General features: G+C 45.7%; 1 protein-coding gene across 2 annotated transcripts; it reads left to right on the plus strand.

Moving 5' to 3' along the window:
• Nucleotides 1–11370: 11370 nt before the first annotated feature.
• On the plus strand, nucleotides 11371–112442 carry PMEPA1 (prostate transmembrane protein, androgen induced 1). 2 transcript variants are annotated; one of them, XM_060230743.1, is made up of 4 exons: nucleotides 11371–11998; nucleotides 94708–94862; nucleotides 109376–109429; nucleotides 110123–112442. In XM_060230743.1, the coding sequence occupies exons 1-4, from the start codon at nucleotides 11896–11898 to the stop codon at nucleotides 110663–110665; spliced, it is 855 nt and encodes a 284-aa protein (XP_060086726.1). In that variant the 5' UTR covers nucleotides 11371–11895; the 3' UTR covers nucleotides 110666–112442. The 2 variants fall into 2 exon arrangements, with proteins under 2 accessions (XP_060086726.1, XP_060086725.1); XM_060230742.1 differs by having other exon boundaries at nucleotides 11812–11998; nucleotides 110120–112442.
• Nucleotides 112443–144179: the final 31737 nt, after the last annotated feature.

Here is a 144179-nt window from a genome sequence, read left to right on the forward strand (position 1 = left end):
TCAACCTACTCAGCCTGAGCCATCCTGCCACGGATTGCAACACCAGGTCCAGATTTTCTGGGACGCAGCCAGGCTGGCCATCCATCAGTAGATAGAGCTGGGTGTCGTCAGCGTATTGGTAACAACCCAGCCCATACCTCCGGGCAATCTGGGCAAGGGGGTGCATGTAGATGTTAAACAACATCGGGGAGAGCACCGCCCCCTGTGGCACCCCACAATTAAGTGGATGCCTCTAGGACAGATCTCTCCCAATCACCATCCTTTGCCCCCGACCGTTAAGGAAAGAGGAAAGCCAATGCAAGGCCAACCCCTGAATTCCTGCGTCGGTGAGGCGGCGGGTCAGTAACTGATGGTTGACCGCATCGAACGCAGCCGATAGGTCTAACAACATCAGCACCACCGAGCTGCCTCGATCCAGATGCTGCTGGAGGTCATCCACCAGGGTGACCAGCACTGTCTCTGTCCCATGTCCTGGACGAAAACAGGACTGGTAAGGATCTAGGATGGAAGCGTCATCCAGAAAACTCTGCAACTGTAACGCTACTGCCCTCTCAATAATTTTGCCCAAAAAGGGCAAATTTGAGACCGGCCGGTAATGAGCCAATTCAGCTGGATCTGATGTAGCCTTTTTCACGAGAGGGTGGACCACAGCCTCTTCAAGAGACGTTGGAAAAAGCCCCTCTAAGAGGGATCTATTTACGATATCCCATAATTTTACAAGATAACCCAAAGCTTTCTTTCTCTCTGAGTAACAGGATTCACTGAGTATTTCAGCAGCTTGTTCACACTGCTACGGGTAAGCTTGCATCAGCATTTTTTAATACTAAATTCCTTTATTCACACAGGTTTATTCCTCAGCTGAGAAGGAGGGAAAACGCACTTTGGACTAAATCTTGGAGCAAAACTGGCATTTTTTCTGGAGTGGTCTTTGTGGCATCTGTCTATTTAAACACACACACACAGTCCACAAATAAATTTATTTAACTCATTTACATCCCACCATTCCCCTCAATGGGGACTCAAAGCAGCTTATGTCCTCTGTTTTATCCTAACAACAACCCTGTGTTTTATCCTAACAACAGCCCAAGGTCACCCAGCAAGTTCCATGGTACGAGTGGGAATTCAAACCTTGGTCTTATAGATACTACTGCAACTCTCTTAATGACTACACCACACTGGTTTTGGGAGCAGTTTTCAAAGGTGAGGAGAGAATGTATCTATGTACCTCTTTCTTCCAGATCTTTGTCAAATCTACCAGGGGTCAAGCCATAACAATGTTGGAAAGAGAAAGAGTTGAAACATAATAATGTTGGAAAGAGAAAAAGAAAAAGAGGTGGACTCAGCAGAATCATAGAGTTGGAAGGGACCTCCAAAATCATCTAGTCCAACCCCCTGCACAATGCAGGAAATTCACAAATACCTCCCCCTAAATTCACAGGATCAGCATTGCTGTCAGATGGCCATCTAGCCATCTCCAAAAAACATCCAAAGAAGGAGAGCCCACCAAGGAACTGCTCTGTCAGGAAGGTCTTCCTAATGTTGAGCTGGAAACTTTTCTGATTTAATTTCAACCCATTGGTTCTGGTCCTACCTTCTGGGGCCATAGAAAACAATCCCTCGCCATTCTCATTCTTCATAGGACTTGGTCTCCAGACTCCTCACCATCTTCATTGCCCTCCTCTGGACCAATACTCCCTCTAAGCTGTGCAGTCTTGTTATCAAAAACTGTACTTTGTGAGCAACTGTCATTAAAATTGTGGGCTATTGTATAAATTAGCTTCCTCTGGGGCCATTTTTCCTGAGCTAAGACAAAAATGTGTGAGCTGAAGGTTAAAAAAACTGTGAGCTAGCTCACACTAACTCATCTTAGAGGGAACACTGCTCTAGACCCATTCCAGCTTGTCTATATCCTTCTTAAAATGTGGTGCTCAAAACTGAACACAATACGCCAGGTGAGGCCTTACCAGAGCAAAGTGATACCATCACTTCACGTGATCTGGACACTATACTTGTTAATACAGCCCAAAATTGCATTTGCCTTTTTAGCCACTGCATCACACTGTTGACTCATGTTCAGCATATGGTCCACTAAGACCCCTAGATCCTTTTCACACATACTACTGCCAAAACAAGTCTCCCCCATCCTATAATGATGCATTTGATTTTTCCTACCTAAATGCAGAACTGTTAACATTTGTCTTATTTGTTTTTGTCCAGTTTTCCAGTCTATCAAGATCATCCTGTCTCCAGTCTGTCTTCTACTGTATTTACAACCCCTCCCAATTTAGTATCATCTGCAAATTTAATAAGCATTTCTTCTATCCCTTCATCCAAATCATTTATAAAGATGTTGACCAAAACAGGTCCCAGGACAGATCCTTGAGGCACTCCACTTGTCACTCCTCTCCAAGAGGATGAGGAACCATTCACAAGCACTATTTGGGTGTGATCTGTCAACCAGTTACCTATTCCTAACATCACCTACTACTGCTTGGTCCTTTTAATTAGAGATGGTGTGGATTGAATCTGGGACCTTCTGCATGCCAAACACAGGCTCTACCACGGAGATATGCCCCGATCCCTTAGCATTTTTGCTGAAACAAAAGATTTCCATCAGGAAAACACAGCTTCCTTGCAGTCCCCCTCCTGCTGCGGCCTTATACCCCCCTATCCTGAAATGCTGCTCCTGGAGGAGAGTGGACCTCCCCACCCTGTAAAGCATGAGATAGGGCAGGGGTGGCCAAACTGGCTCAGGAGCCACATGCGGCTCTTTCACACATATTATATGGCTCCTGGAAGTCATGGAGGAACTTAATGCAGATTGACTCTCAAGTCTTCCCTATGCTGGTCTTATGGGGACTGTTATTCCCAGCTTTTGCTCTTTAAACAGTCTCCTTCAAAATGGTCGTGTTATATAGTTATATATCTTTCTGTACAAAGAAAGTATTTAAGAATTTTCATAAACATGTGTGTGTGATATTTGTTCATGTCTTGAGGCTCTCAAACATCTGATGTGTATTCTATGTTAAACAAGTTTGGCCACCCCTGAGATAGGGGGAGTCAGAGGTCTACAGAAGGATGGAAAGTCCCAGTGCAGCTCTTACTTATAAGGGACAGGGTCTCCAACTTCCCCTGGAGATCCCCAGGGCTTTTTTTTGGAAGCAAGAATTCCTTTGCATATTCGGCCACGCACCCCTGATGTAGGCAATCCTCCTGGAGCTTACAGTAGGCCCTGTACTGAGTGCTCTGTAAGGTCTTGGAGGATTGGCTACATCAGGGGTGTGTGGCCTAATATGCAAAGGAGTTCCTGCTACCCCAAAAAAAGCCCTGGAGATCTCCGTGCATTAATGATTCATACAGAGCTCTAACAGGTGGTAACTCTACGTTAGGAAAGATGGTATGATCCTATCAATACCTGACACAACGACATGTCTCAATTACCTGGCAGAGGAAGACAGGAAAGGAGGCAAGTTCAGAGCCGTGAGTCATGCAAAAATCATGCACCTCCTATATGGATATGTGCTTTGGTCTCATGACTCCTTTAATAATTAATTCATTAATTAGCTTCTTGCTCTGCTCTAGCAGTTCTCAGTGTGTCCCAGTACATGGTGAAAAGTCTGCTGTGAAAGGGATGTCAGATCCTTGTTGGAAACAGGATTGGAAAACTATTTCTTGGGGTGCCCTCTTTCTTCAGGCAAGAAGACAGGGAAGGCTCACTCAAACCCACTTCTACCCCCAAAGTGGTACGGTTCCCCTCTTCCCCAGGCTGCGCTGCTTCCTGAACAAGATCAGTTCTAAGCAGCCTTGCTGGAAAATCCCGTGAAATAAATGGGATTAGATTGAAATACTCAGTGGGTAACCACATTTCCTTATCTTATGTTAACAACCCTTTTGGGTAAATGACTATTGCTTCCATTTACAGCCATCATAATAGAATAGTTTATTATCTGCTGTTTAAGCTGCGAGGCTGTAATAGTGTCGACAAAACTTCGAGCGGGCAGGTGTCTGTAAAAACTGCACAGTGGAAAAGAATATTTCAATGATGCTCAAGTCATTAACTTCCTGAAGTCTGTTATCTCCAATGAGCTCTTCTTTTTTTCTAACGTCTCTCCTTCATGTCCTATCTGACTGCTCCGAACCCCAGAGCAGGCATTTTGTACATCCTCAGCACCTGCTGAATTAAAAACTCAAAATAAGACATTTCAGAAGCATCAGTTAAGAACATAAGAGCCCTGCTGGATCAGACCAGTGGTCTATCTAGTCCAGCATCCTATCTCACACAGCAGCCAGTTCCTGAGAGCCAGTTTGGCGTAGTGGTTAAGTGTGCGAACTCTTAACTAGGAGAATCGGGTTTGATTCCCCACTCCTCCACTTGCACTTGCTGGAATGGCCTTGGGTTAGCCATAGCTATCGCAGTTGTTGTCCTTGAAAGGGCAGCTGCTGTGAGAGCCCTCTCAGCTCCACCCACCTCACAGGGTGTCTCTTGTGGGGGAAGAAGATATAGGAGATAGTAAGCCGCTCTGATTCAGAGAGAAGGGCAGGGTATAAATCTGCAGTCTTCTTCTTCTTTCTCTGGATGGCCAACATCAGGACATAGAGGCCAAGGCCTTCCCCTGATGCTGCCTCTTGGCTCTGGAAGTCAGAGGATTAGTGCCTCTGAATGTGAAGGTTCCCCTCAGTCACCATGGCTAGTAGCCATGGATCGACTTCTCCTCCATGAATCTATCTAATCCCCTTTTAAAGCTGTCTGTGCCTGGCAATGTCTGTTTCCATGGTTCGCTCCATGATTGGATATCAGGCTGATTTTGTTTTCTTTTGACCACTTCTTCCAATAAGTTCAATGAAACAACTTTTTATGAATCGTCAGAAAGCTGATGGTTTGAAATGAAGTGAACCTTTCTGAAACAAAAGCAGTACTTTTGCCTAGGGGCTATAAAGCTAATAATTCTCTTCAGGACTTTTTTTTGTAGCATGAACTCCTTTGCATATTAGGCCACACACCACTGATGTAGCCAGTCTTCCTGGAGCTTACAGTAGGCCCTGCACTAAGAACCCTGTAAGCTCTTGGAGGATTGGCTACATCAGGAGTCTGTGGCCTAATATGCAAAGGAGTTCCCGCTACAAAAAAAGCTCTGTGTTGGTCTGAAGCAGCAACCTATAAGACTAACAAAATGTTGTTCAAGGCTTCCTTGTGCAAGCACGCTTCTTCAGATACTATGCCACTGGACTGACCCTCATCCCTTTGGCCAGCTTGGAGAATGCATTTAAAGTTAAATCCCTCTCTCTCCCTTCCCATCTTCCTTCCTTGCGTCTCTCAAACATCTGACATTCATGTCTTACAGCTTTCAAGCATCTGACATTTATTTTATGTGGCTTTTACATTAAGCAAGTTTGGCCATCCCCGATATATATCTTCTGCTCTCTCTTACCTGGGTTTTGAGCTGTAGGAACCTTTTTGGAGTTAATCTGTTCACAATAAATTCAATATATCATGTAAGATATGCTTCTGGTTTTGTAAGTAAAAAGTCTTTCCCTAGTTCCCATTAGAGTCAGGTCATCTTTGTAATTTGTTTGAACAGCATTTTCCCCTTAACTGGGAAATGTGGAGGATTGGGGATACTGCGGACAGCTTCTGTGCTTCCAAGAAAAAAAAAATGTTTAACGTTTAATTCAATGTGCCATATTACCATGGCCAGATCACTGTGACCTTGATAGCCAATTCTAACCTGATCTCGTCAGATCTCAGGAGCTTAGCAGCATCAGTTCTGTTTAGTACTTGGGAGACCACCAAGGAATTCCAGGGCTGCTAGGCAGAGGTAGGCAAACAACCACCAGCACTGCCACATCAGACTGTCCTAGGGAAAACAAGCAACAGTGCCATGACACATTTAAGTCCAAGCCTCAGATTTAGCAGGAGCTCACAGGAGCACAGCTCCTGAACCTTTCTGATGGCTCCCCCTTTTCCTCCCCATCTACCTTGTCCATTGAATAGGCGGTACAGCTGCATAACAATCCCTGGATTAGGAGAGCGGGCAGCCAGCCAGCCACCAGGGGCTTTGCAACCCCCCCCCCCCAGCAGCCCTCCTTAACCCCTGGAGAAGCCCATGCCACCCCTTCTCCATGTCTTATGTGATTTTGGGTGGTGGGTGGCTTGATGGCCTTTTGACTGTGGGGGCTGGCTCTCTAGCCAGCCCAAGCAGGCCTTGCTTGCCCGGGGCTCTCCTTCTTGCATCGGGTTGCTTTTGGCTGAGGGGGGGATATGCTAATGAGCTCCGCCACCTATTTTTCTACAAAACAACCCCTGTTTAAATCTACTATATTTCTGGTAACTTACATTTTCATATAATTTTGCTTAGCCCTGATGTCAATGAACATGACTCTTCCTTTCCCTCCTCTTTTCCAAATACCTGTGACTTTCAGATCAGAAATTTGCTTTTCTGGGATCCTGATCCACTGACGTAAATGGGAGGAAACCTACCATTGGGAATGCTAGGGATAAAGTTACCAGATCCAAGATTTTTATAACGAGAGATGCTAACACAGTGTCTGTGTTGGCCATCTAATGGCCAACACAGCCCTGCCTGCAGATCTGTGGATGCAGAAAAATCCTAAAATTAGAAAAAGGGATTAGAAAACCATCCAACCAAACAGAGAACAGTTGCCTGAGCAAGAACACAACACTTTTCTCTGGATGCAGAGGGCACAGGAGGACAAGGAGGTTAGAGGAGGGAGATGCAGAAGCGGCTGCCCTCCGCCCCTGAGGCTGTGAAACTGGAGATGGATGTTGGAGGAGACATGGAATCTGCCAGCCCCCCTGCACTGAGGCAACAACATGGGTGGGCTGGCGTTGAAGCACAGAACCCCTCAGAAATCCCCTCCACCCTCAGGTGCTACCCTGGCAGCCATGTTGGAGAAGAGTGGGAGAGGGGGCACAGGAGTCCTCGCTGCGCCTCTGGCCATCAAGATGGCAGTACCAAAAGTGAGTGTGGAGGGAGAAGCCTGAGCTACCATGGGAGCAGCCCAGGGATTAGGGGACATGATGAGATCCCCCCTGCAAGAGCCTTGAAGGCCCCCACTTGTATATATCTATTTCTGTCCCATACCACAAAGAGGATATGTTCAATAAAGCCTCAAAATGGAGCTAGACACACACCAGGGGCATTGCTCTGTAAACATGAAGGAAATCCCAGGGTTGCAGAAAAATCTGAAATCACCCCTCAATATTTCAGGGGAGGAAAAGAAAACCCCAAATAAGAGAAACAATGCCTGTAGCATTAAGAAAGGAATGTCTACTGAACTCTCAGTGCCAGTTGAGGGGTTGCTAGGCGACCATAACCATATTGCCAAGTCTTCCAGGCCTTGTTTTCTGAAAGGCAAAGCTGGAGGAGCAAGTGAGGACTGGGATGTCGAACCAGTCCTGTAAAAGTCCCCCCTCCCCCCTTTGCTATCAGTCCCTTGTGGAGAAGGACTCACTGGAGACTGGCCCAGCCAGCAGCAACTAATGGAAACTAATGGATTGCATGCACAGCTTGAGTGCTGCCACAACTCAACCCAGACGAGGCCTGTCCACCATGCAGCCCAGCCAGACTTTTCCCAGGGAGACACTGCCAGGGGTAGGGAAGGAGAGAAAGCTGAAGACAGAGGCAAAGAAAGGTAGGTGGGAAGGAGAGAAAGAAGCAGGTGCAGCCACACCGCTGGGTCTGGCCCAACACTAGCAGACATCACTGCACAACTGGGGCTGGTCTGGGGCTGAGGGGCACCACACAACTCAGCTGGGAGAGCAAAGGAGGGAAAGCTGGAGACGGGGTAGATAAAAGGTCAGTTAGCTGGAAGGTGGAAAGGAGAGAAGGAAGCAGGAAAAGGGGAGGCGCTGTGGGAGCTTTCAGGGAGGGGAAAAAGAAAATAGTGGCAATTAGGGCTGCCAATCCCCAGGTAGGCAGGGGAAACAAAGCAGCATGCTACTGTGATTTTAAAAAGGTAAAGGTAGTCCCCTGTGCAAGCACCAGTCCTTTCTGACTCTGGGGTGACGTTGTTTTTACGTTTTCACAGCACTTTTTACGGGGTGGTTTGCCATTGCCTTCCCTAGACTACACTTTCCCCCCCCAGCAAGCTGGGTGCTCATTTTACCGACCTCAGAATGATGGAAGGCTGAGTCAACCTGAGCCGGCTACCTGAAACCAGCTTCCGCCGGGATCGAACTCAGGTTGTGAGCATAGAGTTCAGACTGCAGTACTGCTGCTTTACCACTCTGTGCCACGGGGCTCTTTACTGTGATTACCAGCCTCAAAAAGTCAAACAAAGAAAGCAAATAGAGAAAAATATCTATATCAAAGGAATATTTGTATTAATTAATGAACCACAGTCACTCAGTCTCTCAAATCGTGCAAAAGACATGAAATCTAGCTGGAGACTGAAGCCTATGGCATTTTTACCCAAAGTATAAGATTGTTTATGAAGAGCTAGAAAAAGCTAGAGCGAAACAAGGGCACCAATATGACCTTGTGGCTGTATTGAACTGCTGGCTGCTTTCCTTGAAGACTTTTGGACAAAGTGGATTTATTTCACGATTTCACCAGAATCATCCCTAAGGAAAATCAGCACAGTAGTGCTACAGAAATAGTGGGTCTGGCATCCAGTGAACACGTCATTTGCACAATTTAAGAGACTGAGTGACTGTGGTTCATTAATTAATACAAATATTCCTTTGATATATGTTTCTCTATTTACTTTCTTTGTTTGATTTTTTGAGGCTGGTAATCACAGTAATATGTTGCTTTGTTTCCCCTGCCTATTTATGCTGTGATTCTCTATTTTGGGTTGCACAATCCCCAGGTAGGGGCAGGGGATCCCCCAGTTTGGAGGCCCTCCCCCTACTTCAGGGTCATCAGAAAGCGGGGCGAGGGGGAATGTCTGCTGGGCACTCCATTATTCCCTATGGAAACCGATTCCCTTAGGGTATAATGGAGAATTGATCGTGGGTATCTGGGGTGCCTGTTTTTTTGAGGTAGAGGCACCAAATTTTCAGCATAGCATCTTGTGCCTCTCCTCAAAACACCCCCCAAGTTTCAAAAAGATTGGACCCAAAAGAAGGTGCCCCTATCCTTCATTATTTCCAATGGAGGGAAGGCATTTAAAAGGTGTGTGGTCTCTTTAAATGTGATGGCCAGAACTCCCTTTGGAGCTCAGTTGTGCTTGTCACACTCTTGGTCCTGGCTCCACCCCCAAAGTCTCCTGGCTCCACCCCCAAAGTCCCCAGCTATTTCTTGAGTCGGACCTGGCAACCCTAGTGGCAGAGCAAAACATAGGATAGCCAGGTCCCAACTGACCACCGGTAGGCGATGAACATATGAAGCTGCCTTATACTGAATCAGACCCTTGGCCCATGAAAGTCAGTATTGTCTACTCAGACTGGCAGCAGGGTCTCAAGCTGAGGTTTTTCATACCTATTTTGCCTTGACCCTTTTTAGTTGGTGATGCCAGGGATTGAACCTGGGACCTTCTGCTTACCAAGCAGATGCTCTACCACTGAGCCACTGTATGGTTGCCAGATCCAGGTTGAGAAATTACTGGAGATGTAGGGGAGGAGAGGGATTGCAGAAGGATTGGGTACAATGCCATAGACTAGAGTCTATCAGTTTTCTCCAAGGGAACTGATCTCTGTAGTCTAGAAATGAGCTATAATTCCAGGGGAACCCCAGGTCCCACCTGGAGGCTGGCATCCCTAAAATGAGATGTCCCCCGACTTGTTGGTTGTATTCCTGACACAACCACAGTGGCTTACGACTAAGGCACTTGGAATGGGTTTTAGACACCATCATCTCCCAAGAGAAACAGTCTCCACACTCAGAGGCTGTGTATCCTTACACCTGTAGTAGTCAACGTGGCTAAGAAACGACCAACATCTTTTTTAGCTTCTGGAAAAGCTAAAAAAGTTCAGGGGTGTCAAACATGTGGTCTGGGGGCAGAATCAGGCACCCAGAGGACTCCTATCAGCCCCCCTCCGAGCAACTGGCTGTCATCTGCTTCCTTCTCCCTCTCTCTTGTTTCCTTCTGCATAACAGCTTGCTTTGCAAGGCTTGCTCAATTGCACAGCAGAGCTACTGAGCCTCTCCTCCTTCTACTGGCTGAGGCTCCCCTCCAGTTCCCTGGGGAAGGAAGGAAACAGCCACAGCTTCCGTTGCCCAGTTCCCTGGATCCCATGGGAGAAATACAAAGAAAGCACCTTTAAAACCGAGTGCTAACGTTTTAAGCATGTTTTAAGTTTTTTAAATATATATATTTAATTGTGTTTGTTTCCTTTATAAGATTTATCTCTCTGCTACCTAATCTTAAATAGGTACACACATGGCCTGGCCCGACATGGCTTGGCCCAATCCAACATGGCCCGGCCCAACAAGGTCTCATTTATGTCAGATCCCGTCCACATAACAAATGAGTTCAAAACCCCTGGTTTAGTTGGAAACGGAGTGCTGGATGCGTATTCTGACTCGCCCCCTTCTTAGGTTCTTTGGAGCTGTTTGGCTTGACAGATATAAAAATAAATACATAAACCAAGGCTGTCAGTCAATCCCTTCAATCAATTAAAGGATGTCCCTTCAAGCGAATCGGAGGGGCCTCTGGGGCCGAGAGCCGGGTTTAAGACACTAAGAGCTGCATCTGCAACTGGATCCGCAGGGGGGCTGCTCGCTAATGCTAGAGCTCTCTTGCCACCTCTCTCTATCTCTCTCCCCACCCCCCGAAATCTACACATATGCTAGGTTGGCACACCCAGATCGCTCGCGTCTTGCTTTTCCTTGAGCACACCTTCCCCCCTTTCATATTTACCGCCAGCGGAGATCGACCGGGCAAATGGCCCCGTTCACCTCGCAGCCCCCCGCCACCTTTCCCTTCCCCAACTCCAGTCTCCAAACTGCTTCCTCTCGCCGAATGCATTCGCTTGGTTAACTCCGAAGCACACTCAGAGCGACTTAAACAGGGCCATTTAAAATAATAACAATTATTAATATTCAATTTATTATCATCCTCCTCCCCCCCCCTTAGATCCCAAACGGAGACCTTGTCCGTTTGCATAAAGGACGAAGGTTTCAGGCTTGCCAACAAGGAGCAATCTCCCTCTGTTGGTGCCTCGAAGCCTCGCACCGGTTTTTCAGTCCCGGGCAGCCCTTTCGCTTTGCAAAGAAGCCAAACTCCTGGGCCTCTTTGTCTTTAAGAGGGACGACTAGGCGGGGTTAGGAGGCCGGGATGGGCGTGGCCAAAGGCTGTCTCACCCGCGATTGGACGGCGGGGCAGTCCTTCCCTCCCCGCTTCTCTTTCCTCTCCCCCCCCCCGCCTCCCCGCTTCTCTTATAGATTTCTTTCTCCTCCTCCCCCCCTCCCCGCTGGAAAGGGCAGTTCCAGTCTAGCGCTGACGTCACCCCGTCTGTCTGCTTCAGCCTCCTTGCTCTCGCGTATGAAACTGAATCTCCTTGGACTTGAATGAGGAGCAAAGCAGCGCGGGGAGGGGAGGGGGGAAGTTACTAAGATCTTGCCTGGGCAGGCGAGAGAGAGAGAGGGAGACGGAAACAAAGTAGGGACGTCTCTTCCAAACCCAGCTCTGTGCGAACTTCTAGATCTGGAGGGGGGAATGGGAGGGGGGGAGGAAGGAGCAGATCTGAAGAGCTGAGAGTCCTTTTCTTGTGTTTCTTACTCTCTTTTTTTGCAATTTTTTTTAGGAGGGAGGGTGCTTTTTAATTTTTAAGAGTTTTTTTTTTAATTTTTAAGTTCCTGCCCCCCCCCCCCCCTTTCCTTCTCCTTCCTACACCGTAGCCCGCTCTAAGGAGAACCCCGTCTTTCTGTTATGCTGCCCGGAGACCTTTTGGGGTCTTCCCGTCCCTTTGTTTCTTCTGCTTTTTTTTAAATGTATAACTTGATGGGTCTCAACGGCACCGCCGGAGTCATCCAGCCGAATGTCTCCTGTACATGCAACTGCAAACGGTCTTTGTTTCAGAGTATGGAGATCAGTAAGTAGCTCGATTTCTTTCATTTGGTCCTTCAACCCCCGTTTTCCCCAAAAGTATGTTTTTAATGGGCGGGGGGGGGGGCGGTTTCTCGGGATCGACGGGGCTGCTCCGTTGACTGTTTCCTGCGGGAGTTTGCCTCTCTGGGCACCCTGGTCCTTTCCTTGCTTGGACACTCGCCGTTGGTTTCATTGCACGGTTTTAAAAGACGGGCGGGAGGAGAAGAGAGAAAAGGAGGTGATGGTGGCCGTGGTGGAGGGGGAACTGTGTCTCGCTGGACTCCGCATCGCGATCTCCCCTTTCTCCACCAAGATTCTCGAATCTGAGCTCGTTTCTCCTCCCACCCCAACTCGGTGCGTTATGTTGATGTGGCCGCCCCAAAGCTAAAAAGTTTTTAAAAAGAAAGAAAGAGGCTTTTAAAAACACCCTAAAAAGGAAAAAAGCGCCCACTTTTCTTTTTTTTAAATCCGGTTTTAGCGTTTTTGGAGAAGGAGGCGAGTTTTTCTGCTTCTCCCCTCTCCGCTTTCTAAAGTTGCTTTCTTGAACTTCAGCTCGGACCTCTGTGTCTTCCCCCTCCCCGATGGTTCAAATGTTACGCTTAACCAGAGTTGCCGGGCAGGAGGGAGAGAGAGAGAGTCGCTGGTATTGATTGATCTGCGTGTCGCTGGCGTTGGAGACCTGCATCTCCAGAGGGGAGGGGGTGCGTTGGAAGGCAGGCAGACCAGACCGTGCCTTGGCCGGGGTCTCCCTCTAGGCGCGGCGGGACCGAGGAGGTGTAAAGGGGCCAGCGAGGGCAGAGGGATCCCGGGCTCTGAGTCGGATCGTCCCGGGGGAGCTTTGTCTGTTTCCTAAGCCAGACGGGGGAAACAGCCTGCTCGGGCTATTTAAAGCCACATGCTCGGTTGGAGAATCCCCGAGCAACCCCGGGAGCCTTTTTCACCCACGACGCCGTCTCGCTCCTGTTCTAATAGCCTAGCCAGCCTTTTTAATCGGCTCGCCCGCCCCGTTGCAATCTCCTCTTTCCCTCTCTGACCCGTGCAAGTCGGGGGCCCCTTCCTTCACCACCCCCGCCTCGGCTCGGCAACGCTTTAACCCTTTCCAGTGTCTCCAAACCCACCCAAGCCTTTCTAATTCAATAGCCTCTTTCTCAAGATCCCTTTAGGCGGGATGGGGGGTGAGGTAAAGGGGCTGTGGACAAATTCTGCCCTCTGAGACGCTAGATGGAACCTCCATATTCTAAGGCAGTCTGTCTGAATTCAAGGGATTGTGCCGGGGAGCAAGCTGTGCCCCCCCCCCAAAAGAAATGCCCTTGCTTGTCAGTTTCCTAAAGGAAATCTGCCTAGGCCGTTTTGGATGGGGAGGTTTGGACTAGATGGAGTTTTGATCCGATCCAGCGGGGCTTTACTTATATCTTGTGGCTTTCTGCACCAGTTTTGTACACTACAAAACATTTAAGCTGTGGCTGCCTTCATTTAGGAAAATGAGGGGGGGGGGTATGAGAGGCATTAGCAAATTGCTTTGTGACACACTGCCATGGTGAAATAAGATAACAGTTTAGCAATTAAGTCGTTTCCCTAGTCTGGGGTGTATGTGTGTGAGTGTGTGTCTGCGGGGAATGCAAATGCTCCGTCCAGCAAGCTAGAATTGGTGTCTATAAATAGCAATCTCTTGGCCTGAGAAGTAGATTACGGATCTGTCTAGCCTTTGGGGAAAGCCAAGTCAGACAGAACTTGCAATCTTCCCCTCCCGCCCCCACTGTGTGTGTCTATAAAGTTTTCTTTAAGCTAACTAATTTAAACGTAACTGTCCTAGATCTCATGATGTCTCCAGAAATAGCATTAATCAAACTTCCTTGAAGAAGGGTGTTTTTAAAAAATATATATATATTAATAATATTATTAATAATAATATTGTGTATGGGGCAGGATAGTCAGTAGGTGAGAAAGCATATTTTAGCCTCTTCGTAAAATATCCCACAGTGGAGTGGGGGGAAACATAAAAGCATTAAGCCATAGAATGCTGCCGTTTTTGCCTTGACTCCATAATAATATGCCCCAGATCTAACCCATTTCTAACTCTTTTAACATATGGAAGTAGCATACCAAAGTCTGTAATATTTTTAATACTTGCGCTACTGTAATGACTTTGGCTGATTTGTTGGCTTCTCCTACTTCCCCTCCCCTCCATTTTCTGTGCATGCTGGCAGACTGCTATTTAAACATCCCGAAACAGTGCATAGGGTACAAGCTGTACATGGCCACATCCTCATTAATTCTGAGCATGTCGGTGCCCTTGCAGTGGCTACAACCCCACTAGACATCCAGACACAGCAGGCCTCTCTCCTTCTAATGGCTGGAGGGTGTCTTTCTCCTCCTTCCTGGTGGGAACGGAGGTGTCGGATTATTTCATCTTAAAATCTGCAAATTAAAAATCAATGTCCACGGGAAAATGTGATTATCTCTCTAAATATCACAACAATTAAAGTGGATTTCTCTCTCCCCCCCTTCCTGCATCTCAGCTCTGATCTTTAAACCATTTTGGCTGTGTCTTTGGATTATTTACAGTGTCTTATTGCTGCAAAAATGTGCACCGGGGCTTTTGCCTGCTCTGTAATATCTTGCCAAATGTTCTTGCTCTTCTATACATATATGTGTGTTCTCTTTTCAAATTCATCACTTTTATTTCAGTCTCTTCCTCTTGGCTAATCAGCCATAATGATGTTTTGGCTGACACTGAGGCAGTTCTGTTAATTTACTTGTCTGCTCTTCCAAACAGACTTCATTTCTCTCTTCTGACGAAGTGATACTCAAGGGGATTTGACCAGCAACGTTAGCATCGGCAGCAATGCATTCAAAAAAAACATGCCTTCTTGCATTAGGACTTGATGCTAAAAGAAAAATAGGGCAGGGAGCGTTGAGACCATCTTATTTCTATATAGCTTCTTTAATTGCTGTAAGAACATTTTTTTGGGCGGGGGGGGGGGATCATTTGTGCTGTCTCCTGTTGGTCGAATCCTTCCTGTCTGTTCTTTATTCATATGTAGTGTTTGCATGCAAGTACCTGTTTCCTTAATAGCCCCCCACCCAAGAGTCAACTTAATCTTCTAGCTATGTACTTGTTTGGGAATTCTACAATGCTATGCATAAAGGAATATTTAAGTAGATAAAAGCGAGACTTGATTTTTAAATTCTGCATGCTCTCATTGGCATTTAATGGCAAAACTGAACTCTGTAATTTCAAGGAAGTGTGCCCTCAAGGAAGCCCCACTGAATTCAGGTGGGCTTATTTTGAAACACAGTTGCTTTCAGGAAGCTTAAAATGGCCCGCAAGCATTTTCCATGGTCATATAATGAAGTCTTCATATGGCATATCTACAATGAAGCAAAATTTCCCTTTGGTACCAGGTAGCTAGGGAAGCATGTGAGGCCATGGAATACTGCCTCATCATGTGGATAGATGATCTGGCTCTCTGTCTATATGGTATCTTCATGGACATATTCAACAGCAGCAAATAGCATTTGAGAGTTTGTCTGGCTGGCTTCACTGTAGAGCCATTTGACTTTGTTCTTGCTGCTTTCAGAATCCAGACAGCCAAAATCTGACCTCATTTCAGTTTAATTTAAGCCTTGATTCTGTGTGCAGATGCAACCAGATACCTTTTAAATAGCCATTCCATTCTGAGAATGTGAAGCCAGATAATTGTTAAGGTTGTTATTACTAAATAACTGATCGTCCCTGATTTGAGCTGACTCCGTAGAATGTGTGGTGAAACCAATTTCCCTCTTGATTGACTTTGAAAGTGAAGTGTTTTAAGTCAGCCTCGAAAGTCATTCCTCGTTCCAGAATTAAGAGATTATTTTTTCTGAGCATTAGATACATTATTATAAAAGCATTATTTAATAATCACCATAGTCGAAATGTGTTCTTGACTTCCCTGTGGAGGAAGGAGTCTTGACAGCACAGCAAAAGTTTCTTCCTTGGAACAATTTGTTCCCTTTCGAATGATTCCTTGGCACTTCAAGATACAGTTTCAACAAATTGTTCTCCAAGATGTGAATTGTCAGTACTGGGAAGATTTCTTTCACTTCTTGGTAAATCTGTGGCAAAATGCTATGGTAAAACTGGGCAGAGAACAAGATAGAGGAATTACTTTGGTGAAGGTTGAGCATATGCATGTATTAAAATCAATGAGGCTTATATTAAATAAAAATGGGCTGCACCTCAGTTTGCAGAAAGACTTATTCTTATGTTCCTGGTGGTGCTTGTTTCTGACTGCCCAGAGCTCGTTGAAGTCAACACTCATCTCGGATCAAGTCCTTAGAAACATAAAGTCTTCCTGGAGCTAGAGTTTCCCCTGAAATCGTTAGGGACTGAAGTAGCAGGCTCCTATAGACAAATATATATAACACTTTCTAATGGGATGTACAGTATTCCCTTCTCTCTGCGTCAGTCTTTTTAAAAATGGGTAGTGAGATAATAATGATAGGATACCTTCAGTTGCTTCAAACCATGTTATAGTGGTCACCCTCTGCATCTTAATTATTTCCTCTCCCTGTTTTCTATTTCACAGTCTCTAATAGGCATTAAGATCCCTATTTCCCCTTCTAAGTGTACCTACAAAGTGTGGAGGAGACTTCACTTTTAACCACTTCTGTGTACATATAAGAGGGACAAGGTATAAGTGTACTATAGACTACCTGAGCCCCATGGAATGGTCTTTGGCATACTTACCCCTAATGAGTAGCAAAAGTGTCTAATATTGGGGGAGAGATTAACTTCACCTAATTCTGGAGAGCTATGAAAGGTGTCAGATTCTGCAAAGAAATGTTATACTTTAAACGATGTTTACCTTTGGAAAGCTAGATTTGAGTCCCAGGAGCACCTTAGAGACCAGCAAGATTTTGGGAGGTATAAACTTTTGACAGTCAATGGTGCCTTCATTAGAAAGCTTTGATTCTTGGAAATTTATACTCCAAAAATCTTGTTGGTCAGTAAGGTGCTACTGGACTTGACTTGTTAGGGAGTCCTAACACGGCTGCCCTCCAAAAATTAAAAACCCTGTTAATCTATGCTTGCTATGGAGTCAGCTCAAATAAAGAATGATCAGTTATTTAGTAGTATCAGCCTTAGGCAAAAACTTTTTTGTGGGGGGTGGGGAAGACTTTATTTCAAACAAACGTCTATACATTTAGGCAGAGAAGGCACCCAGCTTCAATGCTGAACTCCTGGGTTAGGATTACCAAAAGGCTCTGTTCTTTCTTTTCTATCCCACCCCCCTCCCTTTCCAAGTTCAAAGTGTTGACTACTGTACAGACTGGGTGAGAACTCTGACCCGCCATGGCAACCATTCACTGTGATGCTTACCGAGCAGCCAGCCAGACATCTCTCGAGTAAGGGCTGCTGTCCCTTCATTCACGCAGTTCTTGTTCCCTACGATTCCTAGAAACTGGTTCTGTCCAATATTGTCAATGGGGTTTGTTTGTAGCTGCTGAACCTGAGTAGCTTTCGGACAGTGGCACAGTCCGGCGACACTGTTTCCCACAGCGGGGGAGGGAGGTCAGTATGTGTATGTGTGTGTCCATGTGCTAGGTTGTACTCCGTTATGTGACTCCAGATTAGGGAATCTGAATTATTTCCTCCCTCGTTCCGTATTCACAGTCACTAATGAGCACTACTTAGGGAATGGGCGGTATAAAAACCAAATATAATAAATAAATACATAATGAGTATTAAGCATTCTACTTTTAAGAGTGCTTTCAAAGAGTAAGGGGGAAATGCAGCTGTAACTACTCCTGATTCTGTTTACATGTAAGAGGGACAAGAAATGTGTTAGAGAACTCTTTGACGGTGTAGCTTTTCCTGAGCATTGCTGATAGAGAAATAAAATTATCTGAATAGTATGGGAGATATCAGACATGTTCAGGTAAACTGAGTATTGGTACCAGAGGATAGTACTTATCCTGGTATGATGCTGCCATAGTGAACTTGGACAACTGGCATGTCCAGATGCTTAATGTCTGAATAATAGAGGATTCTTTCTCTCTCTTTTTTTTAAAAAAAATGTTGCTGTGGTGATTGTAGGTGAAAATTAAGACCAATTTCATGATGCTGCTAAGTTACAAATGAATTGTATTCAACACAATGACTTTAATTCACATATTTTGGGGTCATTTCAAGGAAGGTTTTTTTGGTTTTGGTTTTTTGCTTTTTAGTGTATGATTTAGCAGAAGACTTTTGTGGTGTTAGATACCAAAGTAAAGGTGATAATAGAAGTTTTCTGCCACATCAGACCGGCAGGTCGGTTCAAGTCAATCTGTGAAATTTAGTCCCTGCACAGCCGCTGGTTTCTGGCCCTTTGAGGGTTGCTAGGTCACAAAGTTGAAGTAACAATAGAAGTCACGACTGGCACAATTCCCCTGTCATGGTCTAGACAAAAGGCCTAACAACCATACGGCCTGCAGTCTCTGCCCCCTACCACATGCCTACCCCCCTCCCTGCCAAGCTTACTTTTTCCTTGGCTCTTCCATCCTTCTGCCCCAGTTTGGTGAGCCAGTTTGGAGAGCCAGTTTGGTGTAGTGGTTAAGTGTGCGGACTCTTATCTGGGAGAACCGGGTTTGATTCCCCACTCCTCCACTTGCACCTGCTAGCATGGCCTTGGGTCAGCCATAGCTCTGGCAGAGGTTGTCCTTGAAAGGGCAGCTGCTGTGAGAGCCCTCTCCAGCCCCGCCCACCTCACAGGGTGTCTGTTGTGGGGGAGGAAGGTAAAGGAGATTGTGAGCCGCTCTGAGACTCTTCGGAGTGGAGGGCGGGATATAAATCCAATATCTTCTTCTTCTTCTTCTTCTTCTTCTTCTTCTTCTTCTTCTTCTTCTTCTTCTTCTTCTTCTTCTTCTTCTTCTTCTTCTTCTTCTTCTTCTTCTTCTTCTTCTTCTTCTTCTTCTTCTCTTTACCAGCCATTGTTTTTTTCCCCTCTGGTTCCTGCTTTTTAAGCCACTGCCTGCTCTGGCCCACTTTCCTGTTCCATCTCTCAGCTAGCTTCCCCAGTCCTCCTGTCTTCCTTCTCCCATAGTAAACAGCTCTTCTGACATGTCTTCAAAGCCTCCCCCTAAGAACATAAGAGAAGCCATGTTGGATCAGGCCAATGGCCCATCCAGTCCAACACTCTGTGTCACACAGTGGCCAAAAAACCCAAGATTACTCCCTCATTACCTCCACTGCATTCTCCATCTTTACTCCTTTCCTTCAGCCACCTTATCTCCCAAACCTGTTGCTTTCCTGTATTCTAGGTGCTCTTCTCTGTTTTTAAACAAATGTGTCCCCATTAATCCCAAATTGACTATGTTCCCTTCTCTCACAAAAGCCAAAATGCAGCAACAGGGCATGTACAGTTTCAGCTCTGCCTGTAAAAGGGGCAAGGAAGATGACTTCCTGTTCCAGGTTGCATGGGAGAGGAGCCAAGGGGAGAGGAGGAGAACATGTGTAAGCCCATCTTCTTTTGGCACCACAGCGGGGTTCAGGTGGGCAGGGCTGTGACTTGACCTGCAACACAACCAGATGGGGTCTGGAATTCTCCCAGAATTTCAGCTGGACTCAGGACTGCAGAGATCAGTTCCCCTGGAAAAAAATGGCAGCTTTGGAAGGTGGACTCTATGGTATATCATAGAATCCAGGAGAAAAGGAAGTCCTAGACTGACATTGCATCCTTGCTGAGGTCCCGAGAGCCAATTTGGTGTAGTGGTTAAGTGTGTGGACTCTTATCTAGGAGAACTGCGTTTGATTCCCCACTCCTCCACTTGCATCTGCTGGAATGGCCTTGGGTTAGCCATAGCTCTGGCAGAGGTTGTCCTTGAAAGGGCATCTGCTGTGAGAGCCCTCTCCAGCCCCACTCACCTCACAGGGTGTTTGTTGTGGGGGAGGAAGATAAAGGAGATTGTGAGCCGCTCTGAGTGGAGGGCGGGATATAAATCCAATATCTTCTTCTTCAGACTCCACCTTCTCTCGCCACTGCTTCCAGATTCCCAAGCCAGAGTTGGCGACTCTGATATTGGGTGTACGCTTGAAGTGTAATGTGAATGGCTTTAAGGTGCCAGATAAAATGTGTGACATGGGATCTGTTACTTCCCTATTTGTTTGCAGGATCAGGAGATGCTTTAAATTGAATTAAAAAAAAAATTATTGTGTTTCCGACCCAAGGTGTTCAGGTTTAAAGGTCTTGGCCCCAGCTGTATACCACAGGATTGTGTATAGATTATTCCATTGTACTTCATATTATCTTGGGTAACTGATCTGGCACCGTTGCAAGAGTTCACACCGGTAACTTTTTCTGCAGTGAAATATTAATTTCTTCCTCAAGACCTCAAGCGGCGTTTATGGCTTTGTTCTTATTGCCTGCCTACTTGCTGTTTTGATTAGCAGGAAGTGGGAAGTTAAGGGGTTATTAACCTGAGGGATCTGACTAGGTGAATAGGCCCAGAGTGCTTTTTAGAGGGAGTGGTATACATTAAGCGTCCCCTTGATACATATGTGTCTAGAAGCATTCCTAGAATGGGCTTACACATGCACTAAAGAAGTCTTTGAATACCTTTGGCTGTTTGCAGTTCCGACTCCACTGAGATCTGTAAGGGTTTGCCCAGACTACAACAGGGTGAAAACTGAATTCCATAGCAGAGATTCACAACACAAAGATGTCAAAAGATGACTTCATGTGAAGCCAAGGCCTGTGTTATGAACGTCTGTGCCAATGTCTTAAAGTTGCAAATGGCTAAACTAATCTTCAGTTGGCGGGATGGTGTGATTCCAGCAAAACTGACAGAACAATCAACATGATTTGTTCTTTAGGCTAACTCATTTCAAGTCTGTCCCTGTTTAAAATTATCTAGATGGAGTCACCACTAGAAAACCAGTTACTGAGAAAGGTGGACGACAGGGCAGGTCCAGATGCTTAAGGTCTTATGTGTGAGGAATGGGTTGGAAGCCTCCAGTGGTGAATACAGATGGCCATTTTATCCAGTGAAAACATTCCAGTGTACGTGTAACTAAGCAGGGAGTTCATAGCCAGAACTGTACTCTGCCACGTATTGGAAATTAAAGAAAACAGAGATGTAGGACCAGATATTAGGTTTAAATGAGAGTAAGTAGCTCAATCTGTAGGCTTGGACCAGCATCCAAAGCGCTATTCTGCCTACCCTCTAGGTTTGCCAACCTCCAGGTGGCAGCTGAAGATCTCTCACTATTACAACCAATTTATAGGCAACAGAGATCAGTTCGTGTGGAAAAAATGGCTGCTTTGGCAGTTGGATTCTATGGCATTATGCCCAGTTGAAATTCCTCCCCTCCCCAAACCTTCCCTTCCTCACACTTCATCCCCCAAATATCCAGATATTTCCCAATTTGGAGCTGGCAACCATACTACCTTCTCTTTCAGGGGTAAAGGGGATAAATTACAGGGCTTTGTGGCACCCATATTATGGAACTCTGACATTTGCCAGGTGCCCAGCATGCAGCCATTCAGGAACCAGACAAAAATGTCTTTATTTTCACAGGCTTTTTATTTACTGTTCTGGACTTTGATATTGATGGTGGGTTGTCTTTGTCACATCTGGGGGTTTTTTGTGTTAGTACTTTCTAGCTTATTTTCTATTTAGTGGTAGGCTACAGGTTTAAAAAATGTTTTAAACGGTAAAAAAAAAAGCATCACAAACATTAAAAATAGCTTCTAATTGTTGATGTTCTCATGGTCTTTGTGCTGGTCATGTTCTTATTGTCTTGACCTGGATGTTCCAGGATCTCCTCAGATCTCAGAATACCAAGCAGGGTCAGCCCTGGTTAGTACTTGGGTGGGAGACCACCAGGAAAGGACAAGGTCACCTGATAGATGCAGACAACAGCAAACCACCTCTGAATGTCTCTTGTCTTGAAAGCTTTACATAGTCACTGTACACTGGCTGTGACTTGACACACCTTAAAAAATCCACTTGTTCTTCCCATTGATCCTTTTGTGATTTTTAAAACACTGTTGGTTTAATGAGGGGGAGGGGAAATTCCCATGTTGAAAGCAATGGTGGTGATGACTGTGAGATATAAATTTTAAATAAATAAATGTGGGTGGTTGCTACAGATGACTGGCTCCCCACATGGCTATGAGTGCTCTGCGATATGTTACCAGTTGGCAGGCTAATGGAAATCCATATACTCTTCCCCCAAGTCTCAGTATTAAGGAAAGGCTGTCACAAAAAGTTAACCCAACAATGAAATGTTTGCCTTCTAGAATCAGTCACAGATCTAGCCTGGAACTGAAGTTTTCTGGCTCATCACCAGGGGTGGAATTCTAGCAGGAACTCCTTTACATATTAGGCCACACACCCCTGATGTACCCAATTCTCCAAGAGCTTACAGGGTTCTTTTTTGTAAGCTCTTGAAGGATTGGCTACATCAGGGGTGTGTGGCCTAATATGCAAAGGCACTCCTGCTAGAATTCCACCCCTCCTCATCACCATGCAGCTTTTGGACACCTCAAATGTAGTTATCCACTGATGATAGATGCTGCCAAGTCAGAGCTGATTTATGGCAACCCCATAGGGGTTTTCAAGGCAACAGACTTTCAGAAGTGGTTTGCCATTGCCTGGCTTTGCATCGTGGCCCTGGTGTTCTTGATGTTCTCCAAATGTTAGCCAGAGCTGATCCTGCGTAATTTCTGAGATCTGACAAGATTGGGGTAGCCTTGGCTATCCAAGTTTGGGCTAGTAATCCACTACCTGGTGCTGGTAATGGTAGTGTTATTTTTCTGTGTTCATTGTTCTGTCTGTTAGTGCTTTTCTGGATGAAGTTTACCCCTTTGGGTCTTCAGAAAGTTTCAACTTGAGGATGGAGCATGAGGAGGATGGAGTTTGGGGAGGGGTGGGAGCATATTCCCATAGAGTCCTTCCTCCTTTAAATGTGGTCCCTTTAAATGTGATGACTAGAACTCCCTTTGGAGTTCAATCATTCTTGTCACAACCTTTCTCCTGGCTCCACCCCCAAAGTCTCCTGTCTCCACCCCCAGATATTGCTTGAGTTGGACCTGGCAACCTTTAAAACTACTTGTAATTCCAGAACTCCCAGCGCTAATTGAAGGCTGGTAAACATGTGCTTCATTTTGACATGGGGTCTATCTCCGGAGCTGATATGGAGAGTCCCACAGATAATTTTATGGGATCGTTATTGTCTAATCCTAGGATTGCCTCCCAAGATTGGCATGAAAGCTCTCTGGGTGACTTTGGCCTCAATCACACGGCTATTGTTACACTGCCTTTGAGGACTTTCAGTTGGATTCTATGAGATGACTGCGATTTTACTTTGTTGATCAGTGTCCTGATGTTGTGCTATATGCCAGTATGTTGGCACAGTCACCCTTGATCCAATGATGTTCAAAACAGTCATTCCAGGTGAAATAATGCAAGCAGTACCTTCATACACTTGGGTGCATCCTTGGACCCAGATGCCTTTTCACTTATGCAGCTACGAGACAAGCGTGGAATCGTGCAAGAACAGCCGTTAGTGTACGTGTGTGTACATGTGAACTGAGGCTTATGTGGCTGAAAGGGATTCTTACAAGAAATGAGGCAGCTCTTCAGTCTTTAGGAATTAACACTCCAGTGAGATTCCCATGTCTTGCAGCTGTGGAAATGTGTGAAGTAGTACTTATAGCTCTGCTAAAAGCTTTTCTGAATGTCTGATTATAAAATAATGTGCTTGTGAAGCATCGTCAAGTCACTTCCAACTTATGGCAACCCTATGAATTAATGACCTCAAAAACAGATCTCTAGGGTGTACAAGGAACTGCCAGTAACAGCCACTGCAGTGTAGTGGTTAGACTGTAGGATCTCCAACATCCAGGTTTAAGAACATTGGAGCCCTGCCGGATCAGACGAATGTCCCATCTAGTCCAGTGTCTTGGCATACACAGTGGCCAACCTCTACAGCAGGGGTGGGGAACCTTTTTTCTGCCAAGGGCGATATGGATATTTATAACATCATTCATGGGCCATTAAAAATTATCAACGTTAAAAACAGTTCTCCGCTGAGGGAAAAGGCCAGCAAAATTAATGCAAATAATTGTTTTTCTATTTGAAGTCATGTGGGGAGAGCCTAATCTGGTGCACACACATGGGCCCGCCACCCTAGGCAAATGCATAGGTCCAGGGCTTTTTTTGTAGAAAAAGTCCAGCAGGAACTCGGTAGCATATTAGACCACATCCCCTAATATTAGCATATTAGGTCACACACTCATTAGCATATTAGGCTACACCATCTGGGATAATCACGTGCAAACTGAACTGTAACAGTAACTTTTCCAGGCCCTGCAGCAATTCTGGCCGGCCGGCCAGGCCCCAGGGAGGCTGCCACACAATACATCTGGGCCCTGTGATCCCTGCCTGGCCCTGGGAAGGCTGCTGCACAGCACAGCTGGGCCCCACGATCCTCACTGGCCAGCCAGGCCCCAGGGAGGCTGCCACATGGCTCAGTTCGGTCCAGCAATCCCTGAGGGCCACACCAAGTGACCTCAGGATGAAAGTTCCCAGGAGCCACATGTGGCTCTTTTACACATATTGTGCGGCTCTCAAAGACCCCACCAGCTTGGAGAAGACATTTGTCTCTTTAAATCACTTCTCCAAGCCAGCAGGCAGCTTGAAAAATGTATTCAAAGTTAAAGTTGCTTTCTTTCCACCTCTCACTTCCTCCCCACCTTCCTTCCTTCCCATTCTGTAGCTCTCAAACATTTGATGTTCATGTCTTGCACCTCTCAAACATCTGACATGTATTCTATGTGGCTCGTATATTAAGCAAGTTTGGCCATCCCTGCTCTAGAGGGCCAACAACCAGGCATAGAAGCTGAAACCTTCTCTGATGTTGCCTTCTGGCTCTGAGATTCAAAGGCTGACTGCCTCTGAACATGGAAGTTCCCCCTCAATGGTCTTGAACTCCCACTCCACCATGAAAGCTCTCTAAGTGACTTTGGACCAGTCAAGTACTCTCAGCCAAACTTCAATCATACGGCTGTCGTGAGGATAAAATGGAAGAGAGAGGAAAGAAATAGGCTGCTTTGGTGGCCCTATTGAGGAGAAAGACGAAGTATAAATGAAGGAAATAGGGGAGGGGCAGTGGCTAAGGGCAGAGCATCTTGAATTGCACAAGGTTCCAGGTTCAATGTGCAGCATCTCCAATTCAAAAGATCAGGGAGTGAAAGGTGTGAAAGGCCTCAAGAGTTGGGAGAGCTGCTGCCAGTCTGAGTAGACAATATTGACTTTGATGGACCAAGGGTCTGAGAGTGCATTCACACTACACTAAATAATGCATTTTGCAACTACATTTTTTGCCATTCTTACACAGTACAAATCCGGTTGCCAAATGCATTACTTAGTGTAGCGTAAATGCACCCTGATTCCATAGAAGGCTGGTTCATGTGTTCATGCGAAATAAAATTGCAATTGTTGAACTGAAACTCTGTACAGCTTCTGACACTACTGCTTGCTATTTGCCAGGCTTAGCATTATGGCAGCTATTTGTCTCTGTAACTGAGTTCTTTGACGACTATGAGGAAAATATTTTTGGCCGAGTCTTTTGGATTCAGATCCTGTTAATGTTTAAAGTTCAAACAACTTCTTCGCAGTGTGAGGGGTTTTTTTGTTTTGTTTTTTAAATTAATTTAAATAATTGGTTCTGTTTTCTACTAATGGTGCTTATTTGTGAAATACTTAACAGCATCGGGTCCCAGAGCTTCAGAATCTCATTCTGTGGGGTTATCTTAATGTCTGCCGATATTGCTGTAGTTCAGACTTATGATATTAGTTAGTGAGGGTTTCTCTCCTGTGAAACAGAAGTATTAATGGAAAGTATTTATTGATAATTCCCCTTTCCACAGGGATTATTTTTAAAGTTGCTTACATGGCTGTGCGCTTCTCTTTACTTCTTACACTAATGACTTCAGTTGCAAGACAGAGAAAGCAGAGCCTTCTTGAAGGGTCTGTAGGCATTGGGGACTGCACAGGAAGTGCATTAAGTAGTTCTTAGCTAAGTTGGTAGGCCTGCCAGGCTCCTGCCAGAGGCAGGGTATCCCCTAGTTTGGGGGGGTCCAACTAGAGCTGCCAAGTCCAATTTAAGAAATATCTGGGGACTTTGGGGATGGAGCCAGGAGACTTTGGGGGTGGAGCCAGGAGACATTAGGGGTGGATCAAGGCTGTGACAAGCATAATTGAACTCCAAAGGGAGTTCTGGCCATCACATTGAAAGGGACGGCACACCTTTTCAATGTCTTCCTTCCATAGGAAATAATGAAGGATAGGTGCACCTTCTTTTGGGGCTCATAGAATTGGACCCTCTGGTCCAATCGTTTTTAAACTTGGGGGATATTTTGGGAGAGGCACTAGATGCTGTATTGAAAATTCAGTGCCTCTACCTCAAAAAACAGCCCCCCCCAGAGCCCCAGATACCCACGTATCAATTCTCCATTATTTTCTATGGGAATAAATCCCTATAGGGAATAATAGAGTTCCCAGCAGACATTTCCCTCCCCTCCCCCCGCTTTCTGATGACCCTGAAGCGGGGGGAGGGGCTCCAACCCGGGGGATCCCCTGCCCCCACCTGGGGATTGGCAACCCTAGGTCCAACCCACTGACACAGAGCAGGCCACTGGGGAGGGGATCCCCACCCCAAGAGCCCTGTCATTGTGTGATGTGCCGTCCTGTGCACTGGGGATGTTCTAGGATTAGCAGTAAAACTCTGTGGTACCGCAGCGGCGAAGGGACTTGGCAACCCTATAATGCAGAGAGGGCTAGTTTTGAAGGGGGGGAATCAGGAGGGCTCTTCAAGGGGTGTTAGTCTCACATTTAAACACTTAATTTTTTGACATATGATAATTTTCACGACTTATATGCGTTATGTTTCACTATATTCATTATGCTTGGGGCCTTCAAAAGCTGGACGTGACCCAGAACTCCTCCTTGGTAGGGCTGCCAGCAAAATGAGGCCAGAGATTTCTCATTCGGCATTCATGATGTCATGGCACAATTTCTGGTTTCGGAACTGGGAAGTGGCCTCATGGCATTGTGTGACGCTCTATGAATTTCCCAAATCTCTGTGGTTTTTATCATAGAGATTTGGGAAATCCGTAGTGTTGTATAACACTGTGATGTCACATTCAGTTTCAAAAGACGAAGTAATGTCAGATCAACACTCGTGGTGAGTTTTGCCCCTGCTCATTTTACTGTTCCATGGAGAAGTAATGGGAGCGTGGGCGGGAGGTTGCCCACTATAGCAGGTTACCTGGCAACCCTATTTCCTGGACTTCTGTGAGGGCCAGTATGCACATCCAATATATGTTATTTTTCATTGGTGAAAGTCTAAGTGGTGAGTGCTTAAAACAGACAACCAAAAAGCAAGGAGTGTCTATTACCAAATCACGCTGTCTCTTCAACAGATAGAGATCTTAATGAATTGGACCTAGTGTTATCCATGTGGCCCATTCAGACATTCAGCTCCATCACTTTGTGTTGCAAAGTGAAGTGTGGGACAGAAGAGAAGCGCTGCACTTGGAGGACAAATACTTAGAACTTCCACAGCAAACAGAAGTATTTATTGTACGTTGATGGCGTTACGTTATTTAAATAGACCTCAGTCTTCAGGAGGAGACTTCTAGCATATGGAGCTTCTGTTTAGCAGCTGGATAATCGGTTTCATGTTGAAAAATACGCTAATTTGGGATTGCTTCTGTTTTCCTGGTTGTGAGTTTAAAACTCATTCAACTTTCCATTTCCAAGGGACTCCTCCTAAGGAATCTCTAGTCCAGGGGTGGCCAAACTGTGGCTCAGGAGCCACATGTGGCTCTTTCACACATATTGTGTGGCTCTTGAAGCTTCCGCCACCCCATCAGCCAGCATGGAGAAGGCATTTGTCTCTAAATCACTTCTCCAAGCCAAGCCAGCCATGGCTCGGATAATGCATTTAAGTTGCTTTCTTTCCACCTCTCTCTCCCTCCCCTCTTCCCCCCATCTATTTGCTTGCCTTCCTTGCAGCTCTCAAACATCTGACGTTCAAGTCTTGCGGCTCTCAAACATCTGATGTTTATTCTGTGTGGCTCTTACTTGAAGCAAGTTTGGCCACCCTTGCTCTAGTCCATCCTTATGAATTAACTTTTTATGACATTGTACAAAGAGAATGAATAATTCCTTTGTCCTCTCCCCACATCTTTCACTTTGTGACTTGTGTCTGCAGAAGCCCCAAGGTACAGCTTTATGGAAAGCATGATTCATTTATTGGTCTGTCTGTCTTCTAGTTATCTTTTAGTAATTCCAAAAAGCTGCCAGTAGTCAAGAATGAATCACACATGGCAAAGTGCACAAACAAATGGGGGTCATGATCATTTGCAGAAACTGTTTCAGATCTATTTATGGCATTGAGGGGGGGAAGTGAGTGTAGGCAGGATGATGAAATATGGGACAATTACTCTTTCTGAATAAACCAGTTGGGTAACATTAACCATTATATTAAAAAAAAAACCCCTCTATCTACAGGTTGCTGGTGATTATCCTAGCAAGAAAGCGCTTCTGAATGATTCGCCCAGTAATGCAGGGGTGTCAAACATGTGGCCTGGGGCCCAAATCAAGCCCCCAGAGGACTCCTATCAGGCCCCCAAACAAGTGGCTGTCATCTTCTTCCTTCTCCATCTCTCTTGCTTCCTTCTGCATCGCAGCTTGCTTTGCCAAGCTTGCTCAATTGCACAGGAGCTACAGTGCAAAGCCTCTTGCTTTTTCCATTGGCTGAGGCTAGGGTTGCCAATCCCCAGGTGGGGGCAGGGGATCCCCCGGTTTGGAGCCCCCCCCCCCCCGTTTCAGGGTCGTCAGAAAGCGGGGGGAGGGGAGGGAAATGTCTGCTGGGAACTCTATTATTTCCTAGGGAGATTTATTCCCATAGAAAATAATGGAGAATTGATCCGCGGGTATCTAGGGCTCCGGGGGGGGGGGGGGGGCTGTTTTTTGAGGTAGAGGCACCAAATTTTCAGTACAGCATCTAGTGCCTCTCCCCAAAATACACCCAAGTTTCAAAAAGATTAGACCAGGGGGTCCAAGTCTACGAGTCCCAAAAGAAGGTGCCCCTATCCTTCATTATTTCCTATGGAAGGAAGGCATTGAAAAGGTGTGCCGTCCCTTTAAATGTGATGGCCAGCACTCCCTTTGGAGTTCAATTGATCTTGGCTCCACCCCTAATGTCTCCTGGCTCCACCCCCAGATTCCCAGATATTTCTTAAATTGGACGTGGCAACCCTAGCTGAAGCTCCTCCTTTGGGAAGGAAGGGGGGGAGGGAGAGCTTGCTTTGCCTGCTATAGTGGGCTCTTTCAGTTGCACAGCAGAGCAACTGAGCCAAGCCTCTCTTCCTTCTATTGATTGAGGCTCCTCCCCCTCCTCATCCCCTGGGGAAGGAAGGAAAGAACCAGAGCTTCCTTTGCCCTGTTCCCTGGATCCCTTGGGAGAAATACAAAGAAAGCACCTTAATGACCAACAAGTGCTAACGTTTTAAGCATGTTTTATTTTAATTTTTTTTAAAAAATATATATCTTTAATTGTGTTTGTCTGTGTCCTTTGTAAAATTTATATCTCTGCTACCTAATCGTAAATAGGCACACACATGGCCTGGTCCGACAAGGTCTCATTGATGTCAGATCTGGCCCTCATGAGTTTGACACCCCTGCACTAATGCGTCTATCCTAAATATTTCTGGGTAGTTCCCTTTACTGAAAGATATCAAAACTTTTAGTTTTTCTGTTCCTATCAAAGGATCTGTTGTTGAGAACCTCTTCTCTCATTCTGTTAGTAAGACATGCAGCGTCATTTTAAGCATGTCCGTTCAGAATCTAACTCAATTCAATGGGACTTACTCCCAGGACATTTTTCATAGGATTTTGCTTATAGGTTCATTTCAGGGAGGTATACTAATACATAAAAGTCTGTCTGAACCAGATTGGAGGCATCTTGGAAATCTGTACCTTATAGTAAGTGTAGATTAAGAGTCTCTGAGACAATAGACTTGGGGTGTTTAAATTGGACCCAAAATACTCCTGGCAATTTCTACCTGAGTCTGATTCTCCACATGACCTTTTGGCAAGTCATAGGCATGTTCTTCAAATTCCAAAAGTGGCCACAGGCGCAATAAAGACCCCTGTCCCGTTTCTTTCGAGCATGGAAGAGAGAAGCCGCAAACAAAACAGCACATAAGTTATTGTGACTAATTTGAGAATGGTTAGTTGGTACATCTGAAAAATGGCTGCCAGGGGGCATAGCCAACCACAAAACAGTTGTTATTTTGGCTGGGGTGAATTGCAAAATGTGAGGTAGTTCTAAGCCCAACACATTCCTATGGTGGGGGCAGCTGCTTGCAAATGGGTGCCTCCTACAAACACAAAGGTGGTGCTTCCAGTGCTAGCCCTAGACTGTCTGGCATTCTAGGCAAGGCTGACTTTCCCCTGCACTGATAACATCACCGAGTCACATGGGGAGAGTGGCCAATTTGGTACCCTCAGAAGGCCAGCACCCTAGGCAATCACCTAGTTTACCTAGTGGCAGGGCCAGCCCTGAGTGCTTCCTGAGCTCTTATAAAAGAAGAAGATATTGGATTTATATCCCGCCCTCCACTCCGAATCTCAGAGTCTCAGAGCAGCTCACAATCTCCTTTATCTTTCTATCCACAACAGACACCCTGTGAGGTGGGTGGGGCTGAGAGGGCTCTCACAGCAGCTGCCCTTTCAAGGTCAACCTCTGCCAGAGCTATGGCTAACCCAAGGCCATTCCAGCAGGTGCAAGTGGAGGAGTGGGGAATCAAACCCGGTTCTCCCAGATAAGAGTCTTCGCATTTAACCACTGGCACTGCGCACTTAACACCAAACTGGCTCGCCAAACACTCTACCTAAGGTTACTAACCTCCAGCTGGGGCCTGGAGAGTTCCTGGTAGACAGCTGATCTCCAGGTGACAGAAATCAGTTCCCCTGCAGAAAATGGCTGTTTGAGAGGGTGAACTCTGCGGCACTACACCCTGCTGAGACCCCTGCCCACCACAGGCTCCACCCTCAAAATCTGCGGGTATTTTCCACCCCAGAGCTGCAACCCTAGCTGCTCCCTTGAAGTGGAGAAAAGCTGGAATTGGCTGTTTGCATTGGGTGCTCTGAAACAAGTAGGCGCCATATTGGGGACACTGAGTTTACCCACATTCCCTTTGTAGACTGTATATCCCCCTCAGGATTGCTTTGAAAACAAAGGGCTGCCATGAAAGACTGTTGTTATTATGTAGTTGTCCCTCGTACCAAGTGAGCAGGCACTTCGCGTTTTAGTGTGTTAAAATAATTGTTATCCCACCTCTTGATCTAGTGATTGATAAGGTAGCTGACTAGTTCTGCTAGGGTTGCCAGATCCCCGATCTAGCCAGGGGATCCCCCGATCTTTGGGACCCATCATGCATCAATGTGTTCGGCATGATGACATCACACAGAAATGATGTCATTGTGCTGGGGATGTTGCCCATTGGCACTCTAGCATTTGGCCAAAAACTCTATGTTAGCCAGGGGTGGAATTCTAGCAGGAGTTCCTTTGCGTATTAGGCCACACACCCCTGATGTAGCCAGTCCTCCAAGAGCTTACAAAAAGGAGCCTTGTAAGCTCTTGAAGGATTGGCTACATCAGGGATATGTGGCCTAATACGCAAAGGAGCTCCTGCTAGAATTCCACCCCGATGATAACCATAGAGTTTTGGCCAAAATGCTAGATCACCAGTGTTCAACGTCCCTGGCATGATGATCTCCACCCCCACACTCCCGGACAGCTCCCTCCCACCCCCTGCCATCAGGACAATCGGACCTGGCGACCCTAAATCTGCTTCCTGTTCAAGATTAACAGTTACCTTCCATAACAATGAAGTCAGGTCTATGGGGTCCCCAGCTTTTTTGAACCTATGGGCACCTTGGGAATTCTGATGTGGTGTGATGGACACAACTACAAAATGGCCACTGCAGGTGGTAATTTTAATATTTTTAGTTTTTAATGGTAGAGTCACATACACAGAAAAAACCCAAGCGCAAGGGAGAAGATGAGGAGTTTTTTAAAAAAGTACTCTAGGAAAGTGTGATGAAGGAGAATCAATCAAACACTGTGCTGTCAGCCGCCACTAAATCAATGCTATTTTAATCTGCGTAACCGATCAACTCTTCATTGACTAATCAGAAACCCTGCTGGGTAAGACCCCACCTGCCCCTACCCGCTTTCTAAAAACACTTAGGTGGGCATCAAAGGTGTCTGTGGGCTCCACATTGGGGGGCCACTGGCGTAGACTCTTTGATTGACAAGACTCCAGAGCTCTTCCTCTGCCCTGCGTAGCACCACACCTGTTTTGCATTCCAGGTTGTGGTGACGAAGCTCGATTCGGAATGATGGGAGCCTCTTGTAGTCACAGTCTTCTGGTTTTCCTCTGTGCATTCTTTTCCTCTGTATTCACCAAGGCAAGGCCCCAAAGTATGGCTGGGCTCTTTTTTTCAAGGGCTGCCTCACATTAACATTACAGCTGTCTTCAGGCAGCCACTTAACATTTATTTTGTGTCCTCCCCCCTTCATTCTTCTGAGGGTGGTCGAGAAGACAAGTTGGATCTGGCCCAAGGTTTCTACGGGTTTAAAGACTTCTTCCCACAAAGTGTGATGACTTGGCTCTCTCACGTCTGTGCAGAGCCGGATTAACAATTAGGCAAACTAGGCACTTGCCTATTGGCCCCAGGTCTTTGAGGGCCTCGGGCCAGCTCCCCCCTCCCCCCAGTTTTCATTGCCGGGGTGTTCCTGGTGCCTCTTCCTCCAGCCAAGCAGATCTTCTTGCCACCCCTGCAACAGCGCCCAGTGGCCTCCTTCCGTCCCTGCGTGCGTTCCTCTGTGTGTGTGAGAGAGGAGGGGAGGCGGACTGAGCGCTTGTTTGGAAAAACGTGGAGAGACGGAAAGATGTCGGGGGAGCACTAGGACCCAGAGACCAGCAGCAGGTTCCTTTCATGTGTTGTGGGGAGGAAAAGCCGGCTTCTTTCTCCATCCTGAACCCCTCCCTCCGCTTGCTTCTCTTCGGCAGCTGCAGGCTCCCTCGCAGCGTAAAAAAGGGAAACTTTGGGGAGCCCTTTCTCCCCAGTGGGGATTCAAACCGGCTCACAATATTGTTCTCCCCTCTTTCATTTTTATCTTCACAACTTGTGAAGGTAGGTTAAGCTGACAGTGACTCTGGGTCTTAAGCAGATCTACTCAGAATCCTACTCTGGTCTGTTCAATGGGACTTACTCCCAGGAAGTCTAGCACCATCAATGCACATATTCTCCATGGCAGCTGAAAGCATTGCCTTTGTGCATTCTTCCTTCCTTTATTTATTTTTATTTACTGCAAGTGTGGAGTAGTGATTAAGAGTGTCAGACTAGGTTCTGGGAGGCCTGGGTTCAAATCTCCGCTCTGCCATGGAAGCTTGCTGGGTGACCTTGGCTTGGCCCAGTTACACACACATTCTCAGCCTAACCTACTTCACAGGATTGTTGTAAGGATAGGGTTGCCAATCCCCAGGTGGGGGCAGGGGATCCCCCGGTTTGGAGGCCCTCCCCCCGCTTCAGGGTCATCAGAAAGCGGGGGGAGGGGAGGGAAATGTCTGCTGGGAACTCTGTTATTCCCTATGGAGATTTATTCCCATAGAAAATCATGGAGAATTGATCCGCGGGTATCTGGGGCTCTGGGGGGGGGCTGTTTTTTGGGGTAGAGGTACCAAATTTTCCATATAACATCTACTGCCTCTCCCCAAAATACCCCCCAAGTTTCAAAAAGATTGGACCTGGGGGTCCAATTCTATGAGCCCCAAAAGAAGGTGCCCCTATACTTCATGATTTCCTATGGAAGGAAGGAATTGAAAAGGTGTACCGTCCCTTTAAATGTGATGGCCAGCACTCCCTTTGGAGCTCAATGATGCTTGTCACAGCCTTCATCTTGGCTCCACCCCTAATGTCTCCTGGCTCCACCCCCAAAGTTTCCTGGCTCCACCCCCAAAGTCCCCAGATATTTCTTGAATTGGACTTGGCAACCCTATGTAAGGATAAAATGAAGAAGAGAAGAATGATGTCAGCTGCTTTGGGTTTTTACTGGGGAGAAAGATAGGATAGAACTTAAGTAAATGGATGATACAAAAATGTGTGAGCTTTTGAGGTTCACTGATGAAGAATTCTGGAAAAAAACTTGAGTAATATTGGGAGTCATTTGGGTTGAACCTAATAAAAAGTATAATGTGGCTATTGTTTTTGCATCCGAGATAAGGACTGCCACCTAGTTCAAAAGTTCCCTCCTTTCATATTTATTTATTTATTTATTTATTTATTTAATTTATATCCCACCCTCCCCACCGAGGCGGGCTCAGGGCGGCTTTCATAGTGGATTTCCTTCCTTTCCTTTCTTTTCCTCCCTCCCTCCCTCCCTCCCTTTCCCTTCCTGTCTTGCAGCTCTCAAACATCTGACATTCATGTCACTTTGGTGTAGTGGTTAAGTGTGCGGACTCTTATCTGGGATAACCTGGTTTGATCCCCCACTCTTCCACTTACAGCTGCTGGAATGGTCTTGGGTTAGCCATAGCTATCGTGAAAGGGCAGCTTCTGGGAGAGCCCTCTCAGCCCCACCCACCTCACAGGGTGCCTGTTGTTGGGGGAGAAGATATAGGAGATTGTAAGCTGCTCTGAGCCTCTGATTCAGAGAGAAGGGTGGGGTATAAATCTGCAGTCTTCTTCCTCTCAAACATCTGACATTTATCCTGTGTAGCTCTTATGCTAAGCAAATTTGGCCACCCCTGCTTTATAGTCATCAGCAGACCATGTTAAAAGTCTGAAAGACATCAGGCTCTGTGAATCCACATGCCATCAGTGTGCTTCTAAGATCAATACTGGTTAGTGCTGCCTTCCCTGAGAGTGGCAGAGCTGGCAACCAGATGCTCATGAGCTTTTTCTGTACTGGCTCCACTTCTGTGGAATAAGCTCTCTGTGGAGCTAATAAAGATCACATTGCTGTTGGTCTTCAGAAGGACAAAATTGTTTTGTTTCTGTGGACATTTTAAATGAAATTTTTGTGTGTGTGTTTTGACACCTGACAGGTTTTATGTAAGATGTCTTTAGAAATATGTTACTGATTGCCTTAGGAGGAAAGGTAGGATATAAATGTTTTAAAATACAAATAGAAAGTACCCTGTAGTACATAGAATACTCTCACCTGAATATGAGGCATCTTTTACAAGAAAGGGAGCACATGTGACCCATACCAATATGATGAACCAATGCTCAGTGCGGTTTTCGAGCACCTCCTTCCTATCGAATATGTATGCATGCATATCTGTTGAAGGTTATTTCTACTTGCAGTTGCAATCAGGGTAGTTAAAGAGTCACAAAATGGTTGATGCTCCCTCATCCACCCAAAAGAAGGTGCCCCTATCCTTCATTATTTCCTATGGAAGGAAGGCATTTTAAAAGGTGTGCTATCCCTTTAAATGTGATGGCCAGAACTCCCTTGAAGTTCAATTACGCTTGTCACACCCTTGCTCCTGGCTCCACCTCCAAAGTCCCCAGATATTTCTTGAATTGGACTTGGCCTAGCCTCAAATGATGCCAGAAATCTGGGAGGGGGGGGCTCTCTCTCTCCAACAGGGTTTTCTGGGGCATGTTGGCCTGCCATGCATAGCGATAGATGGTCACAGAAATCACTGCACTAGGATTGCCAATCTCCAGGTGATGGTTGGAGCAAGAGAGGTGGGATTAAAGTCATGCCTGCTGTCTACATTCTTGACCAAAGTAGGGCCTGGGGATCTCCCAGAATTACAGTTCATCTCCAGGCTACAGAGATGAGTTCCCCTGGAGAAAATGGATACTTTGGAGGGTGGACTTTGTGGCATTCTACCCCACTGAGATCCCTGTTCTTCCCAGGCTCTAGCCCCGAATCTCCAGTTTCCCAACCTATAGCTGGCAACCTTACCTCACAACCTTTGCTGATGGCCAGATTCACTGATGAAGAATGTGATATTTCTTTTATTTTGTGTGGGTTTTATCACACCTTTTCTGCAAGCAGCTTAAGGCAACATATATGGTTCTCCCTCCATTTTACCCTCATGGCAACCAGCATGAGGAGGTGCAGAGAGGATGGATGGTGGCTCAGTGGTAGAGCATCTGCTTGGTAAGCAGAAGGTCCCAGGTTCAATCCCCGGCATCTCCAACTAAAAAGGGTCCAGGCAAATAGGCGTGAAAAACCTCAGCTTGAGACCCTGGAGAGCTGCTGCCAGTCTGAGTAGACAATACTGACTTTGATGGACCAAGGGTCTCATTCAGTATAAGCCAACTTCATATGTTCTTGGAAGCAACCTCATGTCATCAGTGTGACATGGCACTCTAGGATTTGGACAAACTTTGCGGTAAAACTATACTCCAAAGGATGCGTCAGGTCATATGTAGTTCTTTTTTTCTGCATCTGCCACTTTGATGATTTTATGAGGCTTCTTTTGGGCCCCTACAAGGTTTTGATATGTTTTTGTAATAATCACATGTACTTTTGTCTATAACTATTGATGTTTTAAACTTTTGGCCCCTTACTATAACTCTAAAGTTCCTTTGGAGGTTTTTGCTTGATTGGTTTAGTTTCTTTCCCCCTCTCTTTCTGGTTGTGAAACCATAGAGCGTCACAAGGTGAATTGATGTCACTTTAGGTTTGCCAATCCCCAGGTCCCAGTGGGGGTTCTTCCGCTTTCCTAGACTCCTTTCCGCCCCCAGTCAGCTGGCTGGTGGGGGGAAGCCCTGCCCCCAAAGCCACCATGTGACTTTCTCCCTCCGGAGGCTCCAGTCTCCGATTGAAAGGCTTCCTCTTGAGATGGTGTGTCTGTGCTACTTTGAAGAAGTTGGCAGCAATTCATGAGTAGAGAGGCCAATCCCTCACTTCAGAGTCACCAGAAACGGGGTGAGGGGGGAGAACATCTGCTGAGCACTTCACTATTCCCTATGTGGAGATCGATTCTCATAGGGTATAATGGGGAATTGATGTGGAAGTTTTGGGGGCTCTGGGGGAGCTGTTTTTTGAGGTAGAGGCACCAATTTTTCAGGATAGTATCTAGTGCCTCTCCCCAAAGTACCCCCCAAGTTTCAAAACGATTGGACCAGGGGGTCCAATTCTATGAGCCCAAAAAGAAGGTGCCCCTATCCTTCATTATTTCCTATGGAAGGAAGACATTTAAAAAGGTGTGCTATCCCTTTAAATGTGATGGCCAGAACTCCCTTGGAGTTCAATTATGCTTGTCACACCCTTGTTCCTGGCTCCGTCCCAATGTCTCCTGGCTCCACTCTCAAAGTCTCCTGGCTCCACCCCCAAAGTCCCCAGATATTTCTTGAATTGGACTTGGCAACCCTATGTCACTTCTTGGTGAATATGAAGTTTTGTACAAATTACATGGATTAAGACAATTACAAAGTTATTGAGATATTGTATTTATGGCATATTTGTAGTTATTTGTCATGGTTGTGTGTTCAACATAACCTCCAAGTGGTGGCTGGAGATAGGGTTGCCAGCCTCCAGGTGAGGCCTGGAGATCTCCCGCTTCTGCAATTGATCTCCAGCTGGCAGAGATCAGCTTCTCTGGAGAAAATGGCTGCTTTGAAGGGAGAGAACTCTATGGCATTGTACCATGCTGAGGTCCCTTCCCTTCCCTTCCCTCCCCAAACCCCACCCTCTCCCAGGTCCACCCCCAAAGTCTCTAGATATTTTCCAACACAGATCTGGCAACCCTAGAGATCTCCCTGAATTCCAACTGGTGTTCAGGCAGTAGATATCAGTATCCTTGTAGAAATGGCTGCTTTGGAGGATGGAGCCTATGGCATTATACCACGCTGAGATCCTTACCCTCCCCAAACTCCACCCACTGCAGCCTCTACCCCCAACATCTCCAGAAATTTACTAACCTAGAGCTGGCAACTTTATTGGACTGTACTCTGGAGTTCTGGGGCCATATTTTTAAATGTGCCTCCTCGTGAAAACCAGCATGTCCTCTCATATACACTGTTTTTTTACTTACAGAGAGGTTTCCAAGTGGCAGGTAAGGTTGCCATCCTCCAGGTGGTGGCTGGAGATCTTCCAGAATTACAGCGGGTCCCCAGATGACAGAGCACAGTTCCCCTGGAGAAAATGGCTGCTTTTTAGGGTGAACTCTACGACATTCTACCCTGCTGAGGTCCCTCCCCTCCGCAAACCCCACCCTCCCTTGCCTCTGCCCCCCAAACCTCCAGGAATTTCCCAATCCATAGTTTGGCAGCCCTAGTAGTTGGAGACCATTCCCAGACAAAACTTGCTCTTACCTGTGTGCAGTCCAAAGTGGACCCATTCAACTACCTCATTCTGGCCTCCGTCCTTTCCCAACTTCCAAGTTGGTTCCTTAAGTTCTTTTTGTGGGGGTTTTAACAAAGAAAAAGAGTTGCATCCCTTGGTTAATGCTGAATTATTGTCATTGCTGTGAGTCTGAATAAAGGAGGGCCTATTCTTTTTTAAGTACCATGGAGCTTTACTGCTTGGCCGCACATAAGTGTGCTTCACTTTCAAAAGCCTTTTGAAGGAAGTGCGTGCCATTTGTTCCTTTTGCTATAGGCAGGGTCAGAACATGTGTGTGTGCCTTTCCTGACTCCTCGTCTAGGAATCTTATACTTGAGCCTCTTGCAAAGTTAACCCTGTGCCAGATTTTTCTTTTTCACTCGAGAGCTTCAGTACCCGCCGGTTCCTCTCTCTGCAGTCGGTCGTCGAAAATTTATTCTTGCCTTGTGGTAAAGATAGGCTCAAAGGAAGGGCTATCAGCTGCTTCGATTATTTGGGGGGGGAGGGTGGAAAGAGGGATCGAGTAAACCTGCTTGGAAGGCCCATTGAACGAAAGCATGAGCCAGCACTTAGTCATCCTCCTACTGTACAGGAGGAAATTTGGGTCGTTTCTGGAAAACCTTGAAGGTGAGTCTTGTAGCTGCTGCGGCCTGTTAAATTCAGTGGGGTGGGTCGGTTCCTGACCCTCCAGGCTTTTTGTTTTGCAGGTGCTAAATCTTAGAGCAGTTGCAGTGAATTAGGAGACTTTTAAACCCACTTTGGTGCAGCCGAGAGCATGCTGTGCCTCTCTTGAGAGATGGAGAAGTGGGAGCCTTTCTTTCAGAGTAAAAAAAGGTTGCCTGCCCTGCTCTCCAACTATCAAGTGATCCTTTGCCATAGCTTGAATGCTGTCTGTTTTTGAGAAAAGGGGATTTGGGAACTTTTCTTTAGAAACTTTGCAGAAAACAAAACGCTCTCTTCTCATTGAACACCCAACATGTTCTACTTTTGGAGTGGCGAGTTCCAGAGGCATTATCGGACCCTCTGCTGTTTTTGCATCCATTCTGCCCTCTGTATTACTTCTCTCTCTCTTTTAAGCGTCTGGCCAACTTCCTGTGCACAGTGTTTACTACTTTACTGCGGTTTCTTCAGCAAGGTTATTGCCACTTTGGGTCTTTGCTGGAGCTAGGCTTGCAAGGTCAAAGCAAAGCGCCCTGCAAACTTAATTTAGATAAGCAAAACTGGTTTATCAGACCTTGCTGTGTGGGTAAGATTCTCTGGTTTGCTTTTGCAAAACCAAAAGCTGTTATGTCAACTGTGCATTTCTTTTGACTCCTGGGGAGGCTATGTGTTATCTGGAGGGTAGGTGTTACTAGAGCAGGGGTGGCCAAACTGTGGCTTAGGAGCCACATGTGGCTCTTTCACACATATTGTGTGGCTCTTGGAGCCCCCACTGGCCAGCTTGGAGAAGGCATTTGTCTCTTTAATTCACTTCGCCAAGCCAGCTGGCAGGTTGGAGAATGCATTTAAATTTGCTTTCTTTCCACCTCCACCTCTTTCCCCAACTAGTTTCCTTCCTTCCTTCCTTCCTTCCTTCCTTCCTTCCTTCCTTCCTTCCTTCCTTCCTTCCTTCCTTCCTTCCTTCCTTCCTTCCTTCCTTCCTTCCTCTCTCAAACATCTGATATCGTGCAGCTCTGACATCTGACATTTATTCTATGTGGCTCTTACATTGAGCAAGTTTGGCCATCCTTGTACTAGAGGTTAGCCTGAAAGTGTAGATTGGAGCACATGAAACTGCTTTATACTGAATCTGACCATTGGTCCATCAAACTCAGTGCTGTCAACTCAGACTGGTTCCCCAGGGACTTCCCCATCAGCTGCTATCTGAATCTTACTTGGAGATAGTGGGGATTGAACCTGATGTTCTCAAGGACATCCTCATGTGTGAATTGCCCCCATACCGCCAGTTGGGGAGGGCCATCTGCTTGGCATGTCGAAAGTCCCAGGTTCAATCCCAGCAACTTCAGCTACAAAACAATCAGGAAGGAGGTGATGTGAAAAATCTGTGCCTGAGATCTTGGAGAGCGTCTGCCAGTCTGAGTAGACAATATTGACCTTGATGGGCCAATATATGTCCATGTGTCATTCTGTTTCTTTCTTTCTATCAGGATAAAATGATGGAGCGGGAGAACTGTGTACATTGGCTGGCCTGAGTTATGGAGGAAGGGTGGGATAAAGTATGTACTGCTAATAATCATAATAATTCCAGCTTTGTACATTTTAGGCTCCTACACTAGGCAAGTAACAGAGAAAGACCCCACTGAATTTGGGGGTATATTTACTCAGTCAACGGGGATTGGGGTTGTTATTCAACCAATTGCTAAGGTGGTAGCAAGTAGAATTTCAAACCCAAGCCTGTGTGATCTTGATATAGGACTCTAACCTACTACACCAGTTTGGTGTAGTGGTTAAGTGTGCGGTCTCTTATCTGGGAGAACCAGGTTTGATTCCCCACTCCTCCACTTGCACCTGCTGGAATGGCCTTGGGTCAGCCATAGCTCTGGCAGAGGTTGTCCTTGAAAGGGCAGCTGCTGTGAGAGCCCTCTCCAGCCCCGCCCACCTCACAGGGTGTCTGTTGTGGGGGAGGAAGGTAAAGGAGATTGTGAGCCACTCTGAGACTCTTTGGAGTGGAGGGCGGGATATAAATCCAATATCTTCTTCTTCTTCTACACCACAGTGACTTTATGAATCAGGTGTGGGTTCTTTGTGTTGGTGGAAAGTATCACCATTAACTGAGTAGCCTGGTAGGATCCAGACCACTGATTTCAGGGTGACTTATTCCAAGTAATCATCCGTAGAATCAGGCTTTGTTTGCATCGCACTTGATGAGAAAGCAAGATAAATGTTCCACTGCAGTGCTTTCCAAAGCCTCCTTTCGGATTATCTTATTTATTTCCTGTTCTGTCCCAAAGGTTCTGCACAATGGATCATCTTTATCCTCCTTGGGAGTTCATTGTCACTGACTATCTATTTGCTAATTTCAAAGTTAATTTCATGCGACTGATGAAAAAGGCTGTTGCCAGGGCTCTTTTTGAGCAGGAACGCACAGGAATGCAGTTCTGGCTGGCTTGGTGTTGGGGGTGTGGCCTAATATGCAAATGAGTTCCTGCTGGGCTTTTTCTACTTAAAATGCCCCTGGCTGTTGTCCCCCAAAAGCCTATGATCTACCAAAACCTGCTTTCCTGATGCTCATTTATATAAAAAAGGAGGAGCTTATAGACCTGCCCTTGGTTCTTAATGCGCTAGCTATGCAGGTTGCCACTGAATATATATGAGGAATGTCTCTTGTGGGCATTAGAAAGTTTAAACAAATGGACTGTTTTCCCTTTGATTAGTAGGGGACCAAGAGCAAGAGGATGGTAATAAACTTGTTGGCATTGATTGTGGTTGCATTTTTCACTTCTGACTCCCTGCTCTTGACAAATGGTCCAGGGTGCAGCATTTAAATAAAGATTTATGGGATGTGCACAGGTTAACATGGCTGCCCAGTGGAAGTTCTGCCACTGTGCTCGGTGCATCTGAGCAGATAGCGGTCTGATGCTTGCTGTGCACAAAGAACTGAGGCACAGTCTATCTCAAACTGTTCATTTGAATCAGCGTGACCTTTTTAAAAATGAAAGAATCATCTCTTCGACTGAGATGAGAGTCCGTGGTTTTGAGGGCTGGCCTGGAACTAGTTTCATTTTTCCAGGGAAGAGGAAAACAAGGTGCTTTCATGTTTGAGTCTCCATGGCTCATTCATCTGTTTTTGGTAGTCTTTTTGATACATTATATTTATTTAATTTATCTCTGACTTTTTAATGCTGCTCTTCCTCCAAGTAGCTCAGAGCAGATACTCTGCTACATTTGACCGAATAGTTATGTTTTCTGAGAAGGGGACAAGAGTGTTTTTATAAATAATTAAAATTCCAAAATCATGACAAAGCCAGGAGTAAAAAAGACTATACAATGTGGTAGGAACCGTCATGAAGTCACACCGAATGTATGGTGATTCTATAGGGTTTTTAAGGAAGAACAGGTGGTTTGCCATTGCTTGCCTCTGTGTAGCAACCTTGGATTTCCTCGGTGGTCTCCTATCCAAGTACTATCCAGAGCCAACACTGCTTAGCTTCTGAGAGCTGGAGTAGTAAATAAGAAGGATTACAACATGTATAGACAAGAAGACAAGAAAATGTTATAATAAAGACGCTAAATAATACTGTAAATCAATATATTATAAATCAAAGTTCCAAAAATTAACAAAACCCACCAAAATCATCTAACAAGATCAAGGAAAGAGCATGGAGTCTTCACTGAGAAGAGCGTTCCAACTAGAGAACTTCATAATTAATCAAAATTCACACGAGAATTCTAGGTATAATGCCTTGTTTCAGTTCCCTTCATCAGTGAACTGCAGGACAAAGGTATAGCATGCATCAAAACATCCATATGTTACAATAATACAAAATATGAAATGAAATTTGTAGTAAAATTATTGTACCAATTTTACAGTAATGTCTCTTTAAGAGTCTTACATTTTCTGCCCATTTCTTGTATGAACATCCTACAAAAAAGCCGCAGTATACAAGTGATACATAATTTTGTACTGATCTTTATGAAATTGTGCACTATGTATAGCCTCTGAGAGCTGGCAAGATCAAGCTAGTCTAATAACAGCAATAAATTAAACATTGTTCACCAGGGTTGCCAGATCCCCTCACTCATCTGGTGGGGGGATATGGGGGGCCTTCCAGGGGTGACGGAGATATCACAGAAGGACGCCTCTTTGGGGCTTCCCCAGCAGCAGATTGAAGCCCCCAAAAGTGGGGGAAACCCCAGTGGGACCTGGGGCTGGCAAGCCTACTGTCCACAACTGAGAATATTGAGGGGAATCAGTTGGCAGCCTGTAACTAAGAATGTTGGATGGGATCAAATGAAATCCATAATTTGCAATCATGAGAGACAGAAAGTTCAGACTATAATATTTTCTACTATATTAAAGGTGACCAAACTGTTTAATGTGAGAGCCACATAGAATAAATGTCAAATGTTTGAGAGCCACAAGACATGAATATCAGATATCTGAGAGCAGGCAGGCAGGAAGATAGATAGATGGGGAGAAAGGGAGAGGTGGAAAGAAAGCAAATTTAAGTGCATTCTCCAAGCCATCAGCTGGCTTGGTTTGGAGAAGTGATTTAAAGACACAAAGCTTTCTCCAAGCCGACCGATGGAGCAGTGGGGACTTCGAGAGCCTCACAATATGTGTGAAAGAGCCACATGTGGCTCCCAAGCCACAGTTCAGCCACCCCTGTATTGTTTTCCCTAAGTAGATTGGAAGTAGAATTATTTCCTTAAGGCCTGCTCTCTCCTCCCCACCTTTCCTAACTTTAGTTTAATTATGTAACAAAAAAGTTTCTGATGCTTTTTATTTATGATACCCATGATATGCTATCACAGTGTTTGGCATATGAGTGCTTTATTTCTTTTTTGAATTTATTATCGCACCAATCTTATGAGAGAGATTCATTTGAGAGATTACGTTTTATCAAAAACCACCACGGGAGCTTCCTGGCTGAGCAAAGGTTTAAATGTGTGTCTTCCACAACCAGTATCTTAAAACCCTGGCTAGCAGAATAGTAATACAAAGCTGTGTGTCAACTCAGAAGTTAATGGTTCACATTTCACTTGTGTCATACAGACACCAGTTAGACACTATCTGCAGCAAGGGATTCGAATAATGACCTACCTTACAGTGGTTTTTTGCAAGGGTAACAGAGAGCATTTGCAAAGTACGTTGAACCCTTGACTGTTGTATAAATGGTCACTGTTGTTACCTACATGGGCACACAATTGCACTGGAAGCCATTTTCTTTTTTCACTGTTGCCTGCATGCTTTCCAGATTATCTTTCTTATCTTTGCCTCTTGTGGAAAATTGTTTCCTGATTCAACGTGGTAGCCACTGATTTGTGTAACATCCTTCTACTGCTGTCATCGAGATGGTGTTGTGTCGGTGTGACATCATGCTCCTGATCACCAACCAGCTGAGCTGATGCGATCACTCAGAATGGTTGGCGGTTTGACAGTTTACATTCTAATTTCTGTGAGGGAAGGGAAATTGACAAATTGGATGGGATTAAACTTCATGCACTGGGATGCTGGAGAAACAGGGAAAGAGTCCCAGGAGATTGGAAAAATTGGAGATTAGTAAGAAGTCTGATCAAATACTTTGGCCACCAAATGAGAAGGGAACATTCACTGGAGAAGATCTTGATGCTGGGAAAGACAGAAGGCAAAAGAAGCGGACAGCAAAAGATGAGATGGCTGGACAGTGTTACTGAAGTCACTAACATGAATTTGAGCAGACTTCGGAGGATTGTGGAAGACAGGAGGGCCTGCTGTGACTTGGTCCATGAGGTCACAGAGTCAAACTCAATTGTGCGACTGAAAAACAACAACAATAAGAAGTCTGAGGAATGGAATAGGTACAGCTGTGTTGGTCTGAAGCATCAGAACAAAGTTTGAGTTCAGTGGCACCTTTAAGATCATCAGAGTTTTATACTGGGTGCATGTGCATTTCTTCAGAGGAACCGGAGGTGAAAGAAAGTGATACATGTAAGCAATGGAATGAGAAAGATGATGCTAAGGAAAGAAAGATGGGGGAATAAATCTGACCTTTTTTAGTGTAGGTATACAATTAACGTGATGAATCAAGTTTGAGTTGTGTGGCACCTTAAAGATAACAAAGTTTAATTCTAGTGCAAGTTTTTGTGTGCATGCACTCTTCTTCAGAATGTAATGAATCATAATTTCACATATTGATTTAAACTAGCCATACCAACCAGTTCTGTGGCTGCATGGCTCTTGTGTGTTCTTGGTTATCTGGCTAGATACTGGCAACAGATGCTTTTTGACAGGATTTGGCTCACCTTTTTAGAGCAGGGCTATAGGCTAGAATCTGATTGTGCAACATTTGAGTGGTAGTCTTACAGTTTTCAGTGGCCTTAGAAGGGTGTACCTGTGTGGCAAGGTTGGTTGAACTTTTCATGAGGAACTGGTTTGAGAATCATCTCTTCTTCCTTAAACCCTAGTTTTCTTAAGATTGCTATCATGGGTGTTGTGAATTTAAGCTTCAAATATCCATCAAATAGTGTGATTTAATGATAAAGTGCTGGGAGTTGGCAGACGGACGAGTTGGCTTTTTATCCATCATTTGGCAGGTTGGTACTCATTGCGTGAGGTGATTCACCTTTTTGTAAGTCGCCCTATATATACAAGCCAAATTGCTTTCCAAACATGATAGGTGGGGGCAGGGTATCCCCCAGATTGGAGGCCTTCCCCCGCTTCAGGGTCATCAGAAAGTGGGGGGAGGGGAGGGAAATGTCTGCTGGGAACTCTATTATTCCCTAAGGAGACTTATTCCCATAGGGAATAATGGAGAATTGATCCACGGGTATCTGGGGCTTTGGGGGGGGGGCTGTATTTTGAGGTAGAGGCACCAAATTTGCAGCATAGCATCTGATACCTCTCCTCATAAGACCACCCATGTTTTTAAAAGATTGGACCTGGGGGTCCAATCCTATGAGCCCCAAAAGAAAGTGTCCCTATCCTTCAGTGCCTGGAGGGAAGGCATTGAAAAGGTGTGTGGTCCCTTTAAATGTGATGGCCAGAACTCCCTTTGGAGTTCAATTATGCTTGTCACACCCTTGCTCCTGGCTCCACCCCCAAAGTCTCCTGGCTGTAGGGTTGCCAATCTCCAGGTAGGGTCAGGGGATCCCCCAGTTTGGAGACCCTCCCCCCGCTTCAGGGTCGTCAGAAAGCAGGGGGAGGGGAGGGAAATGTCTGCTGGGAACTCTATTATTCCCTATGAAGATTTATTCCCATAGAAAATCATGGAGAATTGATCTGCGGGTATCTGGGGCTCTGGGGGGGGGGCTGATTTTTGGGGTAGAGGCTCCAAATTTTTAGTATAGCATCCAGTGCCTCTCCCCAAAATACCCTCCAAGTTTCAAAAAGATTGGACCAGGGGGTCCAATTCTATGAGCCCCAAAAGAAGGTGCCCCTATCCTTCATTATTTCCTATGGAAGGAAGGCATTGAAAAGGTGTGCTGTCCCTTTAAATGTGATGGCCAGAACTCCCTTTGGAGTTCAATTATGTTTGTCACAGCCTTGATCTTGGCTCCACCCCCAAAGTCTCCTGGCTCCACCCCCAAAGTCCCCAGAGATTTCTTGAATTGGACTTGGCAACCCTAGGGCGGGTCATGGTGGTGGCAAAACCGGTTCCTGTTGCCAAAAAGGTTGGGGACCACTGCTCTAGCCGATAGTAGTGAATCTGAATCTCTTAAAAGTGATAATGTATGGTAAGCTCTGGGTCAGGAAATACCTGGAGATTTCAGGAGTGGAGCCTGAGGGAGGTGGGGTTTGGGATATAATGCCATAGAGTCCAGCTTCCAAAGTGGCCTTTTTCTCCAGGTGAACTGATCTGTGGCACCGGGAGGACAGTTGTAATAGAGGCAGCTTTTGTAAACTGGAACACAGTTGGTTCCTTGGATATACCATGAATTAACTCAGTGGTACAAAATCATTTTGTGTTACCACTGGATGCTTTGTGTCCGTGTTGCTGAGATGCCATGGGCTTCCGCTGTGCGGGAAAAAGGGACAAAGGGAAGCAGAGGAATATAAAATAAGGTCTCAAGGCTCCAAAGTAAACTTTCGTTTTCTGACCCCTAATCACGAGGGAGGCCTTAACTGGATAGCTCTGGCTAGCTCGATCTTGTCACATCTCGGAAGCTAAGCAGGATTAGCCCTGGCTAGTATTTGAATGAGAGTCCTCCAAGGAAGACCAGGCTTCTGATGCAGAGCCTAGCAATTTAAAGGCATTTAAAAGATGTGCAGTCCCTTTAAATGTGATAGCCAGAACTCCCTTCGGAGTTCAGTTGTGCTTGTCACACCCTTGCTCCTGGCTCCACCCCCGAAGTCCCCAGATATTTCTTGAGCCAGATTTGGCAACCCTCCTTACAATGTAGAATACATACACCCGTACGTAGTTAGAAAGGTGTAGTTCTGCTTGGGATGGATCAGAAGGTAAGATGGTTGCATCAATGGCCGGAATGAAAATTCTTGATTACAGTGCATAAAGATGTGTGTAGGGTGTATTGCTAATATTTGCAAAGGACTATGAGCCTTTTTTATTGATACTTCTTGGGACAACATTCAGAGCTGTGACTTTCAATTTTGGGTTTTGTGACCTAAAGCCACTGATGAAGCCACTAGTTCACGTATATTTGCTATTTTTCTTTTTTTAAAAAAAATTAATGAATACTTTTGAAATACAGACTTGAGCAAACTGGCAGCTTACCATTCACCTAAAATTGTCGGGAGGTATTTGCTAGCCAATTAAAGATAATTGTTTGTGTGGATTCAACCTTTATATTTTTTCCCCTCCTGGCATTTGCAAATGGGTTGCCGGCACTTGCACACCCACGCTGCGCACACACCCCAAAAACCTTGGAGTCCAGAACAGGCTGTCTTGCGGCATATGGAGTGTCTGGCAGCCCCGGCTGCATCAGGATTGTCGCACGTGCGGCTGGGCGAAGGGTGTGCTCGCAGACAGGCTTGTTTTCTCTAGGTTTGTTTTTCATTCGGATGTCTTCAGGCATTGAATGTCTGGCCGTACTTTCCCAGGCAAACTGGTTTAGCTAAGTGCTTTGGGGAGCTGTCTAGATCTAATTATGACCCTTGCTGCAGAAGAGCTTGTGGACCTCAGCAAATGGGCCACCATTTCTATTGCACTTTAATCCAAGGGGTGCATCTGTCATTCTGTCTTCCTTCATTTCTATCCTCGCAGCAGAGTCCCTCTTGGTCACTGGTGGAGGATGTGGAGTTGGGTTGCCAGATCCAGGTTGGGAAACTCCTGGGGATTTCTCCTGAGTGTGGAGCCTGGAGATTTTCTCCTGAGTGTGGAGCCTGGAGAGGATAAGGACCTCAATCAGGTACAATGTCATAGAGTGAATTCTCTGAAGCATCTATTTTGTCCAAAGGAACTGATCTCTGTAGTCTGGTCAAGAGGTATAATTCTAGGGGTTCCTCGGATCCCACCTGGAGTCTGGTATCCCTGTCAGTCAGCAGTCTTATGAAGGAACCTGTCACTCTATCAAAGCTTAAGGGTCATCCCACCAACCATCATTACTGAGTGGTGATTTGAAGCCACTGTCTCCTCAGTTCTGGCCAACTGGGTAGCCTTGGCAGTTCTCACTGAACCTTTCTCTAGTTTCAGAGAAGGTGAAATGCTTTAAAGACTTATCTTAGGAGGTGAGTGGGCTAAGAAACGTGTCTTAAAAAAAAAAAAAAAACATTAGATCTGAGCTTTTCAGAATGCTGAACTAATATCATATTCCATGATTTTCTCTCTGAGTGTGTTGAAATGTGGTCTGCCCAGAACCTAAGAACATAAGAGAAGCCATGTTGAATCAGGCCAATGACCCATCCAGTCCAACTCTCTGCGTCACATAGTGGCAAAAAAACCCCAAGGTCCACCAGTGGGGCCAGAAACTTCAGGCATAGAGATTTCCCTTATCATTGCTGCTGTGACTGAAATGAAAGAGGTCTGTTCAGACAAAGCAATTTCAAATTCCGAACAACAATTCCTAAAAATAATACTTTGGAAGCGCATTTTTGTTAGGGTTTTTTTTCCCCTTGAGACTTCTTATAAGTGTTTGGTAGCCTTCACCATCTTCCCCCTCCCTTCCTTATGGGGTTGAAAAACGAATTGTTTAAATGTTAGACAAAAAGGTGAGAGAGAAAGAGAGTGTATAACATAGCAAAACTAGAAGAGACTTCTGAGGTTTTTTTTGAAAAGCTGGTTTAAGGGAGGCCTTTCCCCACTATCAGATGGTTTCTTTCGCTGCCTTTGTTGTCTGGATCTTGTCTGTAGCTATCGTCTGTGCTTCCGCATTGCAAGAAGGAAAAAAGCTACTTGCAAATCCCAAAGTGGGTTTTTTTTTTTAAATAACACACTAGCCTTGTCTGTAGTATTGTGAGGTTTCAGACTCCCTCCTGTGAGACTTATTTTACTGTTTCCAAAAGATAATGGCATACCTTTGGGTGTGTTTGGGGATTATTTCTAGCTCTCTAGACCCTAGGAACAACCAACAAATTCCAATTCTGTCAAAGATTCCAGCAGAATTAGTGTAGTGATTTAGTTGTAGTAATTGCCCTTGGCTTATACCCTGGCATGGCAGTGCTCTGGTTTTGAACATATGAAGCTGCCTTATACTGAATCAGACCCTCAGTCCATCAAAGTCAGTATTGTCTACTCAGACTGGCAGCGGCTCTCCAGGGTCTCAAGCTGAGGTTTTTCATGCTTATTTGCCTGAACTTTTTTTAGTTAGAGATGCTAGGGATTGAACCTGGGACCTTCTGCTTACCAAACAGATGTTCTACCACTGAGCCACCATCCCTCCCCAAGGTTTTTGAGCAGGCTTTGTAGTTTTGAGGGCACAAAACCCATAGAGCCTCCAGAAAACAGAGCATCATGGATGATGTTGGTGATGACATCACTTCCAGGTGACGTCATTGTATCAGCAGTGTCCCATGAGATGTCCCACCCACCCTGCAATGCCCCCCAATGCCCCCCTCCATTACAGTGGCAAGGGGACCTGGCAACCCTACCTTCTACTCAAGTGAAATGGATGAAAGCTGGGATTGGGTCTTTGTTTTGGGGAAGAAGCAAGTGGGCACCAGGAAACACACCAATGGGCATCACATTGGGGATTGCTGATCTTGCACGTGGGAACCAGGAAGCAAAAGGTGTGTCAGCAATGCAGTAAGCACTCAGCATATCTACAAAATTGCAGACTAGAATGGGAGCTGGGATTGGCTCTTTGTTTTGGGGAAGAAGCAAGTGGGCACCAGGAAACACACCAATGGGCACCATGAGCATCACGTTGGGGATTGCTGATCTTGCACGTGGGAACCAGGAAGCAAAAGGTGTGTCAGCAATGCAGTAAGCACTCAGCATATCTACAAAATTGCAGACTAGAATGGGAGCGGCCAACCTGTGGGGCATGTGCCTCAGCAGCATAGACATTCATAAACAGAACCAGAAGAGCCCATGGGCTGTTTCTGACTCCAAGTGCTCGACAGGTGCCCTTTTTGTAGCTCAATATAGTGGAGGGAAAGCGCACACAGGGGTGGGGTTGGGGATGGGCTGTCCGCGTACAGTGACATGCACTTGTGTGGCATGGTTCATTCTATATAGGATTGCCAGTCCCCAGGTGGGCTCAAAATCTCTCTAATCCCCAGGTGGGGGCAGGGGATCCTCCAGTTTGGAGGCCCTCCCCCCGCTTCAGGGTCATCAGAAAGTGGGGGGGAGGGAAATGTCTGCTGGGCATTCCATTTTTCCCTATGGAGACTGATTCCCATAGGGTATAATGGAGAATTGATCTCCAAGTATCTGGGGTTCTGGGGGGAACTGTTTTTTGAGGTAGAAGCACCAAAATTTCAACATAGCATCCAGTGCCTCTCCTCAAAACACCCTCCAGGTTTCAAAAATATTAGACCAGGGGGTCCAATTCTATGAGCCCCCAAAGAAGGTGCCCCATTCTTCATTATTTCCAGTAGAGGGGAGGCATTGAAAAGGTGTGTGGTCCCTTTAAATGTGATGGCCAGAACTCCCTTTGGAGTTCAATTATGCTTGTCACAACCTTGCTCCTGGCTCCATCTCCAAAGTCTCCTGGCTCCACTCCCAAAGTCCCTCTGCATGTGTCCAGTTCCCACCCTGCACTCTTAAGGGGCTATGGTTCAATGGTAGAGCATCTGCTTGTTATGTAGAAGGTCCCAGGTTCAATTCCCAGCATCTTCAGTTAAACGGCTTACTGTAAGCTCCAGGAGGATTGGCTACATCAGGGGTGTGTGGCTTAAAATGCAAAGGAGTTCCTGCTACAAAAAAAAGCCCAGAGTATAAGATCTTTGTGTGGTCATGATATAGAAGTGGGTTTCTGTGTAGTATGCTTCCCTTTGCTTTTATTCTTTTCTCAAAACACAAAAAGCAAACTCTTTCCTCTGAGGACCGGTGCATGAGAGACTGGTTCCTAAATTGGAACTGGATGGTATGAATCCAGACTTAGACAGAGGCGATGTTGCTCAGAAACAACTGACTGAAATTCTGATTCTTCTGACTTTTCATGGAGTTAAATAGCCTCTGTCCCAGCTCTGTAAAAGAACCTGGGAGGGATGCTGAATTCTTGCTCTCCTAGTAGAAAAGCAGATCGAAGGGTGGCCGAGAGCAAGTTCAATCAACTTTATTAGGTGTTGAACTCTGCCAATGTAAGACTATGCCATGCCACAGTAACCTTGAAGCAAGACTACTGTAACACACTCTGTATGGGGCTGCCCTTGAAGACAACCCAGAAACTCGAGAAGAGGGCATGGCTTGATGGCTGAGCATCTGCTTTGCAGCTGAAGGGTTCAGCCCATAGAATCTCTTAGCTCCAAAAGAACTATAAGCAGGGTGTGTGGAAGACCTCTTATTGGAAGTCTTCCACTGCCAGTCAGAATAGATAGACCTCGATAGATCAGTGGTTTGACTCAGTATAAGGCAGCTTCTTGTCTGTCCAGATGTCAGGCAGCTCAGAAGCAATAGCTTTTTGACTAGACCAGGGTTTCCCAAACTTTTCTTTCCCGTGGCTCAGTTATTTTTACACTTCTCCTTCGTGGCCCACTAAAATTCGGGGGTGGAGCCAGGAGACTTTGGGGGTGGAGCCGGGAGACAGGAATTATATCATTCCTGTGGTGTCACTTCCAGGTCAAGGGCCAAGTGATATCATTTCCAGGGCACACTGAACCAAAACTCCACCTTTCCCTGTGATGTCACTTCCAGGGACTCCCCCAAACCTGCCTCTTTTTCTGAAGTAACTTCGTTTTCAGAAAAATCTCTCTGAAACTCATGCTGAGCCAAAATGGGGGTGGAAAGTGGATGGTCTGCAACTTTTTCATACATTCCCAGGGTCCTCTCTTTCCACCCTCACATCTGCATGCACTTGTCTCTGTGTGTGTTCTTCTCCAGCTTGCAAGCACTCCTAATGCCCATGTTCAATCGCCTGCACCACCTACACACCCCTTCCTCAATAGCACTGGCCAGTGTATGCAGTTGGGAGTGCTGTTGCCACTGCCATCAGGAAAGCCAGCGCTATGTACCACCCACACTGGGCCCTGGCAGCTGCTGTACCTCAAAATATGCTGACGCATTTAGTAGGCCCTTCCTTCAGCTGCTACTACTAGAACCCTTCCTCAAGCAACAACCAAGCTTGCTTGGTTTCAGGAAAATCTTTTGACAGCTATTTTTCATACTTTTCCTTGACTGAAACACTGGGAAATTGCTGTGAAAGGTAAAAGAGAATTATACTGCAATTAATGAATTAATTTCAAATTATATAAAGTTCACACAAGCTTTTCTGCAGTTATCCCAAAAAGGATATTTATGAGGGGCTTGCAGCTTTTTACTGGCTGTATTTCCCATGCCTTTAAAAGCAATCTGTTGTGCAGATATTTAGCCAATGAACTTCTTTCATCCTTTTTAATATCTACAGGAGTTTAATTTTGGTGTCAGACAGCTGTTAAAAGCAGGACCAGTAAAATGGTGCCATGTTCATAGTACCATCACTTCTAGTGCTGTTGAGATATACAGATGTAATCTCCAAAAATCTCTTTCTGCCCCACACCTCTAACTCTCACTCACACAGAAATCTCATAGAAAGGCCAGCTGGCTACAACTGGGGGTTCCAATTTTTCATTGACAGAGCTCCTATGTCTGCAACAACAGTATGATGAACAGAAAAGTTTCATCCAGTAAAAAAGGAAGGAAGGAAGGAAGGAAGGAAGGAAGGAAGGAAGGAAGGAAGGAAGGAAGGAAGGGAGGGAGGGAGGAAGGGAGGGAGGGAGAGAGAGAGAGAGAGAGAGAGAGAGAGAATGAAATGGAAGGAAAGGAAAGGAAAGGAAAAAAAGACATGGAAAGAAAGAACATAAGAACATAAGAGAAGCCATGTTGGATCAGACCAGTGGACCATCCAGTCCAAAATTCTCTCATACAATGCCCAAAAAGCACCAGAATGTCCACCAGTGGGGCCAGGGCACTAGAAGCCCTCCCACTGTTGCTTCTCCCCACCCCCAGCACCAAGAATACAGACAGAGCATCCGTTGCAGACGGGAAAAGAAAGAGGGGGGGGGGCACAAAGGGGAAAAAAGCCTTACCATCAGATTACCCCAGCCAGCAACAATTCTGCCCATGGGTAGTTTGATAAAAAAAATAGCTACTAGAATGCCCACTCCCCGTCCTTCCCAGCTGAAAAAAACACACACCCCTTCTTTGCCGCCCAGGCCTTCCGGGAAATCTCCCCAAAAGAACATACTGCAAGGCACATGAAAGCTCATACCTTGAAGAACACTTAATGGATCTAAAGTGCCAGTGTACGCCAGCTTTTCTCACAAACACTGGGAGGGGGGGGGGAAGGATAGAGAGGCAGCCCAGCTCCTCTCTGCACAACACAGACGGGGGAAGGAACAAAGCCAAACAGAGCTCAGGCTTTGCAGCCCATGTCAGTCTTCAAGGCTAGCTTTTCTCTGTATAACATAGAGACATGGGAAGGAAGCCAGATGGAACTCAGGCTTTGCAACCTGTGTCAGTCTTCAAGACTAGCTTTTCTCTGCACAACAGAGAGATGGTGGAAGGAAGGAAGCAGAGCAGAGGTCATGCTTTGCTGGGGCGAGGCTAGCTTTGTTTTTTCTTGTGTGGCCCGGTAGTGAGGCTTCCGTGGCCCGGTACTGGGTCCTGACCCTGCAAATGGGAAATAGTGGACTAGACCAAGCTAGCTGAAATATACATGCTCTCCTAATTTTAAAAGCAGTGCATTGGCTGTTTCTCCCCTGACTCTGATTGCCTTCCAGAGGATGTTAGGAAGGCCTCTAATGTTATTAGTATACATCACTGGAAGGCAGAGCTATTTAGCAGAGCCTCTGGTGTAAGCAACGCTCATTCAACATAGTCACATCTTAGAGCTCCATTTACTGGTTTTAATTATGTTTATTGTTTTTCATTTACACTCCCTGTGACTTTATAACCCACCTTGGGTCCCTTGCGTAGCAAGATGGGATAACAATGTGTCATAACAAAATATTGTGCTGCTAAAAGTAGCAGCACTGCATTATTAATCCCTCTTCTTTCTCTTCTGTACAACAAAAGGGATGATATACGTAACTGCACTGTGGGGTTCTCTGCCCTTCCTCTCTTTTATTGGCTGATGGGGAAGGAACTGCTGTGATGTCACACATTACATAGTCCTAGCTGTTACTGAGAGAGTGGGAATATAGTGGTAGCCATTGTACATAAATTTAGAAAGATGTACTTTAAAAAAAAAACCTAACCATCACCTCCTATTAGGGTTGCCAACTGTGTGTTGGGATATTCCTGGATATTTGGGGGTGGAGCTTGGGAAGGCTGGTGACCTCACCAGTGTATGATGCCATAGATCTTATACTCCAAAGAACCCGTTTTCTGCAGGCAAACCAACCTGTGTTGTCTGGAGATAATTTGTAATACCAGGGGATCTCCAGAACCCACCTGGAGGTTGGCAATCCTACTTCCTATGGGTTTGGGTCAATTGTCAGTTGAGGAACATAAAATAAACCACCTTAAATGCTTGAAACTGTTGACTACCTGACACTTTTATGTAGGACTTTGTGTGCAAGAAGCGCAAGGTAATAAGTAGAGAAGTAAGCTGTTGCTGTGTCAAAGTTTGTTTTTTTCCTGTGTACTGTTCTTTTCTGTTTTAAAAGAAAATTAAGATGTAAGCTTAAACTCCACCGATCTCAGTAGGCTCTACGGATGTGTGCATTCCTCTTGTGCTTTGGATTCTAGGGGAGGATGTGAAATAAACATTTGGTTAGACCCTGCTCTGAAGTGAACACAAAATTGTTCATTAGGAGCATTCCCAGAAGTATTACGATTCAGCACTTGGGGTGCAAAGCTAAAAGAGGGGTCAGATCACTTTCAGATGGCTGAATGCTGGTGTGGAGCAGGTTCCAATGCGACGTCTGTAGCCTGATCCCATACATCAGGGGTGGTCCAACTGTGGCTCTTTCACACATATTGTGTGGCTCTTGAAGCCCCCACTGCCCCATTGGCCGGCTTGGAGAAGGCATTTCTCTGTTTAAATCACTTCTCCAAGCCAAGCTAGACAAGCTTGGAGAATGCATTTGAAGTTGCTTTCTTTCTACCTCCCTCCCTTCTTCCCTCGTCTGTTTGCCTTCCTTATGGCTCTCAAACATCTGACATTCATGTCTTGCGGCTCTTGGAACATCTGATGTCTATTCTATGTGGCTCTTACATTAAGCTAGTTTAGCCACCCCTGCTATACACGTTCCTTCAAATGAGTGTGAACAGCAGGATTGCCAGGTCCGCACTGACCACTGGTGTGTGTGTGTGTGTAAGGTTGCCAGATCCAGATTGGGTAGCTCCTGGGGGGTGGAGTCCGGGGAGGACAGGAACTTTTCTCCAGGGAACTAATCTCTGTAACCTGGCAATGAAATGCAGTTCTGGGGATTTCTCAGGTCCCATCTGGAAGCCAGCATCCCTAGCAGGATTTGAGCTCAACTCTGGGTCAGATTGGAAGTATAAAGTGGTGGGCAGGAGGGAGGGAGAGGAAAACCCATTTGAACACCTCTGCTCGTCAGCCAAGAAACAAAAAAATGTAAATAATCTGTGATACTGGAGGGGGGTGGGTCTGGCGTGTTGTCTTCATGCTTGAAGGCCGGTATTGTCTCTGCACTCTGGGGATCCCAGCATGGTTTAAAATGCAAAAGCTGTCCCACTGTTTGGTAGCGTTGTGTAGTTGCAAAATTGTGTCCGCCCCCCCCCCCCCGAAAAAATCTGAACTGGGTGTAGCACATTCTTTAGTTTTCTTTTTCTCTCCACCTCCCTTACACAAATACACACCCTGCTTTCCAAATTTGTCTTCTTCTCCCCCCACCCCCACCCCAACGACGATACACTGGCTTCTGTTCTCCTCCACGATACAATACTTGCCTTCTCTCACGTTCAGACTGAAGGTCTAGACGCTTTCTCTACCTTTTGTTCGGAGAGGTCAAAGGGTTAGGGTAGGGTTCCCAGCCAATTCCCTCCCCCCCCCCTCCAGCCCTCCCAATCGGTGGCTGCTTTCCCATAGCGGGGTGGGGGGCAAGAGAGGAGGGTGATGCCTGGGAATTCCCCCCCCCCCACAACCAGCCAGTTCCACAAAGAGCAAGCCCCGCTTTTGGAGCATGCACATTTTTTTTTAATAATTACCAAGGCAGCTCCCCAAGAGAGACGTGCTTTTTGAAAGGCAGTCAAGATTACTCCCACTCCAGTTCTTATATGCACAGATTCTCAGCTGACACAGAGTCTAAATAAAAACCTTTTAGCCTATGCCAGTAAAGTTGCGAGCAAGCGGCCAAATAGCAGCCAGGACCATGAGACCAAAGCCACCGTTTAAAAAAAAAACACACAAAACAAAACCTGGAATCTGGTCGAAGCAAAGTAATGCCTTGTTGAAAGGGCACAAGTGACGTTTTCTCCGTCTACTGCACTCCACACACAAGATGTTCGGTCTTGAGGCGGAGGGGATGTTGAAACACATTAGCAAAATTTTTAAATATCTTTGTGAGATCCTAGGCAAATACACTCCCATAGCAACAAAGCTGTGCCAGCCAATGCTCGTGCATGGGCAGATTTTGAATTTCTCCTCCTTTACGCACACACCTTTTTATGGTGAGGTGTTCTCCCCCACCAGTCTTTATTCAAATCATGTTCTATGCTCAACTTTGCAATTTGAGTGGGGGGTTGTTGGAATCCCCCCCCCTATGATGGGAGTGGGGGGGGGGCAGGCTGTCTGTCCTTCCTTGTGGCTGAAATTTATCTTTTGATTCCATTGCTGTGTCAAACAAGCAGGGCTTTCTTTCTTTCTTTCTTTCTTTCTTTCTTTCTTTCTTTCTTTCTTTCTTTCTTTCTTTCTTTCTTTCTTTCTTTCTTTCTTTCTTTCTCTTTTAAGCAGAAATACCCAGGAATGCAGTTCCAGCTGACTTGGCACCAGGGGGTGCGGCCTAATATGCAAATGAGTTCCTGCCTTTTCTACAAAAAAGCCCTGTGAAACAATGGTGCCATCGGGGTGTGTGGCCTAATATACAAATAAGTTCCTGCTGTGAAACAATGGTGCCATAGGGGGTGTGGCTTAATATGCAAATAAGTTCCTGCTGGACTTTTTCGACAAAAAAGGCTCTTCTAAGAGTAATGGTGTAGGTGGGATTGTCCTTGCTTGAAAGCAAGCCCCACTGAAATCTATAAGAATTACCTCTGAATATGTGTCATGATAGCCCAGGCTATCCCAGTCTTGTTAGATCTTGGAAGCTAAGTAGGGTTGACTTTGGTTAATATTTGGATGGGAGACCACCAGTGCTGTCATGCAGAGGCAGGCCCTGGCAAACCACCCCTGAACCTCTCTTGCCTTGAAAACATTATAGCAGGGGTGGCCACTGGTAACTCTCCAATTACAAATTATTACGTAATTACAAATTATTACGAAACTTGGAACAAACACCTCCTCAGGACTGAACAGGGATATTGGGTTTTTTTATCTCATTACAGATGCTATTGTTTTATTGTGGATTTAATGTTGTTGTTAGCCGCCCTGAGCCTGCTTCGGCAGGGAGGGCAGGATATAAATGTGAAAAATAAATAAATAAATAAATAACTCCCATCAGCCCCAGCCAGCATGGCCAATGGCTGGGGCTGATGGGAGTTGTAGGCAAAAAACATCTGGAGAGCTACCATTGGCCACCCCTGCACTATAGCATAAGTCAGGTATCGTGTGACAACAAAAAAGAGAGAGATGCATTTAGGATAGGGTTGCCAATCCCCAGGTGGGGGCAGGGGATCCTCCGGTTTGGAGCCTTCCCCCCGCTTCAGGGTCATCAGAAAGTGGGAGGGATGTCTGCTGGGCACTCCGTTATTCCCTATGGAGACTGACTCCCATAGGGTATTAGGGAGAATTGATCCATGGGTATCTGGGACTCTGGGGGGGGGCTGTTTTTTGAGGTAGAGGCACCAAATTTGCAGCATAGCATCCAATACCTCTCCTCACAAGACCACCCATGTTTTTTAAAAGATTGGACCCTGGGGTCCAGTCCTATGAGCCCCAAAAGAAAGTGTCCCTATCCCTCATTATTTCCAATGAAGGCATTGAAAAGGTGTGTGGTTTCTTTAAATGGGATGGCCAGAATCCCTTTGGAGTTCAATTATGCTCGTCACAGCCTTGCTCCTTGCTTCACCCCCAATGTCCCCTGGCTCCACCCCCAAAGTCCCCAGATATTTCTTTAATTGGACCTGGCAACCCTAATTTACGATCATGCAGCCAACTTATGCATGCACACTCAGAGTTGGAATTAAGTTTCCTATACTGAAATTCTAAGGAAACATACAAACTTTACTTGTAATAAAGGCAATTTATTTCTCTCTTGCATGCATCATGTCATAACTTGAAGGCATCTAGTGAATCTGATGGGGAGCAGTATGATCAGGTTGGATAAAAGGAAATATTTCTTTGCACAGAGAGTGATTAAAATGTGGAATCATCTTATGAGGATGTAGTGGTGGCCACAAGAATAAAAGGGGATTAGATAGATTCATGGAAGACAGGTCTGTCAGTGGCTATTAGCCATGGTGGCTGAAGGGAATCTCCAAATTCAGAGGCAAAAACTTTAGAATCCCTGAGCTAGGAAGGGAAGGCCTCGGCCCCTATGCCCTGCTGTTGGCCCTCCAGAGCAACTAGTTGGCCACTGTGAAAGACAGGTTGCTGGACTAGATGGACTATTGGTCTGATTGAGTAAGACTCTTCTTCTGTTCTGTTTGATAGCAGAATTCTGTTTTATCTTCAGTTTTCTAAAAAGTCACAAGTAGAAATAAAGTTCTGGATTTAAAGCGTGCTAACTCACATGGAGGGTTGCCAACTCCAGCTTGGGAAATTCCTGGAGATTTGGTGGTGGAGCCTACGACACACAAGGTTTGGAGAAGGGAAGGGCCTCAGTGGGGTATAATGCCATTCCCGCGCCCCCAACGCACACACACACACACACACACACCAGGGGAACTGATCTCTGGAGTCAGCTGTACTTCTAGGCGATTCCTGGGTTCCACCAGGAGGTTAGCAGCCCTGCTAATATGACTAGTCTCAGTTGGCTTCCACACATTGTTATATGCTGTGCTGTAGCAATAATCATCAAGTGTATTATCTTGCTGACACAGGAAAATCTAATTATGAATTAGTGTCCTAGTAAAGAGACAAATGCCTTTTCCAAGCTGACTGACAGGGTGGTGGGGGCTTTGAGAGCCACTCAATATGTGTGAAAGAGCCTCATGTGACTCCCAAACCACAGTTTGGCCACCTCTGCTCCACAGAATGGGAGGCAGTATGAGGAATGTCTGATGGCCTGATCACATGGTCCTTCACAACAGAGCCAGCTCATCCCCAAATCATGGGATATATGAGGGCTGACAGAAGATGTGGAAAAAATCTATGGTGAACCGGGAGTTTTGAGGGTAAGGGGAGGGGCTTACTGGGGAAGGAGAGATTGAGCCCATCCATAGAACCTAACATGGTAGAAGGCTTGAGGGGGAAGAGAAAGGAAAAATATGGGCCAATCTTTCAGTTGCCAACTTCAGGTTAAGATATTCCTGGTCATTTGGGGGTGGTGCCTGGGGATATGGAGTTCATCATTGTTTTCTATGGGACCATGATAGAATGGCCCATAAGGGGGCGCGGTTTTTTAATTTTGCCCCCCCTCAAAAAACGTGTCCATCCAGTCCTGCTGAGGAGGGCTGTCTCACACACCCTACTCCCTTTCCAATAATTTCGGTGCTCTAAATCTTAGATAGTTGAGCCAGTTCCTGCTTGCAGCTTGAAACATTTTAAATTCCCAACAGAGCCCCGACCTGAGGAGGAGGAAAAGCCTTCCTGTGTTGGCCCTGTTTTCTAGAGTTTTTACTTCACCCACAAACATGCCCTTTTGTTGATAAAGCTGGTATAGCTAAAATCAAATTGCTGCCTACAATCTTGAAAAAAAAGAATTAAAAAATACATCCCAGAATTGGCTACTTTGCTTTTTAAGTAGGCAGTTTGGAAGGCAATAGTGTGTTTCAGAGAGCTGATGCACCGCTTAACTCTTTGTGCGTAATTGGAACTGCGGAGATCTGAAACCCTGCGCGCATTGGTATAGTGCCTGTCATTTTTTGGTTTCCTTCCCTCTTCTTTACATTGAGTCATCTTGGGTGAGGAGCCTAGGTCTTTCCAAAGCTCTGCCCGCTTGGCATGACACAATGCCATCGCAGAGAGGAGCTTGCCCAACACCATAGCATCCTGCAAGATGGGCAGAAGAGCCTACTAAAAATACCAACTGTGAGCAACATTGATTGAAAGAAGGCGTCTGGTATGCTGTTTGCTCTCCGTATGGCGCAAGTTTGTGTACTACTGAGCATCACAAGGTGGGGCAGGAGACTGCACTACCCAATATGGTAGGGAAGTGGTATGTGTACTCACTCCTTGTTTAGGGCTCTGCAGGGCTTTTTTTGTAGCAGGAACTCCTTTGTATATTAGGTCACACACCCCTGATGTAGCCAAACCTCCAGGAGCTTAAAGGTAAAGGTAGTCCCCTGCGCAAGCACCAGTCGTTTTCGACTCTGGGGTGACGTTGCTTTCACGTTTTCACGGCAGACTTTTTACGGGGTGGTTTGCCATTGCTTTCTCAGTCATCGACACTTTCCCCCCAGCCAGCTGGGTACTCATTTTCCCGACCTCGGAAGGATGGAAGGCTGAGTCAACCTGGAGCCGGCTACCTGAACCAGCTTCCGCTGGGATCGAACTCAGGTCATGAGCAGAGGGCTCCGACTGCAGTACTGCAGCTTTACCACTCTGCGGTTGGAGGAGCTTAGAGGGCTCTTAGTACAGGGCCTACTGTAAGCTCCAGGAGGATTGGCTACATCAGCGAGGTGTGGCCTAATATGCAAAGGGGGTTCCTGCTACAAAATTAGTACTGAATAAAATAGCTTCAACTAGAGCTGGCAAGTAAACCTGACTGATAGTATGGAGGCCTGTGGGTCGTTATAATCTAGGGGTGGCCAAACTGTAGCTTGAGAGCCACATGTGGCTCTTTCACACATATTGTGTGGCTCTCAAAGCCCCCACAGCCCCATTGGCTGGCTTGGAGATGGCATTTTTTTCTCTTTAAAACACTTCTCCAGGCCAGGCCAGCTGGCAGCTTGGAGAACGTATTTAAAGTTAAAATGTATTTAAAGTTAAAAGATCCAGCAGGGTTCTTCTGATGTTCTTATGAGAGGGGAGATAAAGGGCTGCCGGAGATTTCCCTGAGCAGATGCAGGGATATCGTTTTTTTCGGTGAAAATGCAAACAAGGGGTCATGCCAAAGTCTGTGCAGGAAAGGTAGTTTTAGAGGTGGGATCAGAAGGCAGAGTGTGGCAGGCATAAGGGCACAAACCAAGCATGTCAGGTAGCAAAAGAACATGGTACAGTCTGTAGGGGAACCAGTTTTTGTTTCCCCCTGAACCCTGCCCCCTCTGCCTTTAACCACAGCTTGATCTTCAGCCTTGAGCTGGTTATTATAAGTCTGCAAGTTATGCTACACTTAAAGAACCTGGAGCTTTTATGGTCATTTCGGCAGCACTAGCCATTGCGGGTGATACAACTGGGGAGGGGGTGGGGAGGTCATGACCGGGAGTGTGGCAGAAAATAAGGTCGGAATGACAAGGTGGTGTAGGGTGACAGTGGCGGCACTATCGCCAGGAAACAATATCACAATATCACATTGTGGGATAAAAGCATACGTTTGCTTTCTATGTTGTCCTTTTTAAGGATTCTGTTCTGAAAGGAAATGGAAAGTCTGGTGTCCGAGTCAACATTTATTAGTTTTTTTAAAAATATGGGGGAGGGGGTCTGCTTCTGGTTTGAAGAAAAATGGAAAACTTTATAGGAAAGGGATGTTTCAAAGTTCATTTTGTATTTAAAGTGTGGACCTGGGAGTGGGGAACGGAATAAAAGTGGTTCAGAATTGAGAATTCCTTGTTTCCTCTGAACAGGGCCTGACAAAATTGCAGCCAGCTGAGAATGTGCTCTGCAGTGCTGCCTCTTTAAATGGTCACTCTCTCTGTCAGTGCATCGTATGGGGGGGGGGCTTAAATGCCCTTTGTTATCACAGTCTAGACAGGACGCGGGTGGAATATTTGATACGTTTAAGGTGCAGGGTGAGGGGGGGGGGACTTGACATGGGTTAGGTGAATTTGTACAGGCTTTATCTAGTAACATATTTCAGGTTCTCTTCCTTTGGTCCTTACCTGACAAACTTTTTTTTTTTTTTGGCTTATTTTTACGGGTTGAAGAAACCTCTTGTTTCTAAAATCACCTGGTTTCTGAGAAGGAGACATAAGCTTCCTGCAGATTGCCTCATTTTAATTGCCCTTTTTATGACTGTCTAGACATCATTCAGAGACGTGGCTGTAGTGAAAAAGACCGTTCTGCCTCTGTGATAGCCTGAACTCTCTTGTGTCCACAGTCTCTAAACCTGTCACCTGATTTTTTAAGACTGTTTTCACACACACACACACGCACACGCACATTATGAGCCCTCATGTTATTTTTCAGAAGACACTGCAGTTGTCTTGGTTGCTTTTGTGTATGGCTGACTGTTGATAGGGTTTTCTATGTTTCCCACCCTCTCTTCTTTTGGAAGGGGGTAGGAAGGGTAGACTCTCTCCTTGGGAGTCACTGAAGGAGATCACATTTTCAAAGCAACGTTTATGCATAGCCACTTATTTGTAACATTTCACCTCCTCCCTCCACTCTTTAACGGCGTTAGGTGAGGATGCAAACCTCCTTAGCCCTGGTTTAAGAATGGAAGCAAGATGGTACCCTCTGAATGGGGTGGGGAGGGTTTTTAGTTATGCAGATGAGGTGCATTAATTAACCTCGTTGCCATAGCTGCTGCTTGGGGGGGGGGGGGTTGGGGGAGGTTTACACAAGCTGTGCTCATGGATAACTTACCCTCTGCTCTCGTTTCTCTCCACCCCACCTATAAAAGCCTTCAGTTTTATTCCACTCCTCATCACAACAAAAACTGCCTAGTCAAAAACATGATTCCAACCTCCGTGCTTGAGAGGATTGCAGTCACAGAAAGTTTCTTGCAAGCTTTCCCATAAATCTTAATATCCATCTCTGTGTGTTCATGGACAGGGGGAAAAATCCCTGAAGTTAAAATTAGATCTGAATTTTAGCCCAGGCTGGTAGTGGGTGAGAAGGGGGAGGGGGTCTGCTTTCTTTTCACTTGGAAATAAAAGAGTGTTCGCTCTTTGTCTTGTTCCCCTGTGCTGGGGGCAAGTGAGGGGAAAGGGAAGTATTGTTGGTGTTGACCTTGCAGAGAAAGCTGTAAATATTTGCCTGCAAGCCTCTCCTCTTGTCTCCTCCCCCCCCACCCCCATCCTCATTTACATTTACGTTCTGGGTCCCTGTGAATGGGGAAAGCGGCTGTGTGGGAGAGAGCCATATATTATAGTTAGAGAAGGCACCAGGAAACCGAAAAGCAAGCACTTGGGCTGTGGTGTGGGCTTTCCCCTTCCTGCCCAAGGGTCAGAAGTAGGCATCTGAATGCTAGCATTCAGGGGGGGTTTTAGCAGGAACATAAAGGAGCCTAGTTTTGGCTGACTTGGTATGAGGGGGAGGGTGACCTAATACACAAATGAGCTCCTGCTGGGCTTTTTTAGCCAACCTGAGCCTGCCGGGGGGAGGGATACACATGTAATAAAATAAATATATATATATATATATATATATTTGTTATATTTATATATATATAAATATAACAAAGCCCTGTGTGAAACAATGGTGATGTCAGGGGGTGTGACCTAACATGCAAACACATGCAGGTTCCTGCTGGGCTTTTTCTACAAAAAAAAGCCCTGCTAGCATTGTTGTATAATAGAAATGATTACGTTCTATGAGCCCCAAAAGAAGGTGCCCCTATCCTTCATTATTTCCAATTGGAGGGAAGGCATTTAAAAGGTGTGCAGTCCCTTTAAATGTGATGGCCAGAGCTCCCTTTGGAGTTCAATTGCACTTGTCACAACCTTGCTCCTGGCTCCACCCCCAAAGTCCCCAGATATTTCTTGAGTCAGACCTGACAACCCTACCTCTACCTCAAACACACACACACACACACACCCTGTCTCAGATACCCACAGATAGATTCTCCATTATACCCTATAGGGACCAGTGTTCATGGGGTATAATGGAGTGCCCAGTAGACATTCAAACACCCCTCCACACACTTTCTGATAGCCCTGAAACAGCGGGGAGGGCCTCCAAACCAGGGGATCTCCTGCTCCCAAAGGGGATTGGCAATCCTACATGGGGGTGGCTACCACTGTCATGGGGAGGCTTGGATCTCCCAAAGGATTTCTGCAGATGGCAGGGGTTTCCATCCAGCAGAGTGGAAATGGCTCCTGAAATGCTGTTCCAGGGGGTGGGCCAGGGGATGCCCCCAGGAATGGGACAAGACGCAATGTGGGTTGGAAGCTGCAGTGGGAAGGGGGCATCAGTGAAAGACCTGGGCTTTTCTTTTTTTAGCAGGAACATGTCAGGAGTGTGGCCTAATATGCAAATAAGTTCCTGCTGGGCCTTTTCTACAAAAAAAGCACTGTGCGAAACAATGGTGAGGTCAAAGGGTATGGCCTAATATGCAAATGAGTTTCTGCTGGTATCTATCTATCTATCTATCTATCTATCTATCTATCTATCTATCTATCTATCTATCTATCTATCTATCTATCTATCATTACGTTCAATTTCTATCCCGCCCTCTCCACAAGCGGATTCAGGGCGACTTTTTCTACAAAAAAAGCCCTGTGAAAGCCTAACAAAAATTTGTGGCAGTGATAAGGTTGCCAATCCCCAGGTGGGAGCAGGGGATCCCCTGGTTTGGAGGCCCTCCCCCCGCTTCAGGGTCATCAGAAAGCAGGGGGAGGGGAGGGTAATGTCTGCTGGGAACTCTATTATTCCCTATGGAGACTTATTCCCATAGGAAATAATGAATTGACCCACGGGTATCTGGGACTCTGGGGGGGGGCTGTCTTTTGAGGTAGAGGCACCAAATTTTCTGTATAGCATCCAGTACCTCTCCCCAAAATAACCCTCAAGTTTCAAAAAGATTGGACCAGAGGGTCCAATTCGATGAGCCCCCCAAAAAGGCGCCCCTATCCTCCATTATTTCCTATGGAAGGAAGGCATTTAAAAAGGTGAGTGGTCTCTTTAAATGTGATGGCCGGAACTCTCTTTGGAGTTCAATTATGCTTGTCACACCCTTGCTCCTGGCTGCACCCGCAATGTCTCCTGGCTCCACCCCCAAAGTCCCCAGATATTTCTTGAATTAGGCTTGGCAACCCTAGGCAGTGACCCACAAGAGCTCCTACACTACCACAAATTTTGTTAGTCTTTAACGTGCTACTGGACTCTTGCTCATTTCTGCTGATATTGGGGAGGTTTGTGCTTTCAGAGCTGCGCTTTACAAAAATAAAGTTGCACAAAGTGTTATACCAAGAGATACAGTGTATGAAAAAGAGAGAGAGAGAGAGAGAGAGAGAGAGAGGCAGCCACATGATCTATGTGATTGCTGTTAACTTTCTGCAGCAGTCGCAGGCTCTCTCCAAGGAATGGTTTTGCTTTCCTTCTCTCTCTCTCTTTATTATTTAGGGAGCCCAAAGCAGACAGTTTGCTGGCGAGACAGATGTGGTTGGGCAACAACAGACATCTATTTCCATAACTAGAAACAAATTTAGTAATTGCCTCTTTCAGTAGGACTTGATCAAGCAGGAAATGAAATTCCTAAGTGGCAGTTACCAAAAGCGTATATATCTAAATTCAGGGGGGAAGCAAGCTTTCTGTTATAATTTTTTTTAAAAAAAAATCCCCCCTGGTTTGCTCAGGGGTGGGGGAGAGAATACATTGCCTGAAAGCCATGTAAGCCTAGCTCCATTTCATTATTGAGTTAAAAGACCACAGAACAGCATTTGTGCAAGTTCCTTGACTTTAGAGAACGGATCCTGCTGTCTCCTCAACAGATTCCATGCACCATTTGGAAGGCTAGACTGACACAGTTACTCCTGAGTTATTTAAGCAATTACTCCGCTGCAACAGGATGGCAAATTACATCTGTGTTTCCTCTTAATTTGACTTGCATCAGTATTGCCGTACTGCTTGGAACTCGGCCCAGTATGCATTAAAATGGATGAGTTCGTTCAACTACCTAGAGAGAGTGCCGGGGCCCAAACCTTTACAGGACAAACCAGAGGTCTGGGTAGAGATTCAGCAGTCTGGGCCACCACCTAGCCCTGGATAAAACAACAAAGCAGCTAGCCAAACTAATGAAGGAGGCCTTGCCCCCAACTGGCCAGAATTGGTCATCTGATATTCTGGTCAGGCATGCTTGTTGGAGGGCCAGGCTGGGACATCTGTTCTTGTCAAGTACGGGATGCCTTTGCGTTAGGCTTCCCAATCCCCAGGTCCCAGCGGGAGATCTCTTGGTTTTACAGACTTCCCCCCGCCCCCAGCCACCTGGCCACCGGGGGAAGCCCTGCCCCCACAGCCACCATGTACCTCTAGATTTCAGGCAGGTTTAGAAACCTGCAAACAGGTCCCTTTTCAAAATGCCTGTGTGTGAGCAGGAAGCAGGAAGTACTTCATGGGGAAGGGTCAGTAGCAGAAGCTCTTCAGAGGCAGCCCCTCCATTTGTTTTGCTTTCATTTTAGAGCAAGTAAGTGAATGGATATGAGTATGTGTGTGTGAGAGAGAGCAGCACCGATCCCCAGATGGGGGCAGGGGATTCCCCAGTTTGGAGGTCCTCCCCCACCCCCCCGCTTCAAGGTCATCAGAAAGTGGGGAGAGGGGGAAGGGAAATGTCTGCTGGGCCCACTTCATTATTCCCTAGGGAGTATTATTCCCATAGGAAATAATGGAGAATTGATCCACAGGTATCTGGGGCTCTGGGGGGGGGGGGCTGTTTTTCAAAGTAGAGGCACCAAATTTCCAGTATAGCATCCAGTCCCTCTCCCCAAGTTTCAAAAAGATTGGACCAGGTGGTTCAATTCTTTGAGCCCCAAAAGAAGGTGCCCCTATCCTTATTTCCTATGGAAGGAAGGCATTTAAAAAGGTGTGCTGTCCCTTTAAATGTGATGGCCAGAACTCCCTTGGAGTTCAATTATGCTTGTCACTCCCTTGCTCCTGGCTCCACCCCCAATGTCTCTTGGCTCCACCCCCAAAGTCCCCAGATATTTCTTGGATTGGACTTGGCAACCCTGCTTTGCGTGCCCTCATCAGCTGCTGTCTTGCTGCACCCATATTTGTTCAGACTGTGGGTTCCACCTAGGCACAACTGCCAGTTTGTAAGCATGTGTTCTGTGCAAATACAAAGTATATATGCTTGGATTTTCAAGGCAAGAGACATTCAGAGGTGGTTTGCCATTGCCTGCTTTTGTATACGACCTATCCAAGGGCCGACCCTGCTAAACTTCCAAAATCAGTGGAACAGGCTTCCTTGGAAGGTGGCGGGCTCTCACAGAAGCACGCACATATAGTATGTGTAAAATTTAAAGAAGGGCAGACAATTGTCGGAGACAGGGTTACCAGATGGGAGTGGGAGATCCCCCAGTTTCAAGGATTCCTGACCACCTCAACAGCCACAAGATTGTGGGACATCCCTGATGTGCTGATGTCATGTGGAAGTGACATCATCACGCTGGGGACATCATGTGGCAACACTCTGATCACCATGGAGTGTCACCATGCGATGTCCCCGGTGTGATGATGTCACATGATATCATTATGTTGGGGACACTGCATGCAGCAACATCGCCCCTCCTTGCCCACTCCCAGAGAGTTCTCTCCCATTCCCCGTCAGCACCAGGTAAGGACCTGGTAACCAGTGTTCCTTCTAAGCTAAGTTAGCTTGAGCTAGCTCACAGATTTTTAGCCCTCAGCTCACACATTTTTGTCTTAGCTCAGGAAGGATGACCCCAGAGCACAATAACTTGTACAGTAGCTCACAACTTTAAGGCCAGTAGCTCACAAAGTAGAATTTTTGCCCACAAAACTCTGTAGCTTAGAGGGAACATTGCTGGCAACCCTAGTTGGAGTTTTTTTATATATATATAAAGCTTGCAAAAAAGCTCAAAATTTAGAATGTGAAATCATACTGCACAATTTGGCGCTGCTGATTAGAGAGCTGAGTGCACCCCTTTTTGAGAACTGGAAAGGAGACAAGCAAATTGTTGCCATGACCCACTGTAGAATGTTTACCTGCATTCAAACTTTTGTGTTAGGAGTAGTAACTCTCCCAGAAAAGAATGGAAGCCTGTTAGCTGCTTGCATTCTAATTCATTTTAAGTGTATGCAAAATTAAAAGTTTCCCTCAATTTATGTTATAGTTCAGTAAGTGTGACTGGGAAGCAGAGAAAAATAAACACTTTTAGGTTATGGTAATTTTAAAAATGGACAAGTAGGGATACTGGGATTGATTCATCCATTCTGTTCAACATTCACTACCTAAAAAACAGGACGTGATCACAGATCAAGCTTATAACAACACGGCTGCCCACGTGGACCAAGCTTATAACAGGTAACCATGAGCTGCTTACTTGCCTCTATACAGGGAAGTAAAATAAGTATGCTGGCACTTGTAATCTTGGGGCAAAATGCTGCCCTATGCTTTGTTCATTCCATACTTCACTCTCTAGAGAGCACTATAGGAATAATACTTGTAAATGGAACATAAGTGTTTGTTGTGCTGCAGCTCTTCCCATGGAGGAAAACTCTTACACTGGAAACCAGCCCCTCCAGATTTCACTACATAAAGCTTTTCAATACTTTTGAGAACACTTCCATATAGGTTTCTGCCTGATACTTAACAGGCACAGAAAAATCTACGATGCTGGTAATTAGTGCTCCCTCTAAGCCATGGAGTCTTGTGAGCAAAAATTCTACTTCATAAGCTACTAGCATTATAGTTGTGAGCAAGCAATTTGGCTGCTACATAGATTAGTTTGCTCTGGGGCCATCTTTCCTGAGCTAAGACAAAAATGTGTGAGCTGGAGACTAAAAATCTGTGAGCTAGCTCACACCAAGTCAGCTTAGAGGGAACGCTGCTCATAATCCTTACAGCCTTACTTTGAATCCATCCTGTTCTTGCAAATGGAGTTGCACTCAAGGACAAGAGTTCCACCTTTGTGGACTTTGCTGTCATGTTTATGGGCCAGGTAATGATGCAGGTCCTGCGAAGAGGAAGAGCAGGGAGTATAAGCAGCGTTGCCCAATTGCTTTCCTTGTTCCCGTGTCTCTTGCTGCAGTGTAACATGGAAATTTAGCACATGAATTTCCCGCCACCCCCCCCCCCCCCCCAGCAGCAGTGATGGGGAAAACCTTCAACTCTTCCATTTCAGCAGAACACACAGGGCATAAGATGTGCAGAACTGGGCCTTGTAAGAACATGGTCCTTACCTGGATGGTGTAGGCTGGCTCCGTCTGACCAGATCCCAGGAACTAAACAGGATTAGTACTTGAATGGGAGACCAAGAACATTGTCCTTACCTGGATGGTGTAGGCTGGCTCCGTCTGACCAGATCCCAGGAACTAAACAGGATTAGTACTTGAATGGGAGACCAAGAACATTGTCCTTACCTGGATGGTGTAGGCTGGCTCCGTCTGATCAGATCCCAGGAACTAAACAGGATAAGTACTTGAATGGGAGACCAAGAACATTGTCCTTACCTGGATGGTGTAGGCTGGCTCCGTCTGACCAGATCCCAGGAACTAAACAGGATAAGTACTTGAATGGGAGACCAAGAACATTGTCCTTACCTGGATGGTGTAGGCTGGCTCCGTCTGATCAGATCCCAGGAACTAAACAGGATTAGTACTTGAATGGGAGACCACCAAGGAAGTCCAAGATTGCTGTGTAGAGGCAGGCAATGGCAAACTACCTCTGAATGTCTCTTGCGTTGAAAACCCTTTCAGGGCCTGCATTTGTTGGCTACAACCTGACAACATTTTTTTAAAAAGGCAACCTTTGCAAACTTCGCAGCAGGTATAAATCCAGCTTTGCAAAGCTTGATGGTAAATAGATTGTGTTGTCTCTATAAGAGCTAGATTTGAGTCCAATGGCACTTCTTTTGCTGTTAAGTCACAGGCGAGTTATGGTGACCCTTAGGGCTGCCAAGCCTCTGGGCCGGGCGGGGGTTCTCCTGCCCTGGAGGTTCCCAATTGGCCGGCGGGGGAACCTCCCCCAATGTCGCCAGTGCAATGACATCACCCAGAAGTGACGTCATTGCACTGATGACGTCGCTCACCAACCGCTCTAGGTATGGTACAATAGGTACCATAGAGTTTTCCCCTCCCAAATCGCTAGAGTGTCTGGAAAAACCATAGACTTTTCCCGGAAACACCTAGAGCGGCCAGCGAGAGACGTTGCCAGTGCAATGACATCACTTCCGGGTAACGTCATCATGCTGCACGCACAACATGCATGCGAAAAAAGTCCCCTGCCAGAGACCACGTGGGACTTGGGAACCCTAGTGACCCTAGAGAGTTTTAAGGCAAGAAACTTTCAAAGGTGGTTTGCTATTGCCTGCCTCTGCATAGTAGCCCTAGAATTCCTTGGTGGACTTCTAGCCAAATACTTACCATGGCTGCTTCTGCTTAGCTTCCAAGATCAGAGTAGCCTGGGCTGCCCCAGTCAAAGGTAACAGCACCTTAAAGACCTACAAGCTTTCTGAGTATGAGGTTTCGAGAGTGAAAACATCCTTTGTCCGATATCGGAGATCTCTGAAAGCTCTCAGAAGCTTATACTCCAAAATCCTCTTGGTCTCTAACATGCTACTGAATTGTTACCTAGCTCTTCTACTGCAGACCAATGCAGCTACCCTCTGAAATTTGTAGGGGTTGCTAAGTCCAATTCAAGAAATATCTGGGGGCTTTGGGGGTAGAGCCAGGAAACATTGGGGTGGAGCCAGAAGCACAGTTGTGACAAGCATGACTGAACTCCAAAGGGAGTTCTGGCCATCATATTTAAAAGGGACCACACCCCTCCATTGGAAATAATGAATAAGGGCACCTTTTTGGGGGGTGTTAAACAGAATTGGATCCTCTGGTCCAATCTTTTTGAAACTTGGAGGGTGTTTTGAGGAGAGGCACCAGATGCTATGCTGAAAAGTTGGTGTCTCTGCCTCAATAAACAGCCCCCCCCCAAGATACCCACAGATCAATTCTCCATTATACCCTATGGGTATCGGTCTCCATAGAGAATAAAGGCGTGCCCAGCAGACATTTCCCTCCCCTCCCTACTTTCTGATGACCCTGAAGCAGGGAGAGGGCCTCCACACCGGGGAATCTCCTGCCCCCAACTGGGGATTGGCAACCCTAGAAACTTTCTCGTGTAAGACCGCTATGTTTTGTCTTTGCTTCTCTCTGCTCTTTTAAAGCAGTATTGTTAGCATCATAAAACATCTGTACGCAGAGCTGTTAAACTTTGCAACGTACACGTCTGCTGAAGTTACATGCTAAGGCATGGCTCGCATAGAAGCTTGAGTTTGCAGCAGAGAAGGTAGCAAAGCAGGTGAGGCAGGGGGGACTGGAAAGTCAGGATGAAAATAGAAATTGGGGCAGTTCTCACCACTGTTTGCTTTTTCCTTTTGTGAGTCACTGTTGTGAGTACAGCTCTAAGGATACGATATTGGAGGTGTTAGTTTGGGGAAGCAGGGGGGAGTGGTGATGAGAAATGCCAGAAAAGGCAATTTGAATGATCTGGGGCACTCCTTACAGATTTCAAGACTTGTGCTATTAATTCCAGAACTGGTTACTCATTCTTTTTTGCCCCTTCAGAGCACTTTTTATCCAAATGTGGTACACAATCTGTGGTAAGTTTTGTGACACCCACCAGATTTTTTTTAAAAGCAGGCAGGGACAAAAGCTCTACCTGGCCCTGTGCACTTTCTAGAAACACCTGGCAGGCAGCAGGAAAGGTGTCAGCGGGCACCACATGGGGGATCCCCGAACTGGTGTGTGGACATCTAGGTTCAATCCTGGGCTTCTGATTGGCCATTGGAGATTTGATTGCCTTTGCAGCTGTTTAAGAAGTGTTGCCGTGGCAGCAGCTACTACTGTAGCAAAAAGGCCTTCATTGTTTGACTGAAGGCAAACTAGAGCCACAGTGTTGTGGCTGGCTCCACCTCCTGCGGCCACCATTTTGTGGTAGCCATTTTGTGTTTGTGCCCCACTAACCCATCCTGCGTCAGAATTCCACGGGGGCCTGCAGGCTCAAAAAGGTTGGGGGGAGGGGCCTCTGCGTCGGCCTAATTTGCAAAATTCATTCTGATTGTACAATCTGGATGTATTAGCCCAGCACGCAAACAGCCCAACCTGTGTCTTCCCATTTTACAGATGGAAAGTGGAGGGGAGGGGTGGTTTCATCAAAATTCAGGGAACGCATGACTTGGAAAGGTTCCTAATTTTTGTTTACACAGAAGAAACTCCCGTTTATCTTCCCCCCCTCAAAAAAAAAAAGCCCAGCCTTACCCTGATCTCTTCAGATCTCAGAAACTATGCAGGGATGGCCCTGGTTCACATTTCAGTGGGAGACCTCCAAGGAGTACCAGGGCTGTGACATGACAGCAATAACAAAGCACCTCTGGGTATCTCTTGCCTTGAAAACCCTGCGGAGTTGGCAGAAGTCAGCTGTGACTTGACAGCACTTCCCGCTGCTACTTTTAAAAAAAAAATCATTTATACTTTTGAATCCTCTCCATAGTTTAATCTATTTTTTATCCTTCTGCTTTTCTTCCCCCGTCTGCTAACTATCCGATATAATCTTTGGAATTCAGCACAGGTGGCTGCGCTTAGTGGAGACACTGCTCTGTGCATGCGGGGAATGTGCCCCCCCCCCCCGCAAAAGCTTCCAGTAATGCAGAGCAAAATCATGCTGATATCAATTTAGGATTACCCTCCTTCAACAACTTTTAGAAAACAAAGATCCTCAAAGAGTCTGCCGTTCAGCTACGGGGACATCCCTGCAGGTTCTTTCAAAGCCCTTTGCATTCTCTTGCTGTGCAAGTTTATGCAAAGTGTGGTTTGCATCTGTGTATTCCCAGGAAGGCAAGACTTGTGGTTTTTTTTAATCAATCTCTTCTTAATCCTCTGCACACCTGTATGGACAGACACGATCAATCGCTGCCTGTTAAGCGAGTAGAATGTCTCTCTGCAGAGTGTTCTCATGCAGAAAAATGGCATTATCTTGGCTTGGAACCGCCGGAGAACTTTCCAGATGAAAGGGGGTTCCATCCCTTTAACAGGACTAACCTCCAGGGCTTTCTTTGTAGAAAAAGCCCAGCAAGAACTCACTTGCATATTAGGCCACACTCCCTGTCATCCCCATTGTTTCGCACAGGGTGTTTTTTTAAAAGAAAAAGCCCAGCAGAATCTCATTTGCATATTAGGCCACACCCCCTGACAACAAGCCAGCTGGAACTGCGTTGCTGTGTGTCCCTGCTCAAAAAAAGCCCTGCTAACCTCTAGTGGAGCCTGGAGATTTCCCAGAATGGCAACTGATCTCCAGGCTACAAACTCATTCCTCGTTCAAGTGACTCATTTCCTGGGCTTTCTCCCCACCCTCCCTCCCCTCCCGAATTCAGAAGGAGTTCTGATCTCCTTACAGGAAAGGCATAATGGCTAGAAATAAACAGGGGGGGGGTTGTAGCAGGAACTCCTTTGCATATTAGGCCACACATACCTAATGTAGCCAATCCTCCTGGAGCTTATAGTAGGCCCTGTACTAAGAGCCCTGTAAACTCTTGGAGGATTGGCTACATCAGGGGCTGTGGCCTAATATGCAAAGGAGTTCCTGCTACAAAAAAAAGGCCTGGAAATAGGCATCCCAGGAAATGAGGGGGGGGGGATGAAAATAGGGTGGCCAGCCTTCAGGTGGGGCCAGCAGCTCTCCGGGAATTACACTTAATCTCCAGGCAACAAAGATCGGTTCTCCTATAGGAAACAGCTGCTTTGGCAAGTGGACTATGGCATTATAGCCTACCGAGACCCCTCCTCTCCCCACACTCTGCCCTCCTCAGGTTCCACCCCCAAATATCCAGAAATTTCGCAGCCCAGAGTTGGCAACCCTAGATGAAAATGAAGTGCGTGCGAGAGTGCTATTGTCACTTCCAGTAAAAAAAAGAAAAACTGGAAGGGACTTAGTGGATGCGCTAGAATTTACAAAAACTCCATGGTAAAGCCGGACATATCAATTCTAGAGCATCTAATGATGTCACCATATTTACTGGGAGTGATGTCAGTGGGTTGGCACCAATATTCCCTCTCAACTGTGGATTCTTATGAGCAAAAATTCTATTTTGTGAGCTACTGGCATTCAGCTTGTAAGCATAAATTAGTTTACTCTGGGGCCATTTTTCTTGAGCTAAGACAAAACTGTGTGAGCCAGAGGCTAAAAAATTGAACTGCCTCACACTAACTCAGCTTAGAGCAGGGGTGGCCAAGCTGTGACCCAGGCGGCACATGTGGCTCTTTTGCACATACTGTCCCCACTCCCTTGTCAGCTGGTTTGGAGAAGGCATTTCTCTCTTTAAATTACTTCGCCAAGCCAGCCAGCAGCTTGGGGAATGCATTTAAAGTTAAAAGTTGCTTTCTTTCCACCTCCACCTCCCTCCCCCATCTATTTTCCTTCCTTCCTTCTTTCCTTCCTGTTTTGTAGCTCTCAAACATCTGACATTCATGTCTTGCGATTCACAAACATCTGATGTTTATTCTATGTGGTTCTTACGCTAAGCAAGTTTGGCCACTGCTGGCTTAGAGGGGACACTTGCTGGCACACCAAGCCACATCCCTCCCACCCACCACCCACCCCCCCGGGCCTTTTTTTTAAAAGCAGGAATGCACAGGAACAGAGTTCCAGCTGGCTTGGCGTCAGGAGGTGTGGCCTAGTATGCAAATGAGTTTCTGCTGGACCTTTTCTACAAAAAGCCCTGTGTGAAATAATAGTGATGTCGGGGGTGTGGCCTAATATGCAAATGAGCTCCTGCTGGGCTTTTTCTACAAAAAAAAAAAAGCGCTGTCCCCCCAGTTTCTCACAAGGCTTGCTAGCTGTGGACGGGTGACCTAAATGAGAATGGCATCTTCAACTTGGGGATATTTTCCCCCAAGTACCAAACATAATATAGGGAGAAGGGTATTTCACCCAGGTGATTGGCAGCCTTCAAAGCGGCCTATTTTCACCTTTCTCGCAGACGGCCACAGAAAGCCAAGTCTTCTCTTTAAGAGTGAGTGTGTGTTTATGTGTGTGCATTTGTGTGTATTCTGCTTAGGAGATAGAAACAACGTAGTCAATTTTCTTTTGGCTGCAAAGGCTCGACGGCTACAGCATTTGAAGGCGCCCGCCAAGTTATTCTTTTAAGTGTCTGCTTCAATTTGGCTTGCAGTTCTAAAGACACAGCTCTTCATTCAAATCAGGAGGAAAACCTTGGCCAGGCCTGGCTCTTGGAGCCGAGATAAATGAAACAGCAAAGCCCCTTGCGCGGCAGTCACTTGGGGCTTGTTGGTGTGAATGACAATGAGGTTTCCTCTGCCTTGTCACTCAGATTGCATTGGCTAACAAGATCAGATTTTCATAAATTTGAGACACTCTGTGCCCCCCCCCTCCCCGCCACCCCAGTACCTCCATGGGCAGCCGGGACTCCAGACATAGAGCTTGCATATGCTTGCTTCTTAGCCAGCAAAAGGGGGGAGGGGGAAGTTAGTAGTTCAGGGGGGGGGTTGTTTTTTTTTTTAAAGATTGCTGTAGGAAAACCAGTCTTGCCTCTCCTCTCTATCTTCTTGCATTCAAAACACTGCAGCAGATGAAGCATTGGCAGGGGCTTCTTCCAAGTTTTTGAACTTTTTAGGGTTTCTAGGAATGTCTTGGTTTGCAAGAGAGGGGAAGGAATAATATAAAATCCTAGCATGGAAAAATACCAGCCAGGCCAGCCTCCTGGTTCTTAGTTAGAGTTTAGAGTTAAAACTTGGCCTACTCCCACATGCCAGCCCTGTCCCCCTCCTTGTCCCCTGGGGAAGGAGGGCAAGAGTGATAATTTCTTTTGCCCAGTTCCCTCAATCACACAGGAGAGATACAAAGCACCTTTTAGGCCAACAAAGTTTTATTCAAGGTATGAACTTTTTTCCTTGCTACAGAGAGTGTGTGTTTTGTTGGGCTGTTGGGGCTCTCCTGGGTGCAACTGGGTTTGCCTCTCCCTTTTCACTGTATTCATGCCCTCATGATCCAGTCTTTCTCATCAGGAAAGCAATGTGAACTACTTAGATGAGGAATAACAACAAGCCCATGAGGTGGATTCAGCTGAAAATGTGTGTCCAGACCAAGTTCGCCCAGCACATTTCCTTTGTGGACTGGAGATTTGTAGACTAGGCTTCCCAAATAAGTAGGCTGATACTGACCAACATGCATTGCTGTCCCTGTACTTGCTCTGCTTCATAAGAGTTGTAGTTATTTCTCTGGGGAATACTATAGTTTTGTAGACAAACCCATCGCTCTTAGTCTTTGTCATGGTGCCTTCACATGATCTTGAGCAGCACAGGAAGCAACTTACTTACAAAAGCTTGCAATGCCCAAGCATTTCATGTTTTCCTCTGGGTCTTAGACTCAAAGCATTGACCATGAGATTTCTGTAATGAATGCCAGTAAAACAGAAGTAACTTAGAGATGCACGCCTGAACAACACCTGAGCAGCATACTCAAGATTGCTACAGCACAGGCATTGTCTTCAGATTTTGATGCAATAATTCAGAGCAAATATTCTGTTAACAGAATATTGCAAGATTTCTAATCTTTTAAGCATTTATTATTTTAAGTTTTTTTTAAAAAAAATCTTTAATTGCATTTGTGTCCTTTATAAAATTTACATCTCTCCTAGCTGGCATTACATTCTATGACACATATGGCTCAGGCTGATAAGGTCTCATTTACGTCAGATCCATCCTTTATATGAGTTTGACACCCCTGCCTTAATAATTTTAGTTGCTCTTTTCTGCACCTTTTCCAGTGCTATATTATTTTTTATTGTGGTGACCAGAACTGTAGGAAAGGAAAGGAAAGGAAAGGAAAGGAAAGGAAAGGAAAGGAAAGGTCCCCCGTGCAAGCACCAGTCGTTTCCGACTCTGGGGTGACGTTGCTTTCACAACGTTTTCACGGCAGACTTTTCACGAGGTGGTTTGCCATTGCCTTCCCCAGTCATCTACACTTTCCCCCGAACAAGCTGGGTACTCATTTGACCGACCTCGGAAGGATGGAAGACTGAGTCAACCTCGAGCCGGCTACCTGAAAACCCAGCTTCCGCCAGGGATTGAACTCGTGAGCAGAGCTTAGGACTGCAGTACTGCAGCTTTAACTCTCTGCGCCATGGGGCCCTTCACTCTGCGCCACAGGTATTACAAATGATACTGCACAATAGATTTATACAGGGGCATTATGATACTGGCTGATTTGTTTTCAGTCCCCTTTCTAAAAATCCCTAGCATAGTATTTGCCTTTTTTTATTGCAGTTGCAAACTGAGTTGACATTTCCAATGAGTTATCTACCACAATTTCAAGATCTCTCTCCTGGTCAGTTACTGCCATTTTGGACCCCATCAATGTGTATTTATAGTTGGGTTTTTTGATTCTAATGTGCATTATTTTGCACATGCCCACGTTGACCGTCCTTTGGCAGGTTAACACTCACTTGCCCAGCCTCAACAGATCCCTCTGGAGCACCTCACAATCCTCCCTGGTTCTCACCACTGTAAACAATTTAGTGCCATCCACAAACTTAGCCACTTCGCTGCTTACTCCCAATCTTGACCCATCTTATAGGGTTGTTGTAAAAAAGCTTTGAAGACCAATCTTAGTTACTAGTTACCGAAGCAGCATATTACCATTCTGTTTTCTGAAGCCTAATGATCAGTAGTCATTCGTATATCTAGAACTTTGTGTTCTTTTAAATGTCTTACAGAAACCTTCTGAAATAGGTACAGTGTTTTGCATTTAATAGGTAGGTTGTGGAGACTAAAAGCCAGTGACTTGTATGTTTATATCCATCCAGTGTATTCATTTATTCATATCCTGTTTTTTTCCCTAGGGTTGTTATGCCCAGCCTAGCAAATCAAAGAGAGATGGGAGGGAGTGGCAGAATGTCACTTCTGGGGAAAATCAGGAAGGGGTATCATGCATCTCTAGGAATCTTTGGAAACTCTGTGGTAAAACCATAGAGTTTTTGGCAATTCCTAGAGAGAACTGTCACCACAAACGGACTTCCCCTGGAAATATCATGCCCATTGACCTGACGGCTTTTCCCTCTCCTGTCACCACTCTGAGCTGCATTATAAAACAAGAAGCAGGGCGGGGCATTCCCTGTCCCTACTGGGGAACTGGCAAACTTAATTCTCCCCAATAAGGACCCAAAACATCTCACAAAACAGAAATAAAGCACAACAATACAGGAGAAACAAATGAACAGGGATCTAAAATGCAGAACATTCCCTATTTTAGGTGCAGAAATCTTAATCTTTCATCTCACACCCCACTCCTAGATCATAAGTACCTGCCTGAATGGGAAGTTTGAACCCAGTTCTTTTCAAATTCAAGTTCACAAGATCCTTAGTAACCACAGCACCTGGCATTAGGATAATGTCTTATTTGTCCAGTTGGTATTTCTCTATGCATTTCCCTGGTAGTTTGCATTTTGGGCTAGGCGATAAACAACTTCAGTTTATCTTTTTGCGATCCAGAGTTCTTAACCTCCTGTATGGTCTTTTCCTTCATCCTTCTTGTTCCTCAGCACCAAAATCAGTGGACAACTGAAGGACATGGGGACCTAGTGTGGTAAAATGAATGGCTAGAGTGTTTGACTGACCTGGAGGCTAGACTGATCTCATCAGATTTTGGAAGCTAAGCAGGGTTGGCCTTGGTTACTACTTGGATGGGAGACCATCAGGGAATAACCATGCAGAAGCTGGCAATCGCAAACCACCTCTGAATAACTCTTGCCTTGAAAACCTGACCACAGGTTTGCTGCAGCTTGATGGAGAGTGTTTGACAAGGGCTGGGGAGGTCAAGGTGCAAATCCCCACTCACTATAAAAATCTTTGGCCAGTCATTCTCTCTTTCCTTTCTCTCTCTCTCTTTTTACAACATAACTTACCTCATGGGTCTGTTGTGAGGAGAAACAAAGGAAGGCAGCACATTGTACGCCACCCTGAACTCCTTGAAGGAAGGGCGGGATAGAAATGTACTTATTAAATAAACAATGGCTCTTAGATATGTCTAGAAATGGTGTGTGGCCACATACACCATGCTTACAAATAGCCGTTTACATGCATGCCTGTGGTGAGTCAGGTACAAAAACATTCATCAGTATGCCATAAATGTGTTTTGTTTATCACTTTATTTTTATATCCCTCCCTTTCTCCAAGGAGCTTTTGAGATAACGACTATCTTTTCTCCTCACACCAGTTTCCTGAGGCAGCCTTGGCTAAAAGGGAGTGATTAACTTCAGTCACATCAGTGCGGGTTTTTTGAACAGATGAACATGTCTTTGTCACACGTCCTCCCAATTGCATGTGCCCCCTAGAGCTTCTGAGGAAGGGCATGTGGGTACACACAGCAGCAGTGTTCCTGGTGGGAATGGCATTGGCACCCCCAGCTGCATCCAGCACCGTCAGGGGGAAAATTGTGGAGGCAGTGTTGGGTAGCTACAATAGCAGGCAGTGGGAGATGGAGTTGGGAAATACCTGGAATGTTTTGTGGAGCAGCCTGAGGAGCCTGAAGTTTGGTCAGGGGAGGGACTGTCAATGGGGTATATCAGGGCTTTTCTTGTAGCAGGAACTCCTTTGCATATTAGGCCACACAGCCCCGGTGTAGCCAGTCCTCCCAAGAGCTTACAGTAGGCCCTGTAAGAAGAGCCCTGTAAGCTCTTGGAGGATTGGCTACATCAGGGGTGTGTGGCCTAATATACAAAGGATTTCCTGCTACAAAAAAAAAAAGCCCTGGGTATAATGCCATAAAGTCCGCCTTCCAAAGGAGCCATTTTCTCCAGGGGAGCTGATCTCTGTACCACCTGGCGATCAGTTGTAATGTCAGGAGATTTCCAGCCACCACGTGGAGGCTAACCCTAACTATAAAACAATGGGGAACCGGTGTATAGAAGTGTATACTAATGAGATCAATCGCTGGAAAAATATTACCAATAACCTCTGTGACCAAGATAATGTATTTTGTGTGTGTTTTATGTATTTATAAATTTAGCATAACTTATTTTACAATAAATATTCTGCTTATAGTTGTCATCATGTTTGTACAAAATTACATAAATTTCATACATAAATTCATAAACACTACAAAATGCACAGGCCACTAAAGTCCATGTAACCAGAATTGAGGAAGAAAAGAATCCTCACTCATCCCAGGGTAGGGTTGCCAATCCCCAGGTGGAGGCAGGGGATCCCCCAGTTTGGAGGCCCTCCCCCTGCTTCAGGGTCATCAGAAAGCTGGGGGAGGGGAGGAAAATGTCTGCTGGGCACTTCATTATTCCCTATGGAGACTTATTCCCATAGGAAATAATGGAGAATTGATCCGCGGGTATCTGGGCAGACTGTGTTTGAGTTAGAAGCACCAAATTTTCAGCATAGCATTCAGCGCCTCTCCCCAAAATGCCCTCAAAGTTTCAAAAAGATTGAACCGGGGGGTCCAGTTCTATGAGCCCCAAAGGAAGGTGCCCCTATCCTTCCTTATTTCCTATGGAAGGAAGGCATTAAAAAAAATATGTGTTCCCTTTAAATGTGATGACCAGAACGCCCTTTGGAGTTCAATTATGCTTGTCTCAACCTTGCTCCTGGCTCCGCCCCAATGTCTCCTGGCTCCACCCCTTAAAATCTCCTGGCTCCACCCCCAAAGCCCCTAGATATTTCTTGAATGGGACTTGGCAACCCTATCCCAGGGGAATTCCAGCTTGCTCTTGAGAATTCCAATATGCTGGCAAACGGAAGCAATTCACACTTTCTCCAGGCGTCTCTCCCAGTTCTCCTGAATCTCCACATTGATAACAGCAGCAGCACTTTACAGCAGCAACACTGCTTTAGCAACACAGCACTTGACCTACCCTCTGGATTTTAAATGGGTGTGTTTTGTTGCCCTTCTTCAGAGCTGCGCACAGGAGTGTCTCTCCCAGAGATTAAGAGCATCTCACACACAGATTTGAACACCTGGCCAATACCAATGGCTCTCACATCCTTCACATTCCTAACAGCCTCAGCTTACAATCCTTTCACAGCAGTCAAACCGATTCAGAGGTTGGTCACAGAGGTTATTGGTAATATTTTTTTCCGGTGATTGACCTTATTAGTATACACCACCTGGAGGCCAGCAGCCCTCGTGGGAGAGCTTGAAAATGGGCACAGGAAAATATGTAGCCAGGTGATGGCACATTGGGGGGTGGGGTGAGGAGGGGGCCTGGTAGTGGGCAGAGGGGGTCCCTGTGGGCACTCTTCACCTAGGGCTTCCCAGAACCTGGAACTGGACTTGCTCCTTGTTCTAATTTGTACCCTCTGTTCTCTAGACCATATTGGCTCTCTCAAAGGGCGGACACCTACAGGCCATGTGTGCTTGGTCATAGAACTGAAACAATCATCTACTTTTGAAGTTGTAGAATGTGAGAATTTGGATTTTGAAATCTAGTGTCAAAATTTGTTGTTCCCAGGGCTTTTTTTTTTTTTTTGTAGAAAAAGCCCATTTGCCTATTAGGCCACACACTCCAACATCACCATTGTTTCACACTGGAGTGCGCTTTTTTTGTAGAAAAAGCCCAGCAGGAGCTCATTTGCATATTAGGCCTCACCCACTGGTACCAAACCAGCTGGAACTGCGTTCCTGTGCACTCCTGCTCAAAAAAAACCCTGGTTGTTCCAAAGTTTGGGGTTTTAACATTGGTGTTTTTAAATGCAGCTGTTCAGTGGTTTTCCATCTGATGGGTTGAATTAACGATCAGAGCTGCTACTGTTAATTAAAGGCAGGCTGTTACTGCATCTCTCTCCTATAGCTGTTGATTGAAAACCTCACGTTGAAGCTACGTTTCTGCTGAGACAGCAGGCATTTGGTCTGCCAGGGTTGGTGTTGCCTACTCTGACTGGAAGCAGCTCTTTATGGCCTCGCATATGGATATTTCACTTGACTTACCACCTGATTCTTTTAAGTGAGGATGCTGGGGATTGAACCTGGGACCTTCTGCATGCCAAGCAGATGCTCTACCACTGAGCCACTGGTTGGCTGCAATGTAAGACAGGATGCTAGACTGGATGGACCACAATCTAATTGAGCAGGATGCTTTTTTATGCTTTTAAATGCTGAAGTTGAGTAACAAGACACTAGCCAAAGGCGGAGATGGGTGGAGGCTGCCAGATTTCAGCAAAACATAAGAAGGCTAGAAATTCTTGTGAACTTGGGCAGAGTTGCACTTAAGTGCATACCAACGAGTATCTGCCGTGATCTACGTGTGGAATGAACAACTAACCGCTCTCTGCCACGCTGTCCAGACTGCGATCACAGCGCTGCACAGTGAGGCAGGAACCGCAATATTCAGCAGAAAGCCTCACAAAGTCCCACTGGAGTAAGCGGTTTGAGGTTTACAGCCATAATTGAAGAAAACTGGCTATTGTGAGGCTCCAGAGACCATCGCATGAGCACAGGCAGCCTTTAGTGATAGATGAATGTTTTCGCTCAGTTCTTAAAACTGATAACCTCGGCTGATGGGAAATGTGTGAGGGAGGGGGGGGAGAATGTTTATTTGGAAAGCAATCTATGCCTTGCGCCCTGTTCGGGCTGCCTGGATTCCCAGAGTGTCAGTGTTTGTCTAGACAGAATATACAAAGGGATCAGCTTGTGTCACTTCGATGCAGTGTCTGAACCTGCCTTCTGAAATGTATTCAGGAGCAAAAAAAATTATGCTAAATTAAATTAGTGTGACCTTACTTTGCATTTCGAAGCCACGTTTGCCCGTCTTGTAAAGCTTGGTGTATCCATCATTCGTCCCCGGGGAAAATTACAGAGAAAAATGGAATGAGGTCTCCTCTAATTGAAAAGTGACAATGATTAGGGAAAGCCAGATATAAAATGAGTTGAAGTGATTTTTTAATATAGAAAATATAAATAGACGTGGACAGAATAATAAATGATGCAGTTTAGTTCTGTTCCCTCAAAGGTTTTTTTCCCTTCATGCTTGTTTCGCTTGTGCTTTTATATATTAACCAGAAATTCTGACTCATCCCCACGTTTTCATTTGACTGATGAACACTATGGTTGCCAGCCTCCAGGGGAGGCCTGGAGATCTCCCACTTTCACAGCTGATCTCCAGCTGGCAGAGTTCAGCTCCCCAGGAGAAAATGGCTACTTTGAAGGGTGGGCTCTGTGGCATTGTACCATGCTGAGGCCTCTCTCTTCCCCAAACCCCTCCCTCTCCCAGATCCACCCCCAAAGACTCCCAAGTATTTTCTAACTATACAGCAGTTTGGGGAAGACATTTTTCAGAATGAAGTATGTCTGGGGCAGTGATACTGTGTATCCTTGGTGCCTGGTGGGCAACAAGTAGGAGGGCTTCTGGAATCTGGCCCCATTGATGGACCTCCTGATGGCACCATCAGGAGGCTGAGAGCCAGTTTGGTGTAGTGGTTAAGTGTGCAGACTCTTATCTGGAAGAACCAGGTTGGGTTCCCCACTCCTCCACTTGCAGCTGCTGGAATGGCCTTGGGTCAGCCATAGCTCTCACAGAGCTGTCATTGAAGGGGCAGCTTCTATGAAAGCTCTCTCAGCCCCACATACTTTACAGGGTGTCTGTTGTGGGGGATGAAGGTAAATTAGATTGCAAGCTGCTCTAAGACTCTGAGATTCAGAGTGAAGGGTGGGGTATAAATCCAGTATCATCCTCTTCTACCTAGATTTTGGCCACTGTGTGACACAGAGTGTTGGACGGACTGGATGGGCCATTTGCCTGATCCAACATGGCTTCTATTATGTTCTTATGGATATTACATCCCCAGTGACGCCTTTTCACAAGAATTGTAGGGCTACCTGCTGAACTAATACATTTTCATTTAATTCATAAATCCCTCTGCTTTGGTCATTGAGTCGGCTGGGTAGAACATTAACTTCAGCACCAGATCCTGTGGTTCTCTGAGTATCTGCTGAAGTTTAAAATGCAAATCATTATTTGATAGTTCAGATTTAAGATTATCCTATATAAAGGAACACATTACACAAATGCATGTGGTAGATAACATTATGCATTTTCCCCGTTAGATTGTAGGAAAAGGAACATTCTGAATCAAAGCTCTGGGTCATGCCCAGGTTGACAAACTCTAAGTTGGAAATTACCAGGACTTTGGGGGGGGGGTGGAGCCTGGGGGGGACCTCAGCAGGGTATGATCAGGACTTTTTTTTTAGCAGGAACGCTTAGTGCCAGGGTGTGGCCTAATATGCAAATGAGTTTCTGCTGGGCTTTTTCTAAAAAAAACCAAAACCCTGCATGAAAAATGGTGACACCAGGGGGTGTGGCCTAATATGCAAATGAGTTCCTTCAGGACTTTTTCTTCAAAAAAGGCCCTGGGTATAATGCTATAGAGTTCATCCTCCAAAGCAGCCATTTTCTCCAAGGGGAATTGGTCATTTGAAGATCAGTGGTAATAGCAGGAGATCTCCAGGTGCCACCTGGAGGTTGGCAGCCTTAGCCATGCCAGCCTCTGGATTCCTCCAGAAAGAAGTAATTCCTACTGCTTGTTCTCTCTCCCATTAGCTTAGTACAAACAATTAGCATCTATTTTCATCTGATGCATTTATCTTCTATCCTTATACCAACCAACACCAACAAACACTGGAAAATGTATAATCTGGAAACATCCATCTGGAATGAAATATTCTCTCCCCCAAAGGCTGTGTCTGTTCATTTTTTTTTCTTTTTAGCATTTCAATGGTTTAGTTAGCTGATTTATCAAACTTATGGCTCTTTTTCTGATCAAAAAGACACCGAAGATGGTGTCGAGGCAAATTTTGCAGCAATACCAATGTAATAAAAATAATGAACATAGCTGAAGCTTTTCATTGGCAGGTTAGGGAAGGATCTCTGTCTTGCTTTGGGCACCTCATTTTGCAAATCTTAACCATTTTTCTGTTGAAGGTGAAGGAGAGTATGCTTTTTCCAAATCGTAAGACTCCGACGGGTGCCACCCTCTTGGTGGGAACCAATGTTCCCTTTAAACTGCAGTCTTGTGAGCAAAAATTCTACTTTGTGAGCCACTGGCATTAACGTTGTGAGCTACTGCGTAAATTATTGTGCTCTGGGGCCATCCTTCCTGAGCTAAGACAGAAATGTATGAGCTGGAGGCCAAAACCTGTGAGCTGGCTCACACTAACTCAGCTTAGAGGGAACACTGGTGGGGACTTGGGGATCCCCTGGAATTACAGCTCATCTCCAGACTAAAGAGATCAGTTCCCTGGAGCAAATGGATGCTTTGGAGGGTGGACTCTGTGGCATTGTGCTCCACTGAGGTCCATGTCCTCCCCAGGCTCCATCCCCATATCTCCAGGGGTTTCTCAACATGGATCTGGCAACAGTACTCCAACTCCCATTCTCCACCGGTGGCTAGGGGGGACCTGGCTCGCTACATAATATATACATATATAGTTTCTGTGTGTGCACCCAGACGATGTCTGTGGGAACCCTTTCCTGCCCTGGCAGACAGTCAGTCATAAAACAGGGCTAGTTGAGAGAGAGAGGGTGGAGGGGGAAGTCAACCCATATCCATGGGGCTCTTGTGTGAACTTCTGCTGCTTCCCCCCCCCCCAGCCCACCCCCTGCATGACTCTCCCATCAGGCAGACGGTGGTGAATGGCCTCTCTCTGGCAGCGCGTGATATGACTGCCAAAAATGTGCCTGCCTGAACTCCACCCTTGAGGCTCTCAGTCTGTCTGCCAGAGTGCTTAAAGCTGTCTAGGACTCAGCCAACCATACCCAGGGCGAAAGCAGTTAACACAAGGACAAGGGGGCTGTTCTCTCTCCCCCCCTCCTCCATCCCCCAGTTGGGTTCCTGTTACCTTTAACCCTCATGGCTGCGATGAAACAAAAGGGCCCAGCACGCAATGCGTTTGGTGGCCTCTCGGCCTTTTGCTTAGGCGGGGAGGGGTTTTGTTACAAACTGAGCCCTTGAATGTCCCTCTCCCCCCTCCCGCTCCCCACCCCTAAAAGGGGCTAAACATTCAAATGAGGCCTGTGTGTGACCGGGCTTTGTCGTCCCTCTCCGTCCCCTCCAACCTTGATGCCAGCAGTGCCACGTTTTAGACATGTATCTCATTACAGTACAAAGGAAAGCTCTGCCTTTTTCTCTCCCCCTTCCTTCCCCCCCCTCCCCCGCCTTTTTTGGGGTTGTGGTGGTGAGGCGATTTAAAGGCCTCTGTTTATTTACAGGCCTTCCAGACAATCCCCAATGAGAGGCTGCGCCAGGGATATGGAGATGTGCAGAACAATATGTGCCCTATATGATACCCTCTCAATGGGGAGCAAGCGCATTCGCTTAAAGTGTTGAAAAGCCAGAGAGAGTGGGAAGCAGCCGGGGAGCTTACACTGTTGCTGGGCAAATTTCCCACTGCGTCCTTCAGCCCCCACTAAAATTGGGCTCCTACAAAGCTCTTGCTGGCGTCTTTAGTTGGGAAAGATGCCGGAGATGTAGAAGCAAATGAAGCGATGAACTCTCATATTATCGTAGATTGTGGCTCTTAGCTGTTGGTGGGCATCCCAGAATGAGGAAAGAAGGGGACCAGGGAAGTATTTGAGAGGTAATGCCTTTGCCAGTTTTCCTGCCCACATTACTGCTTGGGGGGTGGGGGTGGGGTGGAAGAACTTGGAGTCTGTAGATTCGAGTACTAAACTGATATCTCAACTACTGCCTTTCTGGAGAGCAGGGTTTAGTAACAGCGCCCCCCCCCACACACACACACATATACACATTTTCTAAATAGTGTGATCCAGAGCAAAACTGCACCCTTCTCTACGACTGGAATGGTGTTAATTCTGTTTTGGATTGCACTGTTAATGTGCTCTATGAAATCTGCTTTTGAATACAAAATTCAGCGGCCAGATGCTAGATAGGTCAGTAGGAACATTGCTTAGGACAGGACCCAAAGCAGTGGGCTCAAATTACAAGCAGGAAGGTACTGGTTGGATATTAGGGGAAAAGGTTTACAGTCAGAGTAGTTCAGAGGTGGAAACAGCTGCCTAGGAAGGTGGTGAGCTCCCTTTCATTGCAATATTCAAAAGGCAGCTGGATGGTTATTTGTCGGAGATGCTTTAGGCCAGGGGTTTCGAACTCATTTTGTTATGAGGGCCGAATCTGACATAAATGAGACCTTGCCAGGCCAGGCTTTGTGTGTACCTATTTAAGATTTGGTAGCAGAGAAATAAACTTTATAAAGGACACAGACAAACTCAATTGATATATATATATATATATATATATATATATATATATATATATATATATATATATATATATATATATATATATAAAAACTTAAAACATGCTTAAAGCATTAGCTGTTGATCTTAAAGGTGCTTTCTTTATCTCTCTCCCATGGGATCCAGGAAACTGGGCAAAAGAAACTGTATCTCTTCCTTCCCCAGGGGACCAGGAGGGAGAGAAGCCTCAGCCAATGGAAAGAGAGGCTTGGCTCAGTAGCTCTGCTGTGCAACTGAAAGAACCTGGAAAAGCAAGCTCTGCCTCCCCCCATTTCCTCCCCAAGGGAGGAGCCTCAGCCAATGGAGAAAACAGAGGTTTCGCTCTGTAGCTCCTGTGCAATTAAGCAAGCCTTGCAAAGCAAGCTGTAATGCAGAAGGAAGCAAGAGAGAGGAAGAAGGAAGCAGATGACAGCCGGTCACTTAGGGGCCTGATAGGAACCCCCTAGGGGCCTGATTCGGCCCCTGGGCCACATGTTTGACACCCTTGCTTTAGGCTGATCCTGCATGGAGCAGGAGGTGGGACTAGATGGTCTGTATGTCCCCTTCCACTCTTTGATTCTATTATTCTATCTTTACATATATGACATGTGAACCTCTATCAAGGTAGAGCAAGACCTCATGCTTGTGGTCAGCAAAACATATGGAGTTACTTTAGACTAAGGCCATATTCACAAGCTATAGAACACTCATATGATCTATGTACAGCGTACACTGGATTTCCCACCCCAGGGCTAGCAACCCTGCATATATATGACAGGCCAGACGAGGGAATATGTTAAAACTGAAATAATTAATGCAAAGTTAGGCAAGCAATTTATTATTATTTTTTACAAGGACCTGGTTCATAGTTACTGGAGTTCTTTGGGGTATCCTGGGAAGAGACTCAGGAAGTGTAACCCCGAGGCTCCTCCCAGGTCTGGCACAGGTCTTTGTGCTGGAGTAACTGGTGGGCCTTCCACATGCTTGCCATTTATATGCTTTCATTGGCACTTCACCATCTTGAGATGCCAGAAGGAAATTTCTCTGCTAATTTTACCTCCACTCCCTCCACCTTTTACCCAAGTTAGTGCTCTGTTGTCCTCCACGCAAGGAACTTCTTGTTTCTTGACTACAAACTATGGTAGATGAGAGCAGATTTTTGCAAAAAAAAAAAAATGGTTTCCATGGCTTTTACTCTGTTCATAGCTTGGATAAAAATAGTTAGCATTGCTGAGTGGCGTTTGAAGCCGTCTCTTGTGTTCTCTCCCCACCCCCACCTTACTTTGCCAATTTATCTTTGAGTTCTTCCTCTATTCCAGAAAGTGTTCCATTTGCTTAAAAGCTGAGGGACCACACATCAGGATTGACTGCCTCGGATTCCAGCTTTGAACCCAGTGGCTAGGAAAGTTCATTTTGTGTCTTAGCGTGCCAGGAAAACTAAGAACATAAGAGAAGCCATGCTGGATCAGGCCAATGGCCCATCTAGTCCAAAACTCTGTGTCACATAGTGGCAAAAACACCCAAGTGTCATCAGGAGGTCCACCAGTGGGGCCAGGACACTAAAAGCCCTCCTGCTGTAGCCCCCCAAGCACCAAGAATACAGAGCATCACTGCCCCAGACAGAGAGTTCCAACGATAAGCTGTGGCTAATAGCCAATGATGGACCTCTGCTCCATATGCTTGCTTATACAATCCCCTCTTGAAGCTGTCTATGTTTGTTCTAGCATTTTAGGAAACTGTATTAAATGTTCCTGTGCAGCCTCATCTGGAATACTGTGTACAGTTCTTCTGATCACCACATCTCAAAAAGGGCATTGCAGAGCTGAGAAAAGTATAACAGAGGGCAACCAAGACGATGGGGGAGTTGGGGCTAGGGTTGGCAGTAGCCCCTGGCAACCAGCAAGGGGTGAGGAGACTGAACAGGAGCAAGGAGAGGCTAGTATTGCTGGTGCCCTTACTTCCAGTGTGCACCAGAAGTAACATCATCCCATTGATGGTGACATGGAAGCACTCTGGCATTTGGTCAGAAACTCTATGGTGGAAGTCATTTTTATGCTTGTTTTATATGTCCCTCATTACTAGAAACATGATCACGTCCCTCTCCGTGCGCACTGAAAGTGACATCACGGTGTTCCTGGAGATAAAAGTCTAGGCTTCCATTTGCTACCAGTAAGTCTCCCACTGACCAGCTGATTGTAGGGCTGCCAAGCCCCCAGTCAGGGCTGGGGTTGCCTTGCCCGGGAGGTTCCCAACCTGCCAGCCCACAAGAGATACCATAGAGTTTTTCCCTCCCAAATGGCTAGAGTGTCCAAGAAAACCACAGAGTTTTTGTGGAAACGTCTAGAGTGGCCACGTGGGAACATTGCCGGCGCGATGACATCACTTCCGAGTGATGTCATTGCATCATGCACAAAAGTCCCCCGCTGCGGGAAGCAGCAAGGCTGGCAACCCTAGCTGATTGGCATTGGGGGTAAGGCCCCTGCAGTGGGGGTTCTCCAACCCCCAGCAAGGTCTGGCAACCCTGAGAAAAGGCTCAAGAATCTGGGACTATTCAGGATAGGAAAGAGATGGCTAAGGGGGAATGTGATAGAAGTTTGTAAAATTATGCTGGGGTGGAGAGAGTTGACAGAGAGAAATGTTTCTCCCTCTCCTAAAATACTAGAACTTGAGGGCATTCAATAAAGCTGATGGGCAGTAGGTTCAGGACAGATGCAAGGAAATTCTTTTTTACACAGAGAGTGATTAAAATGTGGAATTTGCTGCCAGGAGATGTAGTGATGGCCACAGGAATAAACAGCTTTAAAAGAGGATTAGACAGATGCACAGAGGATAGGTCTGTCAGTGGCTACTAGTCATGGAGGTAACTAATGGGAACTTCCATATTCAGAGGCACCAAACTGAATCCCAGAGCCAGGAGTCAACATCAGGGGAAAGCTTCAGCCTCTATGCCCTGTTGTTGGACCTCCAAGGGAACTGGTTGGCCACTGTGTGAGACAGGATGCTGAACTAAATGGACCCCTGGTCTGATCCAGCAGAGCTCTTCTTACGTCCCTTGGAAACCTGAATATTTGGTTTTCACCACCAAACTCTCCCCTACACACACAAACACACACAGCCATTGGCTAGGATGCTGTGATGTCATGGAATTCTAATAAACTTGCTAACAGGGTTGAATGTTGCATATCAACTTGAACTGGTTTGTTAGTTCTCTAGCTGTGGTAGTACTAGACTATGCCCTATTCACGTTACAGCAAATTAAATACAATCAATGTACAGTGTGGATGTATTTTCTTTATTGAAGCATTGAGTCATTCACATGTTACACTCAACACATGTACCACTGAATGTGTGATTTAAACCTCACACTGCCACTGGCTTCATTTGTAAAGTAAACCCACGCTGGCTGTTTCATACAAACAGCCTCTGTCCACAGCCCTCGGGAGATTTCTAGGGCAGAGCTTAAGGAGAGTCGCATCTGACCTGGACATGACATCAGTTCTGAATGACTTTCTAGAAATTTCCCCAAATTTATGGCAAAAGCCACATCAGCCCTGTGGTGCGGAGTGATAAAGCTGCAGTACTGCAGCCCGAGCTCTCTGCTTACAACCTGAGCTCGATCCTGGCGAAAGCTGGGTTCAGGTAGCCAGCTCAAGGTTGACTCAATCTTCCATCCTTCCGAAGTCAGTAAAATGAGTACCCAGCTTGCTGGGGATAGAATGCAGATGGACTGGGGAAGGCATTTGCAAACCACTCTGTAAAAAGTCTGCTGTAAAAACGTCGTGATGCGACGTCACCCTAGAGTCAAAAATGACTGGTGCTTGCACAGGGGACTACCTTTACTTATGGCAAAAGTCATAGGGATTGGGGCGGGGAGGTTCCTAGAATGTAACCTGACAGTTATATCACTTTGGGGTCTGACAGCCCCTCCCTTTCCACCCCCCTGCTTACAAAAATCAGTAGCAGCAGGGAATATCCTGCTGGAAGTGGACAAATGGTGACCTAAAGGATGACTGTGCGCACTGTGACATCCGAACAGGGCTATTATCTTTTCATAAGATAGTGCTGAGAAAGTTTTGTGGTGCTTTCCAGGTGCCCACTGTCACACAACCAGTCTGAATCACTCCACTGAAGGTCCAAAAGAATATTCACGTCCCTGCCCTGTGAACGACACGCTGTCCCCCGTGGCTACATACCAAGGATAGCCCACAATGTACCACAACACACACCCCTTCACAGCTCTCCCCTCCTGTAAGACAGCTGTGCCAGTGAAAACTCAGTTACCGTTTCTGAGGCTAAACCCTGTCTCCAGATTGCGGCCTTGGCCGTTTCCCAGCTAAGTCCCCTGAGCCTGGCTTAATAGCCGACATGAGGGAAACCCGTACCATCCCCTACCTGAGGTGAGCCTCTGTGTTTGGCAGCGTTAATCTCTTGGCCCACAGACAGGCAAGAGTTTTGCCGGAGTGGGGTTTGAGACGTCTGCTCACAGAATAGATCCTGTCAGGGCAAGAGCCGTTTGGGAATATAATCGTTTTGGAGGGCAGCCATGCCAGTCTCAGTAGAACAGCTAGATTGGAGTCCAGTAGCACCTCAGAGACCAAGACGTTTTTCAGAGTATGGGCTTTTGAAGAGCCCCTTTGGAGCTTTGAATCTTGAATGCTCACCCCCAGAAAAACTTATTGGTCTCTGAGGTGCTTCTGGGCTCAAGCCTTGGAAATAATAATCTCTATCAAACGACAGGGGGTTATGCCTACAGGGTCAAATCCTCGCCTTCTCAATGCACGCCACCCTCCTGAAGCGATTGCGAAACTGTATCCTACTGATCACAGCAGCGTACCCGCAGGACATCTCTGTTTCCTCCAGCTAAACTGAAATTAAGCCGGTTGTTTCTTTCTCGTTTGGCTTGAGTGGTTTGCATCCCCTCCCCACCCCCTCTTTATTGCAATGCATTTTGGTGCCAGCTCCAGCCATTCAAGCTACCGCTGCCAGCTGGCTGAGTGGAGCACCGAATTAAATTACGTCTGGAAGTCTGGTACGTGGATGCCACTGGGAATGGATTGGAATCAGCGAAGGTTAAGAAAAGCCCAAGTGGGTTTTTTTGTTTTGTTTTGCTTCCCACCCACCTCTTTCCAACAGAAGGGCAAGACTTTGGTATTAATCAGCTGTGTGTCATCCAATGGCTTTGCTGAGCACACGAGGAAGTAGGGTTGCCAGGTCTGTGTTGGAAAATACATGGAGACTTTGGGGGTGGAGCCAGGGGAGGGTGGAGTTTGGGAAGGGGAGGGGCCTCAGCCTGGTACAATGCTAAAGAATCCACCCTTCAAAGCAGCCATTTTCCCCAGGGGAGCTGATCTCTGTCAGCTGGAGATCAGTTGTAACAGCGGGAGATCTCCACCTGGAGGCTGGTAACTATGAAGGAGGGTTTGTGACCAGAGGGGGGCGATGGAGTGGGGGCTGTGGGACTCATAGAGCATGACACAGAAGACTTCTTTAGAGTTGACAAACATATCCCAAAGAGAAAGTCTGGAGGTCGACCTGAGCGTCAGTTGGTGGTAGGGTTGCCAAGTCCAATTCAAGAAATATCTGGGGACTTTGGGGGTGGAGCCAGGAGACATTGGGGGCGGAGATAAAGCAAGGGTGTGACAAGCATAATTGAACTTCAAGGGAGTTCTGGCCATCACATTTAAAGGGACTGCACATCTTTTTAAATGCCTTCCTTCCATAGGAAATAATGAAGGATAGGGGCACCTTCTTTTGGGGTTCCTAGAATTGGACCCCCTGGTCCAATCTTTTTGAAACTTGGGAGGTATTTTGGGGAGAGGCACTAGATGCTATACTGAAAATTTGGTGCCTCTATCTCAAAAAACAGCCCCCCCCCAGAGCCCCTGATACCCGCGGATCAATTCCCCATAATTCCCTATGGGAATCATTCATGGAGGTGCATGATAGCTGTGGGGGCGGGGCTTCCCCTGCCGGCCAGCTGGCTGGGGCAGGGGGGGAAGCCTGTAAAAAGGGGGGAAGCCTGAAAAAAGTTTCAGTGTGACTAGGCTAAAAGTTGGTGTCGGGGGAAGCTCGAAGTTCTTCCTCTTTCTTTTGGGGGCTCAGGTCTCGGACATGGGCCAAGGCCTGTTGAGCCAATCTGTTCAGTACTTGGTTGCGGAATCAAAATAAAAGCCGGGACTAGCTGTTACTCTTTTAAATGTTTTTAACATGTTACTGTTTATATTTGTTAAATTGGTTTTTATGTAGTAGTTTTATTGATATGTAAGCTGCCCTGGGCCTGCTTTGGTGGGGAGGGAGGGGGATATAAATCTAAGAAATAAATAAGTAAAATAATAAAATTAGTAGCTGAGGAGTTTGTCAGAACAGAGTTGGTCCCTGGCTAGTTTATAGGCCTTGTTGGCTATTTGTCTCAAATCTACATCTCATAGCCCAGATGTCTGGAGGTTCTTTGGGCTTGGACATTCGAATCTCCCATTCAAAGTGCTGTGTTGATGAATCTCCATTTGCTTTGCGTAGCTGCTTCACTGCAAAATACTATTGAGTGCCTTTTCTTAACCCGGGTTGTTCAAAATTGGGTGACTCCCCCTTCTCTTACTCTTGCAGCCGAGTTGGAGTTTGTACAGATAATCATAATCGTGGTGGTGATGATGGTGATGGTGGTGGTCATCACGTGTCTGCTGAACCACTACAAGCTCTCTGCACGGTCCTTCATCAATCGGCACAGCCAAGGGCGGAGGAGAGAGGAGAACCTGTCATCAGTAAGTAGTCTGCGCGGCTTGTCTCTTTTGGCATCCCCTGAGTCTCTTCCAATTGTTCACTGTTTGCATGCTGCTCACTGACTGCTTTTACAACACTAGAAGGGGCAAGAAATTCTGGTTTCTTTGGAGTAGGGCAAGGGTGGCCAAGGTGTAGCTCAGGAGCCACATGTGGCTCTTTCAGAAATATTGTGTGGCTCTATTGGGCAGTTTGAAGAAGGCATTTGTCTCTTTAAATCACTTATCCAAGCCAAGCCAGTTGGCAGTTTGGAGAATGCGTTAAAAGTTAAAGTTGCTTTCTTTCCACCTCTCTCTCCCTCTATGTTCCTTCCTTCCTTCCTTCCTTCCTTCCTTCCTTCCTTCCTTCCTTCCTTCCTTCCTTCCTTCCTTCCTTCCTTCCTTCCTTCCTTCCTTCCTTCCTTCCTTCCTTCCTTCCTTCATCTGTCTTGCAGCTCTCAGACATCCGATGTACATGTCTTGCAAATCTCAAATATCTGATGTTCATGTCTTGCAAATCTCAAACATCTGACATTTATTCTATATGGCTCTTACGTTAAGCAAGTTTGCCAACAGGTTAGGGTTTCCAGCCTGCAGGTGGTGGCTGGCGATCTCCTGGAATCCTAGTGTGTTGCCCTGATGTGGTGACATCACTTCCAGCTTTGTACCAGAACTGATATTATGCTGTCAGTGCAACACCAGTTCCCCCTCCCCTTTTGTTCTCATTGCTCTCCTGAGCAGGAACCGCAGGGGTCAGGGCAGGAGATGTTCCATTATAGCAAGAGCCCTCGTTCTTACTAAAATAAAGAGGATCCTTGTGGCACTTTTAGTACTAGCATTCTTCCAGCATGAGTTTTCATGGACTCCATTCGGTGCAGTGAGTGGATCCTTGCTCTGCACTCATTGCATCTGAAGAAGACTGCAGATTTATACCCTGCCCTTCTCTCTGAATCAGAGACTCAAAGCAGCTTACAATCTCCTATAACTTCTCCCCCCACAACAGACAGCCTGTGAGGTGGGTGGGGCTGAGAGGGCTCTCTCAGCTGCTGCCCTTTCAAGGACAACTCCTGCAAGAGCCCGTATGCAGTGGGCGGCATACAAACGTAAGGTAAATAAATAAATAAAAAGAGCTGTGGCTGATCCAAAGCTATTCCAGCAGCTGTAAGCGGAGGAGTGGGGAATCAAACCCAGTTCTCCCAGATAAGAATTTGCACACTTAACCACCACACCAAACTGGCTCTGGTCCATGGACGCTTCTGTGAGAATAAACACTGTTAGTCTTGAATACACCATTGGGCGAGGGGAAGATTGCCACAACAGACCACAAAAAAGTATGGGATTATCACACTGCTGCTTGCAGCCACTCTTCTCACTGGGGTGATCGATGAAATCCTTGATGGGACCGGCTTTCAACACATGGGCATATATGAGGAGAAATGGGCCTGCATGGTATCCCGAATTATGAAAGGCCTCCAGGCACTCAGGGAGAAATGTGTATTGTTCGTCAGTTCTTTGCGTTCCAGCATTAACTAAAAAGGGGGTTCCAGTATTTGGTCCCGCTATTAACTAAGAATAGGGGAAGGCTCAGAATGTGGACTTTCCAAAGTATGTCTTATTCCCAGCTAGATATGAGTCCCGTAGCATGTTAGAGACCAACAAGATTTTCAGGGTATGAGCTTTCGAGAGTCAAGATCCCTCACTTCATCAGATGCAAACCTTTGACTCTCAAAATCTCATACTCTGAAAATGCTGGTTTCTTAAGATGCTGCTAGACTTGCATCTAGTTATGGCCTCATGGCACAGAGTGGTAAAGTTGCGGTACTGCAGTCAGCGGTTTCTGCTCACAACCTGAGTTTGATCCCGGCAGAAGCTGGGTTCAGGTAGCCGGCTCAAGGTTGACGCAGCCTTCCATCCTTCCGAGGTCAGTAAAATGAGTACCCAGCTTGCTGAGGGGGGGGGGAGTGTAGATGACTGGGGAAGCCAATGGCAAACCACCCCATAAAAAGTCTGCCATGAAAATGTCATGATGCAATGTCACCCCAGAGTCGGAAACAACTGGTGCTTGCACAGGGGACTACCTTTAGACTTGCATCTAACTCTACTGTATCAGTATGGCTTACCCTCTGAAACTTATTTCCAGCAGGGTATGTTGTGAACAGATAGAGTATTTGTCGTTGTTTTTCCCGGGTACTGACGGCTAGAGATGATCCTAATGCTGGAGCTTACCTTCCAGCTGTGTCTCGTTGGTGATACAGAAACACACTATGCACCAAGAAAATACGATATTATGTAAATTTTCTATCTTGAAGCACTAAAAAGGTATATTTATCAAGTCCTTTTACAATGTGCACACATATGACTGTATAACAATTACAATAGCCACGTTCCGAGGTTCATGCAGGCGCAACATCTGCTTAAGACCTCGTGCTCTAACACTCCTTTGTAAATTTCAGTGACAATGTCCGAAGTAGCATCTTAGTCAATGTTGATCCCCAGAGCCATGCACCTTGAGGAATGTCAACAAAAGTTCACACAAAGAGAGAAAGAGAACTCGCCTCTTCCAGAACTTAAGGTGGTTTTGGTGCTTTTTGGTCTCTCATACAAATCATTTCTAAGGGAGCCACAGATAACACCTTCTTATGCATGGATCAACGCAATCTCTTGGAAGTTCTGCACCCAGAACCTAGTGCATAGTCTCTTTCTGTATTACTTACACCAAAGCCTGTTTGTATTGTTTGTCTCGTTCAGCGGTGGAATTCTAACAGGAACTTCTTTGCATACTAGGCCACACCCCTATGATGTAGCCAATCCTCCTGGGGCTTACAAAAAAGAGCCTTGTAAACTCTTGGAGGATTGGCTACATCAGGGGGTGTGTGGCCTTATATGCAAAGCAGCTCCTGCTAGAATTCCACCCCGGTCTTGTTGGTGGGCACAATATATTGGGAGGGGGAAGAGGCTGAGTTAGTACAGTTGCCTCTGGATCAGTTGTGCTGGGAAGACCCACTCAACTGGCTCTGTTTCCCATATTTCTACTATTGATGTGCCATATGCGGCTGCACTGTAGGGAAATAGTATCTATGGAAAAAGGGAAAGGCCTGTAATCTATTGTTGGGAAAGAGGAGCGTTAAAAGAATGCTAAGTCCTTGTTTCAGTGGTCTCTGGAGGGCATGGCTGAGGCCAAAGAATCTCATCCTTGTGGCCTCGGACAGGCAGCAGAAAATGATGGGTAGAGTCTTGAGGAGTTGCAGGTGACAAATGCCATTTTTATTTGCTTAATCTATGCTCTGCCTATAGTACTGCCAATAGATCCAAGTGGGCAGCCGTGTTGGTCTGAAGCAATAGAACAAAGCAGTGCACCTTTAAGACCAACTAAGTTTTATTCAGAATGCAAGCTTTCGTATGCTCTAAGCAGACTTCATCAGACAAGATTGCAACGGCAAGCTTAGAGCATACGAAAGCTTGCATTCTGAATATAGGCAGAGCATAGATTAAGCAAATAAAAATGGCATTTGTCACCTGCAACTCCTCAAGACTCTACCCATCATTTTCTGCATCCCGTCTACTGCTTTGCTCTATAGTATTGTCAGTTCAGTCAGCTCTTAAGTAAGCAGGAGCAGTTTATTCAAGAAGAAAGTCACAACAACACAGGCAACTCAACTCAATATATGCACAATGGCTGAGTAAAACACTCCCCCTTTGGTAGGCGGCAGTCCCTCCTATTGGTTTCTCCAGGAGCCGTCATTTGCATTTCCTGTAAAAAATGCCTCGTGTCCTGACTGGCCAGTTCTGAGGCGTCAGGATCCTGAAGGGTAATGAAGGCATTCTTCAAGGTCAGGCCCAGTTCAGTGGTAGGAACTATAATACATAACCCTGCCTCTCCCCGATGAGGACTCAAAGTGGCATTTTCATCATTGCCCTCTCCTCTATTTTATTCTCACAACAACCCTGTGAGGTAGGTTAGGCAGAGACTTGTGTGACTGGCCCAGGGTCACCCATCCCACTGGGGATTTGAACCTGGATCTCACATGTAAAAAAGGCTGCCTGGAAAGAGAAAACCAGCTCATCAGGGATCAGTGCTCAACCTTGCTATTTTTACAGATGAAGAATATTCAGAAATGTGATTTCTGCCTTCCTTCAGAATGTGCTCTTTCACACATCTTTCCCATTTGTTTGATTTCAAATGCAGCACCATCAGTAGAATGCACTGCCAAAGTACTCTGCATCAATCAAAAACTTCACAACTCAAAGAGTTACATCTTGATTGTTTCTTTGGGGGGGGGGTTGCTCCCCCACCTTTCAGCAAGCGCTGACAATTACATTAGGTTTTGGTGCTTTTTCCCCCCGTGTAAAGGGTGGTAAAGCTCCCCCTAGTGCACAAAACCAAAACTGCAGATCCAGCCACACTTTACTTATCAACACTTGTCCTGGGCCCGACCTGGATAGTCCATATCTTCCTGTCAGATCACAAAAACTAAGCAGGGTCAGCCCTGGTTAGTATTGGGTGGGAGGACCACCAAGGAAGAAGAAAATGATTGTAGATTTATACCCCGCCCTTCTCTCTGAATCAGAGACTCAGTGGCTTACAATCTCCTATATCTTCTCCCCCCACAACAGACACACTGCGAGGTGGGTGGGGCTAAGAAGGCTCTCACAGCAGCTGCCCTTTCAAGGACAACTCCTGCGAGAGCTATGGCTAACCCAAGGCCATTCCAGCAGGTGCAAGTGGAGGAATGGGAAATCAAACCCCTTTCTTCCAGATAAGAGTCCGCACACTTAACCACTACACCAAACTGGCTCTCCAGGAAGTCCAGGGTTTTGATGCAGTGGCAGACAAGGGGAGACACCACTGAATGTCTCTTTCCTCAAAAAACCTTACTGTGCTGTGTAGCTTTATGGCAAAAAAAAAAAGGTACATATTTATTAATTTGTTTTTGTTACGGGACCAGCTTGCCTTTGAGCTCTGTGTTCTCCACAAATAGTCAGTGGCCACAGCCATTCCATTTTGCATTGACACATACATCATCTAAAAAGTTAAGATCCACATTTGCTTTTGTTTTCCTCTTCTGTCCCTTTCACCTTCCATGCAATATGTATTTTATCGTAGAAGTTACTTGGGATTATAAATTGCCTTGAATGCAATGGCAAAAAGGTATAATAGAAATGTATTCAATAAGTTAAAATAATGTGCTCCATGAACAAGGGTTTGAGATTTTTCTGGTATTCTATTTTAGGGTCTGCATGCTTTCCGCCCGCCCCCCCCCCCCCATTCTTCTTTTAGATGTGTACAAATATCAAATGTAGGAACTTGACAAGCAGCCAGCACCCTTGATAAGGAACACAGCCTTCAGACTGGCTTGCAAACTTTTGCATCAGACGAGATTTTTCTCCAGTACATCATGTTATGTCTTTGCACATTGTAACGCTGTAGGGGGATTGGCACACTGGCATCTCCTAAAAGTCTGGCATGCAACAGTTTGTTTTTTTCCTTTTGGCAGAAAACTATATACCTGGATAGATGGATGCAGGGCTTTTTTTATAGCAGGAACTCCTATTTGGCCATGTATCCCACTGATGTAGCCAATCCTCCTGGCGCTTACAGTAGGGCCTGTACAAAGAGCCCTGTAAGCTCTTGGAGGAGTGGCCTATATCAGGGATGTGTGGCCTAATATGCAAAGAAGTTCCTACTACAAAAAAGCCCTGGACAGATGTATACATACACATATATGAAAGCTGGTGTGGTGTTAGCAGTTAGAGTGTCAGACTAGGATCAGGAAGAGCCGGGTTTGAATCCTCACTCTGCTATAGGTTACTGGGTGACCTTGGTCCGGTCACACACACTCAGCCTAACCTACTTCACAGGGCGGTTGTGAGGATATAAAATAGGGGAGAATAATGTAAGCAGCTTTGGGTGCCCACTGGGGAGAGCGTCAGGATGCCCTTACCTGGATGGTCCAAGCTAGCCTGATGTCATTATATCTCACAAGCTAAGCAGGGTCGGCCTTGATCAGTATTTGTATGGGAGACTTCCCAAGAAATCCAGGGTTGCTACACAGAGAAAGGCAATAGCAAACGACCTCCATTCATCTCTTGCTTTGAAAACCCCTTTGGAGTCATCATAAGTAAGCTGCGAGTTGATGGCACTTCACACACACACACACACACACACACGCACGCAAAGTAAAGTAAAAAGTTTGGCCACCCTCAGGGAAGCAAGAGAGATGATGGTTAGCATGTTGGAGTGGTTAGACTGTAGTACCGGGATTTGGGAGGCCCAAGCTTTAAATTCATCTACTGTGCCATAAACCTTACTGGATGCCCTTCAGCCAGTCACCCATGTTCAGTCTCAGGGGTTCTGCTCAGGGCTTTTTTTGCTGCAGGAACTCCTTTGCCTATGAGGCTACACACCCCGATGTAGCCAATCCTTCTGGAGCTTACAGTAGGCCCTGCACTAAGAGCCCTGTAAGCTCTTGGAGGATTGGCTACATCAGGGGTTGCAGCCTAATATACAAAGCCCTGGTTCTGCTAAGAATCGCGTAAGGAAGGGAGAGCCATAGATGCTGCTCGGACCTCCTTGGAGGAAGGGTGAGAATATTTTGCTAGACAGTTTTTTGCAACGAGAGACGGATCTGTTTTTCAGGCTCCATTCCCAGGCATGTGTTCCAAGAGGCAGCAAGAGGTTTATGAGAACACACCTCTTAAGTACTAAAAGAAGGTCCACTTTGTTTCTGAGCCCTCTTTGAGGTGCTGATGCGTGCATTTTGAAGCTCTAAACCAGGGATGTCAAACATATGGCCCGTGGGCCACATCAGGCCCACAAAGGGCTCCAATCAGGCCCTCCAGCAACTGGCTGTCATCTGTTTCATTTTCCCTTGCCTGCTTTTTTTGGTCGCCATTTTGTGTTTCTCCCCTGACAGGCCAGAGCAGCAAAGCAGTTTTTCCCTCTCCCCCCTCCGTTTTCCCAAAGAGAGGAGGAGGGAGGAGCAACCTCAGCCAATGAGGGAGTTTGGCTCTATAGCTCTGCTGGGTGATTAAGTTTGCCAGGCTCAATTAATCACTCTGCAGAGCTACTGAGACAAGCCTCTCTTCCTTCTAATAAATGGCTGAGGCTCCACTCCCTCCTCCTGCCCCAGAGAAGGAAAGAAAAAGCCAGAGCTTCCTTTGCCCAGTCCCCACCATCAGGAGAGCTGCAAAGAATGCTTTTAAGACTAGCAACGTTTTAGTGAAGGTATGAGCTTTTTGCCTTGCTACAGAGAGAGAATTTTGTTGGGCTTGTAGCTGGGTTCCCCTCCTCTTTTTCACTGTACTCATGCCCCTTCAGTCTTTTTCAATAGGAAAGCATGTGAACTATTTAGAAGAGAAATATCAGCATTAGGCTGAGAGTGTGTTCCACCCCAGGTTTACCCAGCAGATTTTCCTTATTTTTTTCTTTCACATTTTCCTTTGATTGGGGGTCTTGAATTTAGACTTCCCAGATAGTAGACTGACACTGACCACTGTACATGGCTGTCTCTCTATTCTTGTAGTTGTTTTTGGGGAGGGAAGTTGTATTTTTTTTTAGTTGTAGTCATTTTTCTGGGGGAAATTATAGTTTTGTAGACAAGCTCATAGCCCTCAGTCTGTGCCATGGTGCCTTCACATGTTCTTGACTAGTACGTGAAGCAACTTCTGTACAAAAACTCACAATGCCCAGCTGCTTCACGTTCCTCTGGGTCTTAGGCTCAAAGCATTGACCATGAGATGTCTGTAATAAATTTCAATGAATCATAAGTAGGTTTGCAACTTACGGATGTGCACATCTGAACAGCACATATTCAAGACTGGTGCCACACAGACATTGTCTGCAGTTTTTGATACAGTAATTCATAGCAAGAGGTGACATTTATCCGAGACTGTAAAACAAAATATTGCAAGCGGGCTAATATTTTAAGCATATTTTATTTTAAGCAAAAAAAATCTTTAATTGTGTGTCTGTGCCCTTTATAAAGTTTATATGTCCGCTACCTGGCATTACATTTATGATACACATGGCTCGGCCCAACAAGGCCTCATTTATGTCAAATCCGGCCCTCATAACAAATGAGTTCGACACCCCTGCTCTAAATGTTCTGGTATCAGAGATCCTTGAAGGCCCGGTTACCCTCCTGTTTGAACGTTGTGCAGCTATCCAAATTGCTGTTCTTTATGCAAGACTGTTGGCTTCAAGAGAAGGGATTCTTCATGTGACAATGCCTTATGGAGAGACACACATCCTGGTACCCATTCCCCATCTCTTCTGAAGTTTAGAGGCTAGGGTTGCCAGCCTCCAGGTGGGGCCTGGAGATCTCCCGCTTTTACAACTGATCTCCAGCTGGTAGAGATCAGTTCCCCTGGAGAGAATGGCTGCTGTGAAGGGTGGGCTCTGTGGCATTGTAGCATACTGAGACCCCTCCCAGAGCCCCGTCCTTTCCCAGATCCACCCCCAAAGTCTCCAGGCATTTTCCAAGTTAGACCTGGCAACCCCACTAGGGGTCCATGTGAAAAGGTATTTTTATCTGGCATGTGGTGACTGAGTCATTTTTTAGATGGCTCTATTAATTTTCCCTTTTCTAACTGCTTTCTAACCTCCACTATTTAGGATTATGCCCTGACCTGGCTGGCCCAGTCTAGCCCAATCTCATCAGATCTCAGAAACTAATCCAGGTCAGCCCTGGTTAGTCTTTGGATTGGAGACCTCCGAGGAAATCCAGGGTCACTAGAAAAGGCAATGGCAAACCATCTCAGTGTTGTTGCCTTGAAAACCCTACCATGAGTCAGCTGTGACGAGCCAGTTTGGTGTAGTGGTTAAGCGCATGGACTCTTTATCTGGGAGGACCATGTTTGATTCACTTGCAGCTGCTGGAATGGCCTTGGGTTAGCCACAGATCTCACAGAGCTGTCCTTGAAAGGGCAGCTTCGGTGAGAGCCTTCTCAGCCCCACCCACCTCACAGGGTGTCTGTTGTGGGGGGAGAAGGTTGTAAGCTGCTCTGAGACTCTGGTTCAGGGCGTGGTATAAATCTACAGTCTTCTTCTTCTTGATGGTGAAAAAAACATGGAATATATATTTTAATAGCTTTATCATTTGTCACGACTATCAGGCATTTTATAATTGCTATTGGTCATAGGAGTTTTTCTGATTTTTAAAATGGTTTTGTTGAGCTGCCCTTGAGGACTTTTGTGACGTGACAGTCAGAAACGTCTGATCAATTCTGCCCAGGACTAGGGTTGCCAGGTTCTACCTTTCTGCTGCTGGTGTTGGGGGTGATTCGATGGCCCTTTCCGGGAGCTTCTGCCTGACAAAACTCTATGGTTTGAGCCCTATTTTACCATAGAGTTTTGCTGAAAAACTAGAGCAGCATTGCCGCACAGTGTCAGCGGTGCGATGATGTATCTTCTGATGTCACTGCATTGGGGGTCATTTGCGATCGGGGAGGAGCCTACAAAAGTGGGGAAGCCCCCGCCCGGAGCAGGGGTATGGCACCCCTACCCAGGATATTTTTCTGATATCGCTGCCTTATCTGTATTGTTCTGTCCAGATCCAAGATGATCGAAAGCTGGGTTTGGAATCTGACCAGTTTTAACCCAGTTTAAAAGATGGTCAGATAGTTATGTGCAGGGGGTTTTTTTTGAGCAGGAGTGCACAGGAACACAGTTCCAGCCAGCTTGGCACAAGGGGGTGTGGTCTAATGTGCACATTAGTTCCTGTTGGGCCTTTTCTACAACAAAGCCCTGTGGGGAACAACTGTGACACCAGGGGGTGTGGCCTAATATGCAAATGAGTTCCTGCTGGGCTTTTTCTACCAAAAAAAAGCCCTGGTTATGCGCACAAAGGACATAGATTCTCCTGAGGCTCAGTCTTCCCAACTGCATGCCCTTCCACCTTCCTCCATCTGCTCTGCCCTTCTCCCAGCTGGAGTATTCAGGCTGGCATCAACTATGCCCTGAAGTACCGGATTGGCAATTGTGTCCATGCAACACTTTTAGCCCACTGCTAAATTAAATATAAACCGGCAAGCGTAAGGCGGTGATACACTCACCACGCAGCAAACCTGTCCCAGTGGGATGCTGAAAAACAAACATTTGTGTGTCTCAGAACGCTTCCGTCTTGTGCCCGTTGGTTTGGACGCTCGTCAGGCAGGCCTCAGAGAAATCCCCCAACACCAGCCAACTTTGGTTCTTTACATTCTGTACCTGACTGCCTCTGCTCTGGACTAGTTTGCTCTCTCCCAGGCAAAAGTCTTCTCTACATTATGGGCCCAGCCCCTTCAGAGAAAGCCCGACAGCATTGTTGCAGAGGAGGCAAAATCTAAGCAGGGCGGTTGTGGTTAGCTCCCCAGGGCCAGCTAAGCCCTTGAACATTCGGAAATGCATACCCTCAAAAGCCACAACTGTCACTAAGAAAACAGCGCACTGTGGGATTCTATGAAGAAGGGAGGCATGATTTTGAGAGCTGCTCACACGCAGTTGGACAGCTCACACGCAGAGGGAAGCCAAGGCCGTGGCTCGCTGGACTAAGGCAGCCATTTTGCTTACAAAAATCCTAGGTTCAGTCTTTGCCAAGTAGTTGACAATGTGAAAGCTGTTGACCTGAGACTCTGGAGAGCTGCCACCAGTCATAATAGGAAAAGATAATGGTCTGATTCAGGTTTAAGTCTGACTCAGGGAAAGACAGTGTGGTCTGACTCATGATAAGACCACTTCCTGCGTTCATTTAATAGGCCAAGGCCTGCTTTTGCCATTTTCAGCCTCTCGCTGAGTCCACCTACAGGTCTGTGTGAGAGCCAGTTTGCTGTAGTGCAGGGGTGGCCAACGGTAGCTCTCCAGAAGTTTTTTTTGCCTACAACTCCCATCAGCCCCAGCCATTGGCCATGCTGGCTGGGGTTGATGGGAGTTGTAGGCAAAAAAAACATCTGGAGAGCTACCATTGGCCACCCCTGGTGTAGTGGTTAAAGAGTGGCAGACTCTAATCTGGAGAACCAGGTTTAATTCCCCACTCCTCCTTCACCTGCAGCTAGCTAGGTGACCTTGGGCCAGTCACCATTCTCTGAGTTCCCTCAGCCCCACCTACCTCACAGGGTGCCTGTGGTGGGAAGAGGATGAAGGCAATTGTAAGCTACTTTGAGACTCCTTAAGATAGAGAAAAGCAGGGTATAAAAACCAACTCTTCTTCCTGTATGTCTTCTCACTGGGAGGGGAGGAAAGAGCCTTGAATCTCAATCACAGCTTCAGCAGCTGTAAGAGACTGCTGTATTGCTCTCTTATGTGCTGTCAAGTCACTTCCAACTGATGGCATCCTCTGAATTAACGACCTCCAAAACATCCTGTCATTAACCGCCTTGTTCAGGGCTTGCAAATTGAGAGTCATGGAGAGCCAGTTTGGCATGGTGGTTAAGAGCATGGACTCTAATCTGGGAGAACTAGGTTTGATTCCCCACTCCTCCACTTGCAGATGCTGGGTGACCTTGGGTCAATCACAGTTTTCACAGAGCCATTCTCTTAAAAGCAGTTCCCTCAGAGCTCTCTCAGCCCTACCTCACAGGATGTCTGTTGGTGTAGTGGTTGAGTGCGCGGACTCTTATCTGGGAGAACCGGGTTTGATTCCCCACTCCTCCACTTGCAGCTGCTGGAATGGCCTTGGGTCAGCCATAACTATCACAGAGGTTGTCCTTGAAAGGGCAGCTTCTGGGAGAGCTCTCTCAGCCCCACCCACCTCACAGGGTGTCTGTTGTGTACTAAGAGCCCTGTAAACACTTGGAGGATTGGCTACATCAGGGGTGTGTGGCCTAATAAGCAAAAGAATGCCTGCTACAAAATGAGCTCTATAACCAAATATGGTTATAGCGATATAGAGCTGAAGTTTAGGGAAGGTGGGGTTAGCGATATAGAGCTGAAGTTTAGGGAAGGTGGGGTTCAGGGAGAGGAAGGACATCAGCACGGATGTGATGGGATAGAGTCCATCCTCCCAAGCAGCCATGTTCCCTTGGAGAACTGGTTTGTGTAGTCTGGAGATCAGTTTCAATTCCAGGGGAATCCAGGGCCCACCTGGAGGTTGGCAACCCAGTGGCCCAGACTGTGTGGTCTGCTTGATCAGACCTGAGACCCATCAAGTCCAGCATTCTGTTCGCACTGGGGCCACCCAGCTGCCTCTAGAAAGCCCACAAGTGGGATGATGCTGCCCTTTCGCCCATACTTCCCAGCATACAGAGGGGCATCCTGCCTCTGGTAATAGAGGGAGTCAATAAAAACTGCTAATCAAGCAATGTCAAGCCATTCTGGCTTCCCATAGGTCAGTTAACCATTACTAGTGAACCAGCCCATAGCTGAAGCGTTACATTAATCCTACGGTTATATCTTGCTGATGCATTCCACTATGGGCAAAGCTTTTCTCCCTCACCAGGAAGAAGAGATTGGATTTATATCCCGCCCTTCACTCGGAGTCTCAGAGCGGCTTACAATCTCCTTTCCCTTCCCCGCCCCACAACAGACACCCTGTGGTAGGTAGGACTGAGAGAGCTTGGAGAGAACAGCTCAGAGAGAGCTGAGACTGACCCAAGGTCTCTCCAGCAGCTGCTAGTGGAGGAGTGGTGAATCAAACCTGGTTCTCCTAGATAACAGTCCACACACTTAACCACTGTCTCTCTTCTTCCACTGCCGCAAGGGACTCTTCTCTCAGACTCCTTGTACTGGAAGAAAGCGCTGCTGATCGTTGGTCAAATCCACAGGATCCAACCCACAATTAAATGAAATCATGACTTCCTGTGACTTCTGAACTGAGCCCATTGTATCACTGGCGTCACTCCAGTGTTTTGACTGGATTAATATGCCGTATGAAATCAACTTTGGCAGTCCATTATCGCTCGCTCCTTATCTTATATGTAGTATTTCTAAGACAAAGTTTGCTATAAAAGAGAAGGAAGCAGGGAAAGCATCCGGGCCATCTCATTTCCATATAAATAACTTCTTCTCCCCCCGCCCCCCCCCCCGCACCTGCCAGTGGCAGAACTGCCTTGAGATTTGTACGCAGAATCGGGAAGTTCGGATATCAGGGTAGAATGGATTTGCAAGACATTTCGTCCCACATACAAAGCTGCTACAGTCGTTACACATTCTGTGCCATGATTTTAGCCTAGGGTTGCCAGGTCCAATTCAAGAAATACCTGGGGGCTTGGGGGTGGAGCCAGGACTTTGGGGGTGGAGCCAGGAGCAAGTTTGTGACAAGCATAAATTGAACTCCAAAGGGAGTTCTGGCCATCACATTTAAAGGGACCGCACACCTTCCCTTCACTGGAAATAATGGAGGACTTTTTGGGCTCATAGAATTGGACCCCCTGGCCCAATCCTTTTGAAACTTGGAGGGTACTTTGAGGATAGGCACCAGATGCTATGGTGAAAATTTGGTGCAAAAAACAGCCCCCACAGAGGCCCCAGATAACTGCAAATCAATTCTCCACTATATCCTATGGGAATCGGTCTCCATAGGGAATAATGGAGTGCCTAGCAGATATCCCTCCATACCAGGGGATCCCCTGCCCCCACCTGGGTATTGGCATCCCTACTACATCCTCTGGCAGCAAATTCCACATTTTAATTGCTCAAAAGGATTTCCTTTTGTCTGACTTGTATCTTCTGCTCATCAGCTTCATTGGATGCCCTTGAGTTCTAGCAAGGCCGGCGTGTAGGAGTAGGCCAGGTAGGTGGCCACCTAGGATGCCACCTGGCCTACAGGGGCGCCACAGGGTGCCCCCTCCCCACCACTGGCAGGGGGGTGCGGCAGCATGTGCTCTCCTCTGAGGAGAGCACATGCCACCCCACTGTTCTCGCCTCGGCAAGAGTGGCATGCAGTGGCGTAGTGGCACGCAGTTTCTCAAATAACAGATCTGATTAGATTTTATTCTAGGTGGATACTCTTGTTATAATTTCAACTGGGACATTGTTCTCTGAAGCGGATCATACTGAAACATACAGAACTGTAGTGTACATTAATTTGTTTTTAATGATGATGATATTGGATTTATACCCCGCCCTTCACTCTGAATCTCAAGAGTTTCAGAGCGGTCACAATCTCCTTTATCTTCCTCCTCCACAACAGACACCCTGTGAGGTAGGTGGGGCTGGGAGAGCCCTCACAGAAGCTGCCCTTTCAAGGTCAGCCGTGTGAGAGCTATGGCTGACCCAAGGCCATTCCAGCAGGTGCGAGTGGAGGAGTGGGGAATCAAACCCCGTTCTCCCAGATAAGAGTCCGCACACTTAACCACTACACCAAACTGGGATTTTATGTATAGTGTTGATGCACAGTTCTTTTGGATTACCCTCCTGGAGGCTGGCAACCCTTCTCACAGTGCTGCTACAGCCATTATCTGAAACATAAATACATGAAGCATGGTGAATACTTGAAACATTCTGTGTAAATGCTTTGTATTTATAAGTTCAATAGGGTTGAAGGGTGAAAGCCACTCTGTACCGAAGGCAATCTCAAACTCTTTCTTGTTCTTTCCAACTTTAGGAAGGAAGCTTGTGGCCTTCAGAAAGCACAGTGTCAGGAAATGGTGTAACAGAGGTAAGGTACATGTCGAAAATATAGCCAGTGTGCTGCTTTTTGGCATGCATATGAAATGCCTGTAGGTTGCCAACCCAGTAGCTGGCACCCAGCAGGAGATGGTGTGAGTGGGACAGAGTCATTGTGGGTCAGTGGTAGCATATGCTCTTAGCATGCACAGGGACCCAGGTTTGATTCTCGGTGTCTCCAGTTAAAAGGATTGAGTGGGAGGTAATGTGAAAAACCTCCATCCTGGAGAGCTGCTACCAGCCTGAATAGACAATATTGACCTTCATGGACCAATAGTCTGATTCAGTATAAGGCAACTCGATGTGTTCATATGTGTATAGATCCAAGTGGGCAGCCGTGTTGGTCTGAAGCAGTACTTCTTTGTTCATATGTGTATTTGTGTGAAATGGGGGGCTGCTGCTGTTACACGTGATGATGTCACTTCAAGGAGGAACTTGTAGCTGCTCTAGGAATCACTGGAAGCTCTGTGGCAAACCATAGAGTTTATGGCATTTCTTAGAAAAGAACAATGTCAGTTTTGGGTTTTCCCTGGAGGCAAATTTAAGTTGCACATGATGACGGCAATCTTTTTTTTTTTAAAAAAAAAATCTCCCTCCACTTGAAGGAGCAGTGGCAGGAAACACAGATTGCCAGCACCCCTGAATCCCTGATGCTCATGTCTCTCCCTTCTCTTGTTTCCAGCAGCAGGTCTACACACCAAGACCAACAGACAGGCTAGCAGTTCCATCCTTCTTGCAGAGGGACCGTTTCAACAGATTCCAGCCAACCTACCCTTATATGCAGCACGAAATCGACCTGCCGCCCACTATCTCTCTCTCGGATGGGGAAGAGCCCCCTCCTTACCAGGGGCCCTGCACGCTGCAGCTCCGGGATCCGGAGCAGCAGATGGAACTCAACAGGGAGTCGGTCCGAGCGCCTCCCAACCGAACCATCTTCGACAGTGACCTGATAGATAATTCAGTGTTTGGGGGGCCTTGCCCTCCCAGCAGCAATTCGGGCATCAGCGCAACCTGTTACGGGAGCAACGGCAGGATGGAAGGCCCGCCCCCCACGTACAGTGAGGTCATAGGTCATTTCCCTGGCTCAACGTTTTACCAGCACCAGCAGAATAACAGCGGGATGCCTTCGATACTGGAGGGCGGCCGGCTCCACCCTTCATCTCAAATCAGTAGCCTCGAGAGCACAACAGGATGGAACAAAGAGAAACAAAAAGGCCACCCCTTTTAAAAAGAAACAAAAAAAGAAACAAAAAACACTCTGCACTTCTTGTTGACTGGAGGGGGGAACGATATTGAGAGATGGGGAAACGGGCGCACAGAACAAAAACGCCCTTCTCTGCTCTTGTGTAGTATAAATATTTACATGTTATGTTTGGTCTGAATGCACAAACGCCAACAAAGCTTGCAAAAAAACAAAAAAAACATTTCTTTGTTGAGCTCTGTCTAGAATTTTTTTTATTTTTTTTTAAATGAAATCTACAGCGGTCCTCTTATTTTTTTCCCCCCCCTTCCTTGCTCCCTTCATTTTGTTTCTAGTTGAGCTGCGTGTGCGAATGCTACATTTTTTTGTTTATTTCACTTAACTTTAAAGATGAAAAATATTTGCACAAAAAACACATTTGTTTAAAGATCTGCAATATATATATATATATAAATATATATTAAAAATAAGAGAAACTGTATGTGTGTTTGGGGAAGCTGGAGTATTTTTATATTAGAAGAGGCCTATTGAGAAAAAAGGGGGGGATTTTGATTTTTTTTCTCTCTGAACTAGAATTGAAATATGGCAAATTTTTGAGGGCCAGCTCAAAAAAAAAGCATGTATTACATTGTAAAAAAAAGAAGAAGAAACAAAAGAAACAAAAAAATTAAAAAACAAAAGCAGGGGTTTAGAGTTATTTATATAAATGTTGAAATTTTGCACTATTTTTTAATATAAATGTGTCAGTGCTTGTGTTGGTCAAATGCCTCTATCATGTCTAAACAGAAATGTTAAGGGAAATACGTCAACGTGAAGATTAAAGAAGTCATAGGGGGAGGAGAAAGCCCGGAAGACTGAACCAAACCAGTAGGTTACATCACGGAAGGACTGCATCTTATGTCAATGTTTTTACTTTCCATAGTCACATGATCAAGTCCCGAATCTGAGCTGGTTCCGTGGTGAATGCAGCATGGTTGCACTTGGGACAGATGACCCGAGTCTGAAATAGACACTCATTGCTTCAGTTGCCAAGAGCTTGTGCATATGTAAATTGCCATTTCTCCCCTCCCCTTATTGGCTCCCGCCTCTTTTTCTGTGTATTCTTAAAGGAGAAAGTCTATTTATACATGCATGCACCTTTCAAAATTGACCCGGTTTGGGTGCATACAAATTTGGAGGGGGGAGGTATTGCCACATCTCTTCCCCGGAACACATAGTAAACACCCTGCTATTTTGCATTGCCTACAGAATCAGAATTTTGACTCCCCTCCCCCCAGTTTTTTAGCATGTATTTGTATCTTACGATTATTGGAAGCATGGTTAAAAGGTTGGATTTTTTTTTTAGAAAAAGAAAATATACCTTGCAACTTGACCCTGTGACCTTTACATTCATGAGCTACAGTTGCCTAGTTCTGTGGTTTCAGGAGCCCTAATGGAGCTGCACCTAAGCAAGGATTTCTTCTCTCCCTTCAGGTGCTGGGGATGGTTTTGCGTACAGACCCTCCTAGTGCATGGAGGACTTTGCTCAGCCTGGAAACAGACGGGGAAATCCCTGCTTTGCACAAGAGGTTTTTGTGTGCAGCTAAACCCTGAAAACACAGGAATCATGTTCTTTTGCAGAATCCCTAGCCCCTTAGAGGGCAATTGAATGACCCCTTTCTACTGCTACTCTCCAGCTAATTTCATGGGGCCCATAAAAGTATAAGTAGCCATTAAGATGCCCTCTTTTAATGACTGAGTGATTGCTTCTAATTGTCTTTTTAATATCAGGCTAATCTGGTTCTCTTCATCAATTAAGATTATTTTTTTTTAAAAAAAAAAGCTTTAACAATCTCATAAACCTGCTTTATGACTTTTAAAAAAAATGCCCTGAAAACTTGGTATGGAGAAGTTCAATTTCCTATAGGGTTTAAGTCTTCATAACCTAAGGTAAGCCAGGTGTGAAGGAGAAGGGCTTCTAGGCCTCTGCTGGGCCTTGTTTGGAAAAGGGAGTCTCTGTAGGTGTCCTGTAGAACCAAGGAAATTAACATCTCTGAAATTCTATGTAAATTTGCATCCAGTCCTCTCATTTGGGACCCACACAACTCATCGCAGCCTGCCAAGCTCCGAGGCCCTAGCGAAAGGGGCTTATCATGCCTGATGGGCCACCGTAGCTGGCTTCATTGGGCTCAGCTGGGCACAAAAGCCGATTTTTGAAATCTGAATGAGGAAAGGAAAGCATATGCAGTCTCTGTCCTTCAAGCCACTTTGGCAGTCTCTGGGTTTGAGCCATCTACGCACTCTACCTACACACGAGAAGAGAAGGAGGGTACACAGCAGCGCATGGTGTGCCGCCCCCCTTTCTCGTCTGCCTCTGGTTGTTAACTGTGTTTTTATTTATTATCACTAAAGAGGCGCTGGGCAAGACGTAGATGGAAACCCGCCAGTTCCTGTGATGTATTAAAAGGTTAGAGATTCGGGCATGTCGCTTTAGACGTGAACCCTGTACCTCTTCCGACCACCGCCCTTCTTCCATCGCCCTTGCGCATCCTCCTCTGTCGAGGTTCTGACCTCTGATCCCCTTCAAACAAATCAGCTCATGTCGTGTTATTTTTATTCCCCCCCACACACAGTGCAGTCTCTCCTCTCCTCTCATGAAACATTTTGTCTTATAAATGCTATTGTTTACATTTTGATATTGTGTCGCGATCTGGTTGGTTGTGTTTAACCCTTGTGGTGAATTTTTGTATGTGATCCAAATGCAAGAGAGTGAGAGATGAATTTATGGAGAGAAAGGGGGGGGATATTAAGCATATATGGGAGCGAAGCCCCCCCCCCATTCCTCTATCTTGTGCATAGGTATTAATTGCTAGCTAGAAGGGTTGCCAACTAACCAGGAAAAAACTGCCTTGGCCTGTTCTACATAATATTTAGAAATCAGAATGGAGATTTGGGGTTGCGTCCTGCCTCTCAGCTGAGAGAACAGGGGTCTCTGGTGGAAAAGCCTCTTGCATTGGAGAAAGAGGATACCGTTAGCGGAGTAGAATAGCACAATACGACCCAGTGATGTAATCATGTAGAATCAAGGCACAGATACGATAGCAGCATGGAAAGTTGGCAGTCCTAACAGCTGCACAGTTCCACCCACAGCGGAATACAGAAGCCCCACGATGGAGCATGGAAAGATTTGCAGAGGGGAAATTTGAAACGAGTGACCATTTTCTTTTTTTACAAGGAGGTGTAATTCCACTTTTTAACCAGATGCTAACTAGTAAGGTAACATAAATGAAAGATATAAAAGGCAATAACTCTTGGTTTTTATGCGACTTTTCTATTACTTGAAGGGGGAAAAAAAAGGAAACGAGGGAGAAGAACTCTGAGAACAACCTGCGAACACTTTTAAAGTTCTGATCCTTTTGAACGCTATTTATATGTATTTTAAAGAGGATGATCAGGACAGCAAATAGACAAACTTGAAATTTTCCACCATTAAAAAAAAAAAGAATAGCTTTTTTTGCCTAGTGATAGACTCCTGAAACCTACTTCCCCTTTTCTACAGTATTGCAACCCGCCTTCTCCCCCTTCCAGTAGTTTCTTGATAATAGCTTTACAGTACCTACAATTTGCAGAGTTTTCTTAATTTAAAAAGAAAGAAAGGAGTGAATCTAGCTTCCTATGAAAGGTACAAAGTCAATGAATTTATAGAAGTGGGTTTTTTAAAACGTATCTTTCCTTTATGTAACGCGTCTATTTAGTGCCTTATTAAAAGAAACAGTAAACCTCCCTTTTTTAAAAATTAAAAGAGGGAGCAATTCAATCATTGCTAGTGATAAGAACTTCCAGGGTGTGGTCACTTTCCCTTTAGACCCCTGGGTTTCAGTTTTCTCTAGTTAGTTATTTAAGGGGGTGGGGACAGAATTTACCCACCCAACCCTCTGACCCAGTTTGATGTGCCTACCTGCATCAGGTGCTCCCTCTCTGTCTTCTGCCATCTCCCCCCCCCAACACACACACACACCTTGGACTGTTTGTAAGGTAACTTGAATACATTTTTTTTATGCACATATCCTACTCCAGGTCGTCAACTGTGGTGGATATCGTAATCGAGAATACCAACCAAAAGACAAACTGAACTATTATATCTGCTGCCCTCTTGAGCCAAAACAAGTGAATAGTAGTATTGGTGTTATTGTTGATTTATGATAATGATGATTTTTTTTTCTTCCTCTTTGTTCTGTGGTCTTCTTAGTGTGTTTGCTACAAAAAAAAAATGCTTACCTCAATAGGTTTTGGGTAGAGTGTGCGTCTTGTATCTCAAACTCTGCCCTAACTGCAAAATAATCGCCTGGACCGGAGGTTGTTAAAGTCACTAGAGTGCCTTGTATGAGACAGGCCAACCTAGGATGGGTGGCCGCTTTATCGGCACCATTTCTGCTGTCTTTAATAGTGAACTAACATCCAGCAATGACGGACTTTTCCTGTCATTAAGGTCTGTATGCCAGGCTTTTATTAAAAGAACAAGGGCCCGGGGGAGTGGGGAGAGACCTGCCTACAAGGCAAAATTGACAGAGGTTTGTTACAGAGGACAAAGCAAAGACTTTTTTTCCGAACTGTACCTCTCTCCCCGCCCCCCTTTCTCGTGAGAGCGGATACTTGATTAGGCCAACCTTAACTTTTAATGGCATTAATCTTTCCAAACTTTCATTGATTTTTTTTTTGTCAGGTTGCCAGTTGTGTTGGCACCACTTTTGGCTGGATGGAATGAAATTCTCTCCAAAACATGGTGACAGCTGATGGTGATTGATTGTTCCATTCAGCAACAGCCTAAAAGCCAGCCGGATACACTCTCACATTCAATGGGCTGCAGTCAGATATATCCTTGCTCCAAAAATACTAGCTGTCATTCTGTCTGAGGTCCAAAGTCTGCAAGCATTTAAGCCAATGCACAGCATGGGTGGCAATAATGCAACATCCTATTGGGTCAAAAGAGACCCTATCAGGGCTTTTCTTGTAGCAGAAACTCCTTTGCATATTTGCATAAATTGAAATAAACTGAAACTGAAACTAGGCCACGCATCCTTGATGTAGCCAATCCTCCAAAAGCTTACAGGGCTCTTAGTAAAGGGCCTACTGTAAGCTCTTGGAGGATTGGCTACATCAGGGAGCGTGGCTGAAGGAGTTCCTGCTACCAAAAAAGCCCTGGATCTTATGAACGAGTTTCATGCACACAATAGAGGTTCTGCTGTGAAACATTCTTCCTCTTATCTTCGTACTTCTGTTTGCTTGAGCGCTTATTGTGAACTGTGGATTTGGGGCAAACTTAAGTGCTAGCCCAAGTATAAGGATGCTTCACAACAGATTTTCTAGTCTGCATGGGACTTGCTCATAGGATCCAAATTGCCAGGTTCTTCAAACATAGCATCTATGCCTTTAAACCCATGTGAATCAGAAACCCAACTGGCAAAAGTTCCCCCATTGCAGCAGCTCCGTCCCGCAAAACACAAAAGGAGAACGAGCCACAGAGAAATAGCAACTTTGAAAATAAGTTAAGCAGAAGAAGCAACCTGTAGATTATATTTAGCAACCTCCTGTTCCAGTTTTTCCATTTTTTAAAAAAAAAATCAAGAGTTGGGTTAGCTTTAAAAAATGAGGCAGTACCTTTGGGATATCTCTGTGCTATATCTTACAGCATGGCACTCTGGAAACCAGTTCCACTGAAGTGGTATAGACTGGAGTATGAATGTGGGCTTGGAAAGAGTAACAAGAAGGAAAAGTTTGGACTGGTTCTTCTCACTATCTTAAAAGTTCCTTTGTCTCCATTCTTTATTCTTGCTTCCAACATCCATAGGCATAAAATGTGGAGATCTTATCCATTATTCATCAAAGAATAAGAGTTGATCATAAGCAGGGATCCTAGTTTAAGAATTTAGAAATTGACATTTTTCTTGCAAGCAACCTTTTTTAAAAAGTACATTTGAATCTTTCCTTTAAAAGAATTGCACTAAATGCTATATTGAATGGAAAGAAAAGCCCCAACGTTTTCCTTTGAAGAGTTGAACAAAAACAAGCCGGATCTGTAGCATAAATGCAGTAGCCAAGAACAGAATGAATTTGTATTCTTGTAAGATCTGTGCAGCACTCCGATTGCTTCCCCACCGCCAATATACTACACCAAAATTAAAAAACAGTGGGCAAAGGGGAAGGGGAAAAAATGTTTTCCATAAACCTGCGCTTTCAAAATTTTTGCTGTAATATAAAAGCTCATGAAGGACCACATTAAAAGTCCTAATTTGCCTGCCTTATAGTTACATTTCATTGTATCTTAATATTTTTCTTCAATTTCCAGTTGCATTGCTTTTGGCTTTGGAGTTTGTTATAGGCAGTCCTGTATCCTGATTTTTTTTTTTATTATTTTGTTCAAATTTAAAAAGGAAAAAAAAACTGATGTAAACAATAGACAGCACATGCAATGCAGTACTTATCTATATTTTGCTGTTTTAGTATGAACTGTGTACTCTGATGCCAATTTCCACAACTCTGTTGTAAAATGCTTCTTGTGTAACGGTAACTGATAGTGGCAATGAATATGTCATTCTATTCTTTAAAAAGCTGCAATACTTAAAACAATAAATTTTACAATACTTTGGACTGCCTGTCTTCCCCCCGCCCTTTTTTTTTTTTTTTTTGCTCTGCTGGACCTAAATATGTGTTGCCTTGGGAGAGCAGTGCTGATATGTTGAGACAGGAGGGCAAAAATGCCCTGGTTTTGCTCTCTGCATTTAAAAAAAAAAAAAACCAGCTTCAGACTTAGTTGCCTTCAGGGCTTTTTATGTAGAAAAGGCCCAGCAGGAACTCATTTGCATATTAGGCCACACCCCTTGACTCTTAAGCCAGCCGGATCTACATTCCTGTGCGTTCCTGCTTTAAAAAAAAAGCCCTGGTTTCCCTGATGTGGATAGTCCGGGCTAGCCAGATCTCATTAGCTCTTGGAAGCTAAGCAGGGTCAGCCCTGGCTAGCTTTTGGATGGGAGACCTCCGAGGAATACCAGGGTCATGGTGTGGAGGCAGGCAATGGCAAACTACCTCTCGATCTCTTGCCTTGAAAACCCCACAAGGTTGCCATAAGCTGCAATTATTTATGATGGACTTCTTCCCCAAAGAAAGCTGTGATTTATTCCTGGTTTATTTGCATGTTAGATTAGTATGTGTGTCTGTGTCGATGATGTATTGTTTTCCTTTAGGTATTGTGTGGACCTATACATTTGATAGGTTGCAAATCCTGCTATTCAGGCAAGAGAATCTTGGGTGGTCAGGAATTATGAACTTGAATCCATTTCAGGTAGGTAGCTGTGTTGGTCTGTTAGGAGAGCAAGATCTGAGTCCAGTAGCACCTTGTAAGATTCCTTGGGTATGTGTTTTTGAGAGTTAAATCTCATAACCTGAATAATTTCAGTAGTGAAATGATTCCCAGGCAGTTGTTCTTTCAGTGCCCGAAGGCTGACTAACTCCTGTTAAATTCTGTATCTGTAAGTTAAATTCCAAACTCTGCTGTCCTCCCCACCCCACTGAAAGGTGTTATCTCTCCAAACTACAAGATACATTCAGATCGCTAGAAAGAGAATCTCAGCCAGGGCTTTTTTTCTGCTAGAGGCCACAGGAGCAGAACTCCACCTGGGCTGCCCAGGGCTCCAGCTGGCCCAACCCACCACGAGGCAGCCACGTGCTTCCAGGCTGGGGTGTGTGGCCTAATATGCAAATGAGCTCCTGCTGGGCTTTTTCTAAAAAAAAAAAATACTTATCAGCTATCAAGAAATGTGTGTGTGTGCGCACAGTGTTGTTAAAAGTCCTTGATATCATCTTGTTTGCCTGCCAGAATCCAGAAGGCCAGACTTCTCTATATTTAATTCCACGTTTGCATCCTTCCCTATCTCTAAGGCATTTAGGACAGCTTCATGGGATACATCTACCTCTGCAATGAGTTAAGAAAATACTGGATTCGAATTCTGGTCTAAGTCCAGTTCTCCATTACACTACTATTTTGCATCAACCCTGGATGTTAACCATTCAGACAAAAATAAAAAGCAGAAAGCACCACTCCAGCACTGGCACCCTCCAAGAGTTACTGGGCAGAGTCCCAATGAACAGTAACATCACAACACTGATATCCTCCATTTTGCTCCCACTGGTCCACCAGTGTTTAGAGTGTTGGGCAGGTTGAAAATACCACTCTGACATGGAAGCTTGTTAGATGACCTTGGGCTTCTCATGCGTTTTCAGCCTGACCTAACTCACAAGGTTGTTGTGATGATTTTAAAATAAATTGAGGGGGAGTTTCTAAATTTTTAACAAAGCAAGAAGAAGAAAATATTAAGAAAGTTACAGGATGCGATTTAACCACAAATCCAGTTAAATATATCGTCAAAAATTTAACTGGGCAGAGTGAAACATTATTCAAGGTAATCATGATACAGTCTGGAAAAGAATACAAAAAAGATGAAGAGATGGTCAAAATTAAAATGATCTTGGTTGGGAAGAATTTCTGCAATTAAAATGAATGTACTGCCGAAAATAAACTTCTTATCCCAGATGATATCAATCAGTATACAAGAGAAAACCTTGAAAGGTTGGCAAAAACAAATAAATGCATTCATATAGAATGGTAAGAAGTCAAGAATCAGGTTCAAAATGTTAAAAGATGTTTTAAAAAAAGAGGAGGCTTAGAGGTACCCAATGTTAAGCGATGCTACCAAGCAGCGTGCCTAGTTTGGATTGCAGATTGGATTATACACCCAAATGATAGATTAATGAAACTAAACATGCAGACCAGACAGAATGGCTACACAATCTTCTTTGGGTAAAGAAAAGGACATGAATCCAAAAGAAACCTCATGTAATAATTAGAGCTGCCTTACTTAATGTTTGGGATTCTTTGAAAATAAGGATTAGTTAACTGACTTCACCAATAACATCACCAACAGATGTATTCTATGATAACCATGAGGGGGGGAAATTAATGATTTTACAACCTATCAAGACATGTTGAATTCACAAGGAGAGATTAAAATGTGGCAAACAGAAAAAGAAGGAAAGGTTGTTGTGATTATGAATTAGAGGAGAAAGTGGGACATAAATGAATTAAATACATGTACAGTTGTCATGTGCACTGAGGCTAAGAAGGTTACAAATTGAGGATCAAAAGAATTCCATAGGTCTCTGCTCCCAAGGAAGGTACTATCTAACTATCACCCCCCCCCCAAAAAAAAACCCACACACACTATGGGGTGGGTGGGGAGGAAGGAAGTAGGTAAATGCATCATGAAAGCAATTCTTTTAAAAATTCAGCAGTAACTAAAAGTAAGCAGAAAGCAATTAAAAGTGTAGGATTGGATCCCACAGAATATTTCTGAGAACTGAAGAGATTTGTGTAAACAGATTGTGACTTCCTCCCTTTCCCTCTCTTGCTGTAGCCCAAAAAGTCCTCCAAAATGTTGTTCCTCTGGTATATAGGGCCCTAAGAACAAGGGGGCAGTTTGAGGACTAGGCAGAAATCATCTGAGAAAATCTTCTGTGGGATCCACCCCATACCATGACCAAAATCCAGAAAACAAAGGTGGGAAATTTTAAGTCAACAAGAAGTTAGCTGAAATTTCTAAAAGTTCTGGCACTGAAAAATGCTCAAAGATGATGGTATAGAAAGATGGGTACTCCATCACCAGAGGATGATTGCTGGTATGTTCTGAGTCTCTGCAGCCTGAGATGAACAATCACAGAGAAACATGGGTGCAAGAGGGGAGCTACAGTTGGAACAGCCTTTCCCCTATAAGCCTTTTGGGCAAAAATGACGAATCTTGAGGCTGTGGGACAAGGATTCCCTACTGAGGAGGGGGTGGCATTTGCAGCTGCTGGAATGGCCTTGGGTTAGCCATAGTCCTTGCAGAGTTCGTCCTTGAAAGGGCAGCTTCTAGGAGAGCTCTCTCAACCCCACCTACCTCACAGGGCATCTGTTGTGGGGGAAGAAGATAAAGGAGATTGTAAGCCACTCTGAGTCTCTGAATCAGAGAGAAAGCCATGGTATAAATCTATGGTCTTTTTCTTCTTCATGCAGTTGAGTTTCAGATGTTGAGAAAAAAGGGTTAGAGTCCACATATGTTTCCCTAGTAGCGCCATTTTCCTCCAGCACAATGAACATTCCCCCATCTTTAAAAAGGGTTCCAGAGGAGATTCGGGAAATAACAGGCCAGTAAGTCTGACTTCAATACCGGGAAAGTTGGTAGAAACCATTATCAAGGACAGAATGAGTAGGCACATTGATAAGGGAAGATCTTGCCTCACTAACCTGTTAGAGTTCTTTGAGAGGATAAACAAACATGTGGACAAAGGGGACTTCCAGAAAGCTTTCAATAAAGTTCCTCATCAAAGGCTCCTTAGTAAGCTCGAGAGTCATGGAGTAAAAAGACAAGTCTTCTTGTGGATCAAAAACTGGCTAATTAATAGGAAACAGAGAGTGAGCACAAATGGGCAATCTTCGCAGTGGAAGACGATAAGCAGTGGGGTGCCGCAGGGCTCAGTACTGGGTTCCATGCTCTTTAACTTGTTCATTAATGATTTGAAGTTGAGAGTAAGCAGTGAAGTGGCTAAGTTTGCAGATGACACTAAATTGTTTAGGGTAGTAAGAACCAGAGAGGATTGTGAGGCACTCCAAAGGTATCTGTTGAGGCTGGGTGAGTGGGCGTCAACGTGGGAGATGAGGTTCAATGTGGACAAGTGCAAAGTAATGCACATTGGGGCCAAGAATCCTAGGAACAAATACAAGTTGATGGGGTGTGAACTGGCAGAGACTGACCAAGAGAGAGATCTTGGGGTCGTTGTAGATAACTCACTGAAAATGTCAAGACAGTGTGCAATTGCAATAAAAAAGGCCAACGCCATGCTGGGAATTATTAGGAAGGGAACTGAAAACAAATCAGCCAGTATCATAATGCCCCTGTATAAATCGATGGTGCGTTCTCATTTGGAATAGTGTGTACAATTCTGGTCACCGCACTTCAAAAAGGATATTACAGCATCGGAAAAAGTACAGAAAAGGGCAACTAGAATGATTAAAGGGTTGGAACACTTTCCCTATGAAGAAAGGTTAAAACGCTTGGGGCTGTTTAGCTTGGAGAGACGTCGATTGCAGTGTGACATGATAGAGGTTTACAAGATAATGCATGGGGTGGAGAAAGTAGAGAAAGAAGTCCTTTTCTCCCTTTCTCACAATACAAGAACTCGTGGGCATTCAATGAAATTGCTGAGCAGTCGGGTTAGAACGGATAAAAGGAAGTACCGTACTTCTTCACCCAAAGGGTGATTAACATGTGGAATTCACTGCCACAGGAGGTGGTGGCGGCTACAAGCATAGGCAGCTTCAAGAGGGGTTTGGATAAAAATATGGAGCAGAGGTCCATCAGTGGCTATTAGCCACAGCATATGTCTGGGGCAGTGTCACTGTCTGGGGCAGTGATGCTCTGTATTCTTGGTGCTTGGGGGGGGGGGCAAAGTGGAAGGGCTTCTAGCTCCACTTGTGAACCTCCTTTTTTGGCCACTGTGTGACACAGAGTGTTGGACTGAATGGGCCACTGGCCTGATCCAACATGGCTTCTCTTATGTTCTTATGTTCCCTAATCCAAGAGGTTTGTTTCGCCTCAGAGGATAGCTCCTTATGCCAGAGGTAAGTGCTGCCACTAGTGGGATCCAACCCACTGGCTTTTCTTTTAGCCAGCCCCCCCTCTTCTTTTTCCAGACAGTGACTTATACTTAATTTTGATCTTGTTTCGACACTGTTTGTTTCATTAATAATTATTCAAGCACCATCAAATTATGACTGACTCATGGCAATCCTTCATGAGGTTGTAGGGTTGCCAAGTCCAATTCAAGAAATATCTGAAGACTTTGGGGGTGGAGCCAGGAGACTTTGGGGGATGGAGCCAGGAGCAAGGGTGTGGCAAGCATAATTGAACTCCAAGGGAGTTCTGACCATCACTTTTAAAAGGACCGCACACCTTTTTAAATGCCTTCCTTCCACAGGAAATAATGAAGAATAGGGGCACCTTCTTTTGGAGCTCATAGAATTGGGCCCCCTGGTCTGAACTTTTTGAAACTTGGGGGGTATTCTGGGGAGAGGCACTGGATGCTATACTGAAAATATGGTGTCTCTACCTCAAAAAACAGCACCTCCAGAGCCCCAACCCGTGGATCAATTCTCCATTATTTTCTGTGGAAATAAGTCTCCATAGGGAATAAAGAAGTACAGAGCAGACATTTCCCTCCCCCAAAGTTTCTGATGACCCTGACGTGGAGGGATGGCCTCCAAACCGGGGATCCCCTGCCCCCACCTGGGGATTGGTAACCCAAACACACACTGACTTGCTCTGAAATGAAAGCAAAACAAACGGAGGGACTCTGCTTTGACAAAGCGAACTGCTTCTGACCCTTCTAACCCTTCCCAATGAAGTACTTCCTGCTCTTATTTAAAGGCACACACACACATTTTAAAACGGAACCTATTTGCAGGTTTCTAAAGTTGCCAGAGATCTATAGGTAGGTGGTGGCTGTGGGGGGCGGGGCTTCCCCCCGCTGGCCAGTTGGCTAGGGGCGGGGAAAGCCTGTAAAACCAGGGGATCCCCCACTGGGACCTGGGAATTGTGAAGCCTATGAGGTTGTCAAGGCAAGAGGTGAACAGAGGAGGTTTGCCGTTGCCGCCTTCTGAATTGCAACCCAGTTCTTCCATGGTGGTCTTCCATCCAAGTATTAACCAGGGCTCATGTTCCTTAGCTTCTGAGCTCCAACAAGCTCAAACTAGTCTGCGCTATTCAGTCTACTAGCCCGTAGTTAATTACTACATTTGCACAGTAGTGGTTTGATTTGAGGAAGAGAAGAGATTTGTTGTTTTATGGTCATCTCAGTTCTTATTATAGGTTTTGTCATTTCTTATGGGTTTTGTTTAGGCTTGAAATAACTGGAGATTTGGGGCTGGAGCCTGAAGAAAGTGAGGCTTGGAGAGGGGAGGTTCTTCAGCAGGATACAATGGCATACGGCTCACCCTCCAAAACAGCCATTATCAAGGCAAGAGATGAACAGAAGTAGTTTGCCATTGCCTTCCTCTGCATAGCTACCCAGTTCTTCTTCCATGATGGTCTCCCATCCCAGAGCCAGTTTGGTGTTGTGGTTAAGAGTGGGGGTCTCAAATCTGGAGATCCAGGTTTGATTCCCCTCTCCTCTTCCACATGAAGCCAGCTGGGTGAGCTTGGGTCAGTCACACTTCTCTGAGCTCTCTCAGCCCCACCTACCTCACAGGGTGCCTGTTGTAGGGAAAGGAACAGAAGGTGATCATAAGTTGATCTGAGACTCCTTCAGGTAGTGAAAGGGGAAATATAAAGCTGTCGCTGCCTCCCCCTCCTCCTCTTCTTCGTCTTCATCTTCTGCTGCTGCCATTTTCTCTAAGGGAACTGATCTCTGTAGTCTGAAAATCAGTTGTAATGGGACATCTCCAGGACCCACCTGGAAGGTGGCAGCCCGAGTTTTGTGAGCTCAGACATTTACCCATTTATACTCCACCTTTCTCCTCAATAGTGACCCAAAGCAGGTTACGTCATTCTCCTCGTCTCCATTATATCCTCACCAGAACCCTATGAGGTAGGTTGGGCTGAGAGTATGTGTGACTGGCCCAAGGTCACCCAGCAGGCTTCTATGGCACGAGCAGACACTTGAAACTGGGTGTCCTAGATCCTAGTCCAACACTCTTAACCACTACACCACTACCCTGAGAACGTGGGTAACACCACTGAGCAACCACTGCCAGCAGCCATCACTCCAGAGGAAAACTTTGCCAAAGCTTTCAGACAGGCTGAAGTCCAAGCACCCGCCTTTTTAAGAAATTCACAACTGGCAAAATATTGAACGAGAACACGCAGGCCTACAGTTCTGCTCTATGATGCATCCATATCCTACAAACAATGTCTCAACCCTTGACTCAGATCCACAGGCCCGAACCACAATAAACTGTCATTTCAAAGGATGCCACAGCCTCTGGTGTGTCAAAGATGTGTACATGTTGTGTGAGAGTGTTTTCCTAGGTCACAGTGACTGAACAGCTGAGTATGTGGGTCATGCTGCCCGACTCAGGCTCATACTTTTTATGCTGCACCCGAAGTTAGCTGTGTGTGGCACGGTACAGACGCAGCAGTCCCCGTCTGCTGTACTGCCTACCGACAAGGCACAGATCTGGTTAAAGACAGAGACTGAAAAAAACAATAGGGAATAGGCAGCAACAATTCCCATTAGGACCAGTCATTTTTCTGCCCAGATTTGGAACATATTCCAGTTTAGTATAAGCACACCCACACACCTGTTTTCAGAGGGATTTTGCAATCTGTTTACTGAGAGCTATACAGTTGATTGACAAGGGCTGGAAGTGTTACAAAACAAAGACCAGTGGTGAAACTGTAAGAAAATAATATAGGTCTATACTCGATTACAACACACTATCTGTGTCATGTATTAAAGTGTGTGCGGGGGGAGGTTTCACCTAAGGTGACGCTCTTCCATAAGTATCGCTGTGAGAAATAAAGGTTCCTTAAAATAAGGAACAGGAGGCATGTTTGGTAGGAGCCATCCACTTGGGGCAGTAGACCTAAGTCAGGGGATGATTTGAGTGTAAGAAGGTTGGGGAGTTTTAAGTCGTAGTTGGGGAGTTTTAAGTAGATCTCCTGGAATTACAACTATCTCCAGTCTACAGAGAGCAGTTCCCCTGAGGAAAATGGCTATTTTAGAGAGTGGACTCCATGGCTTGAGGTCCCTCCCCAAGCTCCACCACCAATGTTCCCTCTAAGCTGAGTTAGCATGAGCTAGCTCACAGATTTTTAGCCTCCAGCTCACATATTTTTGTCTTAGCTCAGGAAGAATGACCCCAGAGCACAATAATTCATGCAGAAGCTCACAACTTTATTGCCAGTAGCTCACAATTTTAATACCAGTAGCTCACAAAGTAGATTTTTTGCTCACAAGACACTGCAGCTTAGAGGGAACATTGTCCACCAACCAAATGTATAGGAATTTCCCAATCCAGAGTTGGCGACCCTATAAACATAAGGGAAGAACAAGAGAGGTGAAGATTTTCCTTCTGCAAATACTATATTTCCTCTGCAGTGTTATAGATAGGGATAATCTCACTTATCACACTTCAGGTCTGCTCAGTAGAGAGAGCACACAAGAGACTCTACAGGGGTGTCAAACTCATTTGTTATGAGAGCTGAATCTGACATAAATGAGACCTTGTTGGGCCAGGCCATGTGTGACATAAAATACAATGCCAGGTAGCAGAGATATAAACTTTATAAAGGACACGGACAAACACAATTAAAGATTTTTATTAAAAAAAAAGCCCAAAACCCTTAAAACATGATTAAAAAACTGAGAGCCTGGCAAAGCAAGCTCTTCCTATCCAAGGGAGGAGCCTAAGTCAATGGAGAAAACAAAGGATTTGCTCTGTAGCTCCTGTGCAATTGAGCAAGCCTGGCAAAGCAAGTTGTGATGCAGAAGGAAGCGAGACAATCATGCTTGTCACAACCTTGCTCCTGGCATCCCCAAATTCTCCTTGATCCGCAAAGTCCTCAGATATTTCCTGACTGGGACCTGGCAATCCTACCACCCCGCCCCCCAGCACTGCCCCCAGTGAAGTAAGGCAGAGCAACAGACAGCTCCCTTGCTGGTGCAGCAAGTGAACCAAGTGCCAGGGCTGGATCTAGAGGGAGGGGGGTGCTTGCCCCCGGCACTGCCAGAAGGGGGGGGTGTGCCAAATTAGGTATGGAGTCCATTGTATCCTATGGGTCGATAAGATAGAAAGGACCCATAAGGGGGTGTCATTTTTTTAATTTTGCTCCCCCTCAAAAAACATGTAGATCCAGTCCTGCCAAGTGCCCTGGCCTCATGAGGACAGACAAGAAGAGATTAAAAGTTTAAAGCAGCTCTAATGATGGGTGGCCAGTCCGACTGTACCCCAGATAATCTAGACCTGGCTCTTCAAGCCGTAGCCTCTTGGCTCAGGCAGAGTTGGTTGAAGCTGAATCCGATGAAGATGGAGGTTCCCTATCTAGGTCGGGGTGGCCCAGGAAGGGAGATCCCTTTACCAACTCTTGATGGGGTGCCATTGATACCGGCCCCTAAGGTCAAGGGTTTGGGAGTGCTTCTTGAGTCCTCTTTGACAATGGAGGCCCAAGTTGCAGCCACTGCCAAATCCGCCTTTTTCCATCCCTGGCGGGCTCAGCAGTTGGCCCCTTTCCTGGAACACGATGACCTAGCAATGGTGATCCATGCCACAGTCACCTCGAGAATAGATCACTGTAATGCTAACTACATGGGGCTACCCTTGATCCTGACTCGGAAACCGCAGTTAGTGCAGAACGCAGCAGCGCAGCTGTTAATGAGGCTCCCTCGATGGGAGGGATCGTTTCAAATTGTTTCATTTGTATTGATTGTCTGAAATTTGGACTGTTAGCCTCCCTGAATCCATTTGCAGAGAGGGCGGGGTATAAATTAAAGGTAATAAATAAATAAAGTCACTCCAGTTTGGGATAACATTCTGCCATTTTGCATTCACAGCAAATTAACCACCAGGACAGTGTTGGGAACTGCCAAATAAATGTAGGAACTGCAGGATGTCTCAGCAAGAGGTATACCTGTTATGTTTCCCTTGGTAACATTTTTTTTTCTACAAGCCATAATTATTCCAGCATAACTTATTTATCTAACCCTGTAGGTATTCAGAACATTTTATTGGCATGCATAATGCACTGCTTTGCCCCACGAATATATTACAGTCCAAGTTCAATTTAAACACGCACACAAATCCTGAAAAACTGAGAGATTGTAAGAGAGGATTTACTTTGATATTGGTGAAGGTGAAGAGCTGGAAAGAGACTGCTTTGTGATTAATGATAAGCATAGCTCACGATCTCAAATGCGGAACAGCTTCTTAGTAGTTGTTGGGAGAAAGTTAAAACGTTTCCTCTTCCACTGGGCCAGCTCTCTGGCGTCGGAGAATCATTGCAATGGGGAAAGGAGTACCCTTTCAGTCAGCAAGTGAAGATGACCTCCATATAAAAATTCCCAATAAATAAGATTTTGTACAACAAGGAGAATGAGTCTAGCTAGGGTTGCCAGCTCTCCTGGTGGAGGCAGAGGTCCCTGGCTACCAGACCCCACCCCCTGCTGCCAATCATCTGGAGAGAGAGGAAGGCCCAGGCAATGTCCCTGGTGATGTGGTAATGTTACTTCCGGTGGGCACAGGAAGTGACATCATCACACCGATGATGTCCAGGTGACAGTCTCATATTTGGGCAAAAACCCTATGGAAGAGGCCATTTTTACCATGTAGTTTTTGCCCAAATACCAAAGCATCACCTGGACATCACAGCATGATAACATCACTTTCTGCGCATGCTGGAAGTGACATCTACACATCTCCTGGGGCTTCCTCTCTCTCCTGGTAAGTCCCTACCAAGTGGTACCTAGAGAAATCCTGCTATTACAAGTGATCTCCAGAAAACCAAGATCAATTCCCCTGGAGAAAAATGGTTGCTTTGGAGGGTGTACTCTATGATAGTATACCCTGCTGAGGTCACTTCCTTCCATTAATCCCACCTTTCCTAGCTCCACCCCCCACATCTCCAAGTATTTCCCAACCCACAGCTAGTAACTCTGTGCCACTGTTACAACTGATCACCAGACAACAGATCAGAATCCCTGGAGAAAATGGCCACTTTGGGGGGTGGACTGTATGGTGTTGTACCCTGCTGAGGTCCCTCCCCTCCCCAAACCCCACCCTCCCCAGGCTTAACCCCCCAGATTTCCAGGTATTCCAAGCCTAGAACCAGCAATCATAGCCCCTGTTCCAAGCTCCTGTTTCCAGTTTAAAATTAGCCACAATGCCAATGGTATGACATCCCTTCTGGGGAAAACCTGGAAATGAAGTCAGTCCTCTCTAGGAGCTGCCAGAAGCTCTGTGGTTTTGCCAGTGTATTTCCATGGGATGAAGACTTTTACCACAGAGTATGTTGGCGTCAATGTTCCCTGTAACCTGCAGAATCTTGTGAGCAAAAATTCTACTTTGTGAGGTACCGGTATTAAAGTTGTGAGCTACTAGCATTAAAGTTGTGAGCTACTGCATAAATTATTGTGCTCTGGGGCCATTTTTTCCTGAACTAAGACAAAAATGTGTGAGCTGGAGGCTAAAAGTCTGTGAGCTAGCTCATGCTAACTCAGCTTACAGGGAACACTGGTTGGTGCCTCCCTCCCATGGCAGCTGAAAATGTGCCTGCAAGCCCTGTTCCAGCCTGCCCCTAGGACTATTATTTCAGAGGATATTGTGGGTTGCCATGGGAGGGAAAAGCCATGAAGAATACATGCCAGAAATCCTTGTGCCCATGGAAACACCGAACTGGACCCATTGGGTTGGATCCAGACTAAATTCGTAATTTTCCCCAATTCCTCTTTCCTGCTGCAGACTCCACCCCCCCCACACACACACATGTTGTTCCTGAGGTCCCTCTACCAAATAGAAGAAGATCAGCAGGCTTCAGTGGGAGGAGAGAGGCAGGTGTCTTCCATTCTAGTTTGAGTTTAGTTGTCCCTTTAAACAGGGGGGAGGGAGTTTTGAGCAGGAACACACTGGAACGCCGTTCCAGCTAACTTGGTATCAGGGGGTATGGCCTAGTATGCAAATGAGTTTCTGCTGGACTTTTTTGTAGAAAAAGCCCTGGGTGAAACAATGGTGACATCAGGAGGTGCGGCCTAATATGCAAATAAGTTCCTGCCGGGCCTTCTCTATTTAAAAAACCCTGCCTTTAAATCTGAAAAATGTGATACAGGGCTTTTTTTTGTAGCAGGAACTCCTTTGCATATCAGGCCACACACCACTGATGTAGCCAATCCTCCAAGAGCTTACAGGGCTTTTAGTACAGGGCCTACTGTAAGCTCCAGGAGGATTGGCTACATCAGGAGGGTGTGGCCTAATATGCAAAGGAGTTCTTGCTACAAAAAAAAGCCCTGGTGATATACGTATGAAATATAAATAAATACAAAGGATAGTTGTGATTGACAATCGTTTGGTGCCAGTAATTGCCACTTCAGGAAAAAAAAAATAACCATGAAAAACGGGGCAGTTGTTTTTGGAGGATGCTGAAGTAGCTGGTGCTTCAGTACAAAACCCTTTGTGTTGATGAACTTGTGCAGGTCTTTACAGTGCCACAAGGACTCTTTATCATTTAATGAGTTTCTCTCCCCACCCCCCTCCCCGCCCACATACATGCATGATTGGTACTTGCTGGAAGGTGGATACTTTGACTTTAAAAGAACTACACTTCAGTCTCTTGACTCTATTTAGAATTTCCTTTTGGTCTTTTGACATTCTCATCCCCCCCTACTTTCCACTCCCCTCCTACAGAAACCCAAAGTTATTCCTTTTGCAGTTGTTGGGCAGACTTTCCAATTCTGTCTCTTTCTCCGCTGGGCTTGGGCTTAATCCTTTTCCCCACAGCTTCTTGACAGATCTCTTTATGATTCACTTTTTTCTCTGTTCGGCTCAGCCGTCTTCACCCGCGTTTAATCACCTCTTCTTCCTGGGGGCATCCCAGCTTCAGGCAGGGAGGAAGAAGTTTCTGCTACCTGGATTTAAGAAGCACTTTACTGATTCCTTCGGCTGCATGGATTCCTTCACTGGCTTGCAGCTCAAATTTGAAAGAACCTTTTAATAGGAAGCATTTCCCCACCCCACCCAGTATTCCCTCTAAGCTGAGTTAGAGTGAGCTAGCTCACAGTTTTTTAGCCTCTGCCTCACACATTTTTGTTTTAGCTCAGAAAGGATGGCCCCAGAGCAGACTGATTTATGCAGCAGCCAGATCGCTCGGTCACAACTTTAATGCCAGCAGCTTGCAAAGCAGAACTAATTTAGGAGCAGGAGAAAAAAAATATTCTCCACATATTGATGCTCTAGGATTTTTCCTTGTCTTTATGGTAAAGACCATAGAGACTACAACAGACAGCTTAGAACATCTCCCAGAAGGGACATCATGTCCTCCCCAAACTTTGCCCTCCACAGGCACCACACCTAAAATCTACCAGTGCTCACTCAAGCAGTGTTGGAAATCTTAGGGCACAGACAGATAATGTATGCATCATTCAAGACGGAAATATGGAGAGTATGAGTTGAATTCTATGAACCACAAATGCAAAGTGGATATTTCTCACAATCCGCTTCCCCCAGTGGCCCCTTGAGCAGCTGGGAAGGTGATGCTGGGGCTCGAGAACCTCAAGGTTGAAAAAGCCTCATGTTTTGGTGGCTCGTGGTAAAACTACCATAGGACATTGAAGCTGGGCCGAGGAAGGGAAATCAGGGCAAATTTTCCCTACTTTCCTCATAACCAGCTGTTGCAAAATACTCCACTCATGAAAAAAGGCAAAGAAGCATTTTCACCCAGTTCCATTCTGAAGGCCTCACCTCAGTCCATAAGGTTTGCCTGTGTTCACAAGTGCCTTCCTTTTGTGACTTGCAGGAGTCATGGTTTTTCCAATATCCTACCTCTTTAGGCCATCCCGCCCTATACTCACACTAACAGAGAGGCAGTGTGGTTTAGTAGTTAGACAAAGACTGGGAGATGACTCAGGTTCTTCTGGGGAAGGGCTGTGGCTCAGTGGTAGAGCAACTGCTTGGCATGTGGAAGGTCCCAAGTTCAGTCCTGACATGTCCAGTTAAAAGGATCAAGTGATGTGAAGAACTTCTACCCTGGATTCTCTGTCAGGGCTGTGGCAAGGATAAAATGGTGATTCCTTGAACTCCTTGGAGAACTGTTGAGCAAAAAATATGATAGACAGATGTTATCTAGAGTGTGACTGAGCCCCCAAGGCAGGTTGTACTGAGGTGTTATGAGGTAAAAAGTCATCCTTCCAGATCCAAACTCTTAAGAGACACCCAAAACATTTTGTTCTAGGAAGGGGTGTGGATAATCATGCTGGCTTTGAGAGAGGGAGGCCAACTCTCTTTAACACAACCCATGCCAATCCCCATCATCAGGCCAATGCATAAACTAGCTTCTCAGGCCTACCAAGCCAGTTTTCTACCATGGGCAGCCTCTAATTGTGGAATATGTAAAATTAAAAAAAATGATTTTAAAACTTTGTGTGTATGTGTGTGTCAGACAAGATTTTACCTGAATCGTCTAGGGAGACGACGGGCTCTAAGCAACAGTTCATGGTGCCAAACCCCAGCTAAGCTACTTCCTAAACCAATTCTCTCTCTCCATCAGAGAGGGTCTCTTCTCTCACATCCCACTGAATGTCACTCTAATTTTGCTCTCTCTCTGCAGCTGACAGAAAACTTACACTCTCTGTTGGCAGAAACACATTGATTCTGTCACTTGGTACAAGGAGCATCATCCCTTTTCTGATGGTGTAAACACGTTTTGTCCCCTGCAGGAACCAAGACTCTTCTGCAGTCAGACTTGGCTAACAATGTGACTCCAAAACGAAGGATTTTCTTTTGAGGAAAATCCGCAGGGATTCGTTAAGTCAAAGGCCTCTATTTTATCCACCCTTTCTTTGCTCACCTCAGCAGAAGTACAGACCTTGGGCCTCAGGAGAAACGTTCATTAATCATGACCAAACCAGAGGAACTCTGCCTATGGAGGGAAAGAGCAAAAGATAAATCTCCTAGATACTTTGATGAAAAAAAGTCAAAGCTGAACAGACATGGTTTGACTGTGGTATTCTCCCTGGGGTAGGTTTTAAGTTCAGCACATGGGACAGGGCAGGGAAGAAAAGTGGAATGTACATGGGTACCTTGGTAGGTTTTTATGTTCACATTACAGAATGGTTTAACTTTGTGATTTTCAAAAGAGGTCCTCAATAGATTATCCTAGGCTTTTCAATTAGAAGAGTAATAAATGTAGAAAAACAGCTTCTGGAAATGGTTTGATAATCACTACCAAACATCTTCTGCAGTGAATACTTGTAAGAGAGCATTGGATTAAATTCTAATACAAAGGTCTCAAATCCTGTTGAGCCTGAGGGCAGTTTTGGAATTTTGAGAATGTAGCGTGGGCAACATCGCAAAATGGCTACCAGAAGGAGCAATCACAAAATGGCTGCCATAGGGTGACACAGTCAATCACAGACTATTGAGCACCTGCAAGCCAAGTATCTTTGTGAAATGGAGGCAATTTTCTCTGAATGGGTGATCCTTGCAGACACAAAGGTGGCACCCAGGGGTTGCCAGCTTTGAGTTGGGATATTCCTAGAGACATGAGGGTGAAACTTGGGGAGAGCAGAGTTTGGTAAGGGGAGGAAAGGGACTGCAATGGGGTATAATGCCATTAGAGTCCATCCTCCAAAGCAGCCATTTTCTCCAAGAGGAACCAATCTCCATAGTCTGGAGATAAGTTAAATTGTAAGTCCAGTAAAACTTCAGGCTCCAGCTGAAGGTTGGTGTTGCTAGTCTCATGGCTTCCACAAGCCAAAACAAGCAGGTAACATGAAGCCACAGAAAAATCATATGACGTCATTGGAAATGTATGCATTTATTCAGAATATTTATATACCACATTTCCATTTGCTCAAAGTGATTTCCATAAATAGTCCACAAAACCCAACAATCCATAAACCATGGATGGAACAATGATGCCCCATACAAATCAACAGAGTGGGCAATTATTCTCTTCCTCTCCTCATGATTTTCTAGCCACATTTAGTATCAGCTAGAGGATCTACCAAAGGCCCACTGTGGTAGCCAAACAAATCTGCCAAAAGTATCAATACAGCATCAATAACATCAATACAGAGAAAGAGGTTGAAGGGGATTTTCAGAGGAAGCCCAATGTTGTGTATCAGATTTTGAGTGAGAGGTACCAAAACTGGGTAAGTTCTAGGTCATCATCTCAGTTCAAAACATCCTATTTTCAGGTTATTTTTAGGAACAAAGAGCTACACATGTAATACATTCCAGGTTCCTTTTTGCTGTGTAAGCACCTTAACCATTTAAATACCCAGGTCTGTTTATAGATAGGATGCATGCCTTTTGCAAACACCCTGCCAGGGAACTGATGCTTAGCAGCACTGATAAATCACTGTCTCAGCACTTACTGAATTTTGGAGAGCAATCAGAAAGCATCTCCTGGAAATATTTGTCCCTGACAAATGCAGAGAACCCAAACAGTGAACCGTTTGGATTTGCTTGTCACTGGATTTGATTAAAAGTACAGGGCTGATTCCAATTAAAAATGTATAATACCTAATCAAAGTCAGTAGTGGCTACTCCAGTAGGTTTGCCAGGTCCAATTCAAGAAATATCTGGAAATTTTGGGGGTGGAGCCAGGAGATGTCTGTAAAGTTTATTCACACCTCCTATCCTCTGATTCTTTTAACTGGAGATACCTAGGATGGAACCTGGGAAGTTCTGCTTGAAAAAGAGATTCTTTACCACTGAGCCATGGTGCCACTACATTTTGCGTCACCAGCAAGCTCAGGAGTACTTCTCCGCTTCACATCCGCAGCCGAAATGTTACATGTCTCAGTCTTTTAATTTCTGTACACAGTTATCTGTATATGTATAACAAAGCACAGAGCTTGTGCCAGCTTTTCTTTAGATGAAAAACAGCAACTGCCTAGTCCTAAAAGCAATGTGTATATTTCTGATTCACATAACTGCAAATCTACTACAAATCTTCAAATTGGTGGCACCAGCATGAAATATTTTGCTATGAAGCACCCTGCTGAAAAATACAGTAAAGCAAACCAGAACCCAATCAGGGGTTGCCAGCCTCCCACACTGTAGACCTTTGTGGTTGTGTAAACTTCCAGATGATGGCTTAAGATCTCCTGAGATTACAATTTATCTCCAGGTGACAGAGAACCCACTGTGGCCTTCTTGCCACATCTGAAGTACAGCCATGAAATCTTCCCACAACGGATCCCTTTCTCTTCTAACCAGCTGTGCTTAACTTTCATTCATCTGCTACTTTCAGAAGTCAGAAAATCATCATAAAACTAGCAGGGAGATAAGGGGTGTTTTTACACTGACAGTTTGTGACTCTCTATCACTGCATTTGAAATTCACCTTTTACATTACCTAACATTCTCACAACTGTTTTGCATCGTTGCTGCCCGAAGCATCTACATTTGTTTAGGTGAGATGAGTTTCGACGCTGCTGCTGCAACGTTTTTCTCAAAACTAGTTTTGATCTGGTCATTTCTCTACAAGCGTTTCAAACTTGATTTGTAGAAGTTTTCATGCGTTTTAAAAAACTTTTTCAAAAGCCACAAGGTGCAGTAATTTGCATGAGAACTGACAGCACTTGAAATTTTTACATATCATTGCTTGCCTCATCTTATAATTTAAATGTGTATTGTTTTTGCAGTGTTGACACCATTTCCAAGCAACTGTATAGTGGTATTCCATCTGCCCCCTGATCAGAGACACCGCCCTGCCCCCCCCCCCCCCCCCCGCAATTGAAATGCTTTCAGCAGGAAATATAGAAGTTTGGCTATGCAAAATGAGCGCAGCAAATCCACAAATGTAAAAGGAAAATAATTAAAGCGGAACGGTGGTAGGCGATTTGAAGACTCTAAAACTCTGGATCAAACTGAATGTAAAAACACCCATTGCCTTCTCTTCTGCAACACTAATCTGCATTCCTAGCTCTGTTTCACTTAACAGTGAGGATTGGGTGACACGCAGTGTATTTGTACAAGATTCGATTAGAAATAAAATTGTCTGTTAACGGTAAACATTAGTCCAAAATTAACATTTCCAGACCAATGCTTCTTTATCCAACCAATCTGTTCAGAAATGAATGGCTGTCTTTAACTAATAGCAGGAGATTGGCATGTTGAAAATCACCTGTGGATAATTACAAGTCCTCCTTTCTCAGCAGGCTGGCAGATAATCACTGAGAAGGAAAGGGGCCGGGCGGTACTTCATCTTGCTGGATGATCATAGACCAGCCTCATGGATTTCTGATTTGGAATGAAGAGCTCTTGAGAGCCATTCACTGAAGGAGAGTTAGGGCGTGCTTGAATAGGGTTTTCTCAAGTCCCTGCTTTATCAGGAATTAAAGGTCATTGGTAAAAGGAATGTTTAGGGGGAGTCAGGCAATGGTTCAGTAGTAGAGCATCTACGTAAAGAACTTGAGAAGAGTTCTGCTGGATTAGACCAATGGGGGGGGGGGAATCTCTGCTGGGCACTCCATTATTCCCCATGAAGACCAATCCCCATAGGGTATAATGGGGAATTGATCCACGGGTATCTGGGGCTCAAGGGGGGGGGGCTGTTTTTACAGGTAGAGGCACCAAATTTCCACATAGCATCCAATGCCTCTCAGTGTCACACAGTGGCCAACAACAGTGCGCAGAGGCCAAGACCTTCTCGTGATGTTGCCTACTAGTTCTTGGATTCAACATATGAAGCTGCCTTATACTGAATCAGACCCTTGGTCCATCAAAGTCAGTATTGTCTACTCAGACTGGCAGCGGCTCTCCAGGGTCTCAAGCTGAGGTCTTTCACACCTATTTGCCTGGACCCTTTTTTTGGAGATGCCAGAGATTGAACCTGGGACCTTCTGCTTACCAAGCAGATGCTCTACCACTGAGCCACCGTCCCTCCCCAAATCAGAGGATTAGTGCCTCTAAACATGGAGGTTCCCATCAATCACCACTGCTAGTAGCCATTGAAAGACATCCTCCATGAATCCATCCAATCCCCTTTAACACTGTTTATGCCTGTTCTAGGAGGACATATCAATCCTAATATGGAGTAGAAAAAACATTTTGAATGATTTTTTTAAAAAATAGCCGCACAATTAGCACATTTTCTTCTGTGCTCTCAAAATATGCCTGTGCATTTGGAACTAAACACAGCATCCTCCCTGCCCCCCAACTCTTAGAAGATTTACTTTGATTTTAGCTAGAGTTCTCCAGATTTTTTGAGCCCTGTGGACACTTTTGGAATTCTTACGCCAACTACTAGGCACAGCCACAGTAGATGACCGCTTCAAAATGGCTGCTGCAGGAGGTAAAGCCAATCACAAGATGGCTGTCATAGCTTACATTCAGTCACAGAGTAAAGATCCTTGTGTTGTGATACGCTAAAGCAACTTTTTAAAAAGTCTGCACAGGCAATCAAATTTCCAATATGGCCCTTCAGAAGCCTTGCTGGACAAAAGCCTCACTTGCCCTCACCAAGTTTCTAAAAATACTTGGTAGACACCAGGTAGGGTTGCCAAATCGAATTCAAAAAATACCTGGGGACTGGGGATGAAGCCAGGAGACTTTGGAGCCAGGAGCAAGGTTGTGACAAGCATAATTGAACTCCAAAAGAGTTTTGGCCATGACATTTAAAGGGACCACACATCTTTTAAATGCCTTCAATCCATTGGAAATAATGAAGGATAGGAGCACCTTCTTTTGGGGCTCATAGAATTGGACCACCTGGTCCAATCTTTTTGAAACTTGGAGAGTGTTTTGAGGAGAGGCATTAGATGCTATGCTGAAAATTTGGTGCCTCCACCTCAAAAAACAGCCCCCTCAGAGCCCCAGATACCTGTGGATACATTCCCCATCATACCCTGTGGGAATTGGTCTCCATAGGGAATAATGGAGTGCTCAACAGCCATTTTCCTCTCCCCCCCCCTCCCCCGCTTTCTGATGACCCTGAAGCAGGGAGAGGGCTTCCAAATCAGAGGATTCCCTGCTCTCACCTGGGGATTGGCAACCCTAGCATCAGGAGCAATACTGGTAGATATCATGATGCCCACAGAAATCCTACTGAGGACCCCTGAATTAAGCAGATTTTGTGCGCTCTCTCTCACTCGCTCTCCATCCCACAGAAAAACCTGGCTTTTAAAAAGTTGCCTTGAATTTTTTCCTCCTGCTCTCAAAAAAGCAGAGCCAAATGAGACATCATTCAGGCCATGGAACATGGGTAAATCTCTCTCTCTCTTTTTTACCCCTTGAGGCAAAGAGCAATGGGAGGGGGGGGCAATTTATGCTGGAGAAATGATGCAGGTTTAATTCCCTCCAGGTGATTAACTCCTTCCCCCTGGCACCACTGCCTTCATCCCCCTCGCCCCCTCCCCCAGTGGCTGTTATTCGGAATAGCCTGTCAAAGATTTTCAGTCATCCTCTCTAATCGCATTCACAGTGCACAAGGTCAGCTTCTCTTCTCTTCCAAGAAATCTTCTCGGGTGACTTTTCAAAATGACTGCATAGGAAAGTATTATTGAGGGGCTCCCCCCCCCCACATCAATGATATTGACTGTCTAGTGCTTGCCATAATTAATGCCATTGCTAACGGGATGATTGAAATTCCTCTTGGATGATATTGCCGGCCTACAGATCATACTTATGGGGGTAAATGACAGCGAAATTCTTCTGCCTGATACATTTCGATTTCTTGATTACATTTGGCGGCACAGAAGGGAATTTTCAGCTCCTTACAGGGTATTGCAGCTTCAGACGTCTGGAAGAAATTAAGTGGCTTTCTGTTCAAATCACCAATAGCTTGGTGTCTTGATTTATTTGCATGTACACCCCTTGATTCCAAAGACTCAGCTTAAGTAATAGAAATTGTGCAGAAGCTATGAGCAATCCCTACTTCTAGCAGGGCTCAGTATCTACACACCCTAACAGCAGACCCAAAAAGAGGAGGAGGAAGGGGAGGAGGAGGAGAAGGAGAAGAAGAATGGTTGTTAGCAGCCCTGAGCCTGTCAAGGGGAAGGCGGGATATAAATCAAATCAATAAAATAAAATAAAATAAAGATAATGGATTTATATCCTGCCCTCTACTCCAAATCTGAGTGGCTCACAATCTCCTTTATCTTCCTCCCCCACAACAAACACCCTATGAGGTGGGTGGGGCTGAGAGAGCTCTAACAGAAGCTGCCCTTTCAAGGACAACTCTGTGAGAGCTATGGCTGGCCCAAGGCCATTCCAGCAGCTGCAAGTGGAGGAGGGGGAATCAAACCTGGTTCTCCCAGATAAGAGTCCACACACTTAACCACCACGCCAAACTGGCTGATAAATCCCATGTACCAGTTCAAGGCTCAGGCACGGGATGACTACATGAAGCTGCCTTATAATGAATCATACCACTGAGTGGATGTTTTCCCGTCTTTTGTTTCCAAAAAAAGAGAGGGTGGTGGCATTTCATGACACTGAGACATCATCACTAGCTGAAAACCCAAAAGCGACATCACTGCATCACACAATGCCACATGGTGATGTCACTTTTGGATTTTCCACACCAATCTCCGCCCCCCCAGTCTACCCCCGGTTATCAGCCATTTTATCAGACATGATCAAAGTCACCAAGTAATACACTGACTTTAAGTTTGCAAAAAATTATTACAAGGATTACAATACAATAATGCATAATCCTCAACAGATCAGTGTTTAGGGTTGCCAGCCCATGTCTAATAACATGTGCTGCTTGAAGGGCACTTAGTGTAATTAGTAGACTGATCAAAGCCACCAAGTAATACACAGTCTTTCAGTTTGCAAAAATATATTACAAGGATTGTGTACAGCACATAATAAACAATACAATAATGATAAAGGCCGGCGGTGCTAGGGCCTTTTAAAGTAACAGAAACCCCAAAGAGGCCAAAAAAACCAGTCTTCAAATGAATAGATATAAGTCCAAACTTGGAAATAGTCCAACTGAAATTCACAAGGTGGGTGTTCCTAAGGAACGTAGCTTGAACGTAGCCGCTTTCTTAAAAAGATGTCTCTTTAGATTCTGATGACGTTTCAATTTGTTCTTCAGTTTAACGGCTCAGTTATTTAGGAACCCCGTTCTACATTCTCTAATCACAGTATTAAGCTTCTCATTTCAGTGTGAACACTGGGCTCTTTGGGGGGATGGGTTTTTTTGGCCCCCTTGGGGTACGTTCCTCAGGGGTTTCTGTTACTTTGGGGTACGTTCCTCAGGGGTACCTTGGGGTTTCTGTTACTTTAAAAGGCCCTAGCACCACCGGCCTTTATCATTATTGTATTGTTTATTATGTGCTCTACACAATCCTTGTAATATATTTTTGCAAACTGAAAGACTACTTGGTGGCTTTGATCAGTCTACTATTTACACTAAATGCCCTTCAAGCAGCACATGTTATCAGACATGGGCTGGCAACCCTAAACACTGATCTGTTGAGGATCATGCAAAGGTGGAGGCAAGACCAGTACACTTGTGCCTGCTCTCACACTCTGTGCATGCAGTCAACGCATAGAGCAGAAGTCCATCAGTGGCTATTAGCCACAGTGTATTGTTGGAACTCTCTGTATGGGGCAGTGATGCTCTGTATTCTTGGTGCTTGCGGGGGGAGGCACAGTGGGAGGGCTTCGAGTGTCCTGGCCCCACTGATGGACCTCCTGACGACACCTGGGTTTTTTGGCCACTGTGTGACACAGAGTGTTGGACTGGATGGGCCATTGGCCTGATCCAACATGGCTTCTCTTATGTTCTTATAAGGGGTTATATGTAGAGGACAAGTGGGTCAGTATTGTCTGCTCTTACTGACAGCAGCTCTCCAGGGTCTCAGGCAGAAGTCTTTCACATCACCTCCTACCCGATTCTTTTTAATTTGAGGCTGAACCAAAGATCTTTGCCTGATTCTCTACCATTAAGCCATGTCCCACCGCACTGCCTGCAATCAGATGTTTGAACCCTGTTCCAAAATTCTCCTCCCTGCCTACAGAAAATTAACACATCCGAGGGGAAGGCTGGCCTAGTTCCTTTCATTCTGTTTTTGTCTCTCTTTTTTTTGTATGTATAATTAGTTGTTTTGCTTTGTTTTAAAATGTGGGGCAGCATTTAAACAGTTGGTCTACCATCTGAATCCTGAAGTGTTAAGGATGCAGCAGATGATATATCACATGGGGCTTTTGTAAAATAGCCCTGAGTGAAAGAGAGCACACGCACACACTTGTCTATAGGAACAGGCATAAGTTTCTTTGAGCAGAAACATCAAATCCTGACTACACCAGGGAAAGAGAGCTTGGTACCTGTATGTATCCCCTCATGGAACAGCTAGTAGCTTTGAGGTGTGTCTTCTCATTATGAAAATAGTGTGTGTGTGGAGGGGGGTGGTAATCCTCTCTGGCCAAATGATGTGGTTGCTGTCAAATTCTAGATCATATTCCTGCTGGGAGCAGGAGGCCTTGCCCCCCTCCCCATTGGCCCTTCCCACCACTGCTCAGCTGAAAGAAAAACATGGAGACTATGAGGGAGTGATCACCAAATGCTCAAGCATCACTGGCAATGTCATTACATCAGTGGCACGGCCCCCTTCCAACAATGAGTCTCCTGCTGGTTGCTGGCTTCATTCATTCTGACAACCCCAATGTCACTTCACACATATGTATTATGAGAGGGAAATGTTGCTCTCCTCATCACCTCAACTGAAGGGAGGAGCTTCTCCTCTGTCCTCTCTTGGAGAACTTCTGCTGGCTCCCTGGTTCTTGCCTTCATGGAATAACTCCTGGCATCTGCATCTTCCCCTTCTAACTGGCGGTTCCTTGGGTGGGCTCTGCTGCTTCAACTTCACTTCCCCAAGGACATTGTTGATTTTTAGGATTGCCCATTCAGGAGATTTGGAGAGTGGAGCCTAGAGAGGGATCTCAGTAGGATTTAATGCCACAGAATCCACACTCGGGGGGAAATGATCTCTGTAGTCTGGAGGTCAGTTGTAATTCTAGGAGAACTCCAGGCCCTACATTGACGCTCCTTAATGCCTCCCTCAGCCTGCTCCCCTGGAATAAAGGACATACTTGTTGGTGAAGTGGTTGACTTCCAAGCCACACACAGATGCAGTGAACACCCATTCAGATGCAGATTTGCCCCACAAATGGGGAGAAGGGATGCTGTTCTTTCACGTAGGGTAGGGGATCCTCCACCTTAGCTCCCATTGCCTGCCGCTGGTTCAAATGACAGTGGGAAGAAAATAGGTGTGGAAACAACAGAATGGTAGGCATGATTACATCATTTCTAAGGGAAACCTCCTTGGAAATGTTATGGTTTTACCAGAGAATTTCTGAAATTCCTAGAGCTACCCTCTGTCACTTCTGGGTTTTTCCCAGAAGTGACATCATCGCATATGTGACTATGAAAGAAAGGGCAATGACAGCCAAGCCTGTGAGCAACTGGTCTGAGGGAGGGATGGTAGGTGGCTGTTCAGAGGGAGGCAAGTACATGGTGAGTGATGTGTGGTCAAAGCTGTCAAGAAATGGAAAGGAAATGGTTAAGGAGCAGGACTAAGAGCCTGAGGTAAAATAGTGTGAGGAAAATGCCAGGGAAGAAGAAGATATTGGATTTATATCCTGCCCTGCACTCCGAAGAGTCTCAGAGTGGCTCACAATCTCCTTTACCTTCCTCCCCCACAACAGACACCCTGTGAGGTGGGTGGGGCTGGAGAGGGCTCTCACAACAGCTGCCCTTTCAGGGACAACCTCTGCCAGAGCTATGGCTGACCCAAGGCCATGCTAGCAGGTGCAAGTGGAGGAGTGGGGAATCAAACCCAGTTCTCCCAGATAAGAGTCCACACACTTAACCATTTCACCAAACCAGTGGAAAAATAGGAGGTATGGTGCTTTTTCCCCTCCTGCCTCCTCAGTGAGGACTGGCGAAGGAGACACAGCCAAGTGCCCTGTGCTGCCACCAATGTTCCCTCTAAGCTAAGTTAGTGTGAGCCAGCTCACAGTTTTTTAGCCTCCAGCTTACACAGGAAACTAATTTATGCAGTAGCTCAAAACTTTAATGCCAGTAGTTCATAAAATAGAATTTTTGCTCACAAGACTCCATAGCTTAGAGGGAGTATTGGCTGCCACCACTGTACCAACCAGCTTCCTGTTTTTTCAAACAGCGACTGTGAGGGGGGTTGGTGAGAGCAGGTGGGTAGAGTGGTGGTTTGCCAGCAAAGGAATAAGGCTGGCAGGGGAGAGTGGAGAGGACAGCCTGCGCAGGGATTGTGAGGCAGCTGGGCTGTCTTGTATGTGCTGCTCTGAGGGAAAAGAAGTCCCAGCCTCAGAAGCAAATGGAAGAGTGAAGGCGGAAAGGGTCATTACTGTCGCTGCCACACATTTGAATAGCTGTGGAGGCAGGAGGCAGATTGTCAGGGTGGGTGGGGGGTAGCACCCTCCTTTCTCCTCACACTTGTTCTCAGTCACGAGGGAAAAGGAGTTGTGGGATGACAAAAAGCATCTCTCAGGCCTTCCCCTCACCCCTGTCACTTCTGTTGGAAATGCAGGAGGAATGAGGACTGGGGGTGGGGGGGATCTGGGAGACTAAAGTTCAGACACCACCACCCCTGATTCTGAATCAGGACCCTATTCTGCTGGCCACTTGGGGTCAGTTGCTCAGCCTGGCTCACCCCACCTCACCTTGGTGGAGGTGGGGATGGAGTGGTGGAGAGGAGAGTCCAGTGTGCCTCCTCAAGATCCACGTAGGTAGGTTAGGAGAAGAGAGGAAATAGAGAGATGGATTGTAGTTGTGCTCAGAGACTGGGCATGGGCGCAGTGCTGAAAAACTACGTTATTTACTCGCAAGGAAGATGACTCATGTCCTGAAAGTGCTATATATACAAAAAATAACTAATTTGTATGGAAATATAAGATACCTTTTATGGTATCCTTTGGGGAAAAAACTAGTCTTGCATATGATTAATACATTTATTAGGGCTTTTGTAGTTTCCCCAGTAAATCAATTGCTTTCACTGCTAGGAATCAATTGCTTTTGTTTGTATTTTGAGTAGAAAATAAAGCCGTTAATTGGGTTTGCCTGTGTCCTGGATAAAGTTTATGTCTCCAGAACCTGGCATTAAAAGTGACATTTATGTCAGATTCAGCCCTTGTAACAAATTAGTTTGACACCTCTGGGCCGCTGTTTAAAAACCTCCAAATAAGGAGAACCCACCACTTCCCAAGAAAGCCTGTTCCACCGAGGAACTGCCTGAACTATCATGAAGTTCTTCCTAATGTTTAGTTGAAAACTCTTTTGATTAAAATTCGTTGGTTGTGGGCCAATATCCTGCGGGAACAGGAAACAGCTCCACTCCATCCTGAATATGACAGCCCTTCAGGTACTTGAAAATGGTTGTTGTATCACCTCTCAGTTGTCTCCTCTCCAGGCTAAACGTACCCAGCTCCTTCAGCCTTTCCTAATAAGACCTCTAACCACCTTTGTTGCCCTGCTCTGCACACATTCTAGCTTATCAACGTCCTTAAACTGCAGTGCCCAGAACAGATTGCAATACTCCAAGTGAAGTCTATCCAGAGCCGAGTAAAGTGAATGGATTTAGTTTACTGGAGGGTCTTGGAGTTGTTTTTGAATTTTGTTTCTTTTTTGCCTATGAGCTTTTTCCCTCATTTGGAAGTGGGGCACAGTAGGCTGGAGGAACTGTGGCTGTCTTTTTCATCACACACATCCCCTCAATTAACCAACCCATGACCCATAACTTCTTCCTTCATACAAAAATACAACTTAGCACAA

Source organism: Heteronotia binoei, chromosome 2 (assembly GCF_032191835.1).
Source record: "Heteronotia binoei isolate CCM8104 ecotype False Entrance Well chromosome 2, APGP_CSIRO_Hbin_v1, whole genome shotgun sequence".
Classification (NCBI taxonomy): Eukaryota; Metazoa; Chordata; class Lepidosauria; order Squamata; family Gekkonidae; genus Heteronotia; species Heteronotia binoei.

Coding starts and splice junctions, on each gene's coding strand:
- PMEPA1 (XM_060230742.1), top strand. CDS start 11,896: ATGTATAACTTGATGGGTCTCAACGGCACCGCCGGAGTCATCCAGCCG. Junction 94,863..109,375: donor GAGAGGAGAACCTGTCATCA/GTAAGTAGTCTG, acceptor TTCCAACTTTAG/GAAGGAAGCTTGTGGCCTTC. Junction 109,430..110,119: donor CAGGAAATGGTGTAACAGAG/GTAAGGTACATG, acceptor TCTTGTTTCCAG/CAGCAGGTCTACACACCAAG.